Source organism: Physella acuta, unplaced genomic scaffold, assembly GCF_028476545.2.
Source record: "Physella acuta isolate Inbredline_101_S28 unplaced genomic scaffold, ASM2847654v3 ptg001835l, whole genome shotgun sequence".
Taxonomy (NCBI): domain Eukaryota; kingdom Metazoa; phylum Mollusca; class Gastropoda; family Physidae; genus Physella; species Physella acuta.
Window position 1 is genome coordinate 1 of NW_026733344.1, and position 105,000 is coordinate 105,000.

The 105,000-nt window shown below is 34.0% G+C and overlaps 6 protein-coding genes across 10 annotated transcripts; 3 read left to right on the forward strand and 3 right to left on the reverse strand.

Annotated features, from left to right (window-relative positions):
* The first annotated feature begins 18,106 nt into the window (after positions 1–18,106).
* Positions 18,107–28,620, forward strand: LOC131930746 (lipoma-preferred partner homolog). Its single transcript, XM_059287346.1, has 12 exons — positions 18,107–18,243; positions 20,207–20,324; positions 20,417–20,695; positions 21,091–21,219; positions 21,312–21,424; positions 21,742–21,859; positions 21,954–22,055; positions 22,274–22,341; positions 22,530–22,577; positions 22,814–22,944; positions 23,942–24,062; positions 24,653–28,620. The coding sequence occupies exons 2-12, from the start codon at positions 20,216–20,218 to the stop codon at positions 24,782–24,784; spliced, it is 1,350 nt and encodes a 449-aa protein (XP_059143329.1). The 5' UTR covers positions 18,107–18,243; positions 20,207–20,215; the 3' UTR covers positions 24,785–28,620.
* A 94-nt stretch (positions 28,621–28,714) lies between these two features.
* LOC131930747 (uncharacterized) lies at positions 28,715–30,885 on the reverse strand. Of its 2 annotated transcripts, none has more exons than XM_059287349.1 (3): positions 30,521–30,885; positions 29,858–29,937; positions 28,715–29,516 (listed from the first exon to the last, which is right to left on the reverse strand). In XM_059287349.1, the coding sequence occupies exons 2-3, from the start codon at positions 29,931–29,933 to the stop codon at positions 28,837–28,839; spliced, it is 756 nt and encodes a 251-aa protein (XP_059143332.1). In that variant the 5' UTR covers positions 29,934–29,937; positions 30,521–30,885; the 3' UTR covers positions 28,715–28,836. The 2 variants fall into 2 exon arrangements, with proteins under 2 accessions (XP_059143332.1, XP_059143330.1); XM_059287347.1 differs by lacking the exon at positions 30,521–30,885 and adding an exon at positions 30,300–30,492 and having other exon boundaries at positions 28,718–29,516.
* Positions 30,467–58,175, forward strand: LOC131930748 (type-1 angiotensin II receptor-associated protein-like). 3 transcript variants are annotated; one of them, XM_059287352.1, is made up of 8 exons: positions 30,467–30,561; positions 51,206–51,280; positions 52,146–52,180; positions 53,198–53,309; positions 53,738–53,825; positions 54,751–54,787; positions 55,718–55,827; positions 56,191–58,175. In XM_059287352.1, the coding sequence occupies exons 2-8, from the start codon at positions 51,248–51,250 to the stop codon at positions 56,349–56,351; spliced, it is 576 nt and encodes a 191-aa protein (XP_059143335.1). In that variant the 5' UTR covers positions 30,467–30,561; positions 51,206–51,247; the 3' UTR covers positions 56,352–58,175. The 3 variants fall into 3 exon arrangements, with proteins under 3 accessions (XP_059143335.1, XP_059143334.1, XP_059143333.1); XM_059287351.1 differs by lacking the exon at positions 30,467–30,561 and adding an exon at positions 49,855–49,922; XM_059287350.1 differs by lacking the exon at positions 30,467–30,561 and adding an exon at positions 50,090–50,216.
* Positions 58,176–59,253: 1,078 nt separating this feature from the next.
* LOC131930745 (peroxisomal targeting signal 1 receptor) lies at positions 59,254–68,302 on the reverse strand. 2 transcript variants are annotated; one of them, XM_059287345.1, is made up of 17 exons: positions 68,253–68,302; positions 66,805–66,922; positions 66,244–66,291; positions 65,959–65,994; positions 65,677–65,800; positions 65,255–65,480; positions 64,869–65,010; positions 64,175–64,300; positions 63,816–63,937; positions 63,126–63,171; positions 62,764–62,907; positions 62,209–62,279; positions 61,769–61,954; positions 61,437–61,518; positions 61,124–61,210; positions 60,435–60,592; positions 59,254–60,077 (listed from the first exon to the last, which is right to left on the reverse strand). In XM_059287345.1, exons 2-17 carry the CDS (start codon positions 66,898–66,900, stop codon positions 59,891–59,893), a joined length of 1,881 nt encoding a protein of 626 aa, XP_059143328.1. In that variant the 5' UTR covers positions 66,901–66,922; positions 68,253–68,302; the 3' UTR covers positions 59,254–59,890. The 2 variants fall into 2 exon arrangements, with proteins under 2 accessions (XP_059143328.1, XP_059143327.1); XM_059287344.1 differs by having other exon boundaries at positions 68,169–68,277.
* A 927-nt stretch (positions 68,303–69,229) lies between these two features.
* LOC131930743 (retinal rod rhodopsin-sensitive cGMP 3',5'-cyclic phosphodiesterase subunit delta) lies at positions 69,230–73,962 on the forward strand. The gene is made up of 6 exons (XM_059287343.1): positions 69,230–69,410; positions 70,808–70,870; positions 71,343–71,368; positions 71,563–71,688; positions 71,849–71,954; positions 72,220–73,962. The coding sequence occupies exons 1-6, from the start codon at positions 69,370–69,372 to the stop codon at positions 72,299–72,301; spliced, it is 444 nt and encodes a 147-aa protein (XP_059143326.1). The 5' UTR covers positions 69,230–69,369; the 3' UTR covers positions 72,302–73,962.
* A 1,823-nt stretch (positions 73,963–75,785) lies between these two features.
* Positions 75,786–79,618, reverse strand: LOC131930742 (N-alpha-acetyltransferase 38, NatC auxiliary subunit). The gene is made up of 5 exons (XM_059287342.1): positions 79,568–79,618; positions 77,481–77,586; positions 76,559–76,630; positions 76,310–76,411; positions 75,786–76,030 (listed from the first exon to the last, which is right to left on the reverse strand). The coding sequence occupies exons 1-5, from the start codon at positions 79,583–79,585 to the stop codon at positions 75,906–75,908; spliced, it is 423 nt and encodes a 140-aa protein (XP_059143325.1). The 5' UTR covers positions 79,586–79,618; the 3' UTR covers positions 75,786–75,905.
* Positions 79,619–105,000: the final 25,382 nt, after the last annotated feature.

Below are 105,000 nucleotides of genomic sequence, written 5' to 3' on the forward strand. Positions count from 1 at the left end.
GTGAAATAGTTTTCAAAAAAGGTAAGTTTGGGTCTACAGGTTCGTAATATATGTGTTTTATTGCATCATTAATGCTGGCTGTTGTCAAGTGTAAATCTGACTTTAAAAAAAAAAAAAGTGCTGTGATGAAAGAGGCCGTAGCTGAGTATTCAGCACTAATAGTGTTTATTTTGCAAGCACACTATGAATAACTTAGCTCCGGGATGACCGCTGTCGTTAAACTAGCATCTGTCATCTAATCAATAGGGTATGACCAAATTATAACTCTGGACTTTACATGCTAGTTGTTTTGACCACTGTGGGCGGATGTCTTCCCCCTTACGGCCTGTCCGCCAACAAAGACGGCAGCCCCTTTTGATCTAGTTTCGTCCACCTAAAGTGGTAGGATTGTCTCATGATCGGCAAACACACCTACACTGTCTATCAAAACTTAGTTTGAATTTACGAATATTATATTTCTAATTGTTATTTTAATATGTTTAATGTAATGTGACAAACCCATGTGACAAACCTTTTCTCACAATTATTATTTGTAAAAAAATGTAGGTAAAATTATTAAAACAGTCAATTTTTTTTATGTTAAAATCAACTAAAATAATATCAAATACTATACATATTTTTTCTGTAAGATATTTTGTCTTGGAGGGGGGGGGGGCGCTTTTAATATGTTTTGCCTAGGGCGCTAAATAACCGGCGCCGGCACTGACCATATATATGGAGTGTGTGCGTTTCAGTATGTTAATTGATATATGCAGTGTTTCTTCCAGACTTTTTTCTCCGGGGGGGGGGGGGCACTTGAAATTTTCGGGGGGGGGGGGGGCGGTAGACTTTCTTCGGGGGGGCGGACACTGTTAAAAGTATATATTTTCTATATAAATTATATAAATTTCATTTCGTTCGGGGGGGGGGGGGGCGGTAAAAATTTTTCGGGGGGGGGGGGGGGGCCCCCCCCCCCCCCCCCCCCCCCCGAAGAGATGCCTGGAAGAAACTCTGGATATATGCCTTAGGGTATTATTTAAAAACCGTGTTGTTTTTAGATCAGTGAAATATCTGTTAGCCAAATGTACTTGTTTGGTCTTTATTGATTGAAACGCCATGCATGAATAGCTACACTGTGTTGCTAGTGTTCTTTCAATCGCTGTGGGGAAAAAAAATCAATACAAAACGAATCGATCTTTTTTATAGCTGTTTTCTAGGAAAAATTATTTACGTATATTACCCAGGACCTTTTCAGATGTCAAGCATGTATGTTATGATAGTAATATTCTTTATTTTTAAATCCTAGCACATATCGGTAATATCACTCCTACATTATCTCTTGACGTAAAAAATGTCATAAACTGTGATCTGGTCATATAATTTCTATTGACATTGAAACCTAATTACTTAGTCCATACAACATGGAAACATAAAATGTGTTGAAAAATGAGACGAGAGCCATCTCCCCTTAACAGTAACGGTTGGTATGACACTTCCAGTACAATCAGTCTATAGAAATCTCATTTTTTACTTTCTCGTATATACGAAGTATAGAGAAAGTATTGAAATCGTGCAAAAAAAAAATCGAGATTTTTGCAAATCTCGACGTTTTACACCTCCCTGAGTCGGAAAAAAACATAGTTTTGCAATGTTTTCCGTATGTGTGTGTGTGTGTATGTGTGTAAAAAAAAACGATAACTTGAGTACTGTTACAGCTAAGTTGATGAAATTTCATATATAAGTATTTTATCAAAATCGTAGATCCGTATCAACTTTTGAGCGATTTCCGATAAACGGAAGTGGAACTTTTTCTACTTTGAATTTTTCAAAAAGCCTATAACTTGAGTACTATTTCAGATAGATAAATGAAATTTTACATGTGAGTAAAAGATCTGATTCTCTACCTTCTTTCAAATTTTGAATAATTTCCGTTGACCGGAAGTACTGATTTACGCTATTTCCAATTTCTCAAAAAAAAAAAACGAATGTAAATTTATAAAGTACTAATAATATTGTGCACTATTATACACATCTTTATTCGGCATTCGCTTGGTGCGCAATTCTTTTTTCTATGAGATGCTATTCTATTTTAAAAAGTTTAAGTATTTAAAATGGATTAAAAATCATAACTATATCCCGAGTTCCCATCCCCTGTTGTTTTATATAAGAATATTCGAGAAAGTTTAGGGAAGATCACTCCTGGTTTATTTATTTTCACCTTTACAAATCATTTCACTATACTCAGTAAACGGTAATAACATAAACATAAAAACATAGCAAAAAATACAACAACAAAAGACACGTCGATTGGAATTCAAATAGAATTACTTTAATATTGCTGCTTGATCGGTTTAATCAAATAGTCAACTATTTTAGGTCAGGTGTATAAATAAGTTTTGAGACAACACTTTAAAATATTTTAGATATTTATAGACATTACAGTCGATATTTTTATAATGTAATATTTTCGTTATCTACTTATTAAGACTGAAATATTGTTTTTTTTTAATAAGTTGGCAATAATAGACATAATTGTGACTAAAAAAGCCATCTGTATGTATATTAGGAAGTAAAAGAATTAACATCAGGAAATAATAAAACTTTAATAGACCATCTTAACATTTCTGGTGTGATCACAGTTCAGCATTAAAACAATATTTTTTATATAAGTCAAATTTCTGTAACCATTAGTCTACCGGCAGAACGTAGAATTGTAATAAAAAATACATTAATTGAACAAAACACAGCACTACATACAGCGATAAAAAGCATCTGGACTACTCTAAATAAAATTAATATAAAACGCGATGAGCATTGATGGACACCACCGAGTGTTGACATGGATAAAATAAAATCGTGATAGTTTAGATTTAGTCATCAAAGCAGCCGTAAAATATTTTTTTTTAAATTAAGCCTAAAAATAATTCAGAAATTTAATATATTTAGAATCGATGTCATAAAAGTTGCAAATCCAGAGAACATGAAAATATTTTTTTGTTTAGTTTAAGGCTACAATTTCTATTTATTTTCATCAAGCTTAAGTTATAGCTTTCGTAAGACAGATCTTGATTGGCTGTATAGGAACTTTGAGATCCATACTCACAAACCGCCACTTCATAAAATCCTATAACAATTTGTACTCAAAACTATGTCACTACAATGTTTTAATAAAATAATGTTTTAAACCACATGACCTAGTTCAGCCATGTTTGTTGTAATCTCAGTGTTAGAATGTGCACAAATAAATTCTTTTTGACTTTTTAAAAGTTTGCTTAGTTACCGAAAATACTAAAACATCAATTACATCATAATCTTTAGTAAAGTCCAACAACAATCAAACAGTCAGATTTTTATAACCATATTTATTTTTACAAACATCGTGTATGATTTTAAAAATATTTAATTGGCCTTTCGAATAATTTCAAGACTATTCTCGTTTGTGTCCAATTTTATAGGCCTTCGTCCAAAAGCCTCAATGGACGACATCATTGGTGACCCTTATCTTACTGTTTCAACAGACCGATTCGTAATTATCGTTCATGCCGTGCTCCCTCGACGCATGTCAATTAACTTAAAGGTTAATATTCGACCTCTTTGTGGTAGAAAAGTAGACACACCTACATTTGAAAAAGATGGAATTGTGAACTTTGAAATGGTTAGATGTGCAGTTTGGTTAAAAAACAAAACAATGGGGAAAAAATGACAGTAGCGTTTTTATATGTTTAATTTCTCCTTTTAGTTTAAACAAATAAGCTTTAACATTGTTGTATTTCCTATGTTAAATACGCAACAATGTTGAATACAATATGTGTGTGTGTATCTATATGTGTATGAGTTTCATATATAAATAAATAAAGTGGGCCTTTGTGTTGATAAAAACTCTTTTTTGCTGTTGTTTCAATGTCTGATGAAATAATTATTCGCAGTTTCTCTTCAGCGTGCCTTAAATAAATTTACTTCATACAACGCATCACTAATTGAAATAATTGAGGTATTTTGAATGTATGATTTGCACATATTTTCCAATATTACCTTCTTCAATGCCTTTCCCGAATTCGTCGTCTATTTGCCAGTACTTATGGACACATTCATTACAGTTTACACCGTTGATTGCAGTCACGTAGTAACCAAACTGTGGGTCGTTCTTACCATCAAATCTAATTTTTTTAAATTTGAAGTTTCAGTGAAGTATGAAATTACGAGAGTTGAAGTTACGAGGAGTAATCAATAAAATATGCGAAATGTGGATATAACAGTTATCACTCACGTGAATCGCTGGTCAATGAGCATTGATTGTTCAAGATAATATTTTAGGGGCATGAAGTGCTGGTGAGGAAGGGTCGCTTGAAATCTAACATCATCAGAACCTTCTTGATAAACCACTCGCAAGGGTAACTAACCCTCGGTCTTTGTGGGCGTATCTTCAGAACAATACAACTGATCAATCAGTTTGATATTTGTGAAACTTGTCTGGGCAAGTAAATGTAACACGATATAGTTCATGTCAGTTTTAATTATTTATCAAAATTGTTTAGTGTTTAGTACTATATTATTTGTTTTACTTGAAGTTAGTTGTTTTGGATTCATTTTCGATTAATGTTATGATACGTTTTTCTAAGCTTTTTCTTAGATTTTGTCACGAGATCTTCGTGTGAAAATAATTATTTCAGTTATGCATTTAGAAGTCTAACACAAAACTATCTACATACATGTATCAAGGCTAAACAAACACCTTCACCCAGCTATAATCTTAGTTTAAACAAGAGGTACAGTTTTTATAAGTTAATGAAAAACTGATTGTTACGCTTAACTAATAATTATTCGAAATCCTAAACCACGTCTTATATTTTTTAATTTCTTAGCAACAGTCACATCTTAGACGAGAGATTCAGCATAGACACAGAAAAATGTTGACATTTATTTAACATGACCTAAAAAAAACCACAGTTACCAATTTGGACCTAACGGTCAATAGGATATATAAGAAGGATAATTTGGGTCAGCTTAAGGCAAAGCCGCCTTTGCTATTTATAACTAATTGTTGTCTTTGTTTTTGGATATTCTCGACAAATGCACCAATCAAAATGGATGTGTTTGTTATTTAATTGAGGTCTGGCACATTGCGCGGACTCTGAGAGTCACAATTACAGACCTCCGGTTAGCAGTGGTGCACCCGACAAGGCAGACCACAATACCACAAGAACGTGTACACTACTCACTTCATATGTCGCTCTAGTGTTTCCTCAGTGTCCTGGGATTTGTTTAGGGGCTGATTGAGAGTTGAGTTCTTTAACTCTTTGTCATCACACGTATACAATACCACTTTGTGACAGATATAATCTTCGAAAAGTGGGCTACAGATATGGGAAAAATTATTCTTGAAAATTACGCATGAATTTTAGCCTTAAATTAATTCATTTTAAATTATGGTGGAAAAATGATTCTGATACCTTTTGATCCATCTTGATGTACTCGCAATACAAAACAACGCTAGAGAGATTCTGAGAACCGCTCTCACAGAAAAAAGATTTCTTAATTTCAGCCCCATCGTGGTATTGTGCTAACTAACAACACCAAATTACGATTTAGTCACTTTCCCTCAACCATGGGCGATGCCCTCGCAGGCACCAGACGAGGAAACTCTACAGAGAATCTGCTGAACTTTGTAAGAGAATGTGGTGAACATGTCAGAGTATCTTGGTTCAGCTAGTTGATTTGCGATGAATTGTTCTAAATATAAGTGTTACGCTCATACGCTCAGCCAAATATAAGGCCGACATGGAACTCTTTACGTGAATACATAGAGGGGGGGGGGGGGGGGGGGGTAGTAAATGAATACAAACACGTTATTAACGAGATATTTTTTTTCAATTCACAATTTAAAAATACCTTTTCATAAAATAATTCTTAGATGTATTGTGTATGTTAAAAATGTTTTTTTTTACAGCAGAAATATTTATTTCCTTAAAATCTAATTTTAGATATTTTCTTATCTCCGAACTACTGCTTCCAGAGAACCTTGTAATGAGTTACGTAAGAATATTTGCACAAACCTATTCAGTTGACTGGCACCAGGGTAGATAACTCGTTTTCGTAAAATGAATTTAGTATTTTTGGAGTAGCTTTTCTTAAGTTAACAACGTTTTATTTTGGAGCGGTTAATTTTCAATAACTGTTAATCCTAAATGATGTCGCCATATTTGACTGATCCCCTACCCCCTCAATCGTATTCCCACACATCGTCACAAAAAGTTTGATTCCCCCACCGTAAAACACTAAAATGACGTCATAAAAACTCCACACCCAATAAACAAAATAAATAAATATTATTATAAATTAAATTATCTCCAAGTTTAACATAATTATTCCATTGCCAATTAACAGAGTGGATTGGGATTTAGCCAGAGGCGTAGATAGATTGGGGCGGGTGGGGCGGGCCGCTCAGGGGACCCGACCTTAAGGGTGGGGGGGGGGGGGGATTTATACACGGTCAAAGTTAAGTGATATCAAAATAAGAAATTGTTACCAGTAGTAGAGACTGGTAAAAAGTGGTGTGTGGAGTGGGGGTGCTTATTCAGCAGGTTGAATAACTATATATAAATAAGGGGGGGGGGGGGGGGGGGGGGGGCGCAAAGAAATGGATAGTTCGCTCCGAACATCAGAATAGGTTCGCTATGCCTCTGGATTTACCACACACTGTTTACTATCTAAGTGAGGAGGTTTTAGCTACGACTATATGGGTTTCGAACACACATCATGACGTTTTGGACAATGCACTGTTGACTCGGCCAGGTTGTCACGTGTTAATCTGGGGTTAACGTCTCTTGTTATGTTACAGATATTGAACCCCGCAAAAATATTTTGAAAGGAGGCCACGCATAACCGCTAAATAAAATACTTTAAGTAAAATAAATAAAGTGTATTTTAAATTAATTTATAACCTAGTTGCTAAGTAACAGAGATTTAGAAAATATAAAATAGTTTAGTACAAACTCAATTATTGTTTTTTTTAAAAATATTTTTTTTCTGTTTTTTAAACAAAATAAATGCGGTTTGGCCTATATTCTACCTTTTCCCACAGAGTTTAACAAGACTTAAATCTAGTTTATCCATAGATTTAGACTAATTCATCGACCCCTCCCGGCGCTACAGGAACAAACTTTCAATTTGACGATACCCACCCCCCCCCCCCCCCCCATATATTTTTTTTTATATTTATCATTCAAAACTGCATCTAAAAATGAGCTTTTTAATTTTTTTCAACCCATTTTAGCGCCCCTAGGGTCGGCGCTAAGGGACATGTGTACCCCCGCCCCTTCCCACCCCCCCCCCCCACTACGCCTCTGGTCGACAAAAAGATAAGCGTTTGGGACTAATGCATTAACTTTTCAATCGGCAACATAGTAATTATCTATGCACGAAATTTACGGTAAGTTATTTGTACTCGAAATGTATAATTAAACGTGTGTTTCGACATTAAATATTTCTGTAATTAAATTACCATCTATAAAGAAAATTTGCTATATTTGCTATATATAAACCTTATGTTTTCTACATAAGTATATATTTAAACATTCTCCACATATTTCAGAGTTTCTGATCTAGCGATATAGACAAATATACACACGCTCAAACTGTAAAAACAATACTGAGCTTTAGTTAAATTGCTATGAATAAAAAAATAAAAATGTTATGTAACGTATTTGGGTGTAGGAGAGGGTAAATGTGTCCATTGTGCACGATTGATAATTCTCAGACGAGGCAGCAAGCTCGTGCAACTTCACTTAGAATGTTTTGTACGTAAATTTTTACTTTCTCGTACACAAAGTACAGAGAAAGTATTGTAATCGTGCAAATAAAAATCGAGATTTTTTTGCAAAATATATCAAATTTTAGTTCTGTATCAACTTTTCAGCGATTTCCGGTTACCGGAAGTGGCACTTATTCTACTTTTAATTTTTCAAAAGCCTATACCTTGATTACTCTTTCAGATAGATAAATGAAATTTCACATGGAGGTAATGAAATTTCACATGGAGGTAAAACATCTAATTTTATACCTTCTGTCGAAATTTGAGTAATGTCCGTTTACCGGAAGTAGTACGTTTCGCTATTTCCGATTTCTCAACAAAAACGCATGTGAATTTATAAAGTACTAATAATATTCCGCACAATTATACACAGATTTGTTGACGTTCACTTGGTGCGCAATTCTTTTTTCTACGAGATTCTATTCTATTTTAAAAAGTTTAAGTAATTAAAAATGGATTAAAAAGCATGTCTATATCCCGAGGTGCCATCCCCCGTAGTGTTATATAAGAATATTCGAGAAAGTTTAGGGAAGATCACTCCCGGTTTATTTTTCGCTGTTGGTATATTCTCTTCTCCTTGTTCCTTGTATCCTTACACAAGTGCTCGTCCTGATCTTTACCAAGACTTGCAATGAGTCCCTTATTGGAGCTTACCCAGTTTACACCTATGTATCTTGTTTACTACTTTCTTGGTTATAGACATATTTATTACAGTTTAATATAATGGTCATTTGAATGCAATTAAATTTTTACGAATAAAATACATACTTTTGAAATGTGGCAGGAAGTGGGGTCTGAGTTTGATTGCCATTTTTTAAATTATTGTTTTTTGACGTCATATATGTTCAAGTATGTTCATATATAAAACCACACAATCAAGAAACACATATATAAAAAACACAATTAAGAATACATTTTTATTTTATTTCATATTATCACATATTTATAATAATCCATTTTAAAAAACACCATAAGCTGGATATAAAAGGTAAAAATGTAACAAGAAATATCAAGCCACCGAAGTGAGGAAGATTTAAAGCTTATGTTTGTCACATTCAGAAATGAAAACAACATGACTCAGAAAAAAGTTTGTATCAAAAGAGATTGTACAGACATATGTGTATGCAGGAATGTGGTGAAATCTTTGTTGAAAATCTTGTGGATGGTAAAACAAACATGTATGCATAGACGAGTAAGTGTTCGAGTTTTGTAAAAGTTTGATTTTAATAGAAGTTCACTTCATGTCAACTGCTCCTTTGCTTATAGAACCAATCAATCAGAGGGGAATTGCTTCAAACCTCACTAAAACACATTCTTAAAGATGAAATCAAACCTCACTAAAACACATTCTTAGAGATGAAATCAAACCTCACTAAAACACCGTCTTAGGGATGAACTTCAACTTGCTTAAAATACTGGCCTGCTTATGATCTCTGTTGCGCACATAAAAAAACAAATAAAAAAAAACAATAAGTCATTTCAAATCTGACGATCATGTGACAGTATTGTTTACCTAATGAGTCATGACCATTTAAAAACAATATCACGTGACACAGTTTATAAACTGAACGAGTGAGAAGAACAATACTTTAATGGTAGCTACAGTTCACTATGACGTGTCAAGTATTGTATACGTGCAAACAATCAGCAAACATTGTTAATTATACATTTTTTAAATTAAAAGAGCACCAAATAGTATACATAGCAAACTTCCACATATATTAGGCACCACAGTATTAATGGAGGGGGGGGGGGGGGGCAGGAGTAAGGTACGCTTAAACACCGTAATGGGGGGGGGGGAAGCACAGCAGCACAATTAATCGTGAACAAAATGTGGATTGAAAATGATTGACTTAGGGGCTGTCCTTAATTGACATCATAATTCTAGGGAGGGGGGGGGGAGTAAAAAAAAGTCGTCATAACAATCGGGACCATATTTATGGATGACCCCTGAAACATATGCATATTACAAAACGTCTAATTTCAATTGTTTGTAAACCTGAATACTTAAATAATTTATTTAATGGCGATTCAATGTTTTGCAGGGAGCTGTGAGTGCTCTGGGGGGGGGGGGGGGGGGGGGCTTAAAATTACACACGCCGACCACATGAGTTCACTAGTTGTGAATGAGAATTAGAAATCCACTCCAATCTTCCTGTGGTGGTTAATAACCATGTCTTCGTGATAACACTGCTGTGGACGTCCATGTTATACTTGCAGATTAAACATTTGCTAAATTGATAAACATATACAAAACACAAAGTAATACTACAACTACAATGGTTATAAAACGCAAGTAACTATATTCGCAAAATTATTACTGTAAAAACTAAGACTCTTTTTAATCAAACTAAAACACTACAATATCATCACTTAGTATTCTTCAGTCTAAATTAAATCAGTATTTTAAAATACGTCATATCTTTTTGTAAACATTCATCACTTTTAGCGTTTAACAATTTAAACGCGCAAGAAAGCAATGTTCTGTTGGGTTGGTTTTCTCGGCCCGTACAGGAAGTGTGACATCTTCTGCTTCAGCCACTCGTAGATCGTTATCTTCTTTGTGACGGTCACGTGGACGCGGGTCTGGGGGAGAGACTTCTTGTAGATGATGTTAGCCCGTGGGGTGGAGTTCACGGGGTTACGGCTAGCCCGTGGGGTGGAGCTCTTGGAGTTCCCGAGGAACCGTTCCACTGAGTCCATCATCGGCATGTAGCAGCAGACGAGAGAACCTACCACGACGAGGATCAGGGCTAAAATAATGGCGGGGACGAACCAGATAACGATGTAAAAATCGTGCCATGGTTTAGCTGTTGTTGTCATCGTCGTAGTTCTGTTGCAGAGGGGATTTGGTGTCGCTCCTTCTCGCGGTGCGCAATCCTTGCACATGATGTTGGTGTGCAGAGGTTCGTCCATGTATTCGCCATCCGCACATGGTTTACAGAGGACTATGTCGCCTACTGTGAAAAGATCAGCGGCGTATTCGTTCTCTTTACAACCGGCGTATCGCTTTACGCCTTCATGGACGCTGGGGTTAGCGTACCCTACGGCTAAGACAGCCAGAAATGTAAACACAATCACGTGATGTGTATTCATTGTACTCATGATGTTCACAATCCAGAATTTAAGAACTGTAAATACAACAGTGTGTGAAATGATTGTTAGCACTGTAATGAAAGTTATTATTCCAATGATAATGTGTGTAAGAAAATGTTTGATTCGTTGTTGTTTGCCAGTGTCCTTTAACTAGTTTACTTTTTTCTTTGGGATCTCTGAAAATAAAAAAAATAAAAAAACTGTTGCATTATTCTCAATATAACAAATCGTGAAAACCATAAAGAATGATCATTATAACATTAATGTGTTATTTCATTCTTTCGTTCGTGTTAAATCGCTGAATCTTCACAAAAAAAATGACGACTTTCAATGAGAAAAAGGAATTTTCCTAAAAATATTACTCGGATGAAAAAATTATAGATCTCTTGCGAAAACGGGAATATCATTTTAAAGATAGTTGTTTCTTAGAAAACAGTTTATATGATAAATGTATGTCATAAATGCTGCATTGTTCATCCTTTTTCTTTGTTGTTGTTGTTTCTTGTTTATTACTCATTCGACATCAGGGATTTTCCGTTTTTGATTTCCAAGAATATTTTTAGTTCCGGGAAATACCTATAACCACCAAGCCTTATATCATTTACCAACCCTCTCCACCTCCCTCACCTCCTTCTATAACACAACGGACCACCACAAATTAAAGAACAAAAGAACCGCTGATACCGCAGTGTAAATTATACAATTGCTAATTAAATATAGAGCTGAAGACCATTCTCTAACCAGCGGAAAAATGTCGGACCTAGTACAATAGCTCTGTACCCCACCCCACTAGATGCCCCCCTCCTGTGTTTCTTTCAAGCATCAAATTTCCGGGGAGAAGGGCCAAACACTGCGGCAGTAAATGACGTAACTGCACCCCCTCCCCCCCCCCCCCCCTCCCAACATACATTACCAGCCGAGTAAATATAATAATCTTCTATTTAAAAATGTGACATAATGTTTTAGAACCGAAGTGAAGTTTTCCTATACGACCAGCATTGTCTTTACAACAGTTTTAAACTTCGACAACCCAATAAATCGATTAAATTTGCTCTTATCAACGTGTTTACAGTCAAACACTCCAATTTTTAAAGCCATTAAACGTACAACGTTATATTGTATTATTTGTTTATATTTCTCTGTTAACTTTTTGGTTGTGAAGATAAAATAGCTTGAGGGAGGGGGTGGTGTTTCCTCAGGGGGATCAATATCCCCTCCCCCAATAAACAAAAAAAAATTGTTTCATTTCATATCTACCATTTCATAATATTCATTTAAATTACTGTTTTTTTTTATTACATTGATATCCACTCCCACATATAGGCCTACACTTGGATATAAAAAGATATCAAAATAGAACTGAGTTATTTATAATTTAAGAATTCGCTACCCTGAAAAGAATTGCAATAAGTTTATTTTTAGTATGCTGGTATTTACATCGTTACAAAATCCGGTTAATGCAGGCCTGAACATTAATTAGGATTAGGTTCAGTGACTCAGAATCGTTTTGGTACGCATGACTAGCTCATGATTCTGTCACATAACATGTATGTGTACTAGTCAAATATTTCTACAAGATACATCATATAAAGGCTAAAACAGCTGTAAAAATTGGACCAATTGTTACGTCATCGTCTTTCAGTGCTTTCTGTCACATCTTATATATATATATATATATATATATATATATATATATATATATATATATATATATATATATATGGAAGTTGAGATGCCTGGTTATAAAGAGGTCTGGGATTCTGGGATGAACTTTAAATGTCTACTCTACAAATTAAAAAAAATAAAGTTTCAGCTATTGATTTTGTAAACAAAAGACTAATATCAAATCGATTGATCTTTCCGAGAAAACAGGTGATTAATTTACAATTTTAAGGTCATTTGCACAGCTGCATATCTATTCTATTTCAATTTTTTTGTGTTATTTGACGTCCACAAAGTTTTTCATGTGATAGCCGACAAAACGCTAGGGGGCGTCGTAACTTTGAAATTTGGCAACTGAACAAAACTGTAAGCAGGGGGTCACGTGATTTTTGGCATGCACTTCACGTACAAAGACGTCAAAGTTGGCAAGCTCAATTCAAAAGCTGGTCAATACTCTCAATAGTTAAATACAGCCAACCATAGAAAATGTGTGCGTGGAACAAAATGGTAGGATAAGACAACCTTAGTGTTCAGTATATCTGTATCCTATTACATCACGTGATTAGGTTCTAGTTCAGTATTTCAGTACCCTGTTACATTGTGCGATTGGATTCCAACGAATGCCCTTTTGACCTTGGTTTAAATCCTTTCAAGGGTGGTTAATTCTTTGGCGTGTGTATGTGTGTGTTTGTGTATGTGTGTGTATGTAGGCCTAAGTGTGTATGTTGTGAAAAAATCTTATCTTAAAATCTATTCCTGAGTCTCGTGTCATATATGTTTTCCTGTTGTTAAATTTTTTAATGCTTATCTACATTTGGTTCACCTGAATTATACGGAGGAAGGAGTCAGACAATAGAGGGGGTGGGGAAGAGGGGGGGGGGGGGGTATTGTACAATAAGAACCGAATTTTGGCCTTTATTTGTTTTTTTGCTAGGTTTAATAGTGGTATATCTCCAGGATAATATAACTTTATTAAAATCAATAGTAATGAAAGTAAACATATTAATATTGTATCGGTGTAAGAAGCATCGCTTTAAATATTGGTGTTAGTGTTGTATGTTTTAATCTTTAATACAAACGCACTTATTGATGAATGCAATCAAGTAAATACTAATGCATATAGTGATACATCTGTCATATATATATATATATATATATATATATATATATATATATATATATATATATATATATATATATATATATATATATATATATATATATATATATATATATATATATATATATATATATATATCCAAACCTATTTGAAATTAAAACAAGTACATTGCTACTGAAAAAACCCAAATTTATACACTGTGTACGTTAATTTAAATTGAAAATATTTAACAAAGAAAAATGTAAACAAAGGTACCTGGCCATGCGAACAATCTTGAGCATCATATACACCAAGCTTAATGTGCAGTTAGGTGGGTCTGTCAACTGAAACTAAGATAAGGCACGGGTCAGTTTCAACACAAATATGTCAGTGAAATTTTAAAACCTGAAATTTAACACGTTCGTGATACGATCATACGAAGTTCTTCATTCTTTGCTCTTTTCGCGGTTATGTTGAAAATTTAAAATTTTAGGTTACGTGTTGAATTATGCTAATAATATTATATTACATCACCAACGCGCTTTCTTTAAAAACATAATGTAATTTACAAAATTAAAATGAAAAATGTTTACCTGCAATAGCTGCTACAGTGTTTGTTTACCTTTTTGACTTCGATTACAATTTTCTGTGAAAATAGTCTCCCTTCTAAAATATTATTATCTCCCTTCTCGTCCTGCTTTAAAAAGAACATAAGTCTGCTTTAACTCTACACCGCTATGGCTTACGTTTATATCCGCTGTTCAAACCGTGTCTTACGTTGTTACCAGGAATTCCCGCACAAAACGTCAAACTGTGTTCAGCTAAAGTAGTGACTGTGGGTTTTCCCGATACATGATTATAGTTTTATTTAAAGTAATTTGCTCAGCGGCTAGATCCACACAGCGTTTATGAATACTTTGCTAATGAAATAATATTGTGTTTTAAAATTTGAATGATTTAACCAATAAATGAATATGATAGCAGACTTGAGAACACGTGACACCAAAATCACACGCACCTCTGTGCTAAAGGCGGATCATTTTTTAAAGCATCGGCTAACATTTGATGTAGTGATATTTTTACAAGCTTTTATTTAACTCACTTCCTCTGTCGTCGGTCTGTCGTCAGTCTAGACGGAAACGCAGGAGTGAAAATTCGGAAACTTCTACTTGACCGACACGATTCACAGTTGGCACGTGGGTCAAGACATGAAGACAATGCAATCTGAAACTAAATTTGACTTAATTGGATGCCTAATTAATTTTTTATGGATTAATTAAAATTTGGACCGAATTAGTAGGCATGTCTAGCCAACCACACCACACGCGTCATCACCTTCATTCAATAGCTGTGCCATCACGTAATGGCTGCGTTCAAAAACCATTGCGCGCCTACTGAACGTGATGATCAGTAGGCGCGCAAAGGTTTTTAGTCATTTAACTCTATTGTAAATAAAACATGTAAAGTACTGAAAAAAAATTCATAAAAAACGTTTTAATAACAAGCTTTTATGTAACGATGCACTAAAAAGTAGAAAATAAATTATAGACTACTATTTAAATAACTATAAAGAAAAGCGTGGGTGTCTTCCTTAACATTAGTAAAGGTATCCAATAGATACTAAAGTGACCCACGCTTTTCTTTATAGTTATTTAAATAGTAGTCTATAATTTATTTTCTACTTTTTAGTGCATCGTTACATAAAAGCTTGTTATTAAAACGTTTTTTATGAATTTTTTTTTTTAAAACACACAACTGGAACTAATTTATCACATTTTAAAGCAAACCACATGAACTCATAAGTGACACTTTTAAGAATACTGTCTGAGCTTAAAGTCAGTAACAGTGATGTCACAATATAACATTTTAAAAATACTTTAAAAAAAATTAATATTAGATCTATAATCTATATATATAATTCTCTTCTTGGATACGCTAGAAAACACCAAGCTGTAAGCGCGCCTAGCAACTCCCTCGCTTCCTCTCTAGGCATATCCCTACCACCCCCACCCCCACATGGTCTGGTGAGCTGTGGTTCACGCTAAATGTTTACAATCGTTAGAACTTGTTAAAACTTTTATTTTTACACATGACACTTGGCCGATAAAAATTTCTTAGCGTTTTAACACTAACAGAGATTTAAAATAAAGTTTACACGAGCTTTTTGCCTTGAATAAAAATTTTGAACTGTGGAGCCGACACAGGGTATTGAACGTACCGGTTACACTTGCCAAATATATGTCACTAGCAAAAATAACTTTCTTTTGTTGCATATAGGATTCGACTATGTCTGATCTTAAGTGTTCATTTTAAAGCACACTTGTAGTGTTATTTTAGTTTTTTCAATAAATGAGGCTCAGTTACTTACCTAATCTCCACACTAATTCTCGTGACACTTGTGCACAACACTCACCCTCGCCCAAGTAACACACTTAAATCTCATCCGTAAACCCTCATCCCCGCACCCCTTCACCACAGTTGTGTTACGTCCCTTGCTTAAGTCCGTTTAATTTTAGCTCAGGTTTTTTCCTGCATGAGTATCACACACTTACAAAGCATCAGCACGTCTAGATGCAGGTAAGTTCAATATAAACATCACACACAATACACTAGCACATCTGTCTGTGGTTTTCTACACCTGTATGCAGGTTCCTTCAGTATCAACATCACACACTTACAACACACTAGCACACCTGTATGTATGCATGTTCCTTCAATATAAACATCACACACATACAACACACTAGCACGTCTAGATGCAGGTTCCTTCAGTATCAAATCACTCACTTACAACACACTAGCACATCTGTTGCATGGTCCTTCAATATAAACATCACACACATACAACACACTAGCACGTCTAGATGCAGGTTCCTTCAGTATCAAATCACTCACTTACAACACACTAGCACATCTGTTGCATGGTCCTTCAATATAAACATCACACACTTACAACACACTAGCACATCTTTATGCGGTTTTCTTCAATGATCTGTCAAACGATATGAACTGTTTTCACTCGTATGCTATAACATGTGCAAACTCAACACTAATCCCTTTCAAACGTTGATAATGATATTATGTGGGAGAGTTAGTTTTTAAGGTAGCAAAAGATAAGCGCACTTAGTTGGTTTAGCGAAGGGTGCAGTTGAACAAGTTTATATCGAGTTGCTGTTACATTATTTAATTTATATTAAAAACTTTTTATTAAAATACTTTTTTTTTCGGGTAGATTTCAAATTATAAAACCCATGCATCAAAACAAAACAAAAATTGTGCTTTTTTTCAATACAACTAGATATAGCTATTTTTAGAAACCGAATTGTCCATAATAGTTTTTTTAGAAACTATGCTACATCATATTCTAACAATGTTATCGGATTTTCTCAAAATGTTTTTTTGATTTTTTTAAAGTATCCTTTTGTGTTATTTTTATACAAGTTAAAATAGTTTGTTGCATCTTCTTATAAGAAAGGACTCTGGGGTTTTGTGACAATTTAAAAAAAAACAGATGTGAGATAAGAGCTTACGTGCACTGGGTAAATGTAACACTGAGTTCGACTAAATTGGAAAAATAAAATCAGCCTTCTTTCATGTTTTTTACTACCCTAGTACTCAACGAATTTCTTTTAAAATAGAATAGCCAAGGGATTGCACACATAGTGTATAACAAAAAAAAAAAAAAAAACCGAAATCAACAACACTAGGAAAGGTTAGACCCACCAATTCATCTTTTTATAACATTTCTACAAACCACAACTGTTTTAACATATAAAAAATATAGAGTGCAGCTAGGCCCTAGGTTCACTTAAAAATTCAGGGGGAAGACGCTGGTTAAAGAAGCCTATTATATATATATGTATATGTATGTATATATATATATATATATATATATATATATATATATATATATATATATATATATATATATATATATATATATATATATATATACATATTTTTTTTTTCGTCCGGAGGGATGTAGTCGTGCTCCTGAGGTTACAGTATGTCTGAAAGAAACTCTTGAGCACGAATTATTAAACACGACAGACAGAAAAAATAATGCTCGAGAAAAAGAATTAACTCAAAACACATTTTTTCCATAGGTTTGGACAAACATTTTCCGATGCATCTTCCTGCAAACCATAGATCTATATTTTAGCCTTTGCTTAATTTAAAAAAAAATTGGGTTTGATATAAACCTCAGTTTGAAGTCATGATGTAGATCTAGGCCTATTTTATTTTACTATTTAGCTATCATTAAGATTTAAGGGAGTCTGAAATGTGCTAAAGTTTTGCGTTATATAATGAAAAATATTGCATTTGAAAATGTATAGTTTATCATTGTGGCTTCTGTACTACATCGCGTTTTCCTAATAGTATTTACATTTATCAAGACACTGCACAATACTTTTCTTAACGGAACAGCTTCGAGGAAATGACATCATCTCTAAGGAGCGCTTCCTTTTATGGCACTAATTTCCGGGTTTTAATCCTTTGGTTATCTTAGTAACTTTACCAACTCTAGATATTGACTTTCTTCTTTTCGATTTACTTTTAAATAATTTGAAGCTTGGTTGCTGTAATATAAGAGCTGGTAAGTTCTGAAATAAGTACACGAGTAATATTGCATACTACTGCTATGGTCCATAGCCTATGGATCTAGAATCTAGAATTTCTAGATCTACTCAAAAAATCTACTGAAAACTGAAAAAAGACTGAAGATTCAAGATCGACTAGAATTCTAGATCTAAAAAATCTAGCTAGAGACTAGAAATCTAGGTCCTAGTTCAAGCACACGACAAATTGACCAATTCACATTCAGATTAAAAAAATAAAACAACTGACTAGCTCTAGTAGCTGGGATGAGCAGTTTGTGAGCTCTGCCAACCATCCAACCACTGTCCCCCCTAAAATAATCATAATAATGTCTAAATTTTAGGATGATTTTAGATAATAGATACTGATAGCAATAGTTTAAAAAGCATTTAAACTGCTGATTTACCTATCACCTTGGCTAATATTTCGGGTGTGGGGAAATTGCGAGACGCGAAAAGCGAAATGGCGAGGCGGGAAAATGCGAGAAGGGCGCGAAAACGGTCGGTCACGTGACTTTTTTGTCTCGCATTTTACCACAAGCCGATACTTAGGCTGGGTGGTGTTGAAATGCGAAGATTTCTGCGAAAAATTTACCGCACCCGATTTTCAGTGGTATTTGGTCCAGACTTCAAAGACGTTTCGTTTACATTGTTAAAACTTCCGATTTTTCCGTCGCTAGACATACTGATGATTTGTCAACTCCCCCCATCTTTTGTGTCGACTTAGAATACCACCTTGTTCGAAACTGACGGAAATACCGCCGACGATAGATCAACTTCTGTCTTTTGTGTGGAACGCCGAGGCCGCCTGATTTACCGTCTTTGAAGATCGCCGTCCCCGGATCCGCTGCCACCGCAAACATATTTTCTATTGTTGCATAGAAATTTTGTATTATAGCCGCCGCCTACGATTTTTTCCTAGCTTTTTTTACCATATAAATCTAAGCACAAGCTTTTGTATCACGGTTGTGACTTTTCCGAATTTTCCCATAAATGTTATATTATTATTTATTAATTAATTGTAAATATATATATATATATATATATATATATATATATATATATATATATATATATATATATATATATAATTTATTATTTCCATAAATAAGTCAGAAAAATAACATCAAATTAAGTATGCGATTACTGCCCTATGTGAAGGTGAGGACTAGATTAACCCTCCCTTATGTGTTGCTTATTCCTAAGCTTTTATGAACTCTCAATGCCCCCAGTTTTTTTTCTCTTACTTACTGTTTGGGGAAAAAATAAAGTGACGTCACCGATATTATCAGTTGCTCGTGCTACATCGTAAGCTATGGGCCTACTTCAAATATTTTTAAAACCAAGTTGAACTTATCTGAATTTTTTGGTTTTGGTGGTGGTGTTATTTTGGGTCTTCCATAAATGACTTTTTGCAAGTACAAAAATCCATAAATAGATGTTGCAAAATATCTCTCCTGCTGACAAGATTATACCAATTCACGATGACACAGCTCACGTTTGTATAAACATGAGCGGGCTAGATTTTTAAATTAATGCCGACTGAGACGGGATTTTCCTCTCGCTAACAAGAGCGGGCGATGGCAGTAGCACAGCAACGATGTTAGGATTTTTAAATAGATAGATCTAGATATAGATATATCTATCTTCTTAGTATCTAGATAAAAAAATAACAACATACAACACTCGTGTTAAAGGGTATGGCTAAATGCTCGTTTACTTTAAAACAAAACAAAAAAATAATTTAAATAAATAAAGATGGAAAAAAAAGAAAAAAACTTTTTTCGCAAAAAGTGTCTCGCTATTTACCCTTGATTCCGCAGGTATGTCTCGCATTACCTTCTCGCATTTTCCCGTCTCGCCATTTCGCTTTTCGCGTCTCGCAATTTCCCCACACCCTAATATTTCTTTGGTATGGAGCCTATAAGATAGCAAACTAATTACAAGTAGTTTTTTTTACAGAATTAAATAATGGCCTACCAAAATGCTGATCGAGACTACAATGCTATGAGAATGCAAAAAGGACCCCCTGGAGCTGGTCCCAAACCTTATACACAAGCTCCTCAGCCATACAGACCAGGTAAATGTTTATTAATGGATTAATTAAATTATCACTTGTTTTCATTTTTAACATTGATTTTAATGTTTAATAATTTTTAATTCTGATTTCAGTTGCACCAGGCTATCGCGCTGTTAACATTGAGCATTATTCTAATGAGCAAGTGGTTTACCCACCTCCACCTCCCATCGAAAAAAACTATGGCTATGGCCAAGATGATGACTTTCCACCCCCACCTCCTCCTGCTCCCCCACAAGCCTACGCTGAGGATGAAAGCCACACCTACAGTAATGTCTACAGTGGGGAGGCTCGTTATATGAGAGCAGAGGACTACAGACCTCAAGATTACAACTCACCCAGAACAACCAGTAAAACTTCTTCTGGTACAAAAGGTGGGAACAATTTTTCTTGAAAATGTTCTCAAGTTTGTTCAAATATGTGCAGCTTTTTTTGCTGAATCAATGTATATACATTGAGTAGAAATATTGTCTTTTTTTTGGGGGGGGGGGGGAGTAAGAAGTGCCATTGTCTTATTTATCAAGGCTGAAAAAAACAACAACTAAAAACTAGTACAAGTAAAGCAAACTGGTTTTGCAAGTTTTGTGAACAATTCAGTTTCCCCAGAATATTCAATTTGATATGTTAGACCTTAATTAAATTAGTATTGTAGTGTTAGCTTGTATGTCATTGTATGTAGACACATAATTAGTAATTTATTTTTTATTTTTGTCAATTTTGTAAAGAATATACCATTTGACTAAATACCAAATTTACTTTGCACGTGTAGTCACTTCCTATGCTGGATCTACAAGTTACCCCCCTGAATCAAACTACGCCAACATACAAATAAACATTGCTCCGCCAACTCCTACCAACAAAGACTTTGGCTACAGTGATGTTAAATATGAACAAATATGTAAGTATTTATGTTGTCAACTTTTTACCACAAACCTGAAAAAATAAATATTTCTTGCTTGATACACATACAAATTGTATTTTCTTCTACAGCTTCACGGAGCACTAGTTCTTCTGATACTTACAGAGTTGGGGGTGGACAGGTTGCCAGGTCTATGGTGGGCGAGAGACCTGTACCTGGTCCTATGGTACCACCTGGAGGCCAGGTAAGTTTTTATTTTTGTGTGTGGTGGCCTAATTTATAGACATTATTCATGGTGATAAAACGTAAGGAAAAAATAGTTTTAGAATAGTAGCTGAAAGCAAATGCAACTGTCTTCACTTTCCTCAAGTCATGTTTACATCTTATCAGTGCAGGTGTAGTGACAAAGGCAAGTTGAAATCTTAATGTTGTCTGAATTTGAACTTGAAATGCTTAGCGTAATTAAATTTTAAATATGCATGCAACAGTTTAAAATTAAGTCCAGATAAATTAAACTTATTAAAGTATATCAGATCAAATATTTTTTCATGTTTTTTCCAGAGTGCTTCACCAGGACCACAAGCACAAAATAAACTAGAGAAAGAGGCAGAGGTTGATGCTTTGACTGACCTACTAATGAAGAACATGACCTCTATTGCTGAAGACAAAGATTATTGGGGTGAGTGTGCAGACTATATTCTCGTAAATTAAATAAAAGTCAAGATTTGAGAAATACCTTCAACCAATTACTTTTATATATTTTTTCTAATCAGGAATGTGTGGTCGCTGTGGTAATTCAGTTTCAGGCAGTACAAATGCTTGTTCCGCATTGGACAATGTGTACCATATTGGGTGTTTTACTTGCATTGGTTGCAGTGAGTACATATTTATTCAAGCTATACAATTCCACATGTAACAGTAGAATAGTTGCTAGGTTGCCACCTTTGTAGCTAATTTTTAACAAATGTTGTGTTAGTGTTTCTGTCATGTCTATAAAATAAACCTACTTATACACACATATATATATATATGAAACAAATGTTTGTGTGGTTGTTGTACTTATACAATATACCTTTTTTTAAAAAAAAAATAGATGCACCACTTCAAGGAAAATCTTTTTTTGCCATGGAAACTAAACCTTATTGCGAAGGATGTTACATTGTAAGTAAAAGTGTTTTAAGATTGTATATCTATTAAATATTTTTTTGGTTGTCCTTTTAAAAATTGTTATTATTAGTTAATCTTAAAAAATTAGAAAATTCAATATCAGTTATCGATTAAATATTTAGCAGTAAATGTGTACTTGTTTGTTTAGAATATGATTTGTATATCCTTTGTTTCTGTGACAGAATACACTAGAGAGATGTTCTGTGTGTTCCAAACCAATCACAGACAGAGTGAGTATATTCATTATTTTCTTTTAATTTTTGTGTATGCTCTTTAATGCACTTATATGTTTCAGTTATAATTTTCTAATTGGCCGGAATGTCAAACATCTTTTGGTTACATGACATTGATTTACAAAAAAAAATGTTTTTAATATACTCCAGTACAAAACCTTCATGTATACATTCTCATATGCATTAAAGTTTTGACTAATTTGTCATGTTTGTTCTGTGGTGTTCTGCATTAGCTTCTAAGAGCGACAGGCAAGCCATACCACCCTGACTGCTTCACTTGTGTCGTCTGTGGAAAGTCTCTGGATGGAATCCCCTTCACGGTTGACGCTACTAACCAGATCCACTGCATTGAGGATTTCCACAAGTAATTGTTGCCCTCCTAACTGTAGACCCTTTACGGGCCTTCTCACTCCCCCAAAATTATGCACAATGTAATTAGTGCAATTAAATCTAACGAGCCGGCCCGCGGCATAACATACGCCGCTATTTAGTTGTTTTTTCTACTTTTCGGTAATTCATAATTTGTGAATTCGACAGTACCAACGCTGCCACTGAAAATATTTCTTTAAAACACTATAAGTAGCTCGTTAAGGACCATAACCCCCCCCCCTCTTCCTCCCCCCCCTCCCCCCCACGTTTAAAATCGTTGGCTCCGCTTGTAAACATTTAGAGTGAACACAGCTCACTAAAACCATGTAGGGGTGGGGAGGTAGGGAGCGCGTTTACAGCTTGTTTTCTAGGCGCGTTTGCAGCTTGTTTTCTAGCGGCTCCCAGAAGAGAACTATATATATAGATTAATATACCTCTGCCATTGAATGAGGCTTTATTTATAATGTAACTATTGAAAAAGAAAGTAGCTCCAGTGATCAGTGGAAATTTTTTTTAGCATTTAAAATAAACTTAAAGAAGTGGTGTTTTGTTAAAGTTTTTCTAGAATTACTGTTATTTATTATTAGTAAACTATTATGCTATTTAACCACATACATAATAAACTTAGACCTATTTTGTGTTCACTGCTTTTTTTTTTAACAAGTGGTAATTTAAAAAAAAAAAAAAGTGCCATTGTTGAAAAATACCTCGTAAAGTGTTAATATATTCCATGTGTCAGTTACTCAAACATGAAGAGGCCAGACCATTCTTTTAATCATCCTCCCAATAATATTTTTCTCACAATATTTTATCACCTTTTTTTTTGTTATTGTTAAAATAAAAATTCTTATTCACTTTGTTGAAAAGGATTAGAAGTTTGCAATTTGAATTTCTAATCGACTGAACTAATTGAATATTATCATTTAAAGACCTTAGTTAAATCCTGAAAGTAAAACTAGTACATAAGATTTGTATTGTTACTTGTGTTACAGGAAATTTGCTCCTCGTTGCTGTGTTTGCCAGCGTCCAATAATGCCAGATGCTGGCCAGGATGAGACAGTCAGGATAGTGGCCATGGATAAATCTTTCCATGTTGGTTGCTACAGATGTGAGGTAATGTTGGCTGAAATAATTTAACTTTACATTGTAGATAGGAGGCTGGAGTGTAGAGATACCAGCAAAAAACTTTCACGGCTTTTGTAAATCACATTTAAATTTTTTTTAGATGTATCTGATAAACAACTTTCCTTGCTGTCAACTACTTTTGTGTAATTTCTTAGTCTGTTTAATCTTATATGTCCTATATTTAAATATGTCATAGTACTAAAATAATCTGCCTTTTTCTTAGGTATAATTGAGGATAACATTTGTTGTTTTACCAGGACTGATATTTGGTTGATTTTTAAATACTCTACTATTTTATTCATTGTCACTAACTATTTTTGCTCAATTTCAGGACTGTAATTGCCAACTAAAAATTTGTTGTTTCTTCAACTAGGACTAATATTTGGTTGATTTTTTTAAAAATCTACTATTTTATTCATTACCACGAACTATTTTTGCACAATTTCAGGACTGTAATTCAACTAGGACTAATATTTGGTTGATTTTTTTGCTTAATTTCAGGACTGTAATTGCCAACTAAAATTTTGTTGTTTCTTAAACTAGGACTAATATTTGGTTGATTTTTTGCTTAATTTCAGGACTGTAATTGCCAACTAAGCTCAGAAGCTGAGGGACGTGGATGCTATCCATTAGATGACCACATCCTCTGTAAGAACTGCAACGCCAAGAGAATCCAAGCACTAACCACTAAAATGGCTACAGAGCTGTAGAAGCTAACTAATTACAAGTTTTAGGGAATGTTGCTTGTTTTTCAGCTGGTAAAGAAATCTGTATTAAATTTATTAGCAGTATTTTAAAAACTTACAGGCTTTTTGAAATCGAAGTTTAAACAACGAAGGACTGCATACTCAGGGTGGAGATAAGTAGGAAAGGTCTGGTGTTTTTGATTAATGAAGTTGGATTTTTTTTTTCATGAATTAAGTTTTTTGTAAGGAATAACCTGTAAACCTTTAATTTTGAGCCTGTTTTTTTTTTTTTAATGGGAATTTCTGTAGTTCATTTGTTTTTTACATTCTTTATGTCATCTGTTTAGTCATTTGATATAGCTTTAGAGTAACACTATTGCTAAATCTCTGTTTAAATATCTCTATGAACTTATTTTGTATTCATTACTTGCCAGTGTTCATGATGCTATAGGCTGTAGTTCAAATCTTGTGTATTACAAATTAGCTTGACACAAACACGTATTTATTCTTGCTGGTGATACATTGCTTTGGTTCATTGTGGGTAGGTGTTATCACTCATTTCATGTTATTCGGCCACTAGTTTAAAACTATTTTGGCTAAGATTTAAATAGATTATTTTTTTAGCCATTTACATTCTATTCTCACTTTAACCGGTCATTAATTTGTGAGTCTTGTCTGTCACTATTTGGAAAAGTCAGAGGAGTATTTAATAAATTATTAGGCATATCTTTCTAGAACCTGTTTATAGTAAGTCTTGCAGCCGTGATCTCTTCTGATTCTTTAAATTATATACATTCTGTCATTTTGCAATTTTAAAAAATTCTGTAGTAGAATATAAAGAATCTCATGTGTTCACCAAAGTGATATGTAAAAAGTCATATACAAGGTTCATCATTGTTTTTGTGATATGTACCATATTAGTTCAATATAAATGACTTTGCTCTGATACAGCAGTAGACACTGTCAACATATACACCATTTAACATCATGATATTATTTCTCAAAAATATTGTTACATTTTGACCAAGTATGGTGTTTCTATTTTCATGTCTTTATGTACTGTATTCACATCGGAGTGAAGTTTTCAAAGTGGAAATTGTTTATTTGTACAAAATGATGTGGTATTGTAAGCATTATAAAAAATGTAAGTTACTAGTCTTCTTAATTTTTTTGTGTCAAAAAAGCAGTTACTATTGTTTTTCATTTGCCTTAGAATTTTAAAGTGTGGCTTTGTTTCTATTGAAGAAGTGCTATTCACTTATCAGCATTGTATAAGTACTAACTTACAAGTGTATGATGTATAGAAATGTTCATTCATGTATAATTTTAAAAACCTGTAACAGCACAAAAACATCCAAATTTGTTACTGATTGTGCTTCACATTATTTTTAATATTTTTATTATTTCTGTATCAAACTAAATACATTAGTTTAATCTCACTATCATTACAATATAAAGAGACACTATGCTAACATATAAGGAAACATGCTTATTTGTACCATCTAGAATTTAATAATGGATTTATAAGGAAACATGCTTCTAGAATTTAATACTGGCTTTAGATTTGTATAAATCAGATTCATATCAGTTTAGTCTGTTTAGGCAGAATTTTTACATAATTGTCTGTGTTTGTTTTGAATTGCATTTGCTTTTATACATCTGGTTTTGACTTAGATCCATCCATTTTTTCTTCTATACTTTATTAGAACTGTATGCATAATGCTTTGTTATATTCTTACTGTTTTGTAATAGATTTAAATGGTAATTGGTTTGTTATCATGATCTTGTCATTTATTGAGTTTTGTGCCAGTAATTGTAACATTTTTATTCATGTATTTTTTCTTCTTGTCTTTTTAGAAATGTATCAGAATAATAATTTTTGTAATTGACCAAAGAAAAAAGTTCTAGTCCATTATGCCGCCGACAACACTATGATTCATCATTTACGGCACAAATTATAACTGGTTAAAAATAAATGGAAGTGATTTGATCTAATCTTTTATTCAAGTATATTAAAGGGCTAATTAACATTGCAGGCAGTTTTTATGCATATAAATATAACATTTCTTGAGCATTAATTTAAATTTTATTACTTCATATCATATCATAACCATTGCCATTTAGCCTTTGCTTGCTAAATAGTGTATGTTGTTAAAATAATGTTTTCTTGAGTATGCTAGATGTTGAAAAAAAAAGTGTTTTACAAATGTGCTTCCACTATATTGTAGCATATCTATTCAAACTCCCAACTTACATTTACAATCACAGGATGGTTTATAGTGTGATTCTTCAGTTCTTTAAACTAATCAAAGCCAAGACTTGCCTAGACTATTTTTATTGACCATTTTATTAGCCGGTGCTAAGCTCTAAAATGTAAAATAGTGCTAATCATGGTTCTACAAAAGGGTGGCTGGACAAATAATTTGATAAATGGGGACCAAATAATGGGTGTTAACATTACTATCCCATCTGTGTGTGGTATATAATTTTCAAACAAAATATTACCCATTACGTTTGTTAGTACTGCAGATATTCAAAGGTCCACCAAAATGCATTATATGTATCATATGTGTAGACAACCAACTTGCAATTACTCAAGCATAATGCAACTCTTATTCTTGCCAGTAGACCTTAAGGGTAGGGGCTGTCCAATAGTACTTTCTTCCCTTGTTTATATGAAATATGCCAACATTTTTTTTTTACAAAAACATGTTATTAATATTATACAGCCAGTGATAATTGCTAAAAAAATGTTTGTTATGCATTTAGTACTTAAAATTTGCTAGTTTCCTGAACATCCTTTTCTTTTTTTTTGCTTAAAAAAAGCTGCCTGGCCAAAATGTTTTAGTTTATTTTATCCTTGCAAATTGTAACAACTCATTCCACAAACAGTGCAATGCTTTTTTTTGTCATTTATTTATTAGTCAATTAACTTTATTATGCTTTTGCCTTTACTTCTTTAGATATCTTTACTTATATATTGCAGTTAAACTTTTGTCTTTTTTAAAGATGGCATCTTCTTAGTTGTGCTCCAAAATACTTAAAGCTCTATTTGAAATGATTTTAAAGAATCACAGATAATGAAATACATCATTTCAAAACAATTGAAATGTTTAATATTAGTTAAGCAATATTTGGAACAATGCTTTCCTTTGTTTAATATGGTAAGAAAAACATTATTTACTACCAGGTAGTTGGAATCACTGGGTATGTGCGTTGATTTAAAGTTGCATCTAGGAACCATTTTTCAAATATTATAAATAAAACTTTATCCTTCACTACTTCCCTCCCCCAATCACATAAGTCAGATTTCTCCCTTCCCTGATACCAATATTTAAAAAAAAATTAGCAGTTTCCAAAATCTAATATATTAGGTATACTTATGGCCCTAATGTGTTCAATTATATTTTAAGTTAAGAAATGGTGGTGGCCTTGGATTTCTATTTTCTATTTATTAACTGTTTAAATACTTTATATAGAATTTGAATTTTGTTTATGGTTACCTGAAGACCATTCTTTAGTTTCAACCATGGTAATCATATCATACTACTAAACGCCAACCTAGAAGATGCCAGTTACAGCTTGTTTTTATTGTCTAGTATTTTTCAGTATACTGAAATGTAATCATTGCTTAATCATATGTAATATATCTTTCAATCTGTAGCTTAAGAAGCTAACCAGTCATGTTATTTATTGTAATAAACTTGTGTAAATGGCAAACTGTTGATCTCTTGTTGAAGTTAATCATTAACAAGTAGTGCTCATTACACGTGTAGTGGTCCCATCATTCCTTTCTTCAGTGTCTCTGGTTGTTACAACTTAAGGCAAAAACTACAAAAAGAAAAAACCCAAGTGGCTATACAAATGTTTTTAGATCTCAGAAGAAAAGAAACAAAGTATTGTGCAGTGATTGTACACTTTTGGACAAGGAATCGTGATTAAGATGCGAGTACACCTCTTTAATAATTGTAGCTGCTGCAAGCACATATAGGCATTTAAATTAATCATATTCAGCACAATAATCTTACCCTATTATCACAATCAAGCATACAACAAATGACTGGCAATAAGTAATTTTATTGTGTAGATTCAAACACATTGATAGAGTATCCACCTTTTCTAGCTTTTGTCAACTGCTTTTGTACAAAATCCATTGCATCAAAGGTTTCACCAGACATCTTGATTCGTTCAAGTTCCTTGCGGTATGCCTTCATCTTTTTAGCGTTCTTGGCTCGTCTCTGTCTTGACCACACGAAGTACATCCTATGCCTTAGTTTTTTCAATTTGTGCTTCTTCATCTTTTTATGGCGAATCCTCATGATACTTATAATTTTTGCTTCTTTAGCTGGAGAGCTTCTACCTGGTTCTTCAATCATTTCAGATTTTTTAATAGTTGGAGCTTCAACAGCATCTATAATGTTATTTGCCACCGGGCAATCATAGAAAGATTTGACAGCAGAGATTTTGTCAAGGATCACTAGTTGGGTCAAATGTCCCAACAGTCTAGACGGACATCTGTACTCCTTGTCATGATCCACTGCTACTGCTTTTTGGGCTACACCCTCAGAGGGTAAAAGCTGTAGAGCTTGCTTTAGAGGCTGAACCTTCTTATTTTTTAAAACAAAAGTATTTGTAGTATAGACATTGCTTTCCTGCAAGGGGATTTTCAACAAGGCAGGATTATGACCAAACTTTGGCTCAGAGATAATGTAGGTTGAACTGCTCTGCTGGTTGGAGTAATGACATCTACTAAATCCTGAAGCAAACAAACATATTTGCCATAACACATGTCAAGATGTTTATTTAAAGATTTCTCAACAAATTAAAATCACCCACCCACATTTTGACTGATGATTGTTTTTAAGACATCATCTGTTAACTTAACAAATAGATAGAAGATACAAAATGAGCATTTATTTTAAGAGAAGCTAATGATATATGATGTTTACATTTGGAGCCGTGGGCCCTAGTTCTAATTTTAACAGGCTTGCTACATTTAGCTTCAGTATAAAACTATAATGTTTATAAAAGCCAAAGTAATTTTTAAGTTTATTTGTCAATTCAAATATTTGTCTAACAATTGTAAAAAATACTCACCAAATGATGAAACTGATACTAATGACAGATTATTAAGGACATTGTGGCAGACATATCCTGTTCGACACAGAGCCATTTTGCTGCAAAACAAGCAAGTGAAATAGTAATAGCATTATGATAGGATAAATTGATTATCAGGAATGCTAGAAGAAGTCACTAGATCTAGAATGAATAGAAGAAGACTCGACACTAGATTTCTTGATTCTAGATCTAGTCTACTGCGTAACAATAGTCTAGCTAGAGAGTAGTCTAGATTCTAGATCTACAACAAATGACATTCTCAGCTCACAATTAGTGTCAATTAGATCTAGAAATTCTAGATCTAGATCTAGTCTAGATTAAATTCTAGTAGGCCTAATATTTTAGTTTATAGTCATAGAGTTAACAGCTAATTAGATAGGTCTAGATCTAGTTTGAAAAATAAGTTTTAGACTCTACATACAGATATTTAAATGTCAGTAATGAGAAGGATGATAACAGAATTTAGCTGTGAAAGATTTAGCTTCGGCTTCGTAAGGGCGCCGCCATTTTGCCGCATAGGTCACCATACATAAAATTGTTCCCGGAAAAAGTTATGCCAAAAAAAAATTACATTGGTCGTTTTCATTGAAAAGTCAACAAATAGGCCCAAAATTATTACATAACAAAGAATCTAAAACTAACCACTTAGCGTGTAAGGTCTAACCCCTTTTATTTCACTATAGGTAGGGCAAATTAATATGCGTTCTATTATTAATTATGTAATATTTTAGAGAGATTCTTGGCCCAACCAGCTTATGACTATGAGGATGAAGTAGAATCTAGCCTACAAACAAAGTGTACTACATCTATGAGCAGAGTATAAAATTTAAAAATAAATATTCAGTATGTGTTGATCTACTGCAAATTTTAAACTAATGAATCGTAGCCAAAGGCAAAAAAAAGCAATCGAAAATGTGTTGAATTCAACTTAAGTTCAGGCCGTATTTTAAATTGATTTAATAATAGTTGTTGACTTCAGGTCTGAGTGACTAGGCCTAAAGCTAAATCTAAAAGTGATTGTCACGTGATTGTGAAATCCTAACATAGAGTCTAGATATGCCTAGTCTTTTTATAGCCTACTGTACAAAACGGGATTAGCCCGTAGTGGCGAAACGAAAGTACAGATATTTTAAACTTGGCCGTACTGGCGAAAATCCCGCTGAAATATTTTTAAGTAGTCGAACGGCTAGGATCGTTGTTTATTTTACTTAAATAATTTGCGATACCGGAATTGGATCCAACAGAAAACATAATAAATCGATTTGGTGGGAAATATCAATATCAAGTTTTTTTTGTAGAAAATAAAATAGATCTTGGCACTGATTAGTAAATTACACAATAATTAGATCTAGAAGGGGAAAAACTCCGGTAATCTATCGTTTTTGGTACGTAAAATCGCCCGCGATTTGTAATGTGAAAAACAGGTGACTCCTTAAATTTTAATAGTTATTTCACATGTTGAGGAGGATTTATGTATTAAAAAATTAAAAAATGTTTCCTTGATTCATTTATGTACATGTTTTTAAACAATTGAATTAAAACTTTTCCGTAATAAATGAAGACTAGCGATGTTTCCAACAGATGCAACCATGCTCATTTACTATAGCAGCCATCTTGTCTAAGTTTTATTTTTATAAGCTTTTAGCGCCAGATTCAGGGGGAAGCCACTCTATTTTACAAATGGCTGCTGTTTATATAGCAAATCTTGCTCTCAGACACTGCTGTTTAAAGTTAATTTCTGGTCTATATCGATATATTTAGCCATTGATTTAGGTTTATTATTCATTTATCTATAATATTTGACACAAAAGTATGACAATATACTTCTGTTAAAGCCTTGACAATGAGGTAACGTTTTCGTACATAAATAGCCGCGGGCGATTTTACGTACCCAAAACGATAGATTACCAAAACTCCATTTTTGCGTATTTTAGTCCCCGCTTCACGTTCACCTCCAGTTGAATTTAGCGTATTTTATTATTATTAGGCAATATTAGGCTTAGGCCCTAAGGCCCTAAGGCCTAAGGCCTAATAACCTAACCTAATCACTAGTAATCACCTAATCACTGATTAGTAATCAGTCCTAATCTAATGCCCTAATTAATAAATAATTAGTTTTAATTTTAATTACTAGATCTAATTACTAATTTTAATTTAGGCCTAGGTAATACTAGATCTATCTAGTATTAGTAGTAATATTATTAAATTTATAATATTATAAATTATAAATATAATAGGGCCTAGTAAAAATAGCCTAATAATTCTATTAATTTTATAAACACAACTGTCAAAACACAGAACAATACAAAAACGTTTAGTCGGTTAGTATTTAGGTAGATCTAGAATCTAGTCTAGATTTGGCTTATTTAATATTATTTATTTTATAACATTTTATTGATAACCCTTGCCTTCTTAGCTAGCATAGCAATGGTGGGGGTGCAGGCTGCACCAGATGACACCATTTAAGGGGGTGACACCAAGGCAAAAAATTGCAAAATATACAGAAGAAAAATGTTGTTTTGCCAGTGCCATTAATGATTAATTAAAGTTAAATAGTCTTTTAAGTATAAATCGACAAGTATTACAAGAGGGTTAGGGTGATATCATGACGTAAACGTGCTAACTATAGATAGAGAAAACATTGCTACATCCAAGTTCCAAATGTATTATTAACAGACTAAAGATAAACATCATTACTTGGGTGACACCCGATCTAGCAATGCCATTGGGCCTTAGACGTAAGCACTTTATTAAAATTTTTACTACTTTCAAAACTTTAATCTTCAGGTTCTCTCAACATGGAGACAGGAATAAGGCAGACACAGGGACAAAGAAACCAACAATACTTGAACACTGCAATCAACTGATTTACAACCCTCTGTATTCAAGTGGCTAGAGTACTACCATGTATGTTACTTTAACAGTTTTGTTTAGAATATGCTTACTGTAGGTCCTTTAACAGTTAATTGTTCAGATCCCTTTATGTGACTTCTGTGGGGTGGGGGACTATGCTACATTCTAAATTTTAAGTATTCCATTTAAGAGTGTAAACTAAATAAGATATTAGTATCACTTTTAAGTACCATTTATACTATAGTATAATAAAGTAAACTGATCTTGTCATTGTTTTGCAGGTGTTTTGTGCTTTTGGGTTTATGTTTACAGTACAGAATAAAACCAAGTGCTGTGATAGGTTGAAACAAACCAGGTATGATTGTAAATATGAACACATTTTTAATCTGATTTAATTAAAGTTGAAATTTATTTTACAGAATTTGGTAGGTAAACTAATTGCATTTTAACAGTAAAAAATGTAACGCTGAATGATAAATTAAAAACTATAATGTACAGCTGAACTGTTGCGATTGTATTTTGTTAATTTTTTTTATTTGTACATGTTAGGCTTCCTTTCAAGCCCATGGGACAGATGGAGAGATTATGAGTTTCTCTGACTTTGGCATAGGAAGGGATAGTGTAGCCAAGTTCAATACAATGCTCAGCCACTTTTATTTTCCCAACCAGTTACTAGAGCCCATTATTAGAACTTGAGACTATCAGGTTAGTTATCCAATGTTCTGCTACTCACATACACTGTATTATTTGTATATAGTTATCTATATATATAATTCTCTTCTTCGAGCCGTTAGAAAGCAAGCTGCAAACGCTCTCCCTACCTCCCCACCCCTACATGGTTTTAGTGAGCTGTGTTCACTCTAAATGTTTACAAGCAGAGCCAACGATTTTAAACGTAAGGGGGGGGGGGGGGTTATGGTCCTTAACGAGCTACTTATAGTGTTTTAAAGAAATATTTTCAGTGTCAGCGTTGGTACTGTCGAATTCACAAATTATGAATTATTGAAAATTAGAAACAACTAAATAGCGGCGTATGTTATGCCGCGGGCCGGCTCGTATTTTATATATCGTTTGTTTATTTATCATTGTGAATTTAAGCTTACACTCAGTTTTGCATAGTCAATATGAACTATTTTAAACTTATCAAGAATACACTAAACAAGCACCAACTGTACTGCAATGTACTTCCCAATGAGAAGTGGGGTGCAAACATTTAATTAAAAGTAAATTATGTAAGGTGATGGTGTGGCTTAGCTGCAGAGAGCAAGACTGTATAACCCAAAGTCTCAAGTTTGAATCTGGGTTCAAGTCAGCAGAACTTCTATGAGTCCACCCAGCTCTGATAGGTACCTAACTCACGTTAGGAAAAGTAAAGGCGGCTGGGCATAGTGCTGACCACACTATCCCTTCATATGCTGAGGTCACAGAAACAGGTGATCTCTACTGCACTTGCCCCATGAAAAGGGTAGACCTTTGTAGACAATCTTTATTTTAATAAAATTTCTTCAGGTTCTCTCAACATGGAGACAGGAATAAGACAGACACAGGAACAAAGATACCAACAATTTTTATAGACTAGAACACTGCAATCAACTGATTTACAACCTTCTGTATTCAAGTGGCTAGAGCACTACCATGTATGTAACTTTAACAGTTTTGTTTAGAAAATGCTTAGGTCCTTAGTTGGTCAGTTTCATTTAACTGGGAATTTTCAGGCATGTGACTTTTCTGATTTTTTTGAGGAAATCAGATTTTTCCATTTGAGCTGCAATTTAATTTTCTTCAAATTATTTTGCAGATTTTCTAATTAAATTTTAATAATTAAAAAAAAACAGAACAAGGAAACAGCCGACATGCACATTAACACAGATTAGTATTTAAATGGAGTATCTCTGTGATACATCCAGTTGCAAATAAAAGGACAGTCATTGTTGTTTTTGAGTAACATAAACTTCTTTTAATTAAAATAGCTAGGCCTATATAATTAAAATATTAATTAGTACATTAATGGCAGGAGACTGCTTTGATTGTGATAAATACATTGAATCTGATCCCAAAAAAATAGTTAAAACTATTCATTTTAAAGTGCAAACTAAATATAGATAATATCACCACCTTTGAGTGTAGTAAAATGCTATTGGTCTTGTTATTGTTTTGTGGGGTTTTATGTTTTGTAGGTTTAACATTACAGTTGAAAGTAAAACCAAGTACTATGAAATAAAATAAGTACAATGGTAAATATTGTATCATTTTTTTTGTATAGTCTTATCAGAATTTGGTAGGTAAACAAATTGTATAATAAAAGTAGAAATATTGAACACTGAGTACATGAATTAAACCACCGATTAAAAACTATTAATTGAAGTACAGCTGAACTGTTGCAATTTTATCTTGTTTTATTTTTCTATTGAAAAAAAATATGATTGCCAAAGTCCCATATTTAAATATATCAAATAAAAAGGAAAACTTTTGTGATTTATGTACTAAAATTAGAATAATCATTAGGTGCCTCTAGTGTAAACTGTCATCACAGATTGCAATTCTCCTACCAACCAGGACAATAGCAAAAAACTAGTAGAATTTCTACTCTCACAGATATTCCAGCTGTGAATAATCATCATAAAGGCATCTGTTGTGTGTATTTAGGGGGGGGGATGGGGGGGTCTCTCTTTAACATCCCTCAGTTTATTATGTATTGTATATTTTAATGGTAACTTTTTTTGTTTCACAGAAACTCCAGGCCTAAAGTTTAAGGCATCTGTAAGAGATGAACAATCAGCTTGGAAAGAATAACTGGTGTATTACTAGTTTTAAAACCTTAAATATGACTATTACATTTGTATATCTCCAAATATTGGTACTAATATAAGTAATAAATAATTAAAATCAGAATGGGTAACAAGAGACAATAGAGAGGATAGCTCAAGACTGGATAGTTGTAGTTGGTGTACCATACTGCAACAGGAGCGATGAGATTATGTTTGGGCTCTTTAATATTATATTAGAAAGTTTAGAAGGTTATTAACTTTTCTAAATATTAAGTTATTCAGAATATTTGCACTTATTTTCTTCTAGGACATATGTTTGGTTTTTATGTTGTTTTAAGCTTCCTGAATGACATGCATATTAGGGACATTTATGTCCACAGCAGTTGTGCTTTTTAAACATAGCAATTAAGAATGTAAATTTTTGTATAATTTATTATATATTAGGTGTGTATAATTATATTAAGGAAAACAGTACTTGCAAGATTTTTTGGCTTTAAAATAGTTTAGTAAATTATGTAGCACTTTTTTCACTAACGTAAGCTAATTAATTTAAGCATGCAAATATATGTATAACTTATTATATGTTATAATCATATGTGTATAATTAATAAGGAAAAAGTTACATGCAAGATTTTTTGGCTTTAAATTATGCAGTACTTTTTTTCATGAACATTAAATCACTATAGCTAAAGTAGCTTATTACTTCAACTTACAATTTTGAAAAGAATTTAGCGTATTTTTTTTTTTTTTACTTTCTCATATACAGAGTAGGCTATATAGGAAGTATTGTATTGTGCAAAAAAAATCGTAATCACTATTTTTAAAATTTTGACCTTTTACTCCTGCTTAAGTAGGAAAGTATTTGTTTTGCAATCATGAGTATGTAAATACGATAACTTGAGTTCCTTATCAGAAATTTCAATTTGAGTATGATTTCCAGTTAGTAGCTTTGTATCACCTTATTTATTAGCAGTCCCTGGTTATGTGGAGTGGTACTTTACTCAACTTGCTAATTTATGGTTTCTAAAATACTGATAACTTAAGTACTGTTTCAGGTAAGGTGGATTAAATTTCATATAGAAGTATTAGCTCTATTTTCTTTTAAAGCCTATTCTAAGAATTTTTTGTCCCTAATGTGTATTGTTGAAAAAACTTTTTATTATGGAGGATGTAATTTGTAAATTTATGTATTGGTTGATGTGTAATTGGGGGCAATAAAATCAAGTGACAGTGTTTCATTAACCATTTCTACCTGCTTACTCGTCTACTTGTAATCTATATAATCTAATATTAAGAACATCTTGATTATTATTTTTTTTTATGTCAACAAAATGCATTAAACAAATAAATTATCACCTTGCTTTAGTGTGTGGTGTTACATTACAGTTAGAGTAAAAATATGAGGACAGTTAATGTACCTGTAACTCTGTTGTAGTTGTAGTAATTTTCTGATTTGACAAAAATAGAGTGCAGTGGTCACTCATCACTGGGTGGGTTACAATTAAAAGTAAATATTCCCTCTACTAAGTTATAAAAGAATTGCTTATTTTGATGCATCTATTGAGTGGGAAAAAAAATTAAATGATACGGTATAGACAAACGCTTATCAATCATACATACATTTTTTATATTGAATTGGAAAAGTATAACGTAAATGCCCCATTATATCATTAACACAGGGACGGCGTGGCTTAGCAATAGAGAGCTAGATTGCTAACCTACAGTGTTTAGTTCAAATCAGTAGAATTAGAATGTCCCTGAGTCACCCAGCTCTGATGGTAACTAACTCGCATTAGGTAACCAAAGGTGGTTGGTGGGCATAGTGCTAACCACATTTTCCCCTTTTAATGTGTGCCGCGGTCATTGAAACAGATGAACTCTACTTTATCTGCCCCAAGTGTCTTGGGCACAAACTGGAAAAGATAATGTTGATATCATTAACACGTAAAATTGTGACACCAAAACAGGTGACAATGTTTCACATCAACTAGTAAATAGCTTGCTAGTTAAACATGAACAACTGGAGTTAGTCCTTCTTGAGCTTATTGAGTGTAAGAGCATGTCTTCTGGAATGAAGGGTGTAGTAAATTTAGCAATGCATAAAAGACACACGGTGTTCACGTGTACAGCTGTATGTGCCCAGCTCACGTGGAGGAAAACCATCTGATTTAAGGGACATCTATAAATGACTTCATACTTTTTTAATGACTCACAAAAGACCAGATACGTCATTTATTAAGTGATTAATTGATTATAAATCTCCAATTGATTAATGTACTAATAATATAAAAAATATTCTTACCTTATGTAATAGATTGAGATAATTGTGAGGTCAAGGGAACTCACTCTTCTGTATTAGTATTATATTATATTGTTATCTTGAGTGATGTCCCTTACATGTTATGTATATAAGTCTCTCGCCACTTCCGTCTTTCTCTCTTTCCATAATGGCTGTAAATAAAGACTGTTAACAACCAATGTGGCTCCTCGTCAGTGATTACAATCTAACACATTGGCGACGAAGGATAAATAATCCACTAGAAAGAGCACCTACTTACGCAAAAAAGAGGTTTGCTAGAGCTTATTAGCTAAGTATTTCTAGAATAATGGCGCTGTATGGCCAAATAAAAGAATTTGATTCGAATGATGAAATCATTCAGGATTACCTAGATAGGTTAAGCTTTTACCTTGAAGCAAACGACGTGACGATAGAAGCCAAAAAGAGAGCTGTTTTGTTAACAGTCATAGGGCCTCAACAATTTAGGCTACTAAAAGACTTTTGCGCACCAGCTAGTCTAACTACCAAGAGCTTTAACGAGCTGAGCAAATTGCTAACAGACCACCATGCGCCTACCCCATCAAAGTTTCTATGTCGAGCTAGATTTGACAGTAGGACTCGTCAACCAAACGAGTCAATATCAGAATATGTTGCTGCTTTACGTCATCTAAGTAAATTTTGTGAATTCGGCGATACGCTGTCTGACAGACTATGTGAAAAGTTTGTGACAGGTCTAAACAGCCCTGATATTCAAAGAAAGTTGCTGCTCGAGTCAGATCTAACATTAGAAAAAGCAATACAACTAGCAACTTCATTCCAGCAGTCATCCGATGCGGCGAGATCTCTAGCACCTTCAGAGATCCATGCAGTAAACAGCAGGTTAGTCAACAAACACCAACCCCATCAGAGCATTCCAACTTATGCTAAACAGCCTGCACGTTTAAAGCCTAGATCTAAATCTAGTAATAATTATCAAAAATGTCATCGATGCAAAGATCCCCATGCATCTCATCGATGCAAGTTCAAGTCTGCAACTTGTTATAAGTGCAGTAAGCAAGGTCACATTGCTAAGGCCTGCTTTGCAAAGTCTTCGTCTGTTGCTAAATCTAGCCAGTCAAGACACTACCGCAACCAAAGGCAGCACTATGTTAACTCTCACCAAGACTACCTAACCCAACCAATGAACCACTCTACCAGTGAAAATGCTCAAACTGATTCGCAACCGGATTTCAACCTGTTCTCTGTGAAATCAATAAGTCATGCTCCCATCAATGTACTAGTTAATATCAACGGTAAGAGCATCAGCTTCCAACTTGACACTGGCGCATCTCTAACAGTCATAACAAAGAAAGATTTTGACGCTATCACAGGAGGATCAGTGCCTCTACAACCATGTCACAAGTGTCTAACAACATACACTGGTGACAATGTTCCGGTGATAGGAGAGTGTATGGTTCATGTAAGTTATAATGGTCAAAGTGTTAAACTTCCTATTCTTGTGGTTGAAGGAAATGGACCACCATTACTAGGTAGGAACTGGTTAAGTGATCTTAAGTTAAATTGGGAGAGTATATGTTCATTGAACATTGCAAGAGAATCTAGTCTTACTTCAATAAATAAAGTAATATCTGAAAATAAAAGTGTTTTTGGCAATTCAGGTTTACTAAATGATAGAACAGTGAAGATAAGCATTAAAGACACAAATCCAAGATACTGCAAAGCTAGAGTTCCACCTTATGCAATGAGGAATAAAATTGAAAATGAGCTAAGTAGATTGGAATCTAATGGCATCATAAAGAAGGTAGACTATTCCGATTGGGCAACGCCCATTGTGCCAGTGTTAAAGAAGGATGGTTCTATAAGAATTTGTGGAGATTATAAAACTACACTGAATAAGCAAATAGAGCTAAATAGGTACCCTATACCTAACATTGAGGAAATTTCGTTGAATTTGGCAGGAGGAGACAAATTCACTGAATTAGACTTTAGTCATGCTTACACTCAACTAGAACTGCATCCAGATTCAAAAGTCTATACGACAATAAACACACATAAAGGACTCTACCAATATGAAAGACTATGTTTTGGCATATCATCCAGCCCTGGAATTTTCCAAGCTGTCATGGACAGTATTTTTAAGGACATTCCAAATGTTTGTGTGTACTTTGACAATGTGTACATAACTGGTAAGAATGACACTGAACATCTTAAAACACTTGATAAAGTATTGAAAATTGTTGGTGAAAAAGGATTAAAGATAAACAAAGATAAATGTCAATTCATGCTGACAGAAATTAGTTTTCTTGGTTATATATTAAGCAAACAAGGCATCAGACCTCAACCTGAGAAAACAAAAGCCATTAAAGAAGCACCCAAACCTGAAAATACCCAACAACTAAGAGCTTTTTTGGGCTTGATAAATTACTATGCAAAGTTCATATGGAATCTGTCTGGTAAACTATCACCACTGTACAAGCTGCTACAGAAAAATGCAACTTGGCACTGGGGTAAACAACAAGAAGCTGCTTTTAATACAGCAAAAGAGGCTCTGTCTTCTGACACCTTACTAACTCACTATGACCCAGGGAAAAGACTTATATTAACATGTGATGCTTCACCAGATGGTGTAGGAGCAGTCTTGTCCCACATGGATGAGAAGGGTGACAGACCCATTGCTTTTGCCAGTAGATCTTTGAACCAGGCTGAGAAAAATTATTCTCAGTTAGATAGGGAAGGCTTAGGCATCATTTTTGGTGTTAAGAAATTTCATAAGTTTCTGTTTGGTAGGAAGTTCACCATCTTTACAGATCATAAACCATTGCTAGGTTTATTTGGAGAAAACAAAACCCTACCTGAGCATGCCTCACCAAGAATTCAAAGATGGGCTATCACACTAACTGCATACAATTATGAATTGAAATACAAACCTGGATCTGAGAATAGTGCAGATAGTCTTAGTAGATTACCTTTAAAAAACCAAAGCCTGAGCTATGTACCAGAAGATGTATTTGTTCTCTTCACTATCATGGATAACTCCAATATAAATGTGAATGATATTAAAAGAGAAACACAAAAAGATGAGTGCTTAATAAAAGTATATGAGTACTGTAAGAATGGTTGGCCTGAAGAGTCTGTGAATGATGACTTAAGGCCATATAAAATAAGAAATAAAAACCTTTGTGAAGATAATATAAAAGATGGAGAAGATGCAGTCCATTATCAGTCAGAGTTGCCTAAACAAAGTATTTGTAACTTAATAAATGATTATGGTGATATGGCAATTTCAAATGCTTTAAGTAAGAAGGAATGTGATCATCAAACAACTTTGCTAACATCATTAGCACTTACAGGAACTAAAAGAAACTAAAAGGGTAACATCAAAAGTAAATACCAAACAGAAGAAGCTAAAGGTGACAATGAAAGAGTAAACAGGTTATTAGCCAAATACCGCACAACTCCTCATATAACAACAGATGTTGCACCATGCGAATTGCTATGTGGTAGGAAAATTAAAACTCATCTTGACCTACTACATCCAACTGTTCAAAGGTCTGTTTTCCCAACATCAACATACACAAAAAGTAAATCATGACAAATCATCCATTGAAAGAGAATTTGCAGTTAATGATAATGTGTATCTAAGAAATTATGGGAGAAAGGAAAAATGGATACCAGGTCAAATTGTTCAATGTACAGGACCTGTGTCTTATAAAGTAAAAACAAATGATGGACTTATTGTCCGTAGACATGCAGACCAGTTAAAATAACTTGTGCAGATAATAAGTGTGAATCTGTCAATCCCACCAAATCTGATCAGTTCACACCAACTCAGTTTGTTCCACAACCAAGTTCTGTTGATATGAGTGAACCAAGTTGTCTGGAGTCAGAAAATGTAAATTCTGGAGTTAATGATTTAAATCCTAGACCTCCTGAGATAGAGAATCCAGATGGTCAGAATCTTGAGTCACCAAATCAAAAACCACTGAGAAGGTCAAACAGGACAATCAAAGTCCCAAATAAGTTAGACCTATGATTTTAAAGGTCAAAAGGACTTTGACATCATTGTTTGTATTTTAATTGTGTTGTAACATATTGTGCATTGTTTGTAAGGATGTAATCTACCATAGTGTTCATGTTACAATATAATTGGTGATTTTAGGATACTATCAATTGTTCTATTGAGAGATGTGTTATTGTGTTCTAAGGGTAAAGGGATGTAATAGATTGAGATAATTGTGAGGTCAAGGGAACTCACTCTTCTGTATTAGTATTATATTATATTGTTATCTTGAGTGATGTCCCTTACATGTTATGTATATAAGTCTCTCGCCACTTCCGTCTTTCTCTCTTTCCATAATGGCTGTAAATAAAGACTGTTAACAACCAATGTGGCTCCTCCTCAGTGATTACAATCTAACACACCTTATATTAAATTAATATCCGCTGACTAGTGTCTGATAAAATGTGAGAAGTGGTGAATGTACAGCTAGGAAGTTCGCTACTTGTAAGGCTAAGAGCGGGGAGGAAGGGGGTCAGAGAAAGGAACTTAAAAGGGACAACAAAGCGCCGAAGTTATAGAACAATTTTGCAATATTACAGACTCTCTTACCGATGATGACAAAAATAAATTAAGGCCATTTATTGATTATTTCCAATCCACATGGATCAATGGAATATTTTCATTAAAACTATGGAATAAATATAGATGCGACAAATTTAAAAGAACCAATAATGCGATGGAAAGTTGGCACGCAAGTCTAAAGCGTCTTCTACCAAGACATCCAAACTTATTTACTTTTATAAGTATTATCAAAGAACAGCAAGTTTTAACTAAAATATCCATATCCAAAGCTGAAGCGGGCTCATTACCACCTATTGGAAATTTAAAATATAATAGGCTTAATGAAAAAATAATAAAAATTCACGAAGAACATCATACTGGCAAAATAACTACTGCTGTATTGTTAAGAAAAATCAAACATTGTGTAAATACTGCCAAAAAATAACTTTTAAAAATGTGTTTTAAAATATCACTTCATTCATATATAAACTAATGTTTTTTGTTTTATGTTACAACTGTATTAAAAAAAAAACTGTATACGAATTTTTTACATTATATTATTTTTGTGTGTGCGTAATTCATACGCCTATTAAATAAATAAATAGTATTATCAACTGTTGTGCCATTTTTTCTTATTCAACCAAACTTTTTCAATTCATTGATAACAGATTAGTACAAATATGTTACGCCACAAGCGCATTATAAAAAGATACGTCTAGTTACACACAGTCATATAAAATTAAAAACTTGATTGATTAAGATCTGGATTAGAGATTGTCTGTAGCCATCAAATTTTTCTTTATTCTGAAGGTTTTATGTATTGATTCCATTTTGTCTAGTTATAGAGCATACTGAAATCTGCTAATTGATTTATTACTATCTACTTACTTGTCCACTTGTAACCTATATGATCTATTACTTGATTGTAGCATCAAAAGTATTCTTTTAATGTGAATAAAAAAATTTAAACAAATAAACTATCGCTTCTTGTTTTTTTAGTGTAGTTCAATCAATGTCATGTTACAGTATAAATTTAAGTAGCCAGTTTGTGTACCTGTAATTTTCTTGTAGTGGGAGCAGTGGCGTGCAGAGGGGGGGGGGCGGACGGGGCCCAGGCCCCGGGCATCCACCACTGGGGGGCATCCAGCGGAGGTAAAAAAAAAATGTTAATTAATTAATTAATTTTTATTTTTTTTATTTTTTTTTTAGTAATTTAAAAATTGTTGTGATATGTCGTGTCATGGTGTCATCGTAACTTTCCATATGTTTTGCGATCTCACTCAAAAAAATTGTAACACTCAATCGTCTGTCAGCCGTTTTAACATTACACTGTCCGTATGGCAAAACTTATATAGAAACAGCGGGCATCAGTGAAGGGTAGTCCTACGGAAGTCAATGATATTCCATTAATAAATGTGTGTCATATTTATTTAGTATAGTGTAGGGGCATCGTTTAGAGTACTTGTGACCAAGTTATTCCCATGCACTGTAAGGGCATCTTTAAAGTAATATGCGCGTATTCGTTATACTCATTTTCAAGGACATCCGTCGAGTAATTAAATCATATTTATTTTTATACACTATAGGGGCATCTTTAAAGTAATTATTCGTATATTCATTATAATATATTTTATGAGCATTTACTAATATGCCCACTTCATTTTATAATACATTTTAAAGGCATCCATACAGTAAGTATGCCCATCTTCATTTTATATATTGTAGGGGCATCTTGAAAGTAATTAAGCTTATATTCATGTATTACACTCGAAGGACATGCAACAGTAATTACACCAATCATCGTTGTTAACATTGGGGGCATCTCTAAAGCTATTTTTTAATGTACTTCTTCATTATTATCCATTTTAAGGGCATCCAAAGGGTAATTATGCCCATATTATTATTATACATTTTTGGGGCATCTTTGGTGAAATATATGGCCATTTGCAGTGTAATAACTTTTTTTTGTTAAATTGTATGGGCAGCATTCAGTGGCGTAGCTAGGATTTTCGGTCCCCTATGCAAAAATTAACAATGTTAATGTTAGTCGCCCGCCCTCCCCCACACTGAATGCCACTGCCTGTACACTAAGAAAGGACTTGGGACCTTTTTTAAATTAAATTATTTCTACAGTAGAAAAAAAACTTGATTTCATTAATTTTTTAAAAATTATTTATATAAAATAAATATCAAAATTCCAATGTAAAAGTTTTAACTTTTTAAAAGAAGGAAAATGGCCCCTATTTGCCTTGGGCCCCTATGCCTTGCTTACTCTAGCTTTACGGTAGCTAAGCCACTGGCAGCCATTAGTATATATTTTTTTTCATGCATTATATAAGCATACTTAAGAATAAGAATGCCCATATAATGTTTTTGATACACTGTAGCGACAATCTTAAGAATACGAATCAACATATTGTTTTCGATACATTGTAATGATATCATTCAGAATAATTGCGCCCATATTGATTTTTACAAATAGGAGGAGCATGCTTTAAGTAGTGTTAAAGTTAAAGTTTTTAACTCTGAGTAGAGCTTTCTTTAAAGTAATTGGGAGCACATGCAGAGCCAGTTTTATTTCAGTTAATAGTAGAGCTATCTATTGAGTTATTGAGCCCATAATGATGTAATGAAATGTGGGGATGCGGTGTGGGTTTTTAGGCTATGGAAGCCGTTAGTGGATTATCCCCCACCTGAACTAGACAGACGTACTTGGGTATTAAATTTGTGAAAACGCGTCCAAGCCTAGGGAGGGTCTGACATAACATAGTGGATTTTTAAACAGTCTGATGTAGAAATGTTTTTTTAAGCTGGCAGCTTTAGGGGTCATCCATTTATGACGTCCACACGGGGGGGGGGGGGGGGGGGGGGTCCGAAAAAAAATTGACTTTTGTGGACGCGTGTGGACAGGGGGAGGGGGGGTTGGCCCAATGTGGACGTCCACACATTAAATCTAACATTATTTTTGGTAGTGTGAAAGAAAAATATTTCCTAGCGAAGCTAAAATTCAACTATCCTATCTCTCTGGCCCTTTAACCACCCAGCTTGGGTCTATTCCCTGGCTTAACCTGGAATACAATAAGATATCCAATTACAAGTTTCCCCAGGCGACCACTTCTCTAGGTAGGCGGTGTCATCCCAGTTCAGTTGTGAGACGGGAGAGGGGTGGAGGGGGGGGGGGGGTTAGCAAGCTGTCCCTGTTCAGGTGTGGGACACGAAGGACAATAAAACACATTTGTACCAGTATTTGTAACACTATATACACTCAGAGTATATACACACTAAATGCAGTAGCTTTAATAGTAATAGTGGAAGAAGATTATGCAAAAACTTATAGTCAGTGTGGACGTCCACGGGATGGGGGGGGGGGGGGGGGGGGGTCCGTCAAAAGTGGACGTTTGTGGACAGGGAAGAGGAGGGGGGGGGGGTGGGTCCAAAATCCCAAAAATGTGTGGACGTCGTAAATGGATGACCCCTTAGCCAACCAAGGTACACTTCTGTTATATTCAAGATTAAGATAGTTTGAGAGTATCTAGCTAGCATCACCCATCTCTTTAAAGAGTTGACGTTTTGACCAAGTGGTTTAGAGAGAAAAATCTGAAACATCTCTAGTTCAATGCACACTCTCACCTGTATTAGTTACACTATAGGAATTCCAAAACAGGCCAAGAGAGAAACATCCCATTAATAAAGGCGTATCTGACGCCCTAATTGCAGACACGGACAGCGTTTTTGTCCCTGCGGTCCCGGGTGGTAATACAATACCGGATGAGACTCTTTTGTAGTGCATCACAGCCCCCCCCCCCTCCCCACCACGACCCGTCCCGCAATTGTCTCCCCCCCCCCCCCCTTCTCCCAAGTTCCAACCATTCATTCCATTTGGATTTAGCTGGCTGTAGTCAACGTTTTCATCTCAATTAAGATAAGTACATTTTTTAAAATAAATGATATATATATATATATATATATATATATATATATATATATATATATATATATATATATATATATATATATATATATATATATATATATATATAGGGGCATCTTCCGCTTGATTTTGCCCCGGGCATCTACATAGGTCTGCACGCCACTGAGTGGGAGGGGGGAAGGGCATTCATCTCACAGTGAAGTAAACATTTCTTGCATTTACTATGATTTACATTAGTATTAGTAAACGTAATTCAAGAGAATTGCAAATTGCATATTTTTATGCATCTGTATTATCTCAATCGTTTTCTGAAACTAAGAGAAATTAAACGACTTAGGGGTCATCCATAAATAACGTCACGCTTTTTTTGACGATTTTTACCCCCCCCCCCCCCCCCCCCCCTTCCACCACACGTCGTCACAAAAAGCCAGACCTCCACCCCCGAAAATGACGTCAATCCTCAACCTACAACCCCTTTCATAATTGCTGTTGAATTTTTCTTAAAACATCGATATTTTCCCAAATTCTTGTCAGAACTCTGTCAACATAGAGTATTTTGATCAATTCCTATTACAATTTATTAAAACAGTTTTCTAAAATACGAAATAACGGCTAAAACTCGTTTTCTAAAATTGCTTTTTTATAATGCAAAAAGGTGACGTCACAATCTGCCCCCCCTCCCCTCATCACAAAATTACGGCCCACTCCCCTCTACGAGTGTGACGTCATTTATGGACGCCCCCTTATACAACGTTGAAAGCAAAACCAACCCATACTTTAAATTAGAATATGTAATCTATACTAATATTACTAATGTATAGGCTGCCTCTAACACACGATTAGATTAATTGTAACTATAAGCGAACCCTAACCCTAACCAGAGTTTCTTCAGGCATCTCTTCGGGGGGGGGGGGGGGGGGGGCGAATTTTTTTTACCGCCCCCCCCCCCCCCCCCCCGAACGAAATGAAATTTATATAATTTATATAGAAAATATATACTTTTAACAGTGTGGTAGAATTGATCAAAATACTCTATGTTGACATACATCTAGTTCTGACAAGATTTTGGAAAAATATCGATGTTATAAGAAAAATTCTACAGCAATTTTGAGGGGGAGGGGGGGGGGGGGTGTTAGACTGAGGTATGACGTCATTTAGGGGTGGTCTTGATTTTCGTGACGATGTGTGACGGAGGGTAGGGGGGGAGCATGAGGTCATTTATGGATGACCCTTTATTAAAAAATAAAAAGATTTCTATGTTTAAACTTCGTCGGAGAAATCCAATTTGAACTACAATAATAATCATTTTACAGAAAAATAAAGCACGTGGAAATACCATTTCGGATATTACAGTAAGTAGGGCATACTTCAAAGAAGAGTTTTCCTGTTTCCGTGACCATTGAAGACCCATAACAAATGATAATAATAATGCGATCGGTTCTATGACCTTTATTAAACATAGTCAGGTACCCATCAGATCTGAGTCAACTCAGATACGTCCTAAGTACTTGAGTCTGGGATCTAAACTCAAGACCTTCGGATAGCAGTCAAACGCCCAATAACCAACCTTTTTATATAGACAGGTGACAGGAGAGTGGGCCATTTAACATATAGGCTACTCAGTGGCGTAGCGAGGTCGGGTGTCACCCGGTGCGGCACTTAATGGTGTCACCCCCCCCAGAGGCATAGAGACCCTTCCCAGGGACAAACTTTCAAATTTTCGATTTGCACCCCCCCTCAAGTTTTCGATTTGCACCCCCCCCCCCCTCAAGTTTTCGATTTGCACCCCCCCCCTCGAGTGTTTCTCTATATATTTTGCTGTTTTTTGCCTTGGTGTCACCCCCCTAAATGGTGTCACCCGGTGCGGTCCGCACCCCCCCGCCCCCCCCCCCCCCCCTCGCTACGCCCCTGAGGCTACTCAAGACTTCAAACTAGGCCCAGCTAACCCATCTAGATTAGAATTAGAAACCTTGAAAAACACAATTAAAGTTAAATATTGCACTTTGAAATGTTTTTGGGTGCCCGGTCGCAACAAAATGAGACTGATATAAATTAAATTTGTTGAATAATACTGATAAAAAAATATAACAACTGTCCTAAAAAAGAATAAAATAAAATTACTATCTTTAAACACAATAATTAATGCACCACATTTTATATAAACCAACTATATATAATATAAATAGAGCATGGGTAGCTGTATATTATGCATGGTAGAAGGGTGTATATATAGTCACGAGCAGAGTTTCTTTCAGGCATCTCTTCGGGGGGGCAAAGCCCCCCCGAAAATTTTTTTACCGCCCCCCCCGAACGAAAGGAAATTTATATAATTTATATAGAAAATATATACTTTTAACAGTGTCCGCCCCCCCCGAAGAAAGTTTACCGCCCCCCCGAAGATTTCAAGTGCCCCCCCGGAGAAAAAAGTCTGGAAGAAACACTGGTCACGAGCAGTTATGTAATATTATGTTTAAGCTAATAATTTTTTGTCATTATGTTTTAGTTCATATCTACATCTTTTAGTAAGTAAAGTAAAATTTCCCTTTCAAACCTGACGGTCTATGGGGCAAGTGAAGTAGAGTTCACTTGTTTCTGTGACCTCGGCCTATGAAGAGATAGTGTGGTCAGCATTATGCCTAGCCTAGGTACCCATCAGAGTTGGATGGACTCAGAAACTCTACTGACTTGAACCCGGATTCGAACTCGAGACTTACAGTCCAGCTCTCTACCACTAGACCACTCCGTCCCATACATCTTTTTAGTGCACGCATACATTTTGTTACTATTTACGTTTTTCTTTTTTTTTTAAAAAGGCTTATATTTATTATATATAGGCCTTAAATTATAAGTAAGTGTGCAATATAGGCCATAGAAATATTTAATTAATTTTAAAAAGGAACGAAACACCTCTAATTATGTCAAAGTTCGTGGCACATTGCATTATCAGATCTAACCTAAGTGACATTGAAGTTTAAACCCCATCGGTTCGGGTATAATTTTGTTTTTTGTTAGCAAAGTTTCCACCAGGCCAGTGTGCCAGTGTTTCTTCCAGACTTTTTTTTTCACCTGGGGGGGGGGAGCGGACACTGATAAAAAAATAATGTTTTTTATATAAAATCCATTAAATCCCCCCCCCCCCCCCCCCAGAAGAGATGCCTGAAAGAAACTCTGATTCAGGCATGAGAGAAATAGCACGAGGAATCAAGTTAAATAAAAGCTTGTAAAAATGCCCTTAACTGAGTTTTTAAATGACGATTTCAGGTTTTATAAATTCAAAAACGAAGAAATATAAAATTTTATTTGTTTCAGTAATTTTTTTTTCAGTTCTTGTTTTAGACATTTTTTTCCCTTATAATAATCGAGTATTAACACAGACGATTATTTTGTAACACCTATTTACGCTGCGATTATTTTTTTTTAATACACAAAATTACATATTGTATTTATGATATATTTTGAGGAAATCAAAAACGTTTATAACTATAATCAATATCTAATATTTTAAATAGCAAAAAATAATTTCGCCAGTACGGGCAATACTAAAATTTTTGTACTTCCGTTTCGCCACTACGGGCTAGACCCTACAAAACATCCGTCCTGCATTGAAATCATGTGACAGTGATACACTATGAAAATCATAATCATTAGATCTAGATTCTAGTAAAAAATATTTGGCCTATAAAATTAGTATTTAATAATTAAATTTAGATAAAGACAAAGATCTATCTATTAGTATTACTATTAGTCATATTATTCAGGATATAAATTAGAATCTAATTAATAAAGTAATTAGCCTAAGTAATTTAGAAAGATAATTTGAAATACAGAAATAGGCATAAAAAGACGACCAACGACAAAAGTCGACATTTGTCTAATATTTTATTTAAAGTTAAAGAGGAGTGTGTAGTGTGTAGATCTAATAAGTGTAGTGTAGTGTATTAAATTAAGTAAGTAGTAGGCCTAAGTAACACTAGCTAGACTAGATAGTAACTAGATACAACTATTTAGTTAGTAGTTACTACTTACTAATATTTTTACCTAATAACTTAACATTAACACTCTGACTGTTAATAACTTAATAACAGTGAGTTAGTTTAACACTTAATTAACAGTTAGTTAATTAGTTAAACACTAACACCCTAACACTGTTACTGTTAGTTAACTTAACAGTTAGTAACACAGTATATTAGAATAGATTAATAAATAAAAATTATAAATAAATACCATTATAGTATTATAATAATTATATTATTAGTATTATAAATAAATAGTATTATGGTAATCTATCGTTTTAGGTACGTAAAATCGCCAGCGACTAGTAATGTGAAAAAAGGTGACCCCTTAAATTTTAATAATTATTTCACATTTTGAGGAGGATTTATGTTTTGAAAAATACAAAAATGTTTACTTGTTTCATTTATGTAGATCTACCTGTTTTTAAACAATTGAATGAAAACTTCAGTAATAAATGAAGATGAGCGATGTTTCAAACAGATGCAACCGTGTTCGTTTACTATAGCAGCCGTCTTGTTTTGTTTTTTTGTTAACTTATAGGGCGAGATTCAGCCGAAGCCACTCTACTTTACAAATAGCTGCTTTTTATATAGCAAATCTTGCTCGCAAACACTGCTGTTTAAAGTTAATTTCTGGCCTATATTGATATATTTAGCCATTGATTTAGGTTTATTATTCATTTATCCATAATATTTGACACAAATATATCACAATATACTTCTATTAAAGCCCTGACAATGAGGTAACATTTTCATACATTACTAACTGCGGGCGATTTTACGTACCTAAAACGATAGATTACCGTATTTAATATTAGTTATTTATTAGTTCTAGATCTAATCTAGGGATGGGTAGATTATTTATTTTATATACTATATTTACAGAGACGAGTAAGTTTAATACATTTTCTGTTATGTTTCAGAAGTTCATTCAAAGATCGGCAATACAGAACTGAGAAAAAAAAATGCCTGTTAATCCTCCTGGTTTAATGCTGAGGGTAACTATCTATTCTGAATTATTTTAAAATATTTTCTCGTAATTCCTTTATCTAAAGATTCTATATCTAGGACTCTAGACTCGATCTAGATTCTAAGTTTCAGTAAAATCTAAACATTTTATTTTTTACCGAGAATTTGTGCATTAGCAGTGCAGGCAGCAGGTTATTTAGCGCCTTAGGCAAAACATACGCCCCCACCCCCACTCAATTCTTTTATTAGATTCTATATATACTAGATAAATTGCCAGTTGAGATAGAAATACAATGGTCGCTAGGTTGTTAGTATTGTCTTTTTCTCTAAGCCGAAGCCGACACTTTTCAGCGCCGGAGAAAAAACAATTTGCTGCATAAAACTTAAATAATTGTTGGCAAAGATTTCTCAACTCTTTAAATTAATATCCATTCCCCTGGACTACATATACACACAACAGACTCTAACTGAAAAATGAATACAACAATTATAAAAACAAGATTAAATTTATGAATAGTGTACCATCTTATCTAGCGAGTGGGTCAAAAGAATATGAACAAGGAAACTTGATATGTGTAATAATTTCCCATGTTCGTTTTATTCTCATGTTTTTTTGCATTCATATTATTAATTTTGAATTAGTTCCTTTTTTAACTTAGTCATTCTTCAGAATGCTTTATTTTAATAATACTTAAGAGAAAAAAGTTCGTTTAATTTGCTTCAAACAAAACTATTTAAATTAGCTTCATCAGCACACCTATTGGACTATTTAAAGAAGAGCAATAAGTCATGGAAGTGGTTTAAAGGTTTGCCTAATTTTCATACACTACAAACAAACTGATCTACAGACAAACTAAAATAAGCATTCATTAAAAAATGCATTTATTGTTACAGGTCATTTGGCTGGTTCATTTTGTTTTGACATCATGGTGAGCTTCTAATATCATTTATTTATAAATTTACATTGTGATGTTTTTAACCCTAGTTCATTTACTTTTTTGTGTGGCATAACTTGTTGGGCCTACTTATGTTTGTTTGGCTTGATTCATTAGGCCTACTTATATATTTGACTTGACTCATTAGGCCCACTTATATGATTGACTTTGTTAATGAAGTGTACGGCAGATCTTAAGTTCTACTCTAGTGATCTTATCAGATTACTTCAAGATTGCAGTTTGATTTGTTGATTGATTAAGTTTTGTTGTAGATTCTGAGCAATTGTATTTATATGATTACAAGTGTGGCTTATCTTAATCAGTAGTATGCCATACGTATGTATAGATTATAATATAGATGTAAAGGCTGTTATAATGATACATTTTATACTACAATTCATACAGAGCAAGTTAAATAAACCCAAGTCTTATATTCAACTGCATAATATATTTACATTTTTATGAATTCAGCTTAAAAATATAAGTATAGAGTGTAATCAATATTTAAAAAACTAGGATTATTTTTTTTTTACTCAGTACATAATAATATGCTTGAAGTATTTTTTTTACTAGTGTCTGATAAAGTACTATGTTATTAAATAGGAGCATTATGTTAGTGATTAAGTGGCAGAGGCGTAGTGACCCATTCTGGTGCAGGGGCAAATTATCAAATTTCTGCCCCCTTCCTGGTATAAAAATATAATTATTCTTGTTGGCCTCCCCCCTTTAGAAATGGTGGAGGTGGGCTTTAATTATGATGTCACAAGATTGATGTAGATAACAGTTAAATCAACCAGGAGAGCAAAGTAATAATCGAATTCCTGAATGCAGCTCGAAATGAGCTTTTTTTTTATCCTACCCAGTTTGGCACCCCCTTAGACTTGGCACTCGGGCAGCCGCCCCACTTGCCCTCCCCAAGCTATGCCTCTTTTAAGTTTTTACAACAAATTTATTTGAAAAGTGTTTACAATAAAATATTTATGAATGAACTTATTTGGTTTATCAAAACAGGGCTATTCTCTCACCTTGGATGTCCAGCACTTACCTGTATACACACGTGGTTGTCCTTGCTTTTGGCTTCTGGGCTTTAGTTTCCAGTGATAATGTTGAGGCTGTCTTTATGGTAAACACTTCATTTTTTAAGAATTCTTACTGAACAAGGATTACAAAGCTCATTAGCGGGTATCCTAATTAAGCATATTATCTATTTCTGAATTTTATTTTGAATAATTATACAACTTAAATATAATTTGATTTTCTGAATCTCAGTGCAAAGTTTTTTTTTGTTGTTATTACTGGGTAATAAATTATGTGATGAGGCTACTTGAGAAAAAAAAAATTAAGAACGAAGTAATTTTTAAAATGTTGTTTCCACTCTAGGCCTTTATCAGAATAAGCTTTATACAATTTTTATTCCCATGTAAAATCTTATTTATTCCATATCTGCATAATTTAAATAAAGCTAGCCAACTTGTAAAAGATATTCCCCCAAACAAAGATTCTATAAAAATGTTGGTCACTAACAACTTGTGTGTATATTTTTTCTTTCAGTTTTTGCTGACTCTGGTTTTTAGTGTGTTGAATGACATCATCTGTATTTCACTGTATGCCCCTAGAGGACGTGCTATTTTTTCCTTAGGTAAAGCTTTTTAGGTTATGCTAAGTGAAAGACAGATTACATCTGCTTTATAGATGTTATGTTTAGCAACTTCTTGAAGCTTTATTTTGGACCTGCTGTGAGTTAATTACACTTTTGTTGATGCTGAAGTTAACAAAATGGCTGGCTGCATGATCATCAAACCAGACACTTTCACTTAGGGGTCATCCAAAAATGATGTCATCCAAAAATGATGTCATCCAAAAATGATGTCATGGATGATTTTAACCTCCTCCCCATCATCACACATCATCACAAAAAAGCCAGATCTCCACCCCTAAAAGGATGTCACACATAAGCCTACACCCCATTACACCCTATAATAGCAGTTTTTGTTTTTTAAAACATCCATTTCATTCTAAGAATACTTTTTTGAGCTCTGTCAACATCAAGTACATTAATTAGTTTACAAAAATTACTTTTTAAAATGTTTCTAAATTCCCCGCCCCCTTGTCACACATCATCACAAAATTCCGACCCCTCCTCCCCCTTAGTAGTATGATGAGTATCTGTAGTAAGCTGACCATATGAAAGAGTAGCTGTACATTTCTCTATAGACCGTAACGTCATGAAGGGGGTTTATCCAACCTCTATCGTTACTTCTTAGGTCACTTATGACCTGTTAACACGGATGTAAAAGTTATCACCCTTTAAGAAACTCACTATGAGTTCTAGCTTAAGTATCTCAATACTCTGTTTATTCACTCATATACAGTGCTGAGGAAACAGTAAAACTATCTTGGCACTTAAATATCTGTAACTAGTTCCTGGTTTATAAGTTTGGATTTCCTGTTGCTAAATATAATTATATAATTTTTTTTAAAAATATGAAGTCCTTAAACATTTCAATTTATTGACAGCTAAAGGACTGTTGTTAAAATCTTTATTATATTTTTATCTTTCTCAGATTCAGACAGGTTACATGAGTACAGATTCTCATTGGGGTATCCTTAAGACAATTTTATTTTTATTTGGATTGTTAGTACATTACTAACTCTAGTACATAACTAGTTTTGGTACATAACAGATTCTCCCTGGGGTATCTTTAAGACAATTTGTTTGGATTGTTAGTATATAACTAACTCTGGTACATAACTAGCTCTAGTACATAACTAGCCCTGGTACATAACTAGCCCTGGTACATAACTAGCCCTGGTACATAACTAGCCCTGGTACATAACTAGCCCTAGCCCTGGTACATAACTAGCCCTGGTACATAACTAGCCCTGGTACATAATTAGCCCTGGTACATAATTAGCCCTGGCCCTGGTACATAACTAGCCCTGGTACATAACTAGCCCTGGTACATAACTAGCCCTGGTACATAACTAGCCCTGGAACATAACTAGCCCTGGCCCTGGTACATAACTAGCCCTGGTACATAACTAGCCCTGGTACATAACTAGCCCTGGTCTATAACTAGCAAATGTCAGTGTTATGTATGCCTTAAAACTGTGTTCAAGTGGCTATTATTGATTTTTAGAACCCCTGAGGTCCCATACATATATCATGTATACAGATGTGAGCCATCTGCTGTGTGTTAAACATGTGTCACCTTCACTGAATTTCATGAGGACATTGTTCTTGTGGCTCAGGTTTCTACAGTTTGTGTAGTGGAATGTGTTTGTCCTTCAGTTACTGTGTCAGTATTTGTTTGATAGACAGAGAATGGTGGGGGGGGGGGGGGGGGGGGGGGGAGAGAAAGTTTTCTACATAAAATTTTGCATTAATAGTCTAACCCTCACTCCTCCCACACCACCTTAAAATATCCACTCATTAATGTAACTAAGGATTAATTGGTTTCAATGTTAACTAATCAACTAAGATTGGCTACAGCTGCTAAAAAAAAGATTTAACCTTAACCTAAACACCAGTATGGCCATTACCAATCTCATCATCAAGCCTGTGACCATATTCTTTACTTACCGCATTTACCAAAGTCGAGCCCAAGGGACTGACTTCAACACTGGCATTCCAGGCCTAGGTTTGTTCTCTTCTTTATTTCTTCTCATTGCTTAAATACAATAAATATGACTGTTCCTTGCTGAAGAGGAACTGTTGTCCAAGCTGAATTTACTACCTGAATGTTGCTGGATTACGTACATATCTACATTAGATAGTTAGAGTTGTATTCTAATTAAATTGTGTTAATAGAGTAAATATTATAATTATAATAAAAGGTATCTTAAAGTGGATAATTAATTTAGTTTAAAATATTAACCAATTATGTAATCAGCTCTAAACCGTAGGTGATTTGAAACCTATGATTATACTCATTATATTTTAGTGTTGTATGACAAATTATTTTAGTTTGAGTTCATTGTTTGGTGATACTCGTATGTTTCAGGTTCAGGGCAAACTGTCCATGGGCATTATGACAACATTGACAACACACCCCCTCCTGGTGGGTATGATAAATCTGCCCCTCCCGCCTACCAAGCCCCAGGAGATGAGCCAACCTACCAAGCCCCTCACTACAATGTTCCACCCCCTCTTGGTCAGCCTTAGTTGTTGACTGGTTCTGTTGGCTCTTCATTCACTTTAGTGATGTGCATAATTACAAGACTCCTGCTTGTTACAAAAGTATTTCTTTTTTTGTATTCCTTCCAGTGAGATTATTTTTACATTTAAATGTGATGTCATTCATAATGAAAATATAGTGAAAAGATAGTCCAGTACTTTCCGGTTAAGTCTAAAGCTTAGAAAAACTGGTTTAGTTAAGTAGGTTGAGGATCAAGACAGGGTTTAAAACATGGTTAGATTTAGTTTTTTATCTTAATGGGCTTTGTTAGATACATGTTCTTATTGTTAAGTCCTTTGTATTGAGTTGAACAGGAAAGTACCAAGATTTATATCATAATATAGTGATACCTACTGATTCTCTCTACAATTGTACATTCATTTTTGCTTTTTATTAAATGTATTATATCTTTGTAACATATATTTTATTATTATTCTATTTTTTGTGAAAGTTCAACATTCAACCATTGAGATTTAATAGTAAGACCAAAAGTCTTGAAGAAAGAAACCACTATAAAACACAAATATCAGTGACTGACATCTTGATCATTCAGTGTCAGTTAATGAAAGTAGCTATTGCTTGGTTTTGTAGACCAAGTTTTATGCATATCTTTTGAATGCAATAGATCTAGTACAAAGAAGTAGCTTTTCTAATTTTATTCAAGGAAAACTTATTTTTTTCTATTTAATAAAATAATGAAAAACTTTAGAGAAATTATACTATTCACTGTTTTCTGGCATGGAAAAAAAGTTCCTTTTTTTTTTGGTGATAAGGTACATCATTGGTAGTACTTGCTTATTCTATCATAAAGCTCTATAAAAGTGTTTTTTTTTTTCATTGTAATTAATGTAATGTAGTTGCTATCAAGAAATCAAAAGTGGATTTGCTACAGAAGAATTCTAGTTTCATTGGTTTTTTTAAAGCTGATTTCATGTGCCTTTTTCTGCTTTGTGGTCACCTTAGGACCAAACCAGATGCACATTTTATTCATCTGGTCAAAACTGCAACTTTTTTTTTCAAGTTGTGCTGCAATAGGGTTGAGACTGAGACTCTCTGGTGTGCTTTTTACCTCATTTCTTCTTGTCACTAGTTGATTGTTAACTGCTGTAAGTAGCCATTTCTATTTCACAACATAATTTTCTTAAATTTCTAATTTATTTTATTTCAAGATTTAACCCTTGAGCTATATATGTGGCATTGACCTCAAAACATGCCCTAAAGCAAATTAACCATTTAAACTTTTCTGCCAAGATAGCTAAATGAAATTTCTATTACTATTGAAATATGAAATGATAATTAGGTCAGAGCTATGCCCAGCCACCTTTAAGTATACCAATTTGTTATTGAGCTATATTTGGAGTTTTTTTTACTCCACCCATGTTGGTCTACCAGCTCTATAGGAACAGCTGTAACAAAACTGTCACAGTTAGCAATAAAGGGTTACAACAAAAAAAACTCCTTGAAATAAAAAAAATCAATTAAGTTAACCTGTTTTAAGTTAATGTGATTCTGGAATGATTTTTTAAATTTAATCTTCTGTTAAGTTGTGATATTGTACACTTTGTGATAATAGTGATGTTTTAGGAATGATATTAATCATAAGTCAATCATTTTGTTATCTAAATGTTTGTCAAATACTCCAATTTTTTTACAACACTCTTTGGTTACAGTTATGTGTGAATGTTATGACTACAAATATTCCTCAAGGGAGAGAAATATATTTTTTAAATTCAAAATATTTTGCAAGCTGGAGTTGCTTTTTATAACATTCCATGTAAATTTGATTTCAATAAATTTCATTGAATCTTCACATTAAATGTCTTTTTTTTAATATTTGAACATCAAGATGTAATGGAATCTAATGAGGTTTTTGCCTATGGACCTGATCTCTATTTAAACAATTCAAAATGTCTGTTTAATCAATTCTTGTATGCTACTGGTAGAGAAATATCTGACAGAAAAACAAAAAGCCAGACTACTTTACTTACATCAAATGTATTTCTCATAAACAATCTAATATCAATACAAACATTTACACGTAATCAATAATGTACACACTTTATACAAATGAATGATCTGTTTAATTAACTTAAAAATATATCCAGGTACCAATATGAAATAAGATACTGGGAATTAGAGCACATATGCGAGGGGACAGTTTATCAAGCTAAATGTGGCATATGGATGTTGTAGTTTAGTGTTGTCTATAAATGGCCTTGATTTTATACTTAAGATCTAGTTAAATGTCTAATGTATAACAACACAAAAAGGCTTTGCAAATTCTAATGTATATGAATATACCCAAAGTGATGAAATTACCATAGCTTATAATACTTATATAGTTTCTATAGCACCACATTTGTCATGAGGGTGGATGGGGGTAAAGATGTACAGAAATGTTATTGGTATCAGGGGTGGTGGGCGATGGCAATGTTACATAACTTTATCGGGTAGGGGTGAGGTTCAAAAAGTCATCTTTTTACACTAAGGTATGGTTAGAAAAGCATTTTGTACACTCAAAAATAGATGGTTTTGTAGAAATTATATTTATAGCAGTGTAAATGTAAAGACACCCTTTTGGACTTATATATGGCAGATAAAGTAGAGTTTCTGTTGCATGGGTCAGTTATTAGATTTAAGATGATGAAATGGATTGTTAGCAATAAAGTTGCTGTTCAATGTAAACAGGCCATAGGACAGGTGGGCTACAAGAAGCAGGGCTTAAGACACTTAGCCAGTAGAATGTCCAATCAGAGCACGGCCAACTACATTACCTCAAGCAATAACTTGACTTCTCTGCTGGTTGGGGAAGACTGTACAAGAGTGTCTTAACAGACAGATATTTTGGTGCTATGGGAAACTGAACAATGGAAAGGTTAAAGGTTTGGGTCAGAGGTCAAGGTTTACTAGTCTATTTGGTGAGGTATTTTATACTGCACTAATATGGGCATTTATTCTTTGGGAACAGAGACTACTACAGTATAACCTGTATTAACAATAACATCCATTCAGTGCTAATGTGGAGTAGTGGCTAGCATTACTCTTCCGTCTTTGAATTACTTAATTTTGCATATTTGTCTAGTCAAAGCATTAATGTTTATAATGCTAAGTGGTAAAAATTTCCAATATGTTAGTAATGTAGTCATAAAGTTAAGGCATTTTAAGTCAAAGCTTCATACAATTACATAGTAAAAATAATGATGATTCTTTGTCTTGTACATTTGTCTTTATAAGACAAGTAATTCCCTCTCCCATATACATGGTAATGTAAAAGAAATCACTCAAATATCATTCTCAAAATTCCATATAATCTCTCACTCTCGAGATCATTTAGACTAAATAACTTATTTTCACTAGTCTGAATTATTTTACCAAATTCCTTCTCCCTTCTATCACAATGTTCATTTTTCCTTTCTCTCACACAAATCTCTCTAGGAGCCACACTGTGTCTTTCACTCACACACTCACACCTTTCTCTCTCACATTCACTCACATTCTTACAGGTAGTTTGTTGATGACAAGAGGGTCAAATATCTTTTAATCGATCCAAGTCATGTTTTTCGCAGGCCTCGTACAGGTCAGTCCTGCCCAGCAGTGACAGTGCCATCCTCAACGTGCCCCAGATGTTCTCTGACATGGCAGTTGTCTGCCCTTGTGGCCCTCTGCTTTCACGCTGCATATTTAAGGCGGACACAAAATGTTCCACTGCTTCCCTGAAATACACAGTTTATAGACCATAAAGATATCATCCAAATTTTATGCCCCACAAGAACTAAACATTCGACATATAGAACAAAGAAAAAGAAAATATTGGTCCCAAATACATATAATATACAAGCCTGTATAAGGATATATATAAAACAAAATGTCCAAATTAAATAAAATGGAAGCCTCAGAGGAAAAAAGCTCAGGTAAAGATACACCTTTAGCTTTATAGATTTATAACAGACGAATGCATTTAAAGGTAATACAAGGGTGCACAGTCATAAATGAGTACACGAATCTACCACTTGGTACAACATTTGCACACAATTTTTTAGACCCGGTTTCAGCAACATGAAAAGACTGACCTGTAAGCCTGCAAGTTAACACAGGCAATGCCCAGATTGTATCTTGACCGAATGAAACCAGGCGCCAACTCTAGAGCTCTCCTGTAGGCTGCCACAGCCTCCTCGCTTCTATTACCATTGGCTAACGTTGCCCCATACTTGTTCCAGAGCAAGGCATCCTATTCCAGACAAATACATGTATCAAACTGTAGCCATGTAGCTCAATGTTAGGCTTTTGGGATTGTTTAATCATAACACAAGAATTTCTTGTAGTTGAGATTATTTTAATATTAATATTACAACACAAACCAATGCTTACGACATATACTTAAAATAAGATGGCCAGACAAAAAATCAAACAAAGACCTGTGGCAAATTTTAAAGCAACAGCCAATAGAAAAGGATATCAAGGCCCGTAAATGGGGATAGATCAGACACGTGAAGAAGAGAAAAGGAAAATATTGCAAGACATGCTATGGACTGGAATCCCCAGGGAAAAAGGAAAGTGGGCACAGATTAAGGGAGCAGCCCAAAACCGAGTTCGCTGGAAATGTGTAGTTGCAGCCCTTTGCTCCCCAGGGGCTACAAAGTAATGATGATTACAACACAAAATGATTGTACACATTTTGCACACATTTTTTATACAGCAACACAGGAGAATTTCATGTATTTGGGTTGTAAGAATGGAAGAACTACTCTGTTCCTTTTACCTGTGGTCTCACTTGTAGCGCCAAACCAAAACAGTCAACAGCTTTGTCATATTCCCCACTCAGGTTAAATAAAATACCCAGGCCGCACTGAAATAAAAACACTACAGTTACAATCAATTTCTTAAGTGTTAATACATCTAAATAAAAATTGTAGAATTAAAACAAAACATAAAAGTATAGTACGATCTTAAAAAGTAGTGCTGTGAGATGTAGCATTAAAAAATAAATTTTCGGGTATTTAATTTCTAAATTTAATGTATTGAATTTTCTTACTGTTTAAATTAAAAAAGTAGAAATAAAAATGTAACAATACTTGCACATCTGGATCAATGGTTGTTTCAGCTGAGAGTCTGGCTGCTGACAGGTACAATTCTCTGATGGCTTCATGCTCAGAGCTGGCGAGTACATGTGATTGGTCAGGTAAACAAATATATCCAAGGGTTAGTTGCTCATGAGCATTACAAATTAAATATTTTAATCACTGTCAAGTTGAATACCTTAAATTTGTTTTGCTCTAGAAAATAGATAATTGGTATGTTTATAAGTTAAAATCAAAATAATAAAAATTAATTAATTAAAATACTTTTGGATGTTCAGCAGGGTATACATATTTTTTAAAAAGGAATTGTTATAAAAAGAGCATACCTGGACATAAAGGTCAGCTCCGGGGGTTGTGTGGACAGTGGTTCTTTGATTAAATTTGAATACTGGGGATTCCGCGCTAGCCAGGACTTGAGGGCGTGACAGGCGTGCGAGCCAAAGGATTCATTTGTGTAGGAGACAGCCAGGGCCATCCAGGCTGTAAGGTTATCTGGGTCTAGGTCTATACATCTGGAATATCAAAGGTGTGTGGAAAAACATGTCAGCATGTACACATAAGTATCAACTCTTTGGCACAGAAACTATAATTTTATTTTCATATATATAGTTAAGAACAAAAACCTGGGTTTATGGAATATATTTAAGCAAACATTTAAACCAATCACTTCTCTGCTAAATATACAAATAAAATTATTTATATAATAATATAAAATTCAGATGTCATCAAAATGAAAAATAAAACAGCGGAGCAACAGATTTCTTACTTTCTAAGTGCTGCAATTGCTGCCATCTCCTGTTCATTTTCAGCTTGTGTTGTCCCCAGGTACTGCCAGGCCTATGATATAGCAGAGTAAACAATTTAAGTTGGGGAGTTGTTGGAGATCTCACACACAGAGGATATATCAGTTCTTCCCTTGCAGATGTTACTGTCTTAAACACATCAAACTATTCTTGTGAGCTTAAAAATGAGCTCAGTCCCAAATGAAAAGCCACTGACGTATCTTTGTTTTAAAAGTCTTAAACAAATACAGGCTACATGAATAGTAGCCACAGGAAAATTAAAGCAATTGACAGAGCATACAGAAAATTCAAATGCAAACTTAATGTTTGTCAAACAACTAGATTTTTAAATTTAAAAAAAATTTTAATCAAATGAAATCCACCAATAAATTAAAAACTAGTAGACTATGGGAATAGTGACACAGTCCTTAGACAATAGCCTCAACAGTTATCAATATTTGCATCAACAATATAATCAAAGCTGTCTAATATAACAAGCTGTCTTTTTTCAATTGAACCATAAGAAATCATGAGCTCACCTCTATGTGGGTAGGGGACTTTTGCACTGCTGCCTCGAACAGAAGCACAGCATTTGGGATGTCTCCTGACTCAAGTTTTTTCTTTCCCTCCTCAAAGGCATTCTCATGATCCAACAGGTAGTTATCCTTGTCAAACTCATATTCCTATTTCACATTAGTTGATGAGCAATATTTACAATTTATAACAATGTTTTTATGGTATAATAATGGGAAGACTTTGCTTTATATAAATGATTACAATTTAAGATAACAACTTAACATAACATATTATGATTATACATAGATTATAAGTCAAGTAACTTGTAAGAAACCCATAATGTTTTACTGAGTATCTATGGCGGTAAAGTAAGAAAGGAACAAACCTTAAATGCCTTTGATGATTCATACTCAGTCAACCATGGGTGACCACTACAGACAAACAATTATATCATTACTTAAAATATATGTAGCAGTATCCGAACAAAAACATTAAATACAAGGACATCCTAGAGGAACCAAATAGTTTGAAGTGCTATCAGGACAAAGAGGAGTAGCATTTCTTTTGTGTATTTTGTTGAAAAAAATGGGGTAAAAAACCCTTAGTATGTTTTATACTTATTATACTTAATATTGAAAAACTACATTTCACTATCAAAACAGCATGTGTAAGTTAAAACTGAAATGAGGAACTAAAACTGTGAAGAAAAACTTGAATACCTGCTTTAATTATTTATGTTTCGCTAGAGTATTTTAATGGCTAAATAAAATCTATGGAGTTTAATAAGCCTTTAAAACTTCTTACTAAAGATGATCTATTTTACTGTATCCCATAACTTACTCAGCTACTTTTTCCCCCCGGTTTCTGTAACTTATCCCAGAACTTACTCATCTACTATTTCCCATTGTTTCTGTTACTTATCCCAGAATTTACCTACTGTTTCCTATCATTTCTGTAAAGTGTAACTTATCCCATAACTTTAATTATCTACTGTTTCCCACTGTTTCTGTAACTTATCCCAGAACTTACTCATCAACTGTTTCCCACTGTTTCTGTTACTTATCCCAGAACTTACTCATCTACTGTTTCCCATTGCTTCTGTAACTTATCCCAGAACTCAGTGTCTGACTGGCTTTGAGCAGCCGAAGAGAACTCAGCAAATTCTTCTTCCCACTTTTCTGTTAAAGATTTTCCACCCTAGTAATGGAACATGAAAGGTATTCTTTATGTATTTACAATGAGCAACTAAAGCTATGATTTCGACCAGAATTTAATTTTTAACTACCAAATTGTTTTTCAATAATTCAAATAAACATTTTCAAAGCAGACTTTTTTTAAACTGCTTACTTATTGGTAATACTAATAGTCAAAAAAGCTAAATTATTTATCTTTTAAAAGAGTGTGTTATGTGGAGAAGCATTAAAAACAACCTACAGATGCCTGGGAGGAAGTAAAGTCTTGAACCCACTCATCTGTCAGCTGTTCTGGGGTTTTCTCTATCACTTTGTTGCCTTGAATACTGATTTCACCATCACCTATTTTCTTCACAAACTTCATGAACTGTAGGAAAAATAATGAAATAAGAATGTTGGATCCCTGTTCAAAAGATACTTGCAATACATAATTATATTGATTCAAAACAGATTTTTGATCATATTGATGTTCTTAATTTTAAGTTAGTCTTCAGTCTTTTTTTTTAGATCAACTTGATATTTTTATGAATAAATGTTTAAACTCTGCTTTAGGCAGCTCATTAATTTAAGTTATTTTAGTTTAGTATGATGGTGCCTTGGCCAGATGGTCAAGCTCTCAACTGCTAACCTAAAAGTTCTTAGAGCTGCTGGGCAGAGTGCTGACCACACTATCCATTCATATGCCAAGATCACAGAAACAGGTGAACTCTACTCCATCTGCCCTACTATGAAATGTCAGGTCAGAAAGGGTATGTTGGTACCATGCATAAAAAACCCACTGAAACAAAACTAATTGACAGACTTGTAATAACTGATCAAATAAAAGAAAAAAAAAACATATTATTACTGACAGCACAACAACTGTGCAGGTGTAAACAGAAATAAAACTGAAACAAAGAAAAAAGTTTTTGAACCACAATTGAAAGTTCTTTTACCTCACTCTCTGTGATCTGAGGGTCATCTATAGATTCCAGAAGTGCTTTGGCTGTATTTTTCAGCTCTGTTTCATCTGTTTGTTTAGTAAAATCATCCACCCATTTTGTGTCATCTAATAAATCTTTCTCAAACTCTGATGCCCTGGAATTATTATGTTAATTATTACGAATTAATTGCCATCTCCTTATTAAACCTAGACTTTTTAAATAATGAAATTAGTAGCACTGTTTATTTGGCAAATTTATGCAAGTTTGAACTTCTCTATTTTATTTGACTGCCAATTACAAAAGTGTATAGTTGGTAATCCTAAAGAAGAACAGTAACTTGGTGTATGAATAAGTCTTTTGAACTAACATATAATGATATTTTGAAACAAATTTCTCACCAAGTATGAGTGTCCAATTGGCTCAAATATTCACTGGCAAGTTTCTCATGGTCAGTACTTTCCAAATAGTCATGTGCCCATTTGACCTCTTCCCCACCACGAAGCCGACCATATTCAGCTGCCCACTGGTCACCGCTGCCTGCCATAAGCTTATCATTTACGCCTGTTGTGTGGAGAAATTCTTCTGCCCAGTTCCCTGCTGATGCCAGTTCTGCTATTCCAGGTGCTAAGAAAAAAATATCAAAGCTCATTCAAGTCAACCATGTCATCCAGATATTCTATATAGCAACAAAAAAAAAATTAAATAAAAGCGATAGCATTGTTTTAAATCATCCCTTTTGTGTTGTGGGCATCATCTCTTAAGAATATATAAATGTTTCAAAATTTAAATACCAGGTATTTTGTGAACCAACAAGGCCTACCTCTTTGTGGTGCATGTATCATTTCTGCACCTTCAATTTCTCTCATTTCTTGTAAAAGACTTCCCATGTGAAATGTTTGGGGTGCCATTGCTGTTTGGTGACTGGAGAGAAATTCTGTAGCAAGCTAAAATAATAATTTTAAAAAGATTACTGCATTCACTAACCATCTAGAATTAACAGTTTAGACCTAAATTTTGTTTTACCCAACACTGCTAAGAAGTACCATTTTCTAATGTAATATAAGTTTGGACATGTTTTATTAAACTGTAAAAGAAAATATACCTCATCTGCACTGGACTGAGGAAAGGGCCTGTGAATCTGTTAAAAATAATTTTAAAATTGACACATAACAATCAAAAAATGTAATTTAAAATTTCAGTCTTGACTTATAATTAAAAGATTGTATTTTTAAAGCTTTAACCCTTTCATCATCATTAAGCTTATTAATTCGAAAACTAGCCTTAACCTTAAACCTAATATACCCCAAACAAAGACTGATGACACACTACAGATGGATTACCATCTCTACAAAAGAAGAATTACAATGTTACAAAAAACAAAACTCACTTCATACGGCTTTGGTGGTGGTAATCTTCCTGTAGTTCCATAACCTTCCTGTGTTTATCAAAACAAATAAGTCAGTTAAGGGCAGGCTTTTATTTTAAAGTACTATTGAAGTATCCCAGTGTTTAAAACTATGAACTTTCAAATTTTATAAAATTATATTTTTAAAAAGTTGTAAAAAACATTCTTTAACCTTTTATGAGATGAATGAAAAAAAAAGCTGTTAGTTAAATACTTTAAAAAAAAACCAATCAATATTGGAATGAAGTAATGAAGAGAAGAAACATACAGTAATTATTTTTATTTCAGAGTCCCAAGCACAATAAGTGACTAAAAATAACACAACACATATATGTTTTTAGTTTGGTGCTATCAATATGTATTATATTTTATGAACTATAGTTGAGATATCTAAACCATGAATTGATATATATTATAGGCCCTGGGCCTATATCATATAATATATTATATTAATTACGCCTATAGCCCAATAGTGATTATTACGCTCTATAATAAACTATACTATATAAATAAAATAATATGGTGCAGGTAATTCAAACTCACTTGTTTTAGTCCTCTATCTTGGATGAAATGTGAAGTCAGTCTGACAAGAGAGTTTGGTCCTCCACATTCTGCCTCTACCAGTCCTCGTCCAGCCATAGCAGGCTATACACTACAGTAACTATACAGGAAGAAACAACAATCAGCACCTTAACCAAGAAATGGTACATGGTACAATACAATACTTAAGCTCAAAACTAACTTAAAAGACTTTGTCACTTAGTCTTTAGTTATTTTGATACTTGAATTAATATTTATAGTTAGGCCTACAATGCAATAAACCTCCATTTTAGCATATTTTATTCCCCGCTTCATGTTCACCTCCAGTTGAGCGTATTTTATTATAAACACAACCGAAACACACAAAAACGTTAGGAAAACACTAGATCTACTTTTTTTTATGAATGTGATTTTTAATTAGAAAAGGTGATATCAAGTGATCGTCAGCGGGAGAAAAATCCTTACACAGTCGCGGGTTCACCGTGAGTTCACATTGACTTTAATTATCAGCATACATCATAGCTGGGGCAATAGCTGTTTGAAATTGTGTTGGCCTCAGTTTGGGGGTCATTGTAAGTTCATAAATATTTATTTATAGTATCTTGCTTGGGAAATACTTGTAACAATACAAACTTAACCACCTTGCAATTGTGAGTCTTGTTTACACACTTCACTCATTGCCATGAAAATTCTAAATGACACACGAACATAGCACATTCAATATTCTAAATTTGGATTTTTCTCACATTTTGACAAAAGTAAATTATTAATTTATTCATTTGTTAAAACAAAAATACAATACAAATAAATAAATCATGTTTTCCTAATGATATTATAATAAAATACGCTCAACTGGAGGTAAACAAGAAGCGGTGAATAAAATACGCTAAAATGGAGTTTTACCCTACAATGCTATATTATTAATATTAGCCTAATCAGCCCTAATCTAATGGTTTAACTTTTATGTTATGCCCAAAAGTTTAAAATAAAACATAGATCTCTAGATAGAGTTAGAGGCGGGTAAGTGAAATTTTTGAGCAAGGGGGGGGGGGGGGAGGTGACTAAATTAGTAAATTTTCCAGGGGGGGGGGGCGGACTAGAGATCTAGTAACTAGATCTAGATCTAGTAGTTAAATACTTAGTAAAGTTAGTAGACTAGATCTAGTATTAGTAAGTTAAGTAATCTCTACTCTACAACTCTACAGACTCTACTCTACTGTAACTCTAGTCAGTAGTCTACAGTGACAGGCCCCCACCTAGAGCTAGAGTCTATTAAAAAATTAACTAAATAATATTAAATATGATAAAACTAGTTTTAAATTTAAACTGTTATTGGAATAACTGAATAACAAGTTTAGTAAACCAACCAAAAAGAGTAGACTAGATCTAAAATATAAACTCTAAACACTAGATCTAGAATCTAGATCTAGATCTATCTCTAGAATCTATACTATATCGGTTGTTGGATGAACCCTGACCCCTCCAGGACTAGTCTTACTTCTTTTTCGACGGAGATACATAGACTTCAAATATAACGAGGGTAATTTCCCCTAAACTTTTTCGCATAATATAACATTTTTTAGGCTAATAGAATCTTGTAGAAAAAAAAAATTGCGCATCAAATTAACGTAAATAACAAAGTGTCGATAATAGAGCAGGAAGTTAGTGCGTTATAAAGGAAATATTGATTAAAGTTAAAAAAAATGAATTAAACATCTAATTCAGGCAAATTGTATGCGACATCGCTTTGTCATCCAATTAAGTCGAGATCTACGTAAACAGTTTTGAAGAAATCGGTCCGGTAGAAATTATCTTTTTTTTTTTCAGAAATAGAAAATAGCGTAACGTACTATTTACGGTCACCGGAAATCTTCCAATGTTTAAAATTTCGCCCACATAACTGAACTTTCAATTTTCGATTTGCATTCCCCCCTCTCAAACTTTTGATTTGCACCCCCCCCCCCCCCCCCCGCCCAATCAACCCTTGTCGGGATTTCTCAAATTTGCTCTTAAAAGACTTTTTAACACTCGAATTAATCGTTTAATTAAGTGAAATTATCATTTTTCTCTATATATTTTGCTTTTTTTTTGCCTTGGTGTCACTCCCCCCTATATGGTGTCACCCGGTGCGGTCCGCCGCCCCCGCCCCAGGTCAGTTTCTATATTCTAATTTGATTATTTGACGCTGGTTAAACAAGGCCAACTAAAATTTTAAAATTATTACACTGTAATTTTTATCTCAATTTATCAAATTTATGACTAAAAAATACGTTGCTTGTTATACTGAACTTGATGGATGTATACTTAATTTTAACAAAAACATGTAGCTGAAATGATCGCTTCATTAATTAATGTGCTAGCCATAGACCTAGATTCTTCATCCCGTAAAAAAGCTCCAGCTCAATTGACGTCAAGCGGAAGTACAAATCTACCATATTGGATTGTTGACAGATTCTGTGGAAACCAAATTCGCATACCTCACAACTTGATTCTAGATTTATATTCTAGATCTAGAATCTACTACTGCTTGAAATTAATTAGGAGGTTTTGTGCTTTTATTTCAATATAATGCCATCAAAGCCAGAAGATATTATGAAAGGTTTTAGATTGTATCCTTTGAAACTGGGACTTTAATATTTCATTTTGGAGGCGAGCGAGTTGACGAGAATCCTTCATCATGATCATCTCATGTTGTCAATTGTTGCTGACATGGAATAAAAACGTGCTTTTTTATATTTAACAAACAAAGCGACCGTAATAATAATAAAAAAAATAAGAAACTTAAGCCAAAAATTAATTCAGAAATTTTATATTTTCAGAATCAATGCTATCAAGTTGCAAATCCAGAGAACTTGAAAATAATTTGTTGAGTTTTCAGTTTATTGAATTGAGTTTAAGGCTGTATTTCTATTTATTGATTAAATATTAAATATTGATTGGCTGTACAGGAACTCCGTGATCAATAACTATTTGTTTACAAAACTTTACAGATAAAGTTTTTTAAATGACAATGCAAATTTAAACCCCATGACCTAGTTATACTTTTTTTTCGCTTACAATGTGTACAATAAAATTTAAGGCAGCCTATCGAATAGCGGTATGCCATTGTTTATGTCGCCATTACATGTGAAAACCAAATTGTTTTTACTTTTTTAAAATTTTTATTTAGTTACCGAAAATATTAAAAACATCAAATAGATCTACATCCAATCTTAAAGTCTGAAAAAAAAACCCAGACAGACAGGATTTTATAACCATAATAATTGTAACTACCCCGTGCATGATTTTAAAATTATTTAATGGGCCTCTTGAATACTTTCTCGCTCACATCCATTGAAATTCTAGGGCTAGGGACTAGACAAGCGTACTTGAGTAGATCTATTCTAGATCTAGCTACTAGCTAATGTGTGGCCTACTGGCAGTGACACTGTTTTACTTAGATCTAGATCTAGATCATGTAGATTGTAGAATCCCAAGTTCTATCTAGTAGTAGTACTTGTATCCCTAGCAAAACAAACTCCCAGCATGGCCTCATCCACCTGGCGAGCTAGTTGCATTGAGTTAAAAACTAAGTTAAACAGAACAAAACAGCCATACTGAGTTAACACTTATGTGTTCTTATTGTGGATGTGTACCATTAGTATCAAGTGTGTAGTGTAAAGTGATTGTTTAATTCATACCCAGTAACCCACATTGATTGATGTCTCATAGTCTACATCTACATAATCTAGATACAATTAATAATTTACAAATGTTCAATCTTTTGGTTTCTTATTTTATGTACTTTAAAAAAAAAAAAGGCCAAAGCTATTGACCTTGGGGCTAAGAATTAGATTAGTTAAAGACTTTATACACTTTACTTACATTAAAATGGTAACACAGGTTGAATTACTATTATTATAGTCTTCTTAAATAAATGCAAATGTTATACAATCATATGATTATGATTTAAAATAGTTTAGGTTTCTTAGTAGTTGAGTTTATGGTTTTCTTAACATACTGAAAGAAACTGGATGAACTTACGAGATGCAGACAGTGGGAAAATACTTTGGCAGTCTAGCGATGATCTGTAAGCTAAGATTTTTCTGTTTTAAACTTAGTAAAATAAATGCTTTTATTATGCAGCATACATCACCATTATATTTCATGTCTCTGGGTCACTGTATAGGGCAGCCTGTCTTGTGTTGTGGTAGAGTATGCAGAAACCTGAATGAATGTAACCCATTGGTTGATAAGTTGGTCTTCTGAAAGATACTTAACCTTTTGTTGGGGAAAGTAAATTTAATAGCTATGAATTTTCGCATTTTTTTGGGGAAAGTAAATTTGATGGCTTTAAATATTATGGTGTCCCACATTCTCTTCAAGTGTTAATACTAGTAGTAGCAGATAAGCACTTTTTTCAGCTAGTCATTAAGCTGTCTAGTAGTTAAGTCATTACAGTTCTCTTGAGATTCAATTATAATATTCACCCCTTTGTAATTTTACTTTAAATAACATCATATTATAATGCAATAACATTTTAAAATTTTTCATTTTGTAAGATCTGTTCCTGAAAAAGAGCATGAAGGTATGTACTCAAATATTACTAACCAAAATTACTTACAATAAACAATGTTATACTTAATTTAAAATAATTAGGCCTATAATTTATAAAATGTCATTAGTTTAATAAAAAATGTGCTCCAGCTTTTAAGCTTTTTATCATAATGTGAAAAACAATATTATCACCCTACTATTTGAAATTTTTTTTTTAATTTACAGCTCGTGTGCCCAAAAAAATTTTGAAGTGTCGGGCTGTTTCAAGGGAAATAAATTTTTCATCTAAAGAACCAATGGACAAATTCCGACTAGAACAGAGAGTTTTATTTAAAGGAAAATGTTTGGAAGGTAAAGTAGTGAATTCTAACTACCATGTATTTTAATTATAATTTCATTTAAGCTATTTAAATTTGGTGATTGATACTTATACATTATTATTAACAGAGTTTTTCAATTTTAAGTTATTTTTTTAAACTGACCCCTAACTTCTTTTTTTCCATGTTTTAAGAATGGTTCTTTGAGTTTGGGTTTGTGATTCCTGGATCAACAAACACATGGCAGTCTTTGATAGAAGCTGCTCCAGAGGGCCAGATGATGCCAGCTAATGTTTTAAAGTAAATTTTTATAAATGTTTTGTTTTTTAAATTAGTATTCAGGATTAACAGGGCTTTTTGTTGTTAAAGGTTTGTTTAACAAATAATGCGACTCCGCACTTGACCAAAGGAGATATAATGTATTATATGAACTAGTTGAGGTGCTTTTTCAGAATCCACATTTCTTAAGTCATTAAAAATTTTAAATATTTTTGTGTTGTAAAAATATAATCCTTACAATTCTTTTTCAAGAACTTACCTTTGTATATATTTTATAAAATTTCAGTGGTCACGTTGTTATAGAGACAAGATTTTTTGATGGAGACATGGTGGTCAGTGTGTCCAAAGTCAGAATTTTCTATGTCTGAACTGCAATAATTTTATAATCTCCCAACCCTGTCATCATCTCAAGCATGTCTAGACCACACAAATACCTGATTCTGAAGTGCTACAGATGAACACTATCAAATGAGAACTCTTGTTGGAACTCTTCAAGGGTCTTGATGATAGACAAGGATTTCATCAAGCAGTTAAATAAAGTTTTTTTTTGTCATTATGGGTAATTATTATAGAGAACACTGTTTGCGTTTTCACTTATTATATATAGACTTCTTTTATTATTCATATTTTTATAATTAGGGCAATGAATGCTGTCTATAAGTGTTTTCTTTTTTACTTTGAGGTAAAGTCTGATGCTGTACCTTTTAAACCGTTTATCTTTTTTATGTATAGCATGTATAAAAATATTTTAATGGTTGGTCATTAAAGATATATTACTTTATAGAGCATATACAAAGATAAACCACCTCAATGGGGTCATTAGAAGTCCAAGAAAATGCTGTGATTTAACATGTTGCAATTAATCAGTTTTAATTATGCTGTAAAATGTATTTTTAGCAAGGAAGTAGATACCGTCAAAAAGGAAATTATTTAGATACATTAATCTTTCTTGATCTGTGGAGGCCAGATACACTAGAGCATTCCAATACTTATTCTTACTACTTGAAATATTGTTCAAATGTTGGCATTTCTGTATAGAAGTATATTCAATTTTTTCATGTGTAATGGAGATAGATAAGTGATGCAAGCAAGGTTTGCATGTAGTTATTTTTTATAACAATAATGCAAATTAAGAAAATTCTAACAAAAAATATGAAGACAGGTATAACATTATTGTCCTCATAGGAAAATGGTGGTATAATGTATCAACCGTTATTGCCTCCATTATTTAGAGCAGTCATATTGTGTTGGTAGCAAGCATGGTCATGTGTGAATGAAAGTAAAGAAAAAAAGGATGTTTTTAATTTATTTTTTAAAATCAAAGATTTATATTCTTCTAGCATTTGAAAGAATTGTACATTTTTAAAATCTTAAATCCTCCTTTGCAACCCTACTTGATATAGTGCTTTGTTGTAGTCATGCTGCTTAAGTAAAATTCAGACCATATCACATTGTATTCAGTAAGCCTAAATGTAATGTAACATTATGTTGTAATGGTAATACTTTACATATTGCTAATCAAACCAGTTATTATGAAAGTGAAAACCCAGATTAATGTTGCATGTGGCTGGTGATATGATTTGATGTTTAGCAAAAAATAACATTTGAACATATAAATAAAGCCTAGTAGTATCATTCGTTGGTTAACAAGCTATACCTTTTAGAGTTAGCAAATTAACTTAATACAAAAAGCTTTTGGTTTCATGTTCAAACATGTTTTGTCAGTGTGGCTTTATTATATATTTTTTATAGATCAGTAGTAATTCACAAGCTTGAGACTGTTGAAAACATGAATTTACTTATAAGATATAGATCTATTTGAAATATTTTGAAGTAGAAAACTTGTTAAACATGTAATTTTGTGATAATGTTGTACATATTTATCTTTGTTTTGTTAACACTTTCTTTCAGCTTTTGGTAATAAAATTAGGTGTATTGTTTCACTCCGTACTGCCTGATCTCTTTGCAATGACACAAACCAAAATGACCAAACTATATTTTTGTGTTGCTTGGTTAGCTGCTGTCTAAAATTAAACTGTTTAAAATTTGTAAAAAATACTGCCTGATTTTTAATTTTGTGGCCAGAGGTAAAAAAAAAATTGTTTTTCAACACATCTATAAATTTGTTATAAAAATAATTAAAAGTAAAAGATTTTAATTGATATGGTTCTATGGAAATACTAATTTTACATGATAAAAAGATATGTTGATTGTATAAAACTGGTTAAATATCTTTTATGTTGCATGAATAACAATGTGATGTCTAGTCATGCAACTTAAAATAACTGAAAGATTGGAAGTATGATATGAAGCAAAACTGTATAAACAATAACAAATTACTTGTAACCATTTTTTTCCCAAAGCACTTTATATATGTATATTTATTAGTACCTGATCTTTGTTTCACCTCACCTTGTAATGACTTGAATGATGATAAAAATCAAACAAGCTTTTAGGTATTTATGTTAATAGACATACTACCACCACACCCACCTTTACCAACAATTTTCATTCCTATATGAGATTCCGTCCATTGTTAGGTTTTATTTGAATGCACATTTTTAAAACTATTTTAATCAAAAGCATGTTATTTTTTAAAATTGTTAATTTATTTGTCAGATTACTTTTTTTAAAAATGAACTTAATCGTAGTATGTATATTTGTTTCAAGATGCTCAATTAACATTCCTTCTGTCTTGTCATATGAGTTTAGTTTTATTATCAGTAAGAAGCATTTTAACTAAGCAGTTTTTCAAATCTTTATGTATAATTTTGGTTTTCTAAAAAAGTATTATTTTACTACAGGTCTCAAAAATTGATCACTACTAAGTATTACTGTAACAGTTTTTTTTTGTGTATGAGGTTTCCAGTTGTTTTAAAATGCGTTATTTACCTTAAAGAATACTTATATTACATTTTTAGCTAATATTTTCTGACGCGCTGCCTCAGAATGTTTGCATCTCAGTAAACTCACTGACTAGTGTAATTATTTCACATCTTTTCATGTTCTACTTTTTACTCGGTAACTATTTTAGTTTTGATGCTGGATGTTTCACCTCAGTTTTGATGTAGCATCTAACATTTTGTTTATGAAAACAAGTTTGATCATTATGTAATATACTAAGATGTCTGTTGTGGACAATAAATTGATGTGTATCTTTTAATAATTCTTCTATTTGTATGTGTAAACTGTTTACATTTTATCATTTGAGTGTGTTAATTGCTTATCCGGTACTTCTAGTAATGTTAATACTTATCCATTTTACTACCCTTAAGAGATGTAAGTTTCAAATAGCTACTTTAATCAGTTACCCATAATTTCATTTTAAATACATATTCTTAAAGTAAAATACTAGCAGGTACCTTAAACTATTCTTTTAAAAAAAAAATCAAATCACATTTTTACTTTCATGTATATTTATTAATTAAGCATAAGCATAATTCACTTTGTACAATATTAACTTTTAACTTAAAATATAGTAGATTCAAATAATCAAACTATTTTCACATCAGAATAATTTACAATGGACTACATGATAAATAAATTAACAAAAAAAACCAAACATCTGGTACTTGCTTATCATCCAAAGCATGAAAAAAATGAGAGACACAAAGAAGTTAGAGATAATAATCAATGTATGTTGAAAATCTCAGACATACCAAGTCTATTAGTTTACTAAACCATAAACTAAATTAAGTAAACCCAAAAAAGTGATGCTTAAACAAGCTTTTTTTGGGATGATGCTCCACCTGTCCCATTATTATGGCAAACTATAATTTTTAAATGATAAGAAGCGTGTGTATCTACAAAAATATTGGACAACCAATGGTATACACTATGAGAGAACCTAGCTTCAAAGTAATTATAATAATAAACATCTTTATTAGATCTCAAAAAAATTGAGAACTCTGTATATGTTTGTACAACTAATTTTGTCTGGTAATGAAATTAAGTTTCTAAACACAACTTGTATCATGATGGTTCCTGGACAATAGAATCTTTGCTTATACTTCTCTCACTCTCTGATAATAAGCTGCTATCTAATCCACTACTTGTTGTTTCATTGCTGTTGTTTCTAGTTGGACAGTCCGATTCATCTGAATGAGAGAAAGATAAAGTGATAAGCAATTCAAGTATAAATAGTATTAAAAAAATGGAGTTAATATATGAGCTATATATTTCATTTGATTTTTTTAAAATAAAAGAAAAATCTCATTACACATTCTGATAGTGTCCATAAAAAATTAATAAAACAGTTATACAAAATTCAGTCCAGTGTCAACAAACTATTAAAAATGAACCAAGAAAGCAATCAGAGAGGCTAACTAGATCTATATTTCAGTTTCCAAGTTTTCTATGGAAATAAAATAACTTACTCTCATCTACAGGTAAGGACTCATCAATTTCAATGCTCACAACATGTTTTCCTGGAATCATGGCTAAACCTAGGATCCTGGGGTCCTCCCTTGGTTCTGAATCTGAGAATTTCCAATCAAATCATTCTTTAAATTATATTTATAACAACTACCATTATGGAAGTGCAAAAAATATCACTGATCATGCTTCTAACATTAATGTACTGTAAGCTAATATTGTAGCCACGTTAAAACTCAAAAAGTAATTACCTGGGGATTTCAGGTATTCCTCACAAGAGCCCATTATAATATTACAATCACAGTCAGTGCATAAGAATGTACCTGAAACAAAAAACTGGTTTGTAAACTTTCTTTTATTTAAATTCACAAAACTGGAGAAAATAGAAATTTTTGGTTTAGCTCTGCCCCAGTTTCACTCTTAAAAGAAATGTGAATTGAAAGTATGACAGTATGCTCTTATAAAGAGAACCATAGTTAACCGATCATACTGATAGGCTTTATTCAATACATTATTGAAAATTATTGGATAGACAGGATAAAATGTTTGCCATTACTCAACACCCACTGTTTCCTTCCTTCTTTTTTTTTGGTTGGCTTAGGCTATGGTCACCATAGGTGCAACTATTACTATAACCTGACGTGTTTGATGTAAGGATTGTCAACGGGAGTTCGCTAACGAAGAGTATTGTTAAGTGCCCCATCTCAGAGTATGATTGAGTGCAGAGAACAGTGTCAGTAGAAAGTGAGGTATGGAGTGACACAGTGTACAGACTTTTGACGTATAGGTTAATGTTCATGGTTTTTTTGAAAAGAGTAATTATTCATCAAGAAATAAAGTGTTGTAATCTCGAACCTGCAGTCAGAGTGTGATTCTTTATATTAGTTGGATATGTCAGTGCCAAATGAGGTGTCCACAGCCTAGCAGATAAATTCCTAAGCAGTGGACGAATACAAGCACGACATGGGGTTATACACCAGTCACATTTGGGTGCTGCAAAAGGGGCTTGAATGTAACCTAACAAAGAACACATGTCTGACGCACACACACATGAGTGTAGTGTTAATACACACATTTCTGCTAGAATTCTGCTATGCTTAGGTAAGTATTGAGTTTAAAGAAATAGTAATAATCAGAATAAAAAGTCTAAAAAATATAAACAAACATAAATACCAATAAGGGTGCGCCCATCAGTCATTTTTATCCTCATACTTTTATTCAACCATAACTCTAGCCTGTGTTTGCCGGCTTTTCTGTCATCACAGTTGCCACTCCCTTTCTAAAAATGATTAATAGCAAAATTTTATATAAATAAACTGAGGAATCTTGGATACATGTAATATATTAAAGGTCAAATGGACAGGATATTAAAATAGATTTTAAAAAAATATTTTAGCCTTAACGTATGACTAGAACTCTTCACTAGATATACTATAACTGTACTATGATCTCTCAACCAGTGACCACACAGTACATAGGTCTATAGTTTTCTTAGAAGAATAAGGCTAAAAGGGTAATTTGGTCCCATTGACCAGCTATAAAAGAATATTTTGCGCCTTATCCACAGCTATTAAGGTCAATGTGTTTTGCATCTTCTTCCGGCCACACCAGGGAAGAAGTATTGGTAATCTATAGTTTTAGGTAAGTAAAATTTGCCAAGACTAGTAATGTGAAAAAAGTTGACTCTTTAAATTTTAGTAATTATTTCACATTTTAGGAGGACATATGTTTTGAAAGTTAAAAAAGTGTTTGAAATTTCATTAATGTAGGCCTACTTGTTTTTAAACAATTTTATTACAATTTTTCAGTAAAAAATAAAGACTAGCAATGTTTTCATCAGATGCAACCAACCTCAATTACTTTAGCAGACATCTAAGTTTTTTTTTTTGGTAAAATTATAGTTAGTGATTCAGGGGAAACCACTCTAACTTACAAATGGCAGATGTAAACAACTTACAAATGGCGGTAATCTATCGTTTTGGGTACGTAAAATCGCCCACGACTTGTAATGTGAAACCAGGTGACTCCTTAAATTTTAATAATTATTTCACATTTTGAGGAGGATTTACGTTTTTTAAAATACAAAAATGTTTCCTTGTTTCATTTATGTACCTGTTTTTAAACAATTGAATTAAAACTTTACCGTAATAAATGAAGACTAGCGATGTTTCCAACAGATGCAACCATGCTCTTTTACTATAGCAGCCATCTTGTTTAAGTTTTATTTTTATAAGTTTTTAGCGCGAGATTCAGGGGGAAGCCACTCTATTTTACAAATGGCTGCTGTTTATATAGCAAATCTTGCTCTCAGACACTGCTGTTTAAAGTTAATTTCTGGCCTATATCGATATATTTAGCCATTTATTTAGGTTTATTATTCATTTATCTATTATAATTGACACAAACATATGACAATAAACTTCTATTAAAGCCTTGACAATGAGGTAACGTTTTCGTACATTAATAGCCGCGGGCGATTTTACGTACCCAAAACGATAGATTACCCAAATGGCAGATGTTTACTGCTGTTTTTTTGGCCTAATTTCTGGCCTATAGGCCTATTGATATATTATATTTAGACATCGATTTTGGTTTATTATTCAGTTATCTCTAATATTTGACACAAATATATTGCAATATAATTCTATTGCATTGCCTTAACAATGAGGCAACTTTTTCACACATTACTCTGCCGATTTTACGCACCAAAAATGAATTAATGATAGATTACCGAAGTATTTTCTGAGTAGTCATTTAAAGAAAAAAAGAACAACTTAAAAACTTTTCAGACATAGAACAGTCAATCTGGATCAACTACCAACCAATTGATCTGCTTTTGTAGGTTAAATTGAAAATAAATTCAATTGCCCTAAGCCCTAAATTTTATTATTGGTGTTTGGTCAACATTATCTAATGAAATGGTCGAAGCTTACTTAGAGAAATTTACATTTACCTAAATATTACTAATGGATTCTATCAATATTACAATAGGCCTAATATTGAATCATTTAATGACTTAATGTGAACAGTTTGGATCTCAGTTTTTCGTTATCGACAATAGGTGTAGTACGGCTAGAGGTTGTTAGAAGAACTATTTACTAGACGTTGTATTTTTAATTGAAATGATTTGTGCAATTGATTTGAGAGTAGCAAAAGGGGAATTTGTGTCAGCCAAATATCTTAAACATTCATCTAGGAAATTTTAACAGAAGGGCATACACAGCTTATAAGATGTCGTTGACTATTTTATTGTACCGTACCATAGAGTCGCCAGCCATCCTGTTGAATGTTTACAAGGTTAATTTAAAAACAATGTTGATTTTTCGAAACGGACTAAACTTAGGATAATAGTAAAAAACTTGACATAACAAAGCAGAAAAACAATATATATATATATATATATATATATATATATATATATATATATATATATATATATATATATATATATATATATATATATATATATATATATATATATATATATATATATATATATATATATACTAGCGTACCAGATCCCCGCGCGTTGCCGCGGGGATAGAAGAAAGTTTGACGAAATATATTAGGATTTCACCAACGCTTTATCAATTATAATTATATGTTCTTAGACGCGTGACCTACTTGTCTAAAACCTTGAGTGTACATTAATTAATATGGTAGAACACACTTCGGTGAGCGCCTCTGTGTAAGAGCGTAGAGGGGCGCTCTCATGCCCCCCCCCCCCCCCCACGATTTCACTACCGCATAGGCGCGGCGTACTACCCCTGGCTCCTTAAAACTAACAGGCGTCATCGGCCAAATAGCATCCTGTTAATAAAGATGCAAATTTCGTCATTCGCTAAAGTGACACAAATGATCAGGATTTTTTCTTTAACACGTAAAAAAATTATTTGACATGTTTTAAGTATCAGTGTGACTGATGCAATATGCTAGCGTTACTAATGGTCTATTATTAGATGCTCGATCTCAATTTCTGACTGGATTGTCTAATAATATATGCTTATTGCATCATTCGCAAAGTGACGAAACTCTACAGTAGGCTCCTCATATTAAAATGTTATTTTTTCATCTTTCGCAAGGTGATGAAACTGTACAGAAGGATTTCCTCGCGTTACAAAGTTATTTTTAGAAGCCTGTTGTAGTTTTACCGCTGAATATAGTAGTACTCCTTACTCGCAATGCAGGACGCTCGATTAACGGATGTCAAGTGCCAACATAGTCGCTCTAAAACTCTGGGCGTGTATTGACGAAAGTTGTACCCTATATGTCGCCGCCCATAAGAAACTTTAGTTTTCTTTTTCGCAGAAATATTCTCGGAAGTATTCCCATCTACTCCCTAAAGTTTCATGGTACTCGGATGAACCGCAACCGAGTTTTATTTTTTATAAACCGTGTATAGAGAAAAAAAATCGCTCCCACCCCCACCCCGGGGACGCCGCCCTTGCAATATTAAACAATATTTTTTTGCAGAACCCTACCATTGAGTGATCTAATCATCTCCCCAAACTTTCATGGTACACGGATGAACGGTGCGAAACAGAAATTTTATAAACCGTATATAGAGAAAAATCGCAGCCTCCCGTGGTGCCGCCCTTGCGAAATTAAAAATGATTTTTACAGAACCTTTCCCTAGAGTTTTATAATGAACTCCCCAAAGTTTTATGCCTATCGGATAAACGGTGTCACTGCAATTCACTTTTATTATTTTTATATACCGTAAATAGAGAAAAATCGGACCCTCCCGTGGCGCCGCCCTTGCGAAATTAAATATTTTTTTTACAGAACCCTTCCCTAGAGTGTTATAATGAACTCCCCAAAGTCTCACGACTATCGGATGAACGATGTCAAAACAAAATCGACTTTTATTTTTATATACCGTATATAAAGAAAAAACAAATTGCGCCCTGCCGGGGCGCCACCCCGGCGAATTTGAAATTTTCTTTTCGCAGAAACCTCCCTAGGAATATTCTCAACAACTTCCCAAAGTTTCATGCCTATCGGATGAACGGTGTCACCACAATTCACTTTTATTATTTTTATATACCATATATAGAGGAAAATCGCACCCTCCAGTGGCGCCGCCCTTGCGAAATTAAAAATTATTTTTTTACAGAACCCTTCATTTGAGTGTTATTATGAACTCCCCAAAGTCTAATGGCTATCAGATGAACGATGTCAAACCAAAATTGACTTTTTATTTTTATATACCGTATATAGAGAAAAACAAATCGCGCCCTGCCGGGGCGCCACCCCTGCGAATTTGAAATTTTTTTTTCCGCAGAAACCTCCCCAGGAATATTCTCAACAACTTCCCAAAGTTTCATGGCGATGTGATGAGAGAGGTAGTAATGCATAAAGGACAAACACACACACACACAAACACACATACATTGCTTTTTATATATATAGATAGATATAAAATGTATAATATAATAAAAAAGGAGGTAATCCCTTAGTTTAGCGTCGGAAATTATCGGGTAATGTTTGTTGAGTTTCGGTAACTAGAGTTACGGTAAACCATGGTTTATTTGACCATTGAAATATAAATAAATTGAAAGTCGATTGTAGTAAATTAATGTTTTAATTTTTTAAGTTTAATCGACTAAAGGAAACAATAATAAATATAATAGTAGATTTAAATTAGTAGATCTAAAAATTAAAAAAAAACATATATTAATATAAATAATGAAGTCAAATGTAATAATTTAATGTTTTTGGCTTGCAGCGGATTAGCGATCATTAATTAATTAGATCTAGATCTAGCTAGATATCTAGCTGCTAGACCAAGTAAAAAAATCTAGATTACGAAAATAGTAAAAATGATTACAAAATGTAAAAATGATTACAAAAATAAATCTATCCAAAATTTAAACATTCTGTATAAAAATAAAAGATGACGCCAAATAAAGTATGGTTTACAGTACTCCCGGTGAATTCCGGAAGTGTGTGACAGACTTTGGCATTGTTTTACTGTTTTTTACTGCTATACGATTCCGGAATAATAACCGACGCTAAACTAAGGGATTACCAAAAAGGATTTAAGTTCAGTGTTTCTTCCAGACTTTTTTCTCCGGGGGGGGGGGCACTTGAAATCTTCGGGGGGGGGCGGTAAACTTTCTTCGGGGGGGGGGGCGGACACTGTTAAAAGTATATATTTTCTATATAAATTATATAAATTTCATTTCGTTCGGGGGGGCGGTAAAAAATTTTCGGGGGGGGGGGGCTTCGCCCCCCCGAAGAGATGCCTGGAAGAAACTCTGTTTAAGTTGCACACGAGTTACCCGATAGGCCTAACTTTGATAAATTGTCCTTTTAGAAGTTAACTAGCCGTCGTTAGGCCTACCCGTTAGACGTGAATTATAGGCCTAGATCTAATTACTTAAATGTTATACTTGTTTGAGCGAAATATTTTATAAAAAAGTTAGGCCAAAACGCTATGTGCTTTAGTACACGTTGAACAATATTAGTAACAAAGCAAAGAAATAACTAAATAGCTAAAAATCCGACATTTAAAATAACATAGACTACCAATACCTATTAGAAAAATGAAAACCAAATTATATACTTTACTAGCCGTCCCGGCCAGGCCCTGCTCTGGCTTCTGTGAAAAACCTTTCTGTTAAAGACCATTACCTGTGTGTTTAGTAATCATCATAAACCCGGCATTGCTCACCCAAACCACGACCAACCAAAACCAAAACAACAAAACGCAAACATAACGCTAACACAATTACAAATACAAACGAAAAAACTAGCAACAAACCCAACCACAACCACAAACACCAATACAAACACAAAGAAAAAACAAACAAAAAAGCAAACGAAAACAAAAACCTAACAACAAACCCAACCACAAACACCAATACCAAAAAAAAAAAACAACGAAAAAGCAAACGAAAACAAACCAAATCCAAACGCAAAACCAACCAAAAACACAAATACAAACCCAAACAAAAAAAAAAAAAACACAAACAAAAACGAAAAAAGAAAGAACAAAAACGAACCAAATCAAAACGCAACCACTAACGCAAACCCGACTAAACACAAAGAAAACACTAACGCGAACATAAACGCCCGGGGCGGAATCACCTGTTTTAGCTTAATAAACGACTATAGTACCCCAACTTATTCATAGTTTTTGCACTCACTTAAACGAACGCGCCTGTTTCAATTTAATGAACAATTATAATACTCCAAGCTTATCCGTAAAATACCTACAACATTTGCACTTGATCAATCCCCGCTAATTATGTAATTATTTTTTTCCCAACACCAAAACAAAGTAATTAAAAAGTAAATGCTTTTCAACTAATGCAATGGTTTTATAAAGGGAAGTAATTGTGTTTTGCCTAATTTATCAAAGGGAAGTAAGCGCTATAGGACTAAATAAAGACATAATTAGAATTTTTGTAAAAGATGATATTTTTTTAAAACTTGTGTTTAATGAACATGCCGACAATTATTACTTTAATTTGAAAAATGAAAATGATTTCCCAACACTTTTAATAGTAATTTTTTAACTCATAAATTTAGACAAATGCGCACGATAATTTTCTAACACTTAAATCCATCGATAACCAGCGACAAACAAACATATGCGTTACAGAATTGAGCTTTATATATTAGATTAGTCAACACAACACATATTAAATATACATGCTGATTAAGAGACTTAAAATTAAGAGACTTAAATGATTTCGTTAAAAACCCGGCTGTTCAATATGGTAGTTATGTTGTTTTTAAAAGTAAATTTTATTAGTTTATGCCGAGAACATTGCATACATTTCATAGCGTACGTCTTGATAAGTAGGCCTATATATAGGCTTATATATTTTTAATGTTATAGGCCTAGTTGTTTAAAAAAATATTTATAAAATAGTTATTGCTCAAAACGCGATGTTCTTTACTACAGGTTGAGCGATATTAGTGACTAAGCAACGAAATAATTAATAGGTAAAAAAATCCGACACATTTAAAATAACATAGACTACCAATACCTATTAGAAAAATTAAAACCAAATTCTACATATTATTAGTTAACACAACGCTATATTAAATGCACAAACTGATTAAAAGACTTAAAGAATTCCGTTAAAAACCCTGCTGTTCAATGCTACTCATGTTGGTTTTTTAAAAGTAATTTGTATTAGTTTTGATCGAGAAAATTGTATACATTTCATAGCATACGTCTTGATAAGTAGATCTATGAATGTAAATTTGAATGAAATAGTTCATTTCTTTTTATTCTAAAAATGGAAGTCAACGCCGTTAGTTTTGTGTTCTTTCCGTAGTTTAACCTTGTGACATGTGACGCCAATGTTTATTGCGTTCTTGTCACGAAAATAAACACTTTAGTTAAAAATGTGTTTCTACATTCAAATATGCCTTTATTTTTATTTTCCTTCTTTAAATAAATGATTTTGTTTATACAATTATAATATCCACCATATTATTTTCAACAAAAGTCCGTATCTTTAAGTTCTCCATATATAGTTGAACATACTGGTCACATTGCCTAAAAAATGTTGCGGACAGAGAGAGATAGAAATGCGCACATGGGCTTTTATATATTAGGATTTATATAACAGGATACCTAAATTTAGTGGTTGTTCACTACTACTACAATTAGAATTGATATTAATAGACGTAATTATGCTGAAAAAAATCCTATAGATCTAGCTAGACTCAAGACTATCTTCTGTATAATTTTAAAAAAATAATAATTGAGTAACAAATGTTGAAGATCTTTAAAAAATCATTTTTTTTAATAAAAAAAAAAGCGAAGTAATAATGATTGCGGATTGTTTAAACTTTCCTTCGATTATCTCCCTGACATGACAGATATGCCGACGGTAATTTGAAATATTTTTTTTTTTAATCTCAGACCTAAGTCCTGACCATAATCCTATCTTTAACACTGCCATACAAGCATTGAATCAATCAATTTATTGCTGGTTATCAGCAAGTGCAATTTAAAAAATAGTTATGCAAATTTTTGTTCAAAGATAAAGCGCACAGAAAAGAACGCACAAGGATGGGGTGGGGCAGGGAGGGGGGGGGGGGGGTAATCAACGCACACTCAATGTTTTTCTACAACACTACATGTGGAGTCCGGGGGTAGAGTGGACAAACCCGCGCCCCAACAAGTAAATTCCAAGAAATTTAGCACTGCAATTGTTCTTGATAAAAAAAATACTGCAAAATTTTACATTTAGGAATCGTAGACTGATACACCGTGTTTTATTTTAAAGAATTAATCACACAAAGTAGATTTCAATGTCCATCTTAATAGATAACATGCAGTGATGAATTGGCTGTTTCCAAGAGGTTGGGAACAATTTAAAAGGGACCTCCAACCCCAGCTTGAAAATTTTTCGTTGTGAATTTTTTTCCCATCAAGTAGAATTTAACACATTCGCATGAAGTAATGGAATTGGTGAAATTAAGGAATTTCAATGTTTAAAAAATAAAATAAAAACAGTGTTAGGACAATTTCAGCACCAGAGTTTCTTCCAGGCATCTCTTCGAAAGTCTACTGCCACCACCCTCCCCCCACTCGAACGAAATGGAATTATTGGAATTTATATAGAAAATATTTACTGTTAACAGTGTCCGCCCCACCCCACCCTCACCGGAAATTTTAGTCCGCCTCCCCCCCCCCGAAAATTTTACATACCCCCCCCCTGTTCAGTACCGTTCCGGGGGGGGGGGGGGGGCACCGGGATTTTTCCCGTTGGACCAGCCGACCAGTCTCCCTGATTATTTGACAACGTTCTTCTTACACCGTAGCAGCGCGCGACGGGTCAGCTAGTAGTTAATTAAAATAATTGAATGTAGGCCTAATAGTAATAAGCCCTGAATGAATATTTTACACCTCTTCTAAAATTTTCATTTCTTATCTCCCCTGATTTAACACCAGATGCGACCAGTTACCGACAGGCGGAGAAAAAAAAAAGAAAGCCACAATTTGACTTGCGATATTGTCTGGTCAGAAGAGGCACACTTGACTCGCGGTAAGACGTGAAGCGTAGAGGTGGCAAATAGTAATCTTGAGTGATAGGAGCTTAAAATTGGAGGATGTCTGGCCCAGGGGCATGTGAAAAAAGGCAATAACTAACTCGCATTGACGTCATAGGGCTCACACCACCAAAAGTGTGGACTCTCTTTTTTTTAAAACTACTTAAATTTTGTTTTTGATCATCTTAGAAAAAAAAAAAAGAAATCGATGAGTGAAGTGATACTCGGGGCTTTTCTTTAATCGCCGTTTAATTTATTGTTTCATTTCTTTTTTAAAGTTTTAATACTCTTTTACGTTAAAAAAAAAACACAACTAAGATCAGTAGAAAAAGGGGGAAAACTATATTTTTCAAACCTTCATTAACCGGTTTTGTTCATGGCATTTAAAAAGTAACACGTGAAAACGTTTAAGATCACAATAAATGTAATCATACTAAATCAATAGTTTTTAATAGCGCTGATCACATAACATACTTTCACATATACAAATCCACATGGACATGTTATTTAAATTCCTAGCACTCTGGAACGACAGAGGTTTCTTAAAGTAGGTGAGTGTTGTGTAAGTGTGGCTGTTGTAGACAGAGGTTTTTGTTTACACGCAGAATTTGTAGCTAGATAGATTTAGTGCTTTTAAATAGAACAGATGAAGGTTAATTTTATTACAGTTCTTGTCCTCAAATCCATTTTATTACGCAATATATATATATATATATATATATATATATATATATATATATATATATATATATATATATATATATATATATATATATATATATATACACGTTGATTTGCACTTATGTCTGTTGTTATAGACGAAATTACATCATGTTAAAAATTTCAATATTCATAGTTCAAATAAAAAAACAACGGTCAAAAACCCTTGAGATAACCATTAAGACAAGATAATGAAAACTGAGGACAATTTTCAATTACAATTAACCCTTTGCCCAGATATGGCGTACCCATATCGTGATCAGTTTGTAGCCTCTAACAAAATTCTTGCTGTAGTCAACACTTTTTAACACAGGAGCTTCAATTAACGAGATTGCCAAAGCTTTGTCAAATCTCGCTACTCCCCCCCCCCCCCACACACACACTCAACGCAGCCTAGACTAGTGATTTTTAAAAGCTGGAGGCTTTGGAAGGTTTGGTTTTAATCTTTTATCGAACGCACTGACGGAGAGGGGGGGGGGGGGGGGGAGGGGGGGAGTGGATGACAGCGTCTGATGGGGTGTGAGAGCACAGATCAAAACGATTCCCGTCAAAACTGACAGAAACAAAATATCTGTAACATAGAGGGCCCTGTAAAAATAGGTCTCGCCAAAACTGTCACCCACAAAATAGCCGAAAGATAGAGGGCACTGTAAAAATAGCCACGACAAAACTGCTACCCACAAAATAGCCGAAACAACTCCTGACAAAGGGGCAGTTATAACTCCTGATAAAATGTCCCAGAATATAATGTCAGGTAACTATAATTAGATTACTTAAAAACCCCGATAAAAGGCAATAATCAATAAGGGCATTATATTAATGTGCTTACAATTTTTTTTTTAAATTTTAGATTATTAGAAATTTAATATCCTTCTTTAAAAAGTTGGATCTAAAAGCTAATAGAGTCCTTTCATATGACGTCACGTCCGTTCGTGATACCTACGCCCGCCGCCACAGTGGTGTACACAAGACGTAAACACAATCAGCTGTTCGCCAGCGCTGGACGTGTTCACCAGCGCTGGACGCGTTCACTGTATGTAAAGAACCGCACCCGCGGAAAGGGGAAAATACGTTAAAAAACTTGAACTCTTAGGAATTGAAGATCCTTATACTGTTATTGACAGTTTCGTATAAATAAATATGTGGACAACATTTCTAAATAAAAATACTGTTAGTAATACTGTTTGCGTTTAGAGTTAAAGTAGCCGAATCTGATCAAATGCAGTTCTCGATACTTTGTTTCATGTAAGGACAGTAAAATAATAAACTTCATTTTAATTATAAAAGATAACTATTAATAAAACAAATATGCTCGACCTTCACAAATACTAATAGTAAAAGACAAAGTCAAAAGTAATAGACTAATAAGAATAATAAGATCTAATAGTAGGCCTAATACCTGGCTCCGCTGGGTAGACATAGAATCTAGAATCTACTTCTTTACTTAAATTTAATTACTTTAGATCTACATTCGATTCAAAATACACCCATAATAAATCAAAAGTAGTCATAATAGGCCTAATAAAGCATTTAATTGTCTCTAAGATCTAAAATCTCGCTCTATTATCTAATCATTTTTTTAGCAAACGAAATTTTCTGAAATTGAAATAGATTATATGACTAGACTTAGATCTAGAATCTGCTACTTAAATTAAATTGTAAAAACTTTATACAAGCATGTAGTTGATATTATTGTAGTAGAAGGCTTTAATAAATTACTAAGGCCTACCTACTTTGTTGTCTTTTTACAGCAATATGTATCTGATACTGGACTGAGTTTAATTAAATTCAAATTCATATCTAGTAATTGGTCTACTAAGTTTTTGTAGCCTAGTAGTACAATCTAGATCATACCAGCCAACAACAAATAACCACATTATTATTATTTGGTTAATGATTAGGCTAAATTTTTTTTTAAATCCACTGTTTATAAAAGAAACAAATCAAGCTAGAAACATTATAAGTGAGATGGTTTAGAATAATAACAATGGACCCAGTCTACAATTGATACAATTGCAGGTCTACATAGGGCCTACAGTCTAGTAGTTTACAGTAGGCACCTAGTGTGTAGCTAGTATACTAGTGTGTAGCTGTCCAGAGTTAAGATTCTTAATGCCTTAATGCTTTCCCCTGATAAGCCGTGTGTGCTATTGTAACAACATGTATTCTTTGTTGTTGTGGGTTTCATATAGGAACACGAGCAACAGTGGCAACTTGAAATGACAACTTTATTTACACTATGTACAGATAAATCCGTGGTACATCCATACTTGAAGATCAACTGATATAGGTACAAATAATAATCACGACTCCAAGTCATGGAGACATCTTACATCCACTGCCATCGTTCCAGTCCCAAAATCCTAGCACACAACACCCGTTCACCTTTTGCTCTCCCTTTTATTCACAACTTTCTCTCCCCTTACGTCAATGAGCGATCTCACCCAAAAACATGGATAAACACATGAGGATCGCTCAGACAGTCCTTCCGCTAGCCAGGTACTCTTCATTCATGCAACTTCATGTAAAACACAATATAATATAAACATACATAATTATACAGTCTGTGACACGTCCCCCCTTCAAATAAAATTTTGTGTAACAAAATTTATAAATACAATATTGGTAGGGCAGGACCATGTGCCAGACAACAAAATTTTTTATATACATCTCAAAAAACATGGAAAATACATTCTTTGTAGACTAATGCACAAGCATTATGTGTAATATATTCAAATATGAGAAAGAAAAACATTTCAATTACCCAGTAATTGTAGTATAAACAAGATCAATGAGTTTAGTAAATTACCAAACTATAATACATAGTTGAAATTATCAAAGACTTGATTCAACTCATAATTTAAATAACTATATCCTATGTGGTAAAAAAAACTTCCTTATCATCAAGGCATGTTATTACGACGCATGATTAATATACTTTGTTGTCTCCCCTAGTTGACCCATTTCAGACAAATCTAGGTCACAACACAATCACATTCTTGCCTTACACAGGTATTGACTAATACCCAATTCATCATTGAGACTTCCGTCTTATTGTTATGCGGAATAATAGTCTCTAACTTTTACTTGATTTACTTTATTCACTGTTAATTAATAGTATAGAATAGGTTTAACATAATACAGTTTACATTCTTTAGATATAGTATACAATTTATGTTTACTCAAACACATTATTTGATATTTATATATTACAGTTACAGACTGTATAATATTAATAAACTGTCAATTGATAATTTATCTTAGCATCCTCTATAGCATGAGTAATCGTTCTCGTGCAGTTGACGATGACCTGTATGCCATCTCTCCCTCAAATTGTATGTGTATCTTTTAGCTTTGTTACCATAATTATTTCCTAGAATTCGTGTAACTTGTGTTACTTCATTTGTTTTAATATTCTCTTCTGGTTTCTGAACAACGTCAGTTGTTATCTTGCTTTGTGTACGTTCGTTTGGTTCATCAACCAACTCAATATAAATATTATGGCATTGCTTTGGCCTCTCATAATATGTGTTGCGTCGGTAACTTCCATTAGTATACCTATTCACACTTTTGTTATTCTGATTTGAACTTGATACATTATTCCTTAAATTACTGTATTTCTCACATGACTTTCTGTGTACATAATTGTTTCTTCTCTGATTTGCCAACCTATGCCAACATTGATTTTGGTAATGACCTGTTTTTCCGCAGTAAAAACATCTAGATTTTGGCTTCTTATAAACATGGTGACTGTATTCATAGTTTGCTAAATTTCTTTTTCTTTCATTCTGTGCATTAATGACATTAATGACATTCTTATTAACATGGTGACTGTATTCAAAGTTTGCTACATTTCTTTTACTTTCATTCTGTGCATTTTTATTAACATTGTAGTTTGTAGATATTTTTTCATCTTTCTTAACTTCCTTGTGCTTCTTTATTGATTCTAGTTCACACATAAATTTCTGGGTTAATTTCTCCATTTCTTTGTTAAATTTATCCTTGAGTTCTAGTATATCTTCTTTATAGTTTGACTCCAATTTTCGAAGTAAATCTTCAATAGGTACGTTCTCTTCATTGTGGCTTATTAAGTTCACTGATTCATTAATCATCATTAGTTTATCATGATTCCTGCCATTCTCCGATGGACTTATTAAATCATCACTGCCATTCACTGATGGGCTTATTAAATCATTTTGACTGCCATTCTCTGATGGACTTGTGATACAACTTTCAATAATATTCTCGTGTACCTGCGTATCATTTAATAAAGAGTCAATCTTAAGACATTCTAATGTATCTGTCACCTTTAAATCATTAGTAAGTTCACCCTCTGTTTTATCCTTGGGTTTCAATTCTTCCTGGACTATGTTACTCTGTCCTTCATTCCAAAGGTTGCCAATATTTACTTCTTCAAGTTCTGCTTTAAATTCTGCCTGTTCACTTTCTAATTTTGGTTCATTTGTGTCTTTTATAGCATTCATTTCTAATAGTTCTTGTTCATATGCTAGTTCATGTAGGCCAACTTGTTTTTTCATAGTTTCAGCCCTATTATCTGCTCTCTGTTTTCTGTTTCTTTTTTTTCGTTTTCCTTTTGGTTGTACAGTCTCCTCTACTTTATCTCCATCTGACATTTCTTCTTCTTTTTGCACCTCTGTAATAGCTCTTGATCTATTACGCACTATTTCTGTCTCACCATCTAATTCTCTTATTACTTTTCCATGAGCTAGTCTGGGTTGTTCATTTTCTTCGTCCCATGCTTCTAATGCTTTTTCTATGTCTCTGTCAAATCGAGTGTTTGCCCAGGCTATCTGCTTGTTCATCTTCTTAATGCCTTGTGCCCTCGCCATTTCCATATATTCTTCCAGTTCTGTTTCATGCTTGTGCTTTCTTTCATCATCTTCTATTTTCCAATTCCTTTCCTCTAACCTCCTAGCCCTCTCTTCTGCCTTCCTAGCCTTCTCTTCTTCTTTTTCTTCAGCTTTCGCCTTAGCAGCTTTTTCTTCTCTAGCCTTCTCTTCTTCTTTTCTCTCAGCTTTCTCTTTAGCAGCTTTCTCTTCATCTTTCTTTAGTAGTTCTTTTATAAATGCCAACCTGTCTTCCTTCGGAATGTCAAGTTCCTTCACAAGTGCTGTATATGTTTCAAAATTTGACATTTTGATATATTTTCTATGACATAAAATATAAATTCATTAGTTGACAATAGATAAATGTTAATTAATTTACAATACCCTTTCTTGTATTCTGGCTTTGTTCAGTTGATTAGAGACATCTAGTAATCCAAGAAAAGTTCATAGTACATATATAGTACAAAAATAGTTCACTTTGTTGATTCCAAAAAGTTGAAAAAAATTCAAAATAGTTCTAGTAGCCTGTTACAGAGTAGAAATTTGTCCAGTTTTAGATAAGACATCTTTAGGAACAGTTTAGGAACAGTTACAAAATAAACTTGATCTGCTAAATCCAAACAGTAGAAAAACTTGAACAGCTAATCCATATAGAAAAAACTTGAACAGCTAAATCCAAACAGTAGAAAAGAAACACTAAGACTTGATCGGCTAAATCCAAACAGAAAAAACACACAGACGATATTTACTCGACATTGGTGAGACAATATCGAAATAAGGTGACAAAAATTATCACGTTGATGACTTGACTTGAACAAAACGTCTGACTTGACTACAGCAACCCTTCTGACTTGAGTGTAGATAGATGACTTTCAAGAACTTGACGTACTTGGTAAACAGTGGAAGACCACAGACTGTAATATCTCCATTTCTGACATATGTAGCACCAATTCTTCAACCACTTGTGACATCATAAGTAACAGTAATACAATGTAGCAACATCACTGTATTGCCTCCACTTCTGCCAGTAGACGCTCACTTCTGACACCATATGTAACAACATGTATTCTTTGTTGTTGTGGGTTTCATATAGGAACACGAGCAACAGTGGCAACTTGAAATGACAACTTTATTTACACTATGTACAGATAAATCCGTGGTACATCCATACTTGAAGATCAACTGATATAGGTACAAATAATAATCACGACTCCAAGTCATGGAGACATCTTACATCCACTGCCATCGTTCCAGTCCCAAAATCCTAGCACACAACACCCGTTCACCTTTTGCTCTCCCTTTTATTCACAACTTTCTCTCCCCTTACGTCAATGAGCGATCTCACCCAAAAACATGGATAAACACATGAGGATCGCTCAGACAGTCCTTCCGCTAGCCAGGTACTCTTCATTCATGCAACTTCATGTAAAACACAATATAATATAAACATACATAATTATACAGTCTGTGACAGCTATAAATGACATAACATGACACCGAGGTGAGAAGTGTTGAGGGGAGAGCAGTGGGACTTTCCCCTTTGTTCTCCCTGCTGGGCCCTGAGGGTCAAAATTATATAAGAAATACTATCTCTGTGGGGCTGGGTATCACGGAGGTGAGACATTTTCAGGGGAGGGCAGGGCGATTGTAGGAAAAAAAGTCACAGGAAAAAAAAACACAGGAAAAAAAAACACAGAAAAAAAGTCACAGGAAAAAAAGTCACAGGAAAAAAAGTCACAGGAAAAAAAGTCACAAATATATATTTGCATGATACGTGTTAATACTTGTATGTATTAAATATTCAGAGAGTGCAAATTAACTTAGGATTAATTAAATGTAATGTAATGTGTGTAGGCTGTATACGCATAGGAATTTTTTATAATTCATCTAAAAATATTTAGTATGAAGTATGTAGATTGTAATTATTTTAAACTTAAGATTAGTAGCGTTTGATAGAATGCTCCAAAGTCCACGGTTTTAATCCTGTTTTCTTTTTAAATACCAACATTAAATTACCGTGAAATGGTAAGTTCGTCTGACTTGCTGCCCTCAACTCATGGCCACAATAGTTATGTTTAGATGTTTAGTTCAACCACCTTTACTGCCCACATTTATCACGCTCATTACATAACAACACTTAGGATCAAAAAAGAAAGCCGACAAGGTTCAAATGCTGTCATTGACGCATGACGTCAACAACACAAAATATGTTCGGACAATGCCTACTGAGGAGAGGCCGACCAGAGAATAGCCTACGGCAAAATGTGCCTAAATTTTTTTTATAGTTACATTTTCTACCGCGTTTTTAACTAAATACGTAACAAAAGTTGAGATTGTTGTGTAAATTATATTAGAGTATTTTTACTTACAATTGTTATAAACCATAATGCTTTTAACGTCTATAAATAATTTATGCTATAAAAAATACAACCCACAACAAGAAACATACAAAATTTTACAATTCTAAACAAATAAAAAAAAATATTTCTAAAAATATTTTTTTGACTTTTTTTCTGTGACTTTATTTCTGTGACTTTTTTTCCAAAAAATTTTTTCCACTGTGACTTTTTTTCTGTGACTTTTTTTCCTAGCAAAAACTGTGACTTTTTTTCTGTGTTTTTTTTTCCTGTGACTTTTTTTCCGTTTACCGGGCAGGGCAGACTCCTCTTTGGTTTTATTGTGGGCTAGATACAGGTGGGGGCAGCCATCATGAGGGTTGAACGTCAGTATTAATGTGTCTGATTACTTCCCTGCTGGATTATAAGGGTCTTAAATTGTATAACATGCTACCCAGATTGGTTATTACCCATGGATTATATTAGCCGTTGTAGTGTGGGTTTTGTTGGAGTTAAGTGGTCTCACGTTTGCTACAGTAGATAACCTCTAATATATTACTGCATTTGATCAGCTTCGTCTACTTAAACTTTAAACGCAAACGGTATTACTAACAGTATTTTTATTTAGAAATTTCGGCCACATATTTATATTATCCACGAAACTGTCAATAACTGTATAAGGATCTTCAATTCCTAAGAGTTCAAGTTTTTAAACATATTTTTCCTTTTCCGCGGGCGCGATTCTTTACATACGGTGAACACGTCCAGCGCTGGTGAACACGTCCAGCGCTGGCGAACAGCTGATTGTGTTTACGTCTGATGTACACCACTGTGGCGGCGGGCGTAGGTATCACGTGATTTAGGTCACGTGTTTGCAAGGACTCTATAGAACTGCATTGGACTCGCTTCAACCTTAATCTGACCTTTAACCTTAATCAGATATTCCTATCGGAGTTTGGCCAACCTTAATTGTCACGAAGAGAGGTTTGAAACTACGAGGTCTAATTAATTAAAATGACTGACCAGTCCAACTTTTGCAATTAAGAAAAAAAAGACCATCAATTATTTATATTCTTCCAGCCACAATAATTTCAAATGATATGGGTCACAGGTTAATTTACTTGAGTCAATGACTCAACGATTCAATTACTTACTGAGTCACTGAACAAAGGAGTTATATTGACTTGATGTAACAGTGTTCTGTGGAGTCACTGGTCTACAGAGTTAATGACCTAACGAGTCACTGTCATAACAACTCATTGGTCATAAGAGTCACCGATCTACGAGTCACTGATCTAAAGATTTGCCGACCGAATGAGTCAAGAATCTGATGCGTCACTGACATCACGAATAACTAATCTAAGGAGGCCCTAATCTAGCCTGTCAGTCGCATTTAAAAACAGAACCCTGTAGCTGACACCCCCGGTAAATAACCCCTCCCCGTGTCTACCACCCACTCCCTCCCATTATATCAACACTTCTAAAAATACCAAGAAGTGACACCCCTAAACACTTCTATACAGTCACTTTGAGACACCCCGAGATTTCCCAGAAGGACACTCTTACACCCACACCTAACACTCTCTGACCAGCAGACACTCCACAGACCCACTCTAGGACTGACCACTCACCACTCACACCAAAATTCACTTAACTAACTCGCTCAGTAAATTCAATCACTCACCATTTTCATTACTCGGCACTCACCCATTGTCCCTTTGCACGATCACCATTAACTAAAAAGCCACATCAGCGGTAGATAAGCAGATTCTCCTCTTTTATTCTCTCCCTTTTTTATATACCAAGTCCAGTCCTCTGCCCTTGATCGAATGGAACAGAAACAATCGCTTTGATTAAATCTTCCGATAATGAATTAAATCAATTCAATTAATTTCACGTAGATTAAAATTTTAGACTGTCAGAGAAATAAAGCTGGTTAAAACTTGGACTGGATTAGGGCTGATCTGCTTTTAGACAAGGATCAATGTGAAAAAAACTACAGGATGCCGTGTAAAACAAAAGGGGTAGGCATGGTAAGCTGTAGTACTGTAGTAGTACACTTGTCATTTGTTGTACACATTAGATGAAGTAGAGTTAATAACGAGTATGCGAGAATAAAATAAGTTTTGTTTCTTTAAATAATGATTCAATTTTTTAACATTTTTAATCTACTGACTTGCCTATTGGTGGTTTTTTTAAAACTTGATCCAAAGAGGACGAAACAATATTTTAAAACAACAAACAAATAGCAATGTGTGATGTCGAGGGAAGGGGATGCGGGACAGAAGATAAGGAGGATTTTCCTTTAGCTTTAATCCAATTATTTTAAACCATTAGACAAAACAGAAGTTTTCAAAGGCGTCATCCAAAAAAAAAAGCGTTGTTGAGTTTATTTTTTTTATTTTAAATCTTCAGCAAGCATAATTACATTTTCTTTCAAGCATTAGAAATCAAACATATAATAAATGATCATAAATATTTGTAATGAAAAACAAAATATGATTAAAACTAATCTTTCTGATTATATGGTTACCTCTTTTTATTTAAATATAAGCTAGCTAATTATCTTTGTGATGCACAGTCTTCAATCGGCTTTTTATTTTACCCAGAAAATTGAAAGAAGAATTTTTCTCCTTGCTCATTTATTCAGAAAACTCCACACATATTTCAATAGAGCCTATATATATATATATATATATATATATATATATATATATATATATATATATATATATATATATAGTTATATACATATATATAATAAAAATCAGCACTAAATCGATTCTATAAATTACACCATTTGGCTATAGTACATGCTGAATCCATGAAAAAGAATATAAAATTGTTTAAAAATTTCTTTTAAAAATATATACACTGTCCATACAGTCTAAAATAACTGGTTGAAATTATATTACTAAAAATAGACTACGTCCATTCAAACAATTTTACAGACCACACGATTTTTGTTGATATATCAAACGCCATTGATCAATGTGATTTTCCTCATCAAATGTCTATTTTATTGCTCCCATCTTAGTATTATCTCCCCTTTAGAAATAATCATCGAATTATCTGCATGTCAATTATTGTAATTCGAAACATTAGTACTATAGTGCAGTAGTTTAAGCTTTGTAAATTGGGGAAGGGTGGGGGGGGGGGGGTCCACTGTGATGTGCCATCTAATCAGACGCTAAAGCCTCTAAACGCGACTATTATCTTAATGGCGGGAGATTAAAGCTAATTACTAAACTAGCTGTTCTCATACAAGCGTAATAAATGTTGTAAAAAAGGAGAGGAGCTTAAAGAGAGCTTCTAAGAAGGGTAATAAAGATAGATAATATCTATTTTTTTAATTTCAGGGAGGGGGGGTGAATTTTTCTATTATAAAAGCATGATATAGCAGAGATAATTATATCAGACAATTTAGGAATGCTGTTGGGGTGCCATTTTTTATGATGATTTAACTATGAGGCATACTTGGGGATATCAGAATTTCTGACGTCAGACTTGTGACGTCAGACTTGTGATGTCAGACTTGTGATGTCAGACTTGTGATGTCAGACTTGTGATGTCAGACTTGTGACGTCAGACTTGTGATGTCAGACTTGTGATGTCAGACTTGTGATGTCAGACTTGTGATGTCAGACTTGTGATGTCAGACTTGTGATGTCAGACTTGTGATGTATGACTTGTGATGTCAAACTTGTGATGAATGACTTGTGATGTCAGACTTGTGACGTCAGACTTGTGTCAGACTTGTGACGTCAGACTTGTGATCTCAGACTTGTGATGTCAGACTTGTGATGTCAGACTTGTGATGTCAGATCTTGTCAGACTTGTGATGTCAGACTTGTGACGTCAGACTTGTGATGTCAGACTTGTGATGTCAGACTTGTGATGTCAGACTTGTGACGTCAGACTTGTGATGTCAGATCTTGTCAGACTTGTGATGTCAGACTTGTGACGTCAGACTTGTGATGTTAGACATGTGATGTCAGACTTGTGATATCAGACTTGTGATGTCAGACTTGTGACGTCAGACTTGTGATATCAGACTTGTGATGTCAGACTTGTGACGTCAGACTTGTGACGTCAGACTTGTGATATCAGACTTGTGATGTCAGATTTGTGATGTCAGACTTGTGATGTCAGACTTGTGATGTCACACTTGTGATATTAGACTTACACAGCAAGCAGAAGATGCATTACATATCAATACTAGATTTAGCTATCAGGAGTGGGTCTAGCTGAAGCCATATATGAAAATTGTTCTAGCTAGTCAAATTATAATGAATCCAGCTGATGACAAAAATGATAGGTCTAGCTAAAGCCAAATCTGGTTAACTGTTATTAAATTGGTAAAACGTGCGTTGAGTTTTGTAATTTATCATAAATATTATATTTCAACAAATGGAAATCCTCACTATATTCATGCTAGATTCTCAACGATGTTGAGTGCTTTCCTCATGTTGTAAGCTGCCGTATTGGTCAAAAGAGATAGCCACTTCATTCTCTACTCCACAAACGCAATAGGAATACAAGGGTTATGTAAATGTCTGTGAGATGGTTCCACACGAAGTGAATGAAACGTTTTAACCCTTAGCGTCTAGTCGCGTCATTTCTTAAACTTACATAGACAGTCGATCGGTTGTGTTTATAGCTTTTTTTATTATTGACAAATTTCAATGTTTACAAGTGCTTTCTATTCTGCGTGTTAAAGGATTTCTCGAATACATCAATCATTTATACATTATTTCGATTTATGTCGGCGGAAAAAGCGTCTTCCCCAATTTTGGATGTGTGTGGGGTGGGGCGATGGTGGTGGGGCGCTTTTTACTGGTGTCTGGCTATCAACACCTAGGCCCAAGCGGCAGGCTATTTGTTGTTTTTTTGGTGTTATCCAATCGATGCACAGAATAGCACAGTAAGTATATAAAGCCATGGACATATCTTTAACAGGATTATGTATAGTTCAGTAATGCAGGCTCAATGTTTCTTTTGGATGTACTCCTCCGAAAGCACGTCCACTGCCCCCCCCCCCCCCCCCCCACACACACACACCTCAAGCCGAAACGAAATAGAAAGGAAAAAATAAAATACTTAAAAAAAACTTTTTAAAAAACCACGTTTTTCTTGTGGACTAAAAAGTAGAAAATAAATTTTTCTTTTGTGCTTCCTCGAGCTGTGCAGGTTCTTGTGATGACTGACAAAAAACGTGGGTACGTTCACCATCAAATTTCCCGACCCATCTGCCCGACCCACGTTTTTTGCACGTTTTTTGCACGTTTTTTGCACAGCTCGAGGAAGCACAAAAGAAAAATTTATTTTCTACTTTTTAGTCCACAAGAAAAACGTGGTTTTTTTAAAAAGTTTTTTTTAAGTATTTTATTTTCTCCTTTTTAGTCCGTTGCTACACATGAAAAACGTGGTTTTTAAAAAAAAAACCTTGAGCGACCAGGATTTGAACCTGGGTTGTCGCGGCCACAACGCGAAGTACTAACCACTATACGATCACGGCCAGCGCGCTCACATCGATTGGGGCCGAAGTAACTGTGTCGATAGGCCTCCAGTCTTGTCGGTATCTTTAGAAATCATGTCCTCAATTTTATGGTCCTTGGGGCGTAATTAAATTAAGCTAATTACGGTCACTAATTGCTAGTTTTTATGATTGCATCTGAAATTGTTAGGCGAAAGTAGCATGCATGCCAAATTTCAGGTCTCTAGAGCAATCAGAAGTGGGCTAATTTTCGATGTCAATTTTAACAACAAACATCCAAACAACCAAACAAACGCGAAGCTGAGTTAAGAAAAACGTTTTAATTATAAAGAAAATATAGAATTATAACCAGTATCCGATCTCCCCCACCCCCCCCCCCGATCTAAAATTTAATTCCGCTTCCCCGAAAGTGTTCCTAGTCCCCCCCTTCCCCCCTCCCCCGAAAGTTCCTAGTCCTCCCCCCCCCCCGGAAACACTGGAGACTATATTTAACAGTTTTACTGTTAAGCTCCATAACTATAAAAAAATATTATTTTTTCTACAATATAAAATTTTGATTTTCTAATCACCACAAAAATGTATAAGGCTTTCAAATGCATTTTTTTAAACATTGTCATTAACAGTGCATTTATGAGTTTCAAAAAATATCCCAGACAACAATACAATTAGTGAAGCGTGAAGGGTGGTCCCATTAAACCAATGAAAACAGACCAGCCCATCACGTGACTGACGTCATGTAGCAACGCAACAACAAAACAAGCGGACGACCTCGTTACCATGGCGACGAAAACAGGACTTTGGCCGACCCATTCATGTCATTTTCACAGCAGTCAAACATAAACAACAGGCGAGTTAGAATCCTTTAGTTTGCTGTTTCTATGGAGCAAATACTATTAGTTCATTCATGCATTTGGTTGATGAGATTTTTTTATTTACCAGGAGGTTTAAACAAAGTAAAATGTACTATTTAGTGTTAGACAAATATAGAATAATGAGAGTATTTAGAATAATTTGTAATGATGTTTGCTGAAAATAAACACATTTAAATTTTGTGGGTACTCGCTAGAGCTGTGTCCTTGTAGTAGAGTACTTGGAGTACTGCAGTGGTAATGTTAAGTGCTGGAGTTATGTCCCTGTACTACCGTGGTCACGTTAAGTGCTGGAGTTATGTCCCTGTACTACCGTGGTCACGTTAAATGCTGGAGTTATGTCCCTTTACTACCGTTGTCACGTTAAATGCTGGAGTTATGTCCCTGTACTATCGTGGTCACGTTAAAAACTGGAGTTATGTCCATGTACTATCGTGGTCACGTTAAAAGCTGGAGTTATGTCCCTGTACTATCGTGGTCACGTTAAAAGCTGGAGTTATGTCCCTGTACTACCGTGGTCACGTTAAATGCTGGAGTTATGTCCCTGTACTACCGTTGTCACGTTAAATGCTGGAGTTATGTCCCTGTACTACCGTGGTGTTATGTCCCTGTACTACCGTGGTCACGTTAATTGCTGGAGTTATGTCCCTGTACTACCGTTGTCACGTTAAATGCTGGAGTTATGTCCCTGTACTACCGTGGTGTTATGTCCCTGTACTACCGTGGTCACATTAAGTGTTGGAGTTATGTCCCTTGTACTACCGTGGTCACGTTAATTGCCGGAGTTGTGTCCCTGTACTACCGTGGTGTTATGTCCCTGTACTACCGTGGTCACATTAAGTGTTGGAGTTATGTCCCTTGTACTACCGTGGTCACGTTAATTGCCGGAGTTGTGTCCCTGTACACGTGAAGGGACCGGTGGTCAAATAACTTGACAGTTGATTAAACGGATAGACTTCTGGGGTGTGAATGGTGATTAGTGGAGTGAATAGATGGTTGCTTGTTAATATGGACGGTCAGTTTTTTGTATGGACGGTGGGATATTAATATGGACGGTTAGTTTTGTGTATGGACGGTTGGATGTTAATATGGACGGTTAGTTTTGTGTATGGACGGTTGGATGTTAATATGGACGGTTAGTTTTGTTTAATGACGGTTGGATGTTAATATGGACGGTTAGTTTTGTGTATGGACGGTTGGATGTTAATATGGACGGTTAGTTTTGTGTATGGACGGTTGGATGTTAATATGGACGGCTGATTATGTGAATGGACGGCAAGATCAGATTATTGGATGGACGGTTGTACGATTTCAGCAGTTGGATTAAAAAGTGTGCAATATTCTACCGATAGAGAAAAGGCACAATAAAATGTGATTCATGGCTAATTTAAGACTAATGTTTGAAGTCTTTGTTATGACAAAACAATAGAATGGATTTAAATATAAATTCAAAGGGAACTTTTTATAAGATTGTTATAATTTTTTGTCATTATTATTTAGCATCATAAATGAGGATTAAACATCAAGTGCAGCTTTCTTTCAAGGTCGTCTATTCCTTTTTGCGTCCACGGACTAATCAAAATAAAACTGGGATGTTAAAAGTACCTAAATAACGGTAGCCTAGCGAGGAGGAGGGGGGGGGGGGGGAAGGGGCGGGTCCCACCCCACCCAACCAGGCGCAATGAAAATGTTGGAATAAGGAGCGTTAAATCACAATTAAAGACACATATTTGGCATCAATGCAGGTCAACACTAGGCAGTAAACATCTTAACTATAATACTGCCCATTTTTTCTACTGTTAAAGAAAAATATTAAGGTAAAACTAAAATTATATTTCTATATATTAAGGAACTTTAACTTTTTCCTTTCATTCTTTTTCTTGCACATATCCCTACTGTAAAGCTGATATAGTGTCTTGTACATTACTACTGTAAAGCTGATATAGTGTCTTGTACATCCCCAGTGTAAAGCTGATATATTGTCTTGCACATCCCAATTGTAAAGCTGATATAGTGTCTTATACATCCCCATTGTAAAGCTGATATAGTGTCTTGTACATCCCCAGTGTAAAGCTGATATAGTGTCTTGTACATCCCTATTGTTATATAGTGTCTTGTACATCCCCATTGTAAAGCTGATATAGTGTCTTGTACATCCCCAGTGTACAGCTGATACATTGTCTTGCACATCCCAATTGTAAAGCTGATATATTGTCTTGGAGATACCCATTGTAAAGCTGACATAGTATCGGGCACGTCCCCCGGGGCACGACCCTGCGTACTCTTACATGAGCAGCTAGACAAGCGGACAAAACACGGACCTCCATCCGGACAAATTGTTTGCCCCTGACGTCAAAGCGAATGTCGTCTTCAATTTTCCGCTATGGACATGTCGATCGGTACATATTCATCCCCACAGAATGTACATCGTCTCTGTTTAACCAAGCGTGTCATTGTGGTTTTTTTTTTCTAATTTGTCCCGTTTTACAATACTTTCTCTCTGTGCATGTCGAGATTTAAAAAAGTTACCTTTGAAGTTTTTCTAAGCACTTGTTTAATTTAATTTCTGTTCATTATCCCATAATGTTCGCTGTAAAAAATAGTATAGTTTTTTTCTTTGCCACATAAGATGCAGAAGGAAAAGTGTACGAGTTATAGAGTATATTTTATTCTCTAATGGACTGATTTAGCCGCTATTAGTTTTATCTTTGCACTAAATCAAGCAGAATGAGTGCGATAATACCAATAATGAGCTGAGTTCAAATCCTAGTGGGACGGCTGTCGTCATTCTAGACAAGTGCGTCAGCTCAAGTATTTTGTGGGTAGTCTGTGGAGATGGGGTGGGACTGGGGGTGACATTTGCCCGGAGCTTGGCAGTGTACGCAATGCCTAAACAACATAAGCAAAAAACATTGATAAACTCAACCATATGGTTTGAAAAACCCGTTTTCGATGCAGTGATCTAGGATTTTAGTGTGTGTTGCGTAAAGTCATCTTGGGTGAGTTGGATACAGGTAGTGTAGAAAGGTTGAGCCAAGCATCACATCGTTCAATTCCAGCCAAAATATGTGAAAAGAAATGACCTAGAAATCCTAGCCTTCACTTAACAACTATTTGCTACGTCACATTATTTTATTTTAAGCACGTTTATAAAAAAAAAAATAAACCTTTACAACATTTATCTTAATTTGGATATAAGTTGCTAAAACATGCTAGACAAAAATAGCTTTCCAAATTATTTTGATATAATAAATAATTGCAACTTAGACTGAGCTTATTTACAACGTAGATGCCATAGATTAATCAAAACAAAAATAACTCCTCTGACATAAAACAAGAGTAGACTCCCTTTCTTAGCAGACTTGCGTGGCAGACGATACGTCAGCCAGTCATTAGAGGATGTTCCCAGCACTCCTGTTGGCGGGAATTAAGTGTGTGCTTATAGATTGACAGCTCAACTGTCAAATTATAGTCATCGGTGGTACTCACGATGTACGTACACATTTTTTTCAAATTGTGACATTGGTACACATTTTTTCACATGCTACGTCATTGGTACACATTTTTTTCACAGTTTAGTTATTGGTACACATTTCTTCACGTACTGTGTCATTGGTACACAATTGTTCACACTATGTCATTAGTACACATTTTTTCACACGCTACGTCATTGGTACACATCTTTTCACATTTAGTACACATTTTTTCACATGATGTGTCGTTGGTACACATTTTTTTCACATGATGTGTCATCACATGTTATCAGAGTTTCTTCCAGGCATCTCTTCCCCCTCCCCCGAAAAAACTTTACCGCCCCCCCCCCCCCCCCTCGAACGAAATGAAATTTATATAATTTATATAGAAAATATATACTTTTAACAGTGTCCGCCCCCAAAAGAAAGTTTACCGCCCCCCCTCCCCCCGAAAATTTCAAGTGCCCCCCCCCCCCCCCCCCGGAGGAAAAAGGTTTGGAAAAAACACTGCATGTTATGGGTAGGCCTACTCAGGCTGTAGGTACATATTTGTTTACAAACCTACACAAAACCTTATAGACGAGAGAAACAGTAGTATCACTGACAGATTAACGAAAAAACTACAAGATTCAAAGAACAGATGAGGATGGAGTGGAGTACCGGGAAAGGAGACAGACCCGTCAATTTATTATTGACAACAAAATTATTTTTTGTTCTCCCAAAGCAGGGATTAACAACATAAGGGCGACAATAACGAGATTGTGACGTCAGCTAAAAAATCTGTTAAAAGACATCCCAAGATGCACGTTCATGAATCTGTCCCTTCCGTCTGCTCGAGTTTGACGTCACTCATCAGAAAATTATCACAAATATTATTTTTTTACATAGAACAATCCTGTTTATTGACAAGAATGTAATTAAAGTATTCATT

What these genes read in the sequence shown, in the direction of transcription:
- LOC131930746 (XM_059287346.1), top strand. Translation starts at nt 20,216, where the DNA reads ATGGCCTACCAAAATGCTGATCGAGACTACAATGCTATGAGAATGCAA. An exon ending in TCCTCAGCCATACAGACCAG is followed by an intron (nt 20,325 to 20,416) that starts GTAAATGTTTAT and finishes TTCTGATTTCAG; the next exon opens with TTGCACCAGGCTATCGCGCT. An exon ending in CCAAACCAATCACAGACAGA is followed by an intron (nt 22,578 to 22,813) that starts GTGAGTATATTC and finishes GTTCTGCATTAG; the next exon opens with CTTCTAAGAGCGACAGGCAA.
- LOC131930747 (XM_059287349.1), bottom strand. Translation starts at nt 29,933, where the DNA reads ATGGCTCTGTGTCGAACAGGATATGTCTGCCACAATGTCCTTAATAAT. An exon ending in AGTATCAGTTTCATCATTTG is followed by an intron (nt 29,517 to 29,857) that starts GTGAGTATTTTT and finishes TGTTTGCTTCAG; the next exon opens with GATTTAGTAGATGTCATTAC.
- LOC131930748 (XM_059287352.1), top strand. Translation starts at nt 51,248, where the DNA reads ATGCCTGTTAATCCTCCTGGTTTAATGCTGAGG. An exon ending in ATGTTGAGGCTGTCTTTATG is followed by an intron (nt 53,310 to 53,737) that starts GTAAACACTTCA and finishes TTTTTCTTTCAG; the next exon opens with TTTTTGCTGACTCTGGTTTT. An exon ending in GAGTACAGATTCTCATTGGG is followed by an intron (nt 54,788 to 55,717) that starts GTATCCTTAAGA and finishes CCTAAACACCAG; the next exon opens with TATGGCCATTACCAATCTCA.
- LOC131930745 (XM_059287345.1), bottom strand. Translation starts at nt 66,900, where the DNA reads ATGGCTGGACGAGGACTGGTAGAGGCAGAATGTGGAGGACCAAACTCT. An exon ending in CTCAGATCACAGAGAGTGAG is followed by an intron (nt 64,301 to 64,868) that starts GTAAAAGAACTT and finishes TTTTTCCTACAG; the next exon opens with TTCATGAAGTTTGTGAAGAA. An exon ending in TTACTTCCTCCCAGGCATCT is followed by an intron (nt 63,938 to 64,174) that starts GTAGGTTGTTTT and finishes TTCCATTACTAG; the next exon opens with GGTGGAAAATCTTTAACAGA.
- LOC131930743 (XM_059287343.1), top strand. Translation starts at nt 69,370, where the DNA reads ATGCCATCAAAGCCAGAAGATATTATGAAAGGTTTTAGATT. An exon ending in TGGCAGTCTAGCGATGATCT is followed by an intron (nt 70,871 to 71,342) that starts GTAAGCTAAGAT and finishes TCATTTTGTAAG; the next exon opens with ATCTGTTCCTGAAAAAGAGC. An exon ending in TCCTGAAAAAGAGCATGAAG is followed by an intron (nt 71,369 to 71,562) that starts GTATGTACTCAA and finishes TTTAATTTACAG; the next exon opens with CTCGTGTGCCCAAAAAAATT.
- LOC131930742 (XM_059287342.1), bottom strand. An exon ending in GGAATACCTGAAATCCCCAG is followed by an intron (nt 76,412 to 76,558) that starts GTAATTACTTTT and finishes GGAAATTCTCAG; the next exon opens with ATTCAGAACCAAGGGAGGAC. An exon ending in GTCCTTACCTGTAGATGAGA is followed by an intron (nt 76,031 to 76,309) that starts GTAAGTTATTTT and finishes TCTCTCATTCAG; the next exon opens with ATGAATCGGACTGTCCAACT.